This window comes from Oxyura jamaicensis, chromosome 1 (genome assembly GCF_011077185.1).
Source record: "Oxyura jamaicensis isolate SHBP4307 breed ruddy duck chromosome 1, BPBGC_Ojam_1.0, whole genome shotgun sequence".
Taxonomy (NCBI): domain Eukaryota; kingdom Metazoa; phylum Chordata; class Aves; order Anseriformes; family Anatidae; genus Oxyura; species Oxyura jamaicensis.
The window spans coordinates 184,973,901-185,075,221 of NC_048893.1; the positions used below are offsets into that span (position 1 = coordinate 184,973,901).

General features: G+C 37.7%; 2 protein-coding genes across 9 annotated transcripts in view; one reads left to right on the forward strand and one right to left on the reverse strand.

Annotated features, from left to right (window-relative positions):
• Window positions 1-1,208: 1,208 nt before the first annotated feature.
• Window positions 1,209-60,152, forward strand: SACS (sacsin molecular chaperone). Of its 3 annotated transcripts, XM_035326301.1 has the most exons (11): window positions 1,209-1,476; window positions 19,043-19,380; window positions 19,459-19,599; window positions 29,635-29,785; window positions 31,854-31,941; window positions 34,737-34,822; window positions 36,716-36,827; window positions 38,339-38,485; window positions 39,613-41,095; window positions 43,258-43,349; window positions 46,760-60,152. In XM_035326301.1, exons 3-11 carry the CDS (start codon window positions 19,577-19,579, stop codon window positions 58,318-58,320), a joined length of 13,743 nt encoding a protein of 4,580 aa, XP_035182192.1. In that variant the 5' UTR covers window positions 1,209-1,476; window positions 19,043-19,380; window positions 19,459-19,576; the 3' UTR covers window positions 58,321-60,152. The 3 variants fall into 3 exon arrangements, with proteins under 3 accessions (XP_035182192.1, XP_035182183.1, XP_035182201.1); XM_035326292.1 differs by having other exon boundaries at window positions 19,043-19,599; XM_035326310.1 differs by lacking the exons at window positions 1,209-1,476; window positions 19,043-19,380; window positions 19,459-19,599 and adding an exon at window positions 29,297-29,442.
• Window positions 60,153-64,996: 4,844 nt separating this feature from the next.
• Window positions 64,997-101,321, reverse strand: part of SGCG (sarcoglycan gamma) — a 136,530-nt gene continuing 100,205 nt past the window's right edge. For all 6 annotated transcript variants that reach the window (XM_035326329.1, XM_035326326.1, XM_035326320.1 and 3 more), the window contains 4 exons: window positions 93,023-93,142; window positions 84,597-84,669; window positions 66,481-66,604; window positions 64,997-66,043 (listed from right to left, as the gene is read on the reverse strand). In XM_035326329.1, coding sequence (XP_035182220.1) covers window positions 65,870-66,043; window positions 66,481-66,604; window positions 84,597-84,669; window positions 93,023-93,142 — 491 coding nt within the window. In that variant the 3' untranslated portion in view covers window positions 64,997-65,869. The remainder of the gene's footprint in view (window positions 66,044-66,480; window positions 66,605-84,596; window positions 84,670-93,022; window positions 93,143-101,321) is intronic.

Genomic DNA, 101,321 nt, shown 5'->3' on the forward strand with positions numbered 1-101,321 from the left:
AAATAATTTTGTTTACCATCAGAAATATTTTAACATGAAATTAAGGAACAGACTCCTATTCCTTGGGAGATTAATATCCTTTCACACAATGCTGCAGACACTCCTTAATGTTTGCAGTAGCATTGCTCTAACCTTCAACATGAGAGAAGTCAGCCTCAGCTTCTTGGCAAGCAAACAGTTTTTTTAAGCAAAAGCAGCAGAGTCATAGTAAAGTCCAGGAATTCTCTAAGAAGGAGCCCTCTGCCTGTACAAAGCTGCAATACTGCCGTGTTTTCTTAGTTGTGTTCTGCACCTTTGCAGGTGTTACCCTGTAGACAAGCTAATCCTGGTGCATCTTCATGCAGCCAAGGACTGCTGAGGGGAAAGAGCTCCAGGCTCCCTAAAAACCCCCAATTTCATACTTTTAGACAGTCCTGAAGCTCTGGTGAAGTGTGACATTAGCAAGATATTTTAAATAGAAACAGAGAGAGGTCAGATGGAAATGTTTGTGGTGGTGGGTTGCTGGACCCTGAGATCACTAATTCTTCTGAGGTCCACTTTATGCTCAGTTGAAGAGGAATAGGAATGTAAAGTACATAAGGAGCTAAGCTTTAAAATATGTAAGTGCTTTAAAATGTGCCAACTTGGAAAAGAGGAGAGCAAAAGTCAGGATGCTCCCAGTAGTACACAGACTTCTGAGTATTGATGTAATCAGCACTGAAGAAATTAATCTCAGGGAGTCCTGAAGAATGCAAGCATTGCACACTGGTGGTGGATGAAGGAGGCTGAAGCAGAACAGCAGGGTATTTACTAAAGCTGCTCCACAGACAGAGGTTTTCGGAGGGAACATCTTCAGTGACCATTATAAATGTAAACTTTTTCCAACACAGCAGGATAGCTCAAACATGAAATAGAAATAGATGTTATTTCTCCTGTATAAGCTGAAAGAAATGCAAAAAGTGGAGAAATAATGAGTCAAAATAGCAGGAAATAGATTTGAATTAAACAAAACAGAATGAAACCCCAAATTGGATCCGTTACAGGAGATATTTACTTCAATTACAAGTTAAGTCCCTAGTTGCCTCTCTTCAAAATGTGTTTCCTTGTCCTTTTGTCTTGGTATCCTCCTTTATTCTATGACTACTAGTTGCCTGCAGTTTGTATTGTGCTGCTGAAACCTGAGATCAGTCAGGACCATATCTCTTTAAAAAAAAAAAAAAAAAAAAAAAAAGAATAACCCAGGCTGGGAAGGGGGAGCTAAAGCCTCTGCTGCATTGGGCTGCTCGGATACATTATACATTGAGGCTGCAGCAGTGGTCACGCATCCCTCCACAGCTTGCTGATTTTGCAAAAGAGAGGGGAAAAAAGATCATCCTGCATTCCAGATGCTGTCAAACACAAGCAACCAGTGGAAGAAATGGCACAATGAGCAAACGAGCATGTGGAAGCAGTTTATGAAGAAATAGTTACGTGCAGAGCTTTGTCTCGGCTGATGCTGTAAGTATGCGCTCGGTCTCAGATCCCACGGCCACTGCGGTTGTCTGGGGGAGATGTTTATGGGTATCCTGATGCCCTGGGAGGTGTTTCACAGGTATCCTGATGCTTTTAGCACTGGCAGTTGGGGAAAGCGTTGACTGTGGCATGTTTAGCAATATATCAAGCCAAATAAAGGCATTCTCTGCATCTCGACAGGGTTTTCGGGTGACTGACGAGCTGCAGTGCACTGGCAGGGTGGGTGAAGCCCAGGACTCTGCACATGGGCTGCTCTCCTTGCCGGGTGGCTTGCCTGGGCTCCCCTCTAGGTGTGCCAGCAGCGTGCTGCAGTACCCCCCTCCCTGAGCACAGGCCGCCCTGAATCGCAGCACCGCCTTCAAGCACAGGGCTACACAATACATTTTTTCACGCCATGGTGCCTGACCTGATTTTCAAAAATCCTACAGTTATTCGTTACACAAGCTTAGTTCATGCCAAGTGCTGTATTCTTGATTTTCATTATGTATGCATTTGGAGAAAGCTTATGAAATTCCAGCTGCTTTGCGTGTTACCTTTGGGAGGCTGGGTCTTAATATAGCTCTTGCTAAGAGAGTGCCAAGTATGATTTATTACTCAAGGAATGAACGTTTTCCTATGTTTTATTTCTGGTTTAAGAATACGTATGGATTTTTATATGTAAACATTTGTGCTTATGGAAATCCAGGGTCATGTTCTCTGGCAGATGATTTAATGCCTTTTGTTCTGCATCTGCTGTGATGATCTAGTACAGTTTAAAACCAAGTAAAAAAGCAGAGCTACGAGCAAGTTTATTGCACTATGTTTCTGAGCAAATTGTTCAGTAACCAGGCAACATTTCTTTATTGTAGCAAAAACTATGCATGTAGCTAAAACTAAGTAACGAGTATTTCCCTTGTTCTTTTATAAGAATATTAGTTTTGCTTTCATCTAAGTACTGTGTAGGACCATGGCGATTTGTTCTGAAACAAAGATTATCATCTATTTGATGGCCTCTGCAGTTGCACCTCGGTACTTAACCAGCTGCTGCAGAAACTGCTGGAGATCTCACGCCAGTAGTAGGGGAGGTAACAGCAGGATAGATGTGATGACCAGCCTTGCTGATGCATTATGGAGGACAAATAGATGATGCAAGGAGGAGTATTCTTCTGTGCATCTCTTCTGGGACCTAGCAGAACTGCAGCTCCTGATGCTCGTGCCATCAAGTAACTACACACTTGTGTCCCTGTCCCACTGGGGATGTCAGACAGAGCCTACCATATACTGGGAAACTCACAGGGAGCTTCTCCCATCGCTGCTTTTGGTGTTATCCATGCCTCATGTTCTCAGAGGTATTACAGCTCTGTCACCAGTCATTTGCAAAACAACTTCTTATTGCTTGCTGTGAAAAACTGAATTATAAGAGGCCCAATTTAGCCCTCAGTGAGCTTACAACAAAATACCATTACTGAGGACTGTTCCAGCTGGGAATGTGAATGGTGAGGCTGTGGCATTGTCAGTGTTCACCCTTACTCCCTCCTCTCCTGTGTAAAGATTGTCACCAACACCATGCAACATCTCTGGTTAGAAGCAGAATTTCCGAAGATTAAGAGAGCAATAATTTGCTTTGTCACGTGAGGGTTATATGAATACAAACAGAATGCAAAAGAAAGTCCCACATAGAGAATTTCTGTTCCCATACAGAAAATGTGCAGGACCATGACATAATTCAATTAGATAAGATTGTTTTATAGGCTGCTTACTGTCGTGTGAAGGCAGTGGGAAAAGTTCAGCTCCTGTGTACTTCCATTGTTTTCAGCAGAATTACACTGGGTGGATTTGGTATTTTAGGGTCCAACTGGAGAACCCTTTCTTTCCGTCCCTTTCTTTATTGTGCTCCTGTTTCTCAGACATGATTTCTCTTTGTGGACTCCAGGGCAACAGGCCAAGTTTCATACAAAAATAATATGAAGGATCTAAGTGCCCAAGTTAAGAGTGTGCTGGCCTAAGGCTCCATGTAAATCATGGGGACACTTTCCAGAAAACTGATAGACAGCATGCCAAACATTAGCCAGTGGTCTTTGTGCTCACAGTGTTTGGGGTCTGTTTGGACCCTACTCTCAAAAGCTCTGCTTCTAAAACATTACATTAGGGTTTTTTTCTGTTGTTGTTGTTGTTAAAGTATCTGGAAACATCATTTTTTGTAATCCAAAAGAGCATTTTCTTGAAGGGTTTAAACAGCAAGTGTAATGCTGCCCAGTTTGCATGAATCCTTGAGATAAGACATGGAATTGAAATGTAGAGGAAAACATGCATGTTGGATTTTGAAGTACTTGATCTTTTGGAAGATTTAATCTTTTTAGAAATAAGTTTTAATTAGTTCAGTGATAATTTTTGTTATATGCAAAATATTATTCAGCTATTATTTCTGCCTCAGCTAAGAAATACAAGCTGAACATTAATTTGGTACAGAAGCTTTTCTCTATATATCGTATTCAGATTTTTCTTATCGGTGTGTACTTAATGGGTACACAGGCATTTTAGCAGCCTTGAACTAAATCTCTAAATGAGGTGGTCTACTTTATTAGTATTTTTCTTCCTTTTGGCTATTTCAGTGGTCACTGTTTGGAATTTTTGGCCAGTATCTTTTTTGTTGTGATGGAGGTACAACAGGGCTGCGTGAGGAAGGTTTCACACTGCCTGTGAAATGTTCATACACATAAGAAAAACCAACCAACCAAACATGAAACCATGAAGGTCAGACTAGAAATAAATGAGGCCTAGGTGTTTACTCTAAACATACCTGTAGAAATTGTCTCTACCCAGATGAAACCACAATAGCACAGCATTTCTGGTGGGTGATGATTATCCTCAGGACATGATGGGGCAGGTGTTGTGAGCTCCTCTGTTAACCTCCCAGGAGAGCATGAATGTACCCAGGTTCCTCTCAGCTGTAGGGTTTGGCTTTTTTCCTTACAGGAGAATGTTAAACCTGGTTGCATATCCTCCTCACCACCTGAGACGACACAGATGGCAGAAAATAGCTAAGGTCTGAGCTTTACCTCTGTGCTTCCACAAAGAAAGAAATAATAACATTAGTATTTAAATTACCAGTTTTAGTTAAAGCTTCACTGAAGCGTCTCATAGCTCACAGAATTGTTTTAGGTCAGGTTAACAGATCCAGCTGTCTCTTTACTAGTTGTATATGGAACCTGCTGGAGCTTTGCAGCATTAACAACAAAATCACTCTCAGGTTTTCACCAATGTAAGCTGAGATCCTCAAGAGCATGACAGCAGGTTCAGAGTGGTCTGATGTGTTTTACAAGCAGGCACCAGCTGTCAATGAGTCCTGTTCCATAAAATCATTCACACTATGAAATAAATTGCAAATGTCAGGAGATGTCTGGGAACCCATGGGGATAGAAGGGGATTTGCAGCCCACTGCTCTCAATGCTTGCTTATGCAACCTGTGCTTGCACCATAAACCACCCCATGTAAATCTTTCCCTTCCTTCTTGTATTTCTCCCTTGATACAGTTCTTTTTGCTTTCTCCCAGGCCAGTTGCTACATGAATTACCTCTTCTGATCTACTCGCATTAGTTTTTCTGTAACAGAAATGTCCCTGTTCTTACCCGATCCTCCAGCAGCATCTCACATTTTTCCTACTCCCCCGGGATGAATTTGGAAGCACTGACCATATCTGTGCTGCTCAAAAACAAGGGACAGGAAAGAAAATTCTGCCCATGCCCTAAGCTGTCTCCTTTCTGTCCAGTGGTACAGCCAAGCTCATGGCTGAACTGGGAGCAGCACAAATGTGTTGAGCCATGGTCTCTGTCTAGAGCAGTCCATGGACAAGAAACATAGCAGGCTGTGCACTATATATATGGTGCTCTTTTCACTGCAGGATTATGTGGACTCTCTTTCCAGGCGCTAACAAGTAATTTTGAACTCATAACCTTTATATTCATGTTGGACTGGCATTGGAAACATAGATGCTGGTACAGGCTTGTGTTACCCTGGCAGTGCCATGCAGTATCCCAGCCTACCACAGTGCAGATCCATCAGAGCACATTAAATTTAAGAGCTGAAGAAATTAAAAGTGCTTTACAGTTTGCTTTGGCTACCTTTGTCAGCGCTGAACACATCTCTTTAAATCATATTGGTTGTTGATGTTTATACAATGTGTGTGTGTATCTACACTTAGAGATTTCCCCCAAACAGCAGTAGTAGAGTCGAAAACTCATCACTCTGGGACATAGAGAATAATATACAATAAATAATTTGATTGCATATGTTAGAGACCACTACCTTACTGCAGAAAAATGGATTATTAGACCTTAAAGGGCATTTTCATCTCTTCTGTGATGCCACAAAAACTGATTTATTTCAGTTTCTCATTAGCTGTGACAGGGATGATGTTAGACAAGTTGTGCATGCTCTGGCTTATAAATAATAAATGAGAAGGACCATGTCTCCTCTTTCTTTAATGCATTTGTGTTATAGCTGGATAGAAAAAGAACTGGCCTGCTTTGTGGAGGATAATGGATTAAAAAGAATTGCTCAGACACAGCTGAAGGTATTGATCCTGGGGGCTCCTGCTTATCACCCTTTCTCTTGTTCTCTGGCATCTCTCTCACCATCTTGTGAAATACTACCTTGATTAAAAGGAATAAAAATAGAATCCTGAAGTATTCTAAAAAAAAATAGAAATAATAGAACAAATTGCGTGTTTTTTTTTTTCCTCATTCTAAACTTTATAATATAAAAATCTTCCAAATACCATATCAGTGGAACTTCATTTCTTAATTTGTGATTTAGTAGCTCCATTCTTAAATATACTTCTCTTTTCCTTCTTTGTTTCTTGTGCAGTACTTGCAGAGTGAGATTTGTTATAAGCATCTCATTAATCATAATTTTCACTAATAGGATGCTGTTTAATCAAGTAGTTAAAACTACTCTGCAAACACTCATGGATGTATGATGATACTTATTATATCCCTGTTGCTTAATATAGCTCTTTGTGAATAATGCTATTTCTGTTTCATATGCTAAAATGTCCACGTTCATTTCAGTCATTTGCTTATCTAAAGTTTTTAATTAGGAAAAGCAGCACAGAAATACCTGTTTAGAAAATAATATCTTGATTTGGGCATGTTGTGAAGCAACAGAAGATAAGGAGGTGATGTCAAATCATGGACATACCAAAACTTGGCAGAGCTCTCCTAAGAATATATTTCAACAGTTGCTGTAGTGAATGACACCTGTTAAACACACTACGTTTTCATGCTTTCATAATGATTTGCAGCATCAGCAAAGGAGTTAACTATTCTCAGATGTGTAAAGGTTTTCTCCCCCACCATCTTGGCATCCTGTATCTAGCCAAGCCTCTGTGTTAATCTCCTTGCGTCTGCAACGTTTGGCATTCCCAGATGTAAATTTTCAGCATAACATACCCCAGTTTAGAGTCAAGTCCTGCTACTTACACAAGAGACATAAATATAGATAAATTCCCTACTTAAAAGCATACTAGTCATAGGCAGAAAGTGCCACGACATTTGTCATCAATTTAGGCCAACAAATGGCATAGAGATGAAAATACTTTTGGTCATGTCTGTCAGACTCTATCCATACTTAGAGAAGTATGTCATGATCTTAAAAGCCTCTTCTTGCTGTTTTTGTACAGAATTCATCTTGGAGGACCAGGAGAGAAGGAAGACAGTTGTTTACTTTTGATTAATATCAGTAACTGGAAATAAATTTCAGCCTTGCAACAGACACTTCAGGAGGATATATCAGTTGATCTGAAAAACACCGTGTGTCAAGTAGATGAGCAGCACTTACTGTGGCTCTTCTCACTATTGAGACTGTTTCTGAAGAAGTTTTCTTTACTTTGCAGGAAAATTTGTTTGTCTGCAATATAGAATTTCTTTGAAGAATTGAGTCCACTCTCAAGTTATTCCCTAAATTTTCATGTGTGCCTTTCTCCTTGACAGGAGTTGTGGAGGCATGCAGCATTGTGTCTGTGATAGTAACTTTATGCTATAAAAGTGTCATTTTTACACAACTTAACTGCCATTATTTCAGGCCTTTTGACATAAAAAGAGCCCTCCCCAGCCCTCAAAACTCTCCCAGACCTGCTAAGACCACAGGGCTGCCACATGTAGCACAGAGAAGACCTGGGACCAGGGGTGTGAACTAGGTCTGTGGCCTAGACCTAGTATGGTTCTGACGTTGAGCATATATGAGTCAGTAAGCATCATCCAGAGTGGGGACCAAATCCTGCGTTTGGACCTTTATGGACAGGATGGGAACATCTGCTCTCCATATTGCTGCCTCCTCTGCCATATTGCTGCCTCTGACTTGATCTTTTGCAGAAAATGGATTTGCTGTCTGTCCTGGATCTTAAAGGTTACAGCATCCTTCTCTGTGCCTTTCAGTTGTCACTGTCCTTCCCCGCTGATACTGACCCAGTTGCTGTTGTGCATATGATTTTCCTGATGTGCCAGTAGGGTAAGGCTGCCCTACTCTACACTTTTCTTGGTTCCTTTCTTTTCCTAAGCATCAAGCATAAGCTGCATATCCTTACTTTTTAACCATTTGCAACCCTCACACACAGTCTTCAGTCACCATCTTCACTGTGAAGCTGACCTGCCTTTTTGATTGACCAATAATGTCAGCCTCAAATTCTCAAATGTTCCCATTTTTTTTCCAGCTGAACACCTAAGTAACTTCTCCCACAGAAAGCCAGAGGTTTCTACGTGCTGATCTGAATCAAGTGTGGATGATGATGAAGGACTGCACAGCTTGTGTTTGAAACCACATTGTGCAAAGCAGCCATATGTCCCTACCAGCTGATGCTAATGGGGAGTAAGGAAATTGTAGATGCCTTTATTTCCTCCCTGCCTTTCCTCATTACTGTCCTTTCAAAAATATCTTAGATAACTACTTTGGTAATAAAATATGAAAAATAGACAACCTTTCAGCTACTTCAGTGTTGTGGCAACTCCGTGTCCTTTCTAACAGGTATTGTAGACTTTGTTTCTAGGACTGATTCTGGGATAGGTACTAAGTGTTGCAACCCTCATTAATAGGGGATTGTGAATGACTTTGGGAGTTTTCTGGGATACCAGGCAAGTCTCTACACTTCAGGCAAGCCATGTTTTACTCAAGTAATGTGACAACTACATATCTAAGTATCAGGTATTAATCACTCATACCTGTCAAGCATTAGGTGTAAGTTACTGTAAATCTGATGCTGCCAGGTTTGTCTTGATGGCCACAGGCTTTACTGGCTGTGTCTCTGGGAATGAGTTGGACAGTCTCCAGAGCACTTCAAAGATGACACTGAAGAGGTTGTCTTCAGTCTTCCGCAAGCGCCACTGGCTATTGCTGGAATTTCCAAACACTTTTACATAGGTGAGGACTAGAATGGTCTAAAGTAATAGGATTTCTTCTCACAAGTGTGGCTTTTTTGTTCAGGTTGGTGTTATGTATTTGCAGACTGTCGCTGATTATATGATTCCTTCTATCAGTTGCAGATTGAGTACCTTTATCTTAGTTTTGATAGTTTTATGCAACTATACCAAGCAAATAGCTGTTACAAAATATTTTGCTTCCTGACCTAAGTCAGGCAGTCCTGTGGTATGCCTGGGCACAAAGCAAACGCAACAAAATCAACAACATCAACACTGAAATTCCCTGCCAAGCTGACTGAACAAACTCATCTATCTATATTAGATTGCTAGATAATGTACTAGGCCTGCAATTTGTTCATATCATCATTCTCTAAAAGCCAGATCATCATATTATGCACAACTGAGAGAGTGATCTTCTGTTTTAGGAGACTACACTAAAACAATTTTTGACTTAATGTATCCATCCATTTTTGTTTTAGTCTCATACATTTAGAGAGTCTGAGATGCATGAGTGAGCTTTAAAATAAAGTTTTGTTGACAACAGTATAGTATTCCCAGATCATAAGTAGAAGATGATTTTGTTTTATCTCATTCTTCTGGAGAAATTAGGAATGCATTCAGTGACCCACAGGTCAATGAACTCAGTTGCTACTAGATAAGAGGGTAGATGTGAATTTCAGTTAAGAGCTTTTCCCCACCCCTTACCAGCTGCTAGTTTCCAGATACACAAAATTAGATGCTGTCAGCTTAGATGTCCCCAGTGATTTCCAGGGCTTGGCTGTACACTGCCGGGTTGGAAGGGATATCCTGGAAGAGAGCAGCACTCTGATGTTGTATGCTGTGAGATCCTTCTTTGGAGGGAAGCTGATCAGTCTCCAAAGCCGACAAATTTCTCTGCTTGCTTCTTCTTTTGGAGGGCTGCCTGGGAACCACATTGCTTTTATGATTAATTTTCCCAGCCCTCCCAGGCTAAATTTATTCTGGGATAATTTAAACCTATATATTTTTGTACCCACATGATCTAATAAGTTAAATAGGACTTCTTCCCTTCCTGTGCTCATCCATCTTTAAAAAAATCCATCCAGCTTAAAAAAAAAAATCTCACCTTTTCTCTGCTATCTTCTTCATTCTGCTTGACTAAAGAGGCTGGTTTCTCTTAGTCTCTGCTTAAAAGATAGGCTGTTGATTCTCTTGGTTGTTCTTGTGATCTTAAGTCATGTCTTTGGGGATCTGTCATTAGGTTCTCATAAGCATCTGCCACACGGCTGGTTCTGTATCTACCATTCTTGTAATAATTTCCACCTTCTCCTACTCAACTGATATTTTCTGAGCTGCGCAGTGTTACTAAACTTCAGAAGGTGAGATTTATTCTTTTCCTTTTCTCTGGAAAAATATATTTCAATGGAATATATTAAGTTGACTTTGCATATTTTACTGATTTTTAACTCATTTTGCATTTGCTTTCATACCTTTAATTAGTCTTTCATTTCTGAGGCCTTGCATGCTATTGATATTGCACAAAGGATCTGAAGGCACCCAAAACACTTCTTCCCAGTCATATAGTGGTAACTTCAATTTGATTTATTTACAATATTTCCTACTAAAATGGAGATTTTTATGTTCTAGAGTTCTCACACAGAAAATATGGTTTTGAAGGTGAAACTAGTCTTACTTTTAAAACATTGTGTGAAATGATACTTTTCCATATATATGCATTATTTATGATAATTATTTGGAATTTGATTTAATTAATAGATAAGAAAATATTCTATTTTTTTTTAGGCATTTGGACAATTATTTGTGATCATCCAAGACAAATAACCCAAGTATGTTATTCTAATTCATTATACTTAAGCCTGAACTCCCTGTTATTAGTTTACAAGGTAGGAGGCAAACCAGATGAAGAATTCAGTTACTAAAATTAGGTACTCAGAAGTTAGAGCATGACTGACTTTAGCTTTGGAAGAATATTTATTTACCATAATCTTTAAGATAATTTCATTTTCTCTTTCACCTTAAGGCAATTCAGGGCAATTTTAGACTTAATGTATCTGTTATAATGATCTTTTGTGTACAACCCTGTAAAGTGCCTTTATGTAGCCATGCAAGATATCTGTTTTTCCTGGTATTTTAGCCAGTAGTAATGTTGCAAAACAAAAGTCAAGGTGTGAGTTTTCTGGGTTATTTTTAAGAAATGTGCTCAAGGAAGAATGTTTTTGTAACTAAAAGAACCACTTCATTAATCTGAAGAAAAACCAATTAAAATAAAATGAAAGGGAAGGAAATCTGCAAAGGTACTCGCTCCCCCATAGAGGATTGTATTTTCACATTTGACTGACTCTCTTCTTTCAGTCTCGTATCCCTTACAGAGGTTGACTTTAATAATGCAGCTCGTATATTTATTCTGAACTTTTAGTATTTTCTGTACAAACGCTCTGTTCCTATTCTGTCCTTTATGTGGCTTCTCATCAGGGCCTCATGAGAGACAACTCATTGCTGGATAATTCACAGACTTGTATGGGCAATTCTGCACAGAGCAATGTGCTGCTACAGTGGACAGTCCAGACTAGCTCAGATAGTAGAAATGATATTGCTGCTTCTAGCCCAGAAAGAGCTAAGAGATTTAATGTACCCTGCTTTAGAGCAAGCAGAGTTAATTGATTAAGCTGGATATCTCTAAATGGCATTGCCTTGTGCAGTCAAGCCATAACTCATATTCCTATGAGTTTTTTTTTTTCTTCTCTGCTTAATAGACCCATTGTTCATATATTTCATTTGCTAATGAATGCAGAGCTCTTCATATTTCTGCATTATGGTTCATAGAGAGCCTCAATTTCATGTTTCATTGGAAAGCCCATCAAATGGCTGGGCACTAACTCTCAGCAGAATTGTTTCTCCTTCTGTTTGTCCTTTTGTGTGGCACCTACTGCTTTCAGTTTCAGAAAAAAAAAAAGGTCTTAAAGTTGCCAGGTTTCTGGAGAGCAACAGTTCTGGTGACCTTCTAAATCCTTGTCTCTTTCCCTCGTTTTTTGTCAAGACTTTTTTTTCCCCATCTGCTATGTATTGTTTAGAAATCACTTAGATACCCCATGAAAATGGCTCTTAGTTCACTTCATCAGTCTTCGATGAAAGGATTCTTTATACACAGTTCAACCACACAGTCCCAGACAGTTAATGTAAGATCATTTGAATACCACATAATCTAACTGTAAGTTAGTCATATCATTACAGATCATTTTTAGAGCTTTCATATTGTTGTATGTAATCATACTTCCTGAGTCACCTTTTCCGTAAGTGAAGTGTTGCAAGTCATTTGTTAAGCAGATTTGGTTTTCTTTGTTAAGCAGAATTGCTTTTCCTTTGTTCATCTGAGGAAGAAACAAATAAAATTGGCATGGAGCCTATATCTGATTTCAACTAACTTAGGCCTATTCTTGAGGATAAATATAGTACTTTTTCTGGCCCCTGAGACAAATTTCCTGTATTCTATGGCTTGAGTTAACGATGATCTTTGCTTATGTCCTCACGCAGTGTTGATCTATGTGGAGATCACAGAATCATAGAATGGTTTGGGTTGGAAGGGGCCTCAAAGACCACTGAGTTCCAACCTCCTGCCATGGGCCGGGACACCTCTCACCAGACCAGGTTGCCCAAAGCCCCATCCAGCCTGGCCTTGAACACCTCCAGGGATGGGGCATCTCCAACATCTTTGGACAACGTGTACCAGTGCCTCACCACCCTCTGAGTGAAGAATTTCCTCCTAATTTCTAGTCTAAACCTCCCCTCTTGTTTAAAATTGTTTTAAACAATTCCCCCTTATCCTGTCATTATCTGTCATTATCTGATTGAGATAATGGCTGATCTCTTCATCTTGAGAGCCATACGACTGTCAGCACTGCTTGTTGCAGCTGCACCACTGTGTTGTTACTGCTCTGCTCCCTCTGGTTTTAGAGCTAGCAGCTTCTCCATTTGCTCAGGTAACTCTGAACTGTTACCCAGTATGTGCTATAGAGGCATCCGTACCAAAATTTGTTCTTAAGGTTATCGCCCAACTTCGCTGGCTGTTGCTACAGACTGTCGTCTTTCTTTGAGTTATAAAGAAATTCTCACAAATAATAAATTCCAGTGGCTGTCAGTTGACCAGCACACACTGAGGCAGAGGGAAGGTTTGCTCAGCCACGAGGGACCTATGTGACCTTTGCTGCAGATAAGACTTTATTGCTCTGGATGCTGGTGTGTGTTTTGATGAGCAGCCTGTCTGTGCTCTTCCCGCACTGTTACAGGTGCAGCTTTTTTCTATTAAAAGGTAATACCGAAATCTAAACCAGTTGCAATTGATTCCAAGAACACCCTCACAAGTCACACTCTTCTGTACTTCTCTAGAAATCACTGAGGAAATGTGAGCACTGAGCTAACATATTTTGCTTTTGTTCTACAGTAAAAATCTGTAACGTAAATCTTTTATCTCAGGGAACGCTTCCTCTTTTTGCAAACAGTTCTTGGCATTCTCAGGGTTCAGGCAGACATGAACAGGGAACTTTCTGTGCCATAATCTGGCCTCCTGTAGGTGCTTGATTTAAAGCCTTACAAATACTCTCCTTTGAAGCGAGAAATGGAAGTGGGGTCTACAATCTTTCAGAAGCAGTCTGAATCACTGACTGCTTTCATGGACTCGTGGGTCACTGCTGTAATGCTGTTTAAGCTGCCCAGCAATCACAGGCATTTTGAATAAGGCCAGCTGTCTGTAACAACCATCTTAGACAAATACGGTCCTCTCTGCTCTCCCTGGTTTATCTTTATAAATTTTTGGCATCAAAGTGAAGTAAATAGTACTTATTTGGAAGAAACAGTCTCAAATTGTACCAGGGGAGGTTTTGATTGGATATCAGGAAGAATTTCACCATGGAGAGGGTGGTCAAGCATTGAAATGGACTGCCCAGAAAAGTGGTGGAGTCCCTGTCCCTGTAGGTATTTAAGAGACATGTGGATATGGTGCTTAGGGACATGGTTTAGTGATGGGACTCATTAGGCCAGGTTGATGGTTGGACTTCATGATCTTGAAGGTCTTTTCTGGCCTAGATTATTCTATAATTCTAATAACCCTGCCTTATTTATTTTTTCTTTTATTTTATTTATTTATTTTTTCCTTTGAGCAGATAAAGAAGTCCAGAAGAGTATATTAAAAGGTGTTGATTAATAAAAGGTTATACAGGCATACCTTTGAATTCCAGCAGGTTCGTTTTAGAGGAGGTCAGATCATGGTCTGTTTGAAGCATATCCTGTGCTTCCAAGTTTCTGATGGTCTCTGCAGAGATCAGGAGGAAAAGACCCTTCCTTTCTTCCCTTTGATGTTTAATATAAATTCTAACTGTGCTTAGTGATTTTACAGCTCCATGGGGTCTAAGAGAGAGAACTGCTGCTTTCTGATTCTTGTGTAGCCTTGCAAGGGGTAGGCACCAACAACAATATGTGGTCAAAAAAAGCCCAATGACTACAAAACTTGGTCAGCTTTTCATGTGTTAAATATTTAACAATATCATCACTTCTGTACAGCTATTATCAGTCTGTCCTCTGTATAAAAATCAACAAGAGTGCTGTATTTTTATTCTCAGAAGTATTAATAGCATTAATAATATAATATGAATAACATCAATAGCAGAAATAGTATTAAAGTGTTGGCATTTTTGAAAACTTTTAATTTACTTTTCATCTTAAAATGATTTGTGATAAAGACTGAAAGACCATACTGTGCACAGCAATATAAACGCAGAGCCATATACTTGTCTGATGGCGCTGATTTATATTTGCTGGTGGCCTGGACTACTCTTTTCAGTTGAATTTGCTGCACCAAAGATGTCTAGACAATAAACATATTAAGGACATATATATATATTTTACTTCCAGCATTTCTAGCCTGCTGGCTTGCTGCCACGTTATCATATTGCACTGTATCAGGTCTGTCTCAGATTTCTGCAGGACAGCCACCTCTGAGAAGCAACTCAATAACATTTGTGTGATACCTGCAGTTGTGGGGTAGCCTTGAGTTTAATTTAACCTTTGATAGAAAGGGATTTTGAACCCAACTGGTATACTTGTGCATGGACAGGAACAAATTGTATTTAAGCTGTGTCTGTCTTATCAGATTTTTGGTACTGGGATTTTTATTTATTTGTTTATTTTTGAGGTTTAGCTGTTTTCTCTGGAATACCAGCTGTATCAAGTAGATCTGTTTCAGGCTATTTTTAACCCTGTATGTCTGAAACACTAGAGTACAAATTTGCTGAACAGTTATGTGTCCATATGCATACAGGCTCATTTCTAAGTGAGTTTCTGTAGCTTGTTCTGCATGTACACGTTGCTCTGTGACCATGAAGTGCCATAGCGAGAGTGCTGGATGTCACAGTAACACATAACATGCAAGTTGGCTGTGTAGCAGCACAAAGCACCACCAGCCCATTTCGTGCACCAGTCTAGGCTCATACATATTGCACAGAGTGGGATTTTAATTGGGAGAATTAAACCTGTCATGTGCTCCTGCCTAGTAAATCCAGGAGAAGGCAGAATTTAGTGAAACAGCAGAGCCATTCTGCATTTGTAATGGTATACAAGATATTATGTATTAGCCCTGAGATGACCCCATACTACTTGAGATCATGTTAGTCTTCAGGCATACTTGGTTTCCATCTTGTTCTGCCTCTGCTGGCACTCATTTGTCAGCCCTCAGTTTTGCCAGGTATCCTTGCTTTTTCCCTTTTAAAGGGATGTTTCTCTCATGCTCTTGGGTTTAATATAGACGAATAGAAGTTTTCAGCACGTGTCACAAGGCACATCTCCCTTTATTTGCTCTTAAAACCTTTATTGGTAAAACCAAACTGGATGTTACATTCACAACATATGATTGGGTTTTCATTCATTTTGCACTTTACTAAGGAAACATTTTTGAAGGAGAGTGAAATATGCTAAACCAGAATGTTTTTTCCCCCAGCCACGTGGACTTTACACATGGACTTTTTGTATCAATGATATTGCAAAGAGCTGTGATTAGCACAATGGGATTGTTCCACAGTCTATCCTTGAACCCTGAGGACAAAAGCAAGGTACAGCTAGTGCTAGCTGGGGATGCAGCAGGTAGAGGGGGTACCTTTTGGCTGTGCACGTCTCACTGTGACCCGGGTGTGCTGCAGCTCTGATACACTCAGCCTGCTCTAATGCTATGCTGCTCACTTCTGTTCTTCTGCTTGAGGTTGTGGTCCTGTGATCACGTTGTGCTTTTAAATGGTATAAAATATGAATTCAGGATTTGCTACTGCTGTGCTGTCTTTGTTATCAGGTTTTATCTTCTCTAAACTTGGGATTGTGTTCAGTAATTGTGATGGTTCTTGCGCGCTTCTCATGCTGCTGGATGGAGTATTAGAGGTTTGGTTTTAGTTCTTATTGCTGAGGAAAGAAATCCATGAAGTACATGTAGTTTAGACTGATCCCAATATTAAAAGGATGGAAAAGGGGCAAACAGATAGATAGTCAGATAACAGTTTTCAAACAAGAAATTCCTGGAATGGTATTTATATTTATGTACCTGTTTTGCAGTCAAAATTCCATATTTGCATAATAGTGTGCTGGGACCCATACCTGTGGCATCATATCCACAACTGCTTCTGGGCATCCACAAAACTGAAGATTGTTTTTACAGATTTCTACTAAATCTCCTCTACTAAAATTCAACTAAAGACATAAGCCTCCAGCAAAACTGATATAGGCAATGACTGTAGCTTTTTATTATTATTTTTCCTCAGGAGAGATATATGTCAATGTCTATACTAATGAATTAAATGAAAGAGTGGTGTCATATACTGGAGCTGAATATTGTGTAAAGTTATAGGGTAACCTGCATGACTACCTCGGACAGTGAAGCAGTGTAAGGTTAGGAAGTTAGTGGGCGAGGATCTGTCCGTGTCTGGTGTCTGAGAGCCACGCTGTCTCTCTTTCTTACCATGGGAGACAACATGGAGATGACTGTCGGAATCTTTCTAGGATTGCAATGTGATCTGGAAGCAAATTGACAACGCCAGTTGGTCACATCCGTGCAGGCAAGACCAAGTTCCTTCGAGGACTATCAAAATACTTTGCCCGTGTAGAGATGTCGATTCATGTGATGATTTAATGTGCTGTTCTGCTAAGCAAGCTGTTTTTTTTTAAATTAATAATTCTAGGCTGCTTACAGGTACTTTGGTTCTATCCATTTTCCAGATGAGGTACCGTTGTCAAAAATCCTACAAGGATTTTTCTTTTCTAAGGGCGTCAGTACCAACAACAAGTAACATATCAATTCTGAAACAAAAGGCTTTTTCAGTGTCCTAGGAGAAATACTTGGTGGTTACTGACTTACTGTGATAACAGATTTAGCTAGAATCTTGTCAGCATGCAGGTCATGCACATTGATATGTGTGAACTCATGCACAAAATCACAGTGAGTGAAAAAGCGTCCCCACAGCAACATAATAAAGGACAATCTTTGAAAGGCCAAGCCTAGAAATAGAAAACAGTCTGAGAAAGTGTGCCACTCACTAATTATGGAGAGGCTATTTCTTAAAGTCATAATTAGCTTTCTATTATAAACCTATTTTTTTCTTTACCTTCCCCGAGACAATTGAAGCTGCTCAAACAACTTTCAATGTTTTTCATGTTTGATTTTACTAATGATTTTTTTTTTTAGGGAAAACAGTATAAGCTGTCCTGGTCTCCAGCTATGGCTGCACCAGCGTGCCAGGACCCCCTTGGGCTTTCCACTGCAGCCAACATGCTTTTCCTTGGTGCTCCCCTCCCAGTTGCAACTCATTACACAGCAGGGCTGCACAAGTTTTATTCTGGATGGAATCGTTCACACCTGTGCAAATGAGGCTGGATTTGCATGGTTGTTGGCTTCAGTCTGTATTACTTAACTATGACTTCAGTGTGGAACTTTGGCTAGATATACATCCCAGCACCTGTAGAAAGAAAAAAAAATATTAAAGCCATTTAGCAGCACATTATGCTAAGTTATATGATCTCCGATACTTTTCATGGAAAATATGCATTCAAAATACATCTTCAGTCTATATCCTTTGATATTCACTTACACACTGAGTAGATAAATTCCTAAATATCGAAAAAGAAAAAAACAAACAACCCCCCAAAAACATGCAAAACCCAAACCACATATTCAACCCTCCTTTCTCACATGCCATTTGTATTTCGGTATCATACTTAGACAATAAACTAATTTACCTTTTGCAGTGCAGTCACAGTTATTTCCCTTTCTGGGTCAGGAAAGAAGGGCTCTCTGCATTCCTGTTTGAAGAGGGACATACGCAACTGCACATTATGAAAAGACTTGCCAGCACTGTCAGAGGCTCAGAGAAGGTTTACATTTGCACAGATGCAGAACATTAATGGAATTCCACTGTCTTTCTCCCTGCTCTCTCACACATATTTTCCTGGGGTAATAACTTAGCATGTATATTGAATGAAATGTTTTCTGCTGCTTCACAGCACATGTCTTACCTAATTTATACACTCTTCTGGTGCTACAAAAATTTTGTGGGTCAGCTTGAAGGAAATAGTTCCTGAAGGTATGGGCAGTGTAGGCTGGATGTTGACTTATATAGCCGGGAGGGGGGATTAGGTGGGAAGACTTTGAATCATCCCTATGGAAATTCATTGCAAGCTAGTTAATCTCTTCCCATAGCTGCAAGCCATTTGAGCAGAAGGGCAAAATCCTTCCCCATTGGTGTTCTGCTCAGCCTGTTCTTTTCTTTGGTGGCATAATTTCATATCAAAGCTGTAGCATATCCTAGAGCCTTTTTTAGCAGATAGTGATGTAAAGGAAGAAACTAAAAATCTGTCCATTAATTCATCATACTTACAGCTACATATGTTAGTTATTGTACTGATTGCACTGTATTGTACTGGAGGATAAGCAAAAAACCTCACTGCTCTTTTCCAGCTCTCCATGTGCTTACAAGCACTGTAATGCAGAAAGCAATTTATAATTAGCAACATGACTCACTTAATACTAGTAACTGCAACTATGCCCTCAGAGGAAATGACTTTTCCATACCCTTCAGTTCAATTCTGTGTAGAATTAATGGCCCACCCCTTTTCTCTTGTGTCTTTTATTTCAGAACTTCTGAGTTGATGGTAAGAAGTGTCTTCTAGCAGGTGTGAGGGGGAAGAGGCAGACTTTGGCCCTGACAAATACTCTTCCAACTTTGTCTGCTTCCAGAAAAAAAAGAAAAAAAAAAAAAAGAAGAAAAAGCAGAAACAGCAGCTGCCACAATCTCACCCCTTCTAAAGAAACGACCCACAAAAACCTAGCTTGAATTCTGCTTAAAAAAAATAAGCAAAACCTCCTTGCTTTTTGAGGCCAGCCCTATTAAGTGCATTCCTGATTATTGGAGAGGCAAGTTCTGTGAACAATTAAGCACGCAGTTTTAGAAGACAACTGGAGAAGCAGCAGATGGTGAGACTTACTACAATCTTTTGGAATACATGGATGGCATGAACACTGAATTGAATTTCATATGTTTGGGATTTCTAGTATCCACTGAAGAGGAGATGATGAGCCACCAAGACAAGACTAAAAAATAATTTGCTAATTTATAAATCCAGTATCTGCTTCATGTTCCTACTGGGAAGATATCAGAGAAAAAGAGACGATGGAGATCAAGGATAAGAGCAGGTAAAATTATTAACTCCTGAAAGAATCTTGTTTAGGCTGAGATGTTCTTGCTTGAACCCTTGTGGTCTTCAGTAAGATAAAGACTGTGTCTTGTTATTTGTATCTGGGTCTTTCTTATTTGTAAAAAAAAAAAAAAAAAAAAAAAAATTCTTTAGTTGCAGAGTCATACTTAGGTACCAGGTTCTGCTGCATTTAATTAGGAATTATCCCTGTGAAATTTATCACTCCCGTGAGTAATGCATTTATAATCTAACTTTCCATTTACATGTGCAGTCTGCTTTCACAATAACATGTCTTGAAAACAAGTGAAAGCTTTCTTCTGCCCGTATTGCCACAGGGTGAATATAACATATTGCTTTTCTGGGAACAATGTATAATCTTGCTAACAACTAAAAAAACTAAGCAAGTTCCTTTAGTGGATGGACAATATCAGAACAAAGTTTAGGAGATTAGTGACTATCTGGATGTTAAGCTGTCATTAGAAATGTGGTTACTTGCTACCAGTGGGCCTTTCATGAAGAGATGGCAGCCTCCACCCCGAGCCTTGCAATCTGAAGGATCCCCACTGATGTGCAACTCTCTGTAAGGCACCCTCTGTATGGATTGTCCTAGAGCTTCAGGGCCTGTATTCAAGTTGAAACCATGCATTGTGAAGAGATGGGACTGAATAAATCAGACTTAAGAGTTGTAGACAAGGGAGAGGAAAACAGACTTGGCTTGACACATGTTGACTGCTGTATGTGAATGGCTCGATGTGTTCTGCTACAGGCAGATTTCTTGCAGTGAGTATTATTCATGCTGATTATTCATTCTGCCAATGGTTTAAAATTCTGTCTTTCAATATTGACATTCTTCAATACTGTTAAATGATGGATTTTCTTCCACCAGGATCATAAATGACAAATATTCTGTCATGTCAATTATTTAATGATTTCTGCTCACTTGGTTCCATGCAGTTTGTGTTTTTATTTGAGTCTCAGTTAAACTGAGTTTCCATTAGACAATGAAGTGATTATTTCAGAATCCCCAGTGGATTTTTTTTTTTATTCCAGTATCAATAAATTAGAAAAAAATTACAGATCTCAAAAGATTTTTGTACAGTATGTCATCTGTATATTAACTTTAATATTGTTATTGTTCCTAGCTATTTTTAATTGTAGTCAAGTGTCAATTATCAAATGTGTGTGTGAAGTTTGGGCTTTAGATGCCTGACTAAAGCAACTATCTCAGCTTTAGCAAAGTGTTGTGACCTTGTGGTATCGTACCAAATCGGGTTGCTTCTTAAATTTTGATGTATGCCCTTCCTCCAGCAAGTCTGCAAATAGATGTTTTTTGGGGCAGGGCCAAGCTTTTATGCATTTTATTTTTTGTACAATGTCTATAACAACAAGACCTTGGTCCTGGTTGGAGCGTCATGGAATTTGTGCAGTATATTTAAAGACAGTAGCTAAAGTGCAGATTTCCACTGCAGGTGATAACTTTGAAGTTTTAGAACTTTTCACTACACATATTTTGTAGTGTTAATTCATACTAATAGGAGTGCAATTCCCTTAAGTTTCTATCCTCATTCCTCTTTCTATCAACACACAGATGCAATGCAACAACAACAGCAACAACACAGCCTCTTATAGCTAATTAAAATGAACTTCTTTTCCAGAAAAGATTCACTGATTAAGCTGTAGGTGGGTTTTGCTGCGGTATTAGGCACATGCTGCATTTAATCTCATTTCTGCACATTCACAAAAATCTTTGGGTAATGAAGTGCTTTAAGCTGGTCTGTGATGGGAGGGAGAGAGTGCGCTGCAGCTCCTGTGATGCCGATGCTCCCATGGGACACAGTCACACTGCAGCTTCGGTTACCACACCTGTTAATCCACTCTTTGCTGCCTATGAAGCCGCTTATTGCAGAAATTGTTTTTTGCACTGTGGCTGCTTCTGTTCAAAACAGACACAAGCAGGCTAATTGATGAGCCATTAGCACAGGTTTGGGTAACTTTGCAGTTGTCACACTCATATTTCAATAGAGATTTTACAGGAATTACAGTAAGTGGTATATTGCATCTAATCAACTTTCCATAACTGTGTATGTACAAACATGAATACATACGCATAATAAACAAGCAGACAGTACTACATAAAAGTCAGCTCTGTAGCCCCTGTAAGTGTCCTATCTCATTTTATTCAGCCTTTTTAGAATAATGCCTTGACTTTTCCTGCTTCTCTTTTATCCAAAAATACAGAGGTATGCCGAGGGCCGTATCTGTGCTGTCGCACTGGTGGAGATGTAAATGAGAATGATGGCATTTTCAAAAGTACCCTGCCCCCAGCTAGGGAAATTTTACCTTTATCTTCAGTGGATGCAGTGAGGACACCTTTATCCTTGCTGAAGCCAGAGGGTAGCATTTCCCCAGCTCAGAGAGTATCACAGCTCCTGTAGTTGCTTTTTGTCTCAGCTCTGACAAAAAGAGCCAAACTGGCTCAAACAAAAAGAATTTGCTAAATTGGGTAATAACATCTGAATCAGGGTAAGGGGCAATTATGTAAGATGTTCCACCAGAAAATCGAAAAAGAGTGAAATGCAGTGGGGTGTAGGAGACTGGAAATACTTCCACCTTACTTCGTGCTATCTTATGTAGGACAGGAGATGGAAGCACAGCTCCTGGCCCCTGACGAGTGATTCTGCAACTCTTGTGTATGAGCTAGAGATATCACAGCTGTGGGACTGGACTTGTCAGACAAACCAAGAATCCCTTTCACTTCTTCTCTGTGTTTTCCCCAGAGAGGATGCCCTGCAATGTTTCTTCCCCTTTTACTCCCTTCCTCTCACTGGGCCTTATGTGTTATCTCGATGCCACCCATCATTCTCCTGTTGTCTGAAGGATAATGTGTTGCTTGCCTTACTGTTTTAAAAACTGCTAGAAATGAGACAGGACTGACGGAGAGCTAGCATCACCTGAAGGACAGTTAAAGGGTATCACCCACTACCTACTTAATTAACAGACACTTGCAGAGGTGCTTGAAGTTGTGGCTAGTCATAATTTAAGAAAACTGCATGTCTGTCATTTATTTTTTTGATATTTTAATATTTTCTCCAAATACATAGGGTGTTCTTTTCAGTGATGCCTAGAAAATATTCTGAAACTTTGGAGCATGAATAGATGCAGTATTTAGAACCAATCCTCTCACACAGGGATGAAAAAATACATCTTAAAATGTATAATCCATGTGTAATCTGGGGCTGATGATCTCATTTTACAGTTATTGAGTGGATTTTCCTCCCTTAAGTAGAAAGATAATAGCTTCATTAAGTATTCTGGAAAGAAATAAGAAAACTGTCTTAAGGCAGTATGGAAGAAATGTCCTTGATAAGCTGATTACTGCATGTCCTAAATGGAGGCCAAAAACCCAGGACTGGATTTGTCATGGTATTTAGGAACCTACATTAGACACTGAAATCAATTTGCAAATTTAGCCTCTGATTTTTTTTAGTGCTACAAGGTTAAAGTAGGTGTTTTAAATCTGGCCTTTTATTGTCACCAAAAGCTGTAAGAAAATAAGTATTATTAAAAAAATGTGTGCCAACAGCAGCCTTGCAACACTGCAGTCCCTCCTAAGGCAATTCTCTGAAGAGCAATTGAGGAGTTTATTTTTATCACTGTTTTGGCGTATTGTTTTGCATATTTTGAAACTCCAAGTGTTTTGTACTGGTATTTGGTTACTTGTGCCATCTGGAACAGAAAACCCCAAGATTCTTAGCAATTCACATTTGTGGAGTAATGGTTACTGTACTATAGTTAAGAGTAACGTTAGGTCTGCCCTTGAAGAACTTAAAGTATTCTTCTCCCAGAGGTAGATCTAAGAGGAAGTTTTACTTAAGAATTTGAGAAGATTATGACATTTTGTCATTTGTTTATGCCTTCTTGTTCTGCTGTTTATTAGAAAAAAGTATACAAGTTTTATGCTCTTTTAAGCACTTTCCATTGGCATTTACTTAGGGCCATCAAGGAACTGGCTTCAATGTTAAAGTAAATAATTGAGAGTACAAAATCATTAGATGGAAATAAATGGCTGCCCTTGGCCTTTTTGTCCCTAAATCTCCAAAAGCATCTCATTATTTTAGAAATACATCAGCTTGCAAATAGAATACTTTCCTCTAGTTCTTGAATATTTTACTAAGCCATGATCATGCAGCTATTTGTCTCAGAAGATGGCTGTAGTGGTTTCACATGAGGACTGCAGAGTAGGAGAACTGATTTAAACTCACTCCACTGCAATATTGTAAAACAACTTCAGCAAAATCATTTAATTTTTAATAGATTTTAGGGCAAAACTGGGTATTTTGTTTGAATCAAGTGCTTCCCAGGCCAAACTTTTCTTGTCATTTGTACTAGATGGCATTATAGACTGTTCAGTGAATTTTTATTTTTTTAATTAAAAAAAAAAAAAAAAAGGTTTGTTTTCTGTTAATGAAGCTATTCAAATTAGGGAGAAACTTTCCACTTTCCAGAAAGGGGTGGTTTCCCAATGAGTACCACATGTGTCATCAGCAAATGGTAGGCTTATATTTGAACTTCTTGAAAGAGCATTTGTAAGCAAGGATATAGCAAGCTCCTGGCAGTGACTGCAGGACATTGCAATCCATAGTCTCTGGCTAATGTGAAGTATGTACAATGTTCAAAAACATCTGTTAGAAACACTTAAGGAATTGATTTAAGAATGGAGGTAAGTGCTTACTGTGTCATAGGCAGCTTTGAGTTTATGTTTAGTGTGCACTGTCTGAAATAAATGTAGCTGTTGAGTCACCACTACTTGCTTGCCAGCACTGCAGAATATTTGCTGCACTGGATGGTGCTGTACTGCAGTGGGTTTCCTCTTGCATTACTAACCTAACAATGTTTACTTCTTACCACACCATACACTCTTCATTTTGCAGACTCCATTCCATCTTTTTGTGCACAGTGGTAAAGAAGGAATGGGCTCAAATCCATCTCTTTCTGCTACTGCATGGTTATTTATGATATATTATGATCATTGGAAATATAGGGTCATGTTTCAGACACAGAATTTTCTGCTTTCATGGAAAAATCACTATGAAATTGTCTTTAATTTCATTTAATGGAAAATACTTTAATATTGCAGAGACTTTCCACTTTTTTTATTGCATGTCCCTTTATGTAGGGGTTATATGACCTCATTGTGAACCAAACGTTTATAGACACAGGAGAATTTCCCGTATATATTATTAAATCCAAATGCTGTTCAGCTTGGAAATGTGGTTATAAGAATGTTATCATAGGAATTTCTGTATTTAGTAATTGAAAGTTCCCAAATCTATCTCAATCATTTTAAATATAAAAGGTATGTTTTGTAACTACCACAGCTACAAAATTCCAGCTTGTCGGGACAAGTTTTTTTTTAACATCATCATGTACAATCAGTAATACAAATACGTATGTTTAGGTTTTATGTATATAGGTTTACACACCTTCCTAGTTCTGTTTTACAAAGGGAGAAGCAAGATCAAAAACTAGACCCAAGATTTGTGTGTGTGTGTGTGTATGCCCAAACTCTGCAAACCAGAAATTGTACTTCTTTTTGGTCAGACAGTGTAATTTCTGAGTAACTCTTTGGAGTTACTTTTCTAGGAGATTTTTATTTAGCTATCAGGAGGAAAGAAAAAAAAAAAGAAGGTTGATAAAGGTCACTGTCAAAAAGACAAAGAGATTGATAACGGATAACAGGATGTCACTTCATAATAAAAAAGGAAAATTATACCAATAAGAGGAAACTTATATTATATTACTTGCCAGATGAAAGGCTAGGATATTGCTGATAGAAATCATCATTGTAATTGATGCTACAGTAGTGGCTTTAAGTTCCCATTAAGTTTTTGCAAACAGGTTTCTACTAGAAACATTTTTTTTTATGGAGTTTGAGAAGAGCTTCTTTTTTCCATTCTTTGGATCTGGTGTCAGTTTTTATTTATTTATTTATTTATCTTTCTTACTGAAATCAGAGCCCTCTTTTGCTAGGAGTTTGTGTCATAAAATTGTTAACCTGAAATTTTGGCACCAGTGAAATCAGTGGGAGGCTGGTTCATCAACAGCAACATCTATCCAATAAACAAAAAGGGATGGAGCCCTAAAGAAGGGACCAGAACTCTAAGGGTAAGGGACATAGCACAGCTTATGTCTAATAAACTTGGTCAGCTGTCCCTGGTTTATGAATTATGCCTGGTCATCATCCTGAAGACTGGTGGTGGTTATGGGTCAAAAGTGCACAAAAAAGCACAACAGCAATTAAACAGTGCAGATAATCACACGGCTGTGATGGAACGAATGCTCTAGTCATGCTTACTCTATTAATGCAGATACACAAAGAGGATGACCATCTTGCTTCTGTCTGGATGGACAGAAATAAAGAACCCAGGGCAGAAATTGATCAAAAGGGAATAACATAGTAGAAAACACATAATAAAGGAGAGACAAATGAAAGCTGTCCCATAGTAAATAAAAATGGGGGAAAATGGCCTGCCAGTATGAAAAAAGTAGTCTTCATTGTAATAAGAACAGATTTTTGAGGGGAACAGATATGGCTGAGGTCCAGGAGCTCAGGGCTCCTACTCCTTATACAATATACAAATATTGCTGATGAATGAAAATAAGATGTTGCAGCAATGGCAAAGCTGTCTGCCTAGATGCTGTGTTGGGTGCTGATCCACTTGACCTTTGTTTTTTAAGCTTCCTTCTGTTTTAGCAGGCTGATCACAGAAACTGTTATCTGTTGCTGCCATGCAGTAGCTTTAAGTCCCTGACACTGAAGTCCTAAATGTTTTCATTTAGAGTCAGGGACTTGAATTTAAGACCAGTTGGAATGAAATGGAATTGTTGAGTGGGGGTTTTCACCTTCCTCTGCAAGTCTCCAGTCCAGCTTCCTGTTCAAAGGAGGTTCAGGTCAGCCATGCCCAAGCCTTGACAATATGCCAATATGTAGATTGTCTTTCCAGGCAACTCATTCCAGTACTGAATTGCTCCTAGTGAAGTCTTTTTCCTACCGTCTGTTGTGAACCTCCCAAGGTGCAATCAGTTGTCATTGCTCCTTGTTACGGTCTTACACTACTAAGACTCCAGGCCCATCACAATTTGTACAGGGAGACTGCCAGTTTAATTGCAGGATGCTGCAAGATTGCACCTGAATTTCCTCTTCACCAGATTAAACAAGCCCACTCCCTCAGCTTCTCTCTGTAGGTGATGTGCTTTGTGTCCCTGATCATGTTAGTAGTTCTCTGCTTGGTTCTAGAGCTGAGGAGGCCCCAAGTACCACATTCTGGTCACAATATCCAGCTTCATCATCACTGAGCAGAGTCTGCTGGCCATCCTCTTTATAGAGAGCACAAACTGTTGCCTCATTCAGCCTGGCATTCCCCATGTCCTTTGAAGTAGGTTTACTATTCAGCCCATTGCTTCCCAAGCTGTGCTGACACAGCCTACGGTCCCCTCTGCAGAACACTGCACACATTAACTTTGGAGGTTTCTGTTGGCCCCCTCCACAAGTTTCTCAGAGTTTCTCTAGGTCACTGGGATCACAGATAGACTAAAACTCTGGAACTTGAAGACTGATTTGTAGAGGGAGACTGCCAGCTTAATTGACTGATGAGAAGCACAAGGATCATTGAGCTGCAATATCCTTTACCGCATAAAAAAACAATTCCAATTGGTAACCTTATTGCTAATGTTGTAGTTATGTGCAAACAATATCTAACCTATTACGATATCCACAATAACTTGTAACAATATCCCCACTTATAACAGAATCCACATTCACACAGATACAGGCCAAGTTAGCTCACTCATGCACTAGCTGACCCGTTACTGCAGTACTGCTACATTACTAGCCACCAGGAGCTCAACGTGGCAATACCAGGGAAGCCTTGCTCCCCCGTGCCACCCAGTTGGTGACTGGAGGAGGGTATCTGCACTGAAGATAGGGGGCAGCTGTCACTGCTCTATGGGTGCTGCCACCGACCTAGACCAGCGTTAGGCTTCTCTGCTTCAGGCATGCATCAAAGACAGTCATCCTCTTCTCTCTAACCAGCAATTAAAGTCCCCAAATGGGATCTCTTCTGAGGTTTCAGAACAATTTTCCTAAGCTTGATTTGCCACAGTTTATGCTTATAATGGTGCTCTTTGGGATAGGTATTACATGGGCCACCCAATCAGATATTTCTTCATTCATCTTGCCATGATATTATATTATCCTGTCATCATAAATCTCTTGCAAACCATACCTTTCTACTGTTAGTTTTGACTAGGCACCAATTAATTTTTTTTTTCCTTTCTCTGTTGTAATACCAGTCACCTTACAGCACAACAGTCACTTAATTTCTGTATCGGTCATACTAAAAGTTGTCTTTGATAGACCCCAGGTGTCAAGAGAAGGCTCTGAACACTCCTACATAAGTGCTATCTGCAAATTTGCTTAGTGCCATCATTCTTTTATTTATTTTTATTTTCTTCCCATCCATAAAGCTCTCCTTATCATTGTGCTTTTTTCAGACAGCAGATTTCTGAGGTAGCCTTGCAGTCATGTTGGTCTGTTTTGAACACTCTGGTGAATCCTATCCGGGTTTATGGGCCTGAATAGACAGGACTTTCCACCTGTGGTTCCTAATTGCTATTTAGTTTTCATCCTTGGCTACTCCTCTCTTTTATCAAAATGTGTCAGAGATTGGAAACAGGCTTTGCCTTTGAAGACTAATGCATTGAGTGCTTCAGCAGTTTCCATATTGATGGTCATTAAGTTGCTTTCTCCACTCGTCAACATGCATCTCATAATTTTACAGAATTTCCTTTTGCTGCTAGCATATTGGTAACCACTGAGCTCCTGTACAGGTTCAGTGAAAAGTTACAACACAACCACTGCATCCTTTGCCTCTGGCTGTGCCTTGAGAGACTGGAGTTTTTCCTGCCTTTTGTCAGGAATACTTTCCGTAAGTCTTGAACAGCATGGGGACTTATCGTATGCCTTATGAGATGAAGTGGAAAATCAATAGCAGTCGATATTCATAGCCAGTCAAGTGCCTGACAGAACAGCAGAAAAATGAGGCTTCCTTCTATGCTCTGTATTCTTCAGAAACATGAGGTTTATTAGCACTAATGTCATGTGCTCTGTTGTGGTGCCTGAATGCTGGGCATTATGTGAGATACATGAGGAAAAGGAGGGGTGGGGAGATGCTGCTCCTTAAGGATGGAAGTAGTGGAGGGACAAAGCACAGCCCCTGCTCTCCTAAGGGTGTTGAACTGTTACTGAGAGACTACTCTCTAGGTGACAAAGTCGTGTTTGCAGTGTACAGATCAGGCAGCACTGAAGGCAGTAGGTGCCACAGCCGTGGTCCTGCCCCATCAGCGCTTTTTCCCTGCTGAATGAAGGAGGGAGCTGTGTGTGGCCATGCTGCTGGACCTAAGTGTTTCTCGCAGCTTTGGGGACCTCATGCCACACACGCACACTCCCGCCAACTGAGAGCTGCCTCACCCGAGGCTAACGAGCCCCACAAACCACGCACAGGGGAGCCCTATCCCCGCGGGGATCCTCCCCCCGTCCCCAGGGCACCCTTACTAAGGGCCCGGCCCTTACTAGCGCTAGTAAGGCCACCTCCCCCCGCAGCCACGGCTGCTTTTAGGGCGGCTTCCCCGCCCGCTCTCCCCTTCCTCCTCCTCCTTCCTCTTCCTCCGCGGCGCAGAGCTGAGGGCGAGCCCCTCCCGCTCTCGATCCCACCCCTTCCCCGTGAGGGGTAGCGGTGGCTGTGGCGGCTCCAGCGGCCCTTTGTGCGTCCGCGGCGGGCATGTGAGTGGCAGCGGGACGGGGCAGGGGGGCCGCGGGCGTGAGGCGCTGCCCCGGCCGCTCCCCTCGGCGGCTCCTTCCCCTCAGCCCGGCGGGGAGCCCGCGGAGGCTCCGGCGGCCTCCGTGAGGGAAGGGAGGGAGGGAGGGCGGGCTGCGGGCGGCTCTCCTCAGCCGGTGTCTCTCGTGTCGTTGCAGGCTGTCCCGGGTCACCGTCCTCCATGGCTGCCTGGGCTGCAGGACGTTCGAGCTGCCGCCGTCCGCCGCCGTGGGGGACGTGAAGGCGCGGATCGATGCGGAGGCCGGCTTCCCCGCCGCCCGGCAGCGCCTGTGGCACCGCGGCAGAGAGGTGAGAGAGACACGGGGGGGCTGCTGCGGGCTGGGGGCGGCCGGCTGCTGCTCCCTGCTTCTGGTCGGGTGCCCTGGGCACTGCCGAGGCTGTCAGCTGAAATCCCAGGAGAGGAGGGAAGGGATGAATGACCTTGTCCTGCGGAGAGCATCAGCCTGAGGGGAGCCCTGCTCGGGGTTGTGTTGGGAGCAGGGTCTTGGAGGTGGGCAGGAAGGGGAGGGAAGGCTGGGGGTTTCCAAAGGCACCAAGAGCCGGGTGTTAGTGGTTGTACTGCTCCACAGACTTCAGGAAGGGAGTTTCCGGAGCGCTCAGGTTTGAAACCCATCTAGTGCATCTCTTATTTTTTTGCCCTTTTTTTTTGTGCGTGCCCTTGATTCTGTTCTCTTCAGGCCTTCCTGTTTTGGGAGGAAGGAGCTCTATGTATCTCTCTCTAAAATTCATCTGGAAGCTGAGATATGAGTAGCACACGCTGTCTGGCACAGAAATGTATGTTTTTGGCAAGGAGCAGACTGTAACAGCTATTCTGAGACATATAGTTTTAAATATTAACCTAAAAGACGTATAGGGGCGTTCATTCTGTACTGCAGCAATCTTGAAAATCCTTCGTGAACTTCTGAACTCTTATTTTATTCTTTACTTTATTGCTAAGTCTTTTTTTCTGTTACAGCTGTTACCTACAATTACCAGCTGTTGAGTGAAATCTGGTATCTCTGGTTCTCATAGCTCCTTACAGTGCTAAGCTATTAATTTTAATCTGTTAATTCTCCCAGTTTCTGTTGGTGTTTTGGGTACAAAATGCCTACCTGAGAAAATTTGGTTATTCTACCCCCTTTACACTTGATGATGTGTTACAGCATTTGTGGATTCTTTTTAATTTTAGTGAATTGCGAGTGGGCGGCATACCCACTTTATTTTACATCTTGAGACGCAGTCAGCTCAAGTACAACATTTATCTAGGAACTTACAATAAGTGTACTGTTCTTATAAGTACTACTTAAAACTGATGTAAATGAGAAGAAGCATCTGGTTTTTATTCATGTTTAAAAAATATGATTACATGTTGTGGACTGGGACTGTCTTTTGCTTATTAAATGTAGTTTGGTTGTAAGCATGTCTGTGTAAGCACCAACTTTGTAGTGCTTTGTTTTTACCCACTGAAGAAAGTGGATCTAAACTTTACTATATGCTGAGACTAATACAATGATTTTTCATAATAGAATTTTTAAGTAGCTTCCTGTAAACTTAGACTAATTGGAATTGCTTAGGTTTCAAATTAGCACAACGCAACTTCTAATTCTACGCTCATTATATTTGTGCGTTGCATGATACGTGATTGGGACACACATAATAAACTAAAATTCTAACAAGCCCATGATGTGTTATGATCACCAAATAATTTCCCCAATGGCTGCTAAGGACTTTGTTGCTTAGTTTTCCCTTATTTCTCCGTGGTCCAAGTGAGTCCATAGTCTTGCATGTGGAAGTAATAGGGAGATGAGGCTGTCAAGTTTTTCAGGGGTCTTTCTATGATATACTTTTGTCTCTACACTTTCTGTCTTACTAGCTGCTCTTAGCTGATACTGCTTAGTTTGAAACTACTTTAAAATTGTGTACTTATATGTACTTTTTGGAGTATATAGATCACATATTTCTAGTGTGTTTATTTTCGTTATTGGTATGCACCTTAGAACAGTAACTGTTACAGGTGCATGCTTGCAGAAGTTCCCAGAACATGGAACTTTTCAAGTATAAAAATATGAGGCTGTGGTTTGCTCTTAGCATGCTTCTACAGGCATTTTTTTCACCTAATTTGTTTGTAGCCGTTTGTTGGTCCTGTTACTGTCAGACTGATGCACCATGCGAGTGTTATGTAGACCATTTGGCAAAGGAGGCCATCCTAGTCTGCAAGGACTTAAAGTGCAGTTTAAACTGAATACTGGATGTTACAGAGAGTTTGTATACTTTTAGCTAAAACTAGGCTTCATGGTATAAATATTTATGGAATACAACTACAGTAAATTACTTACACTGTGGAATGTTTTGACCAAAACTTGTCTTTTTATTTCAGTTATCTGATGGCATTAAGATTGCAGATCTTCAAAAGTCTCAAAATCAAGTTTTTCTGCAGCTTCAGTCAGAAGGTTTGAAAGGAGGAGGTATGAAAAATAGTTGTCTCAGTTTATGAACTGAAAGGTCAAAATGTTTTCTGACACAGTCTGGAGTTAATAGAAACTATTTTTGATCTCACATAGGAAGCAATTAGTTCACTTCCATGTTGTAGGCATTCCTTCATTTCATTCTTTTCGAGGAAAAACAGTGCTTTGGTGTTTCAATTTTTATTTGTAATTTGATATGTAGAAATTATAATGTTGCTGTACTTTGGAACTGATAAAAACCCTTCTTGCAACAAAGTTAACAGTTGCCTCATTTCACATAAAAATAAGCTGAAAACGCATGGACAAGATAGCCACCGAAAGGATATTTTTTCAGTAACTATTATATAGAAAATTATACCATCAGTAAGAAGCTTCTGTTATTTGGTTGTAAGTGTTAATATTCTTTTAACAATAACTTTATTATAAAGGAATTAAATGCTAATGCAATGGTAGGATGAAGAAGGAAGCCTTTCTTTTCATGCAGGTATTTTATTTGCTATCACAAAAAAGCTGCATTTCTCAGTCTATGTAAGCCATGAGTTTACTGGCTGATGGATATAGTCATAGAGGAAAGCAAGGCGTTTGTGTTATTAGCTACAAGTTCATGTTGTCTGTCTCTGTAACCTGCAATAGTTAGAAAACACCTATGAAAATGGACCCCATGATTCTATGGCATGACACATTTTTTCTTTCTCTTATCCCTGACCGTTCTGATAGTGATTTTGGTAACTGTAGACTGTGGTACAGTCTTTATTTACATTTTTTTCCTCTTTTTACTCTGTTTATTTTTTGTCATGCAAGTACATGAAGAATGTAGTGTAAGTAGCCATATGAAATCCTTTATGGGAAAGAAAAAGCAGTTGTTTTTTGTGCCTGAGAACTGTTGTTTTTTGGCCGTGAGATTTTCAGAGATACCTCTCTAAGGATTCCATGCTTAGATAAAGCACTTAATGTTTTCTGGCCCACAACTCTGACTGAAATCAGTCTAAAGGATCTGAAGGTTTTAATACCAGTCATTTATGTGCATAGTGGAGTCTTAGTTCAGAGATTTACTTATTTTTTCTTATGAATTCAGGGCCTTCCTTGATTCACCTGCTGTAACTTCATAAAGGCCATGGTCAGCAGGGCCAGGCATGCTGGTTGCTGAAGCACTCTGAAGATCACTTCAGTCACCTCTGTGTTCAGTCATTGCTAGTGTCTGTCAAGTAATATGTAATACTTCTATATGGTCACAGAATAATTCATTTTGGAAGGGATATTGGGAGGTCTCTATTTCAACTTTCTGCTCAAAGCACAGTCAGCTTTGAGGTTGAAACAGGTTGTTTAAGGCTTGATCTTTTGAGTTTGGAAAGCCTCCAAGAAGGGAAACTGCACAGACTCTCTGGGTGTGTCAATTCCAATGCTTGACTGTCCTTATGGTGGAAGAAGTGCCTCCTTCAGATTTGTGGAACCAATGTGATCTGCTCTAATGCTCACGAAGAATCAGTTCAGCACTTGATAGCATGCAGTAAATTAGGATCTTAAGACAGATTTTTCTTCTGTCATTTGTAAACCAGAATTTTAGATGTAAAAAGTTAGAATAATGTTCCTCTTCAGTGCTATCATTTGAAGTTACTGATGTGTTTTTGTTGTGCCCATAGTGTTAATACTTCCTCCCCTCCACCCAAGTTAGACCAGGAGAAGATAGGCTTCCTGATCTTAGAGAATTTCTTCTAAGATAAGAGAGACACAAACTCTTCTCCAATTGATTAGTTCAGTTTGTTTTGGAGGTCTGCATATTGCAAGTTGACGTTCATATACTTCCACGTACAGTAAAAAAAAAAACAAAAAACAACAAAAAAAACAACAGAAGTTATAAAATAATTCCCACATTTTCAACTGCAAATTGCAACTTCGTTGATTTATTAACTTACCTTAGATATAGAGCAATACAAAAGCTTCCTAAGACAAGAAGATACTGGATGTTTTTACTTGATGTTTTCTCCTCAAGTAGATCTTTTATCTGTTGCTTTTTTTCTCAAATTGCTGAGGATATGTAGTGTGTGCATGTTTGCACCTGTATACTTGATAAGCATGCATGCTGAAGGGAGAGAGGAATAATTGTTGTATTAGTAACTTTGAAGGGAAGCAATAGGTGATGACATCAGTATAGAGAGTTTTTCTTGAGGGATTACATCTACTATTTGAAGAGGTTTGGATTTAGGGAACTACTCTTCAGTCTCAGACGGGAGGTGGAATTGAAGAATTTTGTTCCTTTCATTCTGTGATAGATTCTTTCTCTTCAAAAGCACAGGTAACACCCATGCTAGCACCACAGTATGCCAGAACAAGAAGTGTACACTACAGCCAAAGTGTACTGTGAGCATGAATAGATGTCACTAGGGATCATCGCTGGCTATAAAGAAGTTAGAGACACTGATGCCATAGAGCACTGTCCTGCTACTTAACTACTAAAGTAGTTATTTTATTTTTATTTATTACTTTTTACTATATTTAAACGTGCAGTAGTTGGAATTGGAGTATAACTGATCTAAAACCTTTGTCATCAGATTTGTTTCAACCAGATATGAAACAGCATGCTGACATTAACATCAGGACTGCTACTTTATTTTGAAGAAAAGGATTTATACTATGATATTCTTGCAGTTCATTTTGTAAATCCAAGATTTTATAGTATCAGGTCTTAGGATATTTTTTCAAAATTAACTTAAGTAATTGCCTGGTAAATATTTTTTAAAATCTGAAATTCAGTGCATCGTAGAATAAAACACAGATTTCTTTGTTTCTGTTTCTAGGTCGTTTTGGACAAACAACTCCACCACTTGTTGATTTTCTTAAGGATATTTTAAGAAGATACCCAGAAGGAGGACAGATTCTTAAGGTATGTAAGAAATGGTATATTTAGCAGACATTTAATATGCATGACACACTACCATTAGTTTAACACTTTCCAGCAAATCTTGCTAGAAGGTTTGAAGTATGGAAATCATACTCTATCAGAAATTCATTTTAGATCAGTAGGTAAATGTTTCTATTTCTGTGTACAAAGCAAAGTGAGTTGTGTTTCGTTTAATGTAGTCTCTGATCTTATTTGTCACAATTGCCACTGTAATTTATATTAAAAAATAGAGATGCATATGTTAATCTGTATTATGAAGCCTTTGATGTAGTTATACGTGAGCGAGCTCTCTAAACTGTCTATTTTGCTAGCTGCTTTATTGTACATCTCTGCTGTAAGCTATGACAAACCCTGGTATTAGTATGTACAATTTTGTGGGGCTCATCTTAGTATAAGACTGGGATAAGACTGAGGCTTTAATATAAGATTTTGCCATGGAATTTCTTGGTAGCTAAATGCATTTTTCTCAATGAACTACATAGACTAAGAACACTCTATATATAGGCAGGTATACATTTGTCTATATATATAAAACAGACAAATAAAAATTGCAACATAAGATGAAAGACCTTGCTGTTTGGAAGGCTTTCTTTGCAACCATGGAACTAGAATTATTATTATTATTTAGTTTGAATGCTAAAGTTATACATCAATTGTTTTGGCAGTTTGCATCCTGGATATTTTCTGAGAATTGCCTGTTCGTAGGAGGGATGCTATATTTTTGCTATGCATTCCCCAGTGGTAGTTGAATTTATGAGATGCATTTGTATCAATAAGGGTTTATACTTAACAAGTTAAACCCAGATTTTCATTCCAACATAAAGAACTAAGATAATGTGCTTAGAAGTCAGAGAGGTAGATTTAAAATTATAAATATTTTTTTTCACACTTTCCACACTTTACAATTTACAGTTAATATGATTTTTTTCTGGTCTGTTAATTTGATTTCATTGTTAATATTCTTCAAGGACATTGCTTTTAAAGTCAAATGTAGCAGATCCTTGATGTGACACAAATGAATGCGAGTCTCTGACTACATTGTGATTACCATAACTCTTTAATTTTTCTAGAAACTTTGGTTATCTTTCTGTATCTTCTTGCATAATTGTGGTAATTCTTTTAGAATAATTGTTTTTTAAAAAATTCTATAAGTAGGAATACTGTAAAAAAAAAAAAAGTAATTATTGATGCTAAGCTGGATATTTTTCTTGCTATCTCATCTTGCTTCACAATGATATAGAATTGCCAATATAAATAATTCATCTTGGTTGCTTGTGAGATGTACCTTACAGATTGAATATATTGTCATAAAGTGAAAAATTGAGGTCTTATAGTTTTAAAACCAGACATTAGGTAACAGCGAACATCTTTTGCTGTCGATGGTATATTAGAACCCAATGCAAAGATTTATCTTGATAGCAAGTCTTTTATCTTCATGCATGACTGAATTAAATTGATGTTGTATGAATACACTGGATTTGATGTGTTGCACCTACATAGCTTTTCAATTCAGCTGAGATACCTCTTGATGCCAAATTACAGAAGTCCCCCCTGCACATAGGTGTATATTTGTGCATGCATGTGTATCTTTGGGGCCCTGATTTCTAAACTTCATAAATACTGTTTGTGTATGATATTTCAGTTCCAAATTCAAATTGTGTTTACATGTGTTGCATTTATAGTATGTTCCTTTTATGTCTGTTTTCATTTAGGTAAGCTGGATATAAGATTTAGTTGAAACGTATGAAAACAATTAAACTTGAGACAATTACTGTTTAGTTATTTTCTACTGCTGAAGTTGGAAAGCCGTGGCCACAATATGTATCTCATTACTGCTTTAAATACTAATGTTTTAATTTTTGTTTTTGCTGTCAGGAATTGATACAGAATGCAGAAGATGCTGGTGCCACAGAGGTTAGGTTTTTATATGATGAAACTCAGTATGGAACAGAAACTCTGTGGTCAAAGGACATGGCACAATATCAGGGTAAATATACTTATTAATTATTTTGGCCATTATTTTTCAATATGCATGTGGTTCTGTGATTCTATTTTTTCTTTTGTGGAGTTGACCATATAGGGATGACTGCATTGCCACTTCCACCTTGCTAGGTGGATATTTTGTCTGTGTTCTAATATTGATAATTCTTTTCCAAAGCCAATTTTTCGTCTTGAAGACCTTATTGTCTTTTTGCAGGCTGTCAGTAGCAGCTTTCTGAATGCTTCCAATTAATTTTGTTTGAGAAAGTCTTCATGTTTTTCTTTATTCTAAGTCACTTCTTCCGGGGAGACATGTCCGTCTTTGAATTTATTTCCCTGAGTTCCCTTGACATTCCAAAATACAAGACAGGACTTTTTAGTAGAGCCAGGAAACAAGATTTAGTAAGCAAAACCTAAGATGAACAAATGTATTTGACAGTCATGTTTGGATTTTTACATATTAACATCATCTTTTCAGTCCCATCTCCAACCGTTAACGTAAAGATGGTACCTAAAGATGGTGTCTTCTGCACATGTAGTTTCTGCCTGTCTACTGCAAATATAGTTTCTCATAACCGTAAGGTTTTTAAATAGTCTAAAACATCTTGGTGTGACAGAGGCCAGTTATGTGCTTATCAAACAAATTAGTGTGCGTAATCATCCCACAAGACATTCAGCTGTGACTTGGAGATTTCAGTGATGAATGATCCACTGCTTGTTTCTGGCTTTTTCCAATTGTTAATCTCATTATGTCTTCTAATTTGAATTGGTCTGTCTAACTTTCTAGACACTTATTACTGCTATATCTTGCCACGTATTTCCCTCCAGTGGAGGTACTACTGTGATTAGTACATCTTCTGAACATCTTTTCAATATACTGCACTCTACGGGTACCTGAAGGGAGGCTGTAGCAAGGTGGGGGTTGGTCTATTCTCCCACGTGCCTGGTGACAGGACGAGGGGGAATGGGCTAAAGTTGTGCCAGGGGAGGTTTAGGTTGGATGTTAGGAAGAACTTCTTTACTGAACGGGTTGTTAGTCACTGGAACAGGCTGCCCAGGGAAGTGGTTGAGTCACCATCCCTGGAGGTCTTTAAAAGACGTTTAGATGTAGAGCTTAGGGATATGGTTTAGTGGAGGACTTGTTAGTGTTAGGTCAGAGGTTGGACTCGGTGATCTTGGAGGTCTCTTCCAACCTAGACTATTCTGTGATGCTGTGATTCTGTGATACCGAACAGAATGAGTTTAAGCCTTTTGCCATAGAGATCTTCTGAAAGAAATGTCCTTGTTTGCTTCTACTTTCTGCTCAGTTTTTCGGAATCATTCTTTTATATTGTGGACACAAAAAATAGATACCACATTAGAATGTAAATCTCTCAAGTACCATAAACAGAGGTAACTCTTTGCACGTGTGTACTTTAAAGAAATGCTTTCTCAGTTTTGTAAATTAATTCTCTGGAAGATTTCAACAGTAAATAATTCTCCTCTGTTACCTTTTTAATGCTTGCCTATTTATTCTAGGTCCAGCATTTTATGCATACAATGATGCAGTTTTCACCCCTGAGGACTGGCACGGTATACAGGAGATAGCAAGAAGCAGAAAGAAAGATGATCCCTTGAAAGTTGGAAGATTTGGAATAGGCTTTAATTCGGTTTATCATATAACAGGTACTCTCAGTAGATATATTCATTTTAAAATATTGATGTTTTAAATTATTTGATTATTTTAGATATTCATCAGGTATGTAACATCGTCTCTATACTATATTTTAAATTAAATCCCTAGCTGAGTTTCCCTATGGAGCATTCATAACTTTCTAAAACCCCTACAAGGCATCCTTCAGATTTGAAGGTTTGGGGGAGATTTACTTGTTCTAATAACATTATTACGTACTTAGTCACTTATATTGAAATTAACATTTCTCTACATTGTTCTTTCAGTTATGTGCAGCAGTTCACATTATAGAGGCCTGTAATATAGGGTATATAAGCAAGTAGAAGTCTCTAAATTAGACTGGTCCTAAACTTTCATGCAGGCTCTTTGTATAATAAGCAGTGATGTTTATTTCATGCTAAAAAGGATACTCCATAATAGAGAGATGTGCACATTTACACTGGACATAGATTTCTCCTCCCAAAAAACCAAAGCCACCCAAAACTCTAAGAAGAAAAGTCAGTTTTACTAACCAGAAATATTCAGTCTGGAAATATATTTTTCTGGTGAAATGTTTTATTACTGTATAGCAACAAAGTAGTAGAGTAAATAGTGCCTACAACCTTCATGGTAGGTACAGTAGTACACAATAAGTGGTAAAAATTGCTGAAATAACATTTCTAACTTGTGACTTTCTCTGAAGGGATTTTATAAGGCATAGAATGTTTTCTCACAGTATTCATGCTCTACTAAGGAAAATAAAAGCTTAATACATTCAGTGGTGGTTGATAGTTTGGGGAATTTATGCTTTTAAACGTGCCAGCCTTCAAGATCTGCAAAGTTTGAATGTAGTGGAATGTATCTTTAGCAATTTTTTATTTTTATTGTTCCCCCTTAAAGTATTGGAAAGGTGAAAGTATATAGTTGAAAAGAATTACACTTTTCTTGCTCTGTTTGCTAAAGTTCAAATAGTTGAATGACTACGTATATATTTAATTGCAGAATATTATCAATTCTACTAGGTTCATTGCAGTTTTAGAACACATGTTTTTCTTGCCCTTAAAAAAATCTTTCTATAAGACTGTATTTGAAAATTTGTTATTTTAGGATTGTTAATATTTGTTGGGTTTTATTGATGCAGATCTCCCTAGTATTTTCAGTGGGGAACAAATTGGAATGCTGGATCCCCATCAAACCCTCTTTGGACCGCATGAATCAGGCCAGTGTTGGAATTTGAAAGAAGATAGCAAGGAAATCAATGAACTTACAGACCAGTTTGCACCATTCATTGGTGTATTTGGCAGCACTAAGGAAACATTTAAGAATGGAAACTTTCCTGGTACATTTTTTCGCTTCCCACTTCGTCTGCAGCCTTCTCAACTGAGCAGTAATGTTTATGACAAACAGAAGGTTTTGGAGTTGTTTGAATCCTTCAGAGCAGATGCTGACACAGTGCTGCTCTTCTTAAAGAGTGTTCAGGATGTTTCATTGCATGTTAGGGAGGCTGATGGAACAGAGAAACTGATTTTCAGAGTAACTGCTAGTGAGAACAAAGCCTTGAAACATGAAAGACCCAATTCTATCAAAATTCTAGGAACTGCAATAAATCAGTACTGTAAGGGAGTTCCAAGCAATAGCATAACATGTGTGACATACCATGTAAATATAGTGCTGGAAGATGAGACTGTTAAGGACGCACAGAAAACGTCTTGGTTAGTATGTAATTGTGTAGGTGGTCGAGGAATGTGTACGGAACTGGATTGTTTAGCTGATGACTTGAAATTTGTTCCTACTATTGGAATAGCCATGTCTTTATCCAATAAAGAGGAGGAAAACGGAGCTGTGGCAGACTTTTCAGGAAGAGCATTTTGTTTTCTGCCTTTGCCTCCAGGTGAGGAAAGCAAAACTGGTCTCCCGGTTCATGTTAGTGGTTTCTTTGGTCTCACAGACAATAGAAGGAGTATCAAATGGCGAGAGCTGGATCAGTGGAGAGATCCAGCAGCTTTGTGGAATGATGTTCTTGTGGTGAATATAGTGCCAAAGGCGTATACCACCCTTATTCTGGAAGCTATCAAACGAATGGAGACTGAGAAAAATTCAGATTTTCCCCTGTCAGCTGAAAGAATTTATAGTTTATGGCCTGATGAGAACAAAATCAGGGTGCCCTGGAAACCAATTGTAGTACCTCTCTTTAAAGAGCTGCTCCAGCATACAGTTATTTACTCAATGAGTAATCAGTGGATAAAGGTGGAACAGGTGCACTTTTCTGAAATGGATGAGAGTTTGGAGTACACCCAGTCTGTTCTCAACTACCTCCAGGATTCAGGGAAGCAGATTGCCAAGGTGCCAGCAAATATTGCTAGTGCCGTGCATCTTACTACTACTTCTGTTAAAGCTGTGAAAAAAGTGACTCCTGCTGTTGTACGGCAAGTGCTAAGGAAATCTGGACACAGTGGACCTGCTGAAGAAAAGCTTCACCTCTTAGAATTTGTGCTTTCTGATGGAGTCTACAGTGAACTGATTGGATTGGAGCTTTTGCCACTGCAGAATGGAAATTTTATTCCTTTTTCCTCATCTGTGTCAGAACAGGATATCGTTTACATAACCTCAGAAGATTTTCCCAGGTATGTTTACCAGCAACAAGATGATATGCAGCAGCCTATGATGTAATGAAATATTGCATAAACAGAACTCAGTTCTCTTTATAAGTGTATGTGTTCATATACATATGTCTCATTTGAAAATGTTGACAGCTGCTTGCTATTATAACTTTCAAAAGAATCCTGTGATCTAGGCTTTAGGGGAATGCCTCAGATTAGCTTTCTTAGAATTAGTTTAGAATTAGTCAAATTAGCTTTCTTAGAGTCATAAACGATCAGAAACAGGAGGAGTTTAGGCACATGCATACTAGGAAGTACATTAAATCAGTTAATATTAAAAGGCTTTCTTAAAGTTTGAGATGGCTTTAGGCTTTTTTTTTTTTTTTAAAAACTGTATCTGTTCCTCCTTAAGAAGTTACCAATACATATGTGTATGACCCCCACATCCTCCTTTCAATCAGTTCCAATAATTTTCAGACCCTCTGCTTGAGATATGTGACATCTGGTATGTGTTTTGCTGCTTTAGTGGCCTTTGAGGAATGGAGATTAGAGTTGGAGTGTGCCCATGTAGATATTATTAAGGCAAAAAGTACTCCAAATAAAGGTGCCGCTCTAAGTTGCGGTTTGTGTTACATATAGACAATGCATCTTGAAGAAAAGCTTCAAAAGTTGCAGCGAGTTAGCTCGTTTTTGTTGCTTGAGAAGAGTTTGCCTTTTGCTGTTCTTTTTTATATTCTAAAACTCTCTCTTAGATCTTTCTTGTTCTAGACAATTCATCAGGGGATTGACGCAGATCTCAGAACCTGTGATTCTAGTGTATTCGTTAAAAAAAAAACAACAAAACACACACAAAAAAAACCCTAAGTGCTCTAGTATTGCTTGTGAGACGATTTGTCTTTTGATATTCTTTCACTTTTTTTTTCTCTTTCAAAATTTAAGCCATTACACCAATAGAGAACATACCCATGATGAGAGTAACAGATCTTCCTTATGGCCCTGCTTCAGACTAGTCATAAGATACTTTTCTGGGAAGTTAATGATACCTCTGTATCTCACTCAGTTTGTGTTTTGTTGTTACTGGACTTACTTGGTTAGTCTCATAAAACTGATACAAAAGCACATAGTATGCATATATCTACTTGCTAGCTATGATAATACAAATAGTAATGCTTTGCCTCTGTTCTTGAGTACAGTAAATACTTCCAATTGTAATGCTGTAAATACGATTAATTACGTAAGATATTTTCAAACACCTTCACTTGGATGGTTTGCTCTTTGCAGATTCAAATTTGGAGCCTGCTTAAAAAGCTGAAGTAAGCTCTTTACAAATTTCACAGACTCACAGGAGGGCTGATTTCAGAAGGCCCCCCTGGAGGCCCTTGGTGCCACCCCTGCCCAAGCAGGGACACCCAGAGCAGGCTGCCCAGGACCATGTCCACACGGCTTTTTGAGATCCTCAAGGAGGAGAACCCACAGAGCCTCTCTGGGCAAACTTTCTGTTAACACATGCTAGTGTTAACAAAAAGCAATCTGTTAATATGTGTAAACAGGCAATTTCTTTTGTTAACACATGCATTTGAAAGTAAGACTTGATCAACATCAAGTTTTACTTGTTATTTGTGTAATTTATATATCTGTTGTCAAAAGTAAATGGTTAGTTATTGGTGACTTCAGAATTGGAAAGAGCAGGGCCCTTAAACTAGTTGTTTAATTTTAAGTACCAATATGAGGTAAAGTGAAGAAATGACAAGATGAATGATGCTTGGTTACAGTAGTTTTAAACGGTGTCTGAACATAGACCAGTGTCTGGATATACAGATCTGTGTGAAGTCCTGGAATTAAATGTTGTATTTTTAATTCTTTCAGATAATTTTTGAGACGTAATATATATTATTATTTTTGTTGTTGTTGTTAGAATACAAATAGATGAAAATACTTCTCTAATACTAGTTTTTCTATCGAGAGAAAACTCTTATACCTGCTTTGAAAAGATGAGTAGTTGGAAAATTTATTTTCTTATTACTCTCTTTTTCTAAGTACATGAATTTCTTATAAATAGGAAAACACCTGCTGAAAGCCCAATTCTACATATGGAAGTGACTGCTTTGCATGCAACTCTTCTGTGTAGGAACATACATGAATTAGATGTTTTGCTAATGTGTTTTGGTTTTTGTATGGTGTGTTAGATCACTCTTTCCTGGCCTTGAAGGAAGGTTACTTTCTGATGACCTGAAGCCTGAGGTTCTAGCTGCTTTGAAAGAAGCTGCCAAAAGCAGAGGTAATGTCTTTGGTATTCTCATAGAGTGAAGCAGATTGTTTTAGAATTGCATTTAGAATTAGCCTTTTCCACTATTAGCAATGTCTCCTATGAAATAGAGCTTGTATAAATAAGCTGATCATTTTAAAAAAAAATAAGATACCACAGACTGAGTTGTAAATGGTGTAAATGAAAATTCTAAATGAACAAAAAGGCAAAAGCTAAAGGAGGATAAAAATTTACAATAAAATGATAGCAGGGCATGTCTTAGTGCAAATTTTGTGCAGCTAGTATTCTTCCTTGTAAGAAGGTCTGAGTTCTATTTTACATTTATACTGTTTTCTTATGTAATAGCTATGTCATATTTTTTATATTGTGGATCATCTTGTATCTCACAATTACAAGTGCACATCAATGCATTTTAGAAGTGCATTTAAAAAAACAACACATGAAACCATCTGAATCATCTGGCCTGGAGTATATGAAGACCGTATTAATTTTGTCAAGTATTACCTGAGTCTTAATTCCTAGCTTTTTGTTGTTTCAAAGCAGGCCTACTGAAAGACTTCTAATCATGATACAAATATCTGCATTTGTAGATATGATACTTCCATGTTTAGCTGCCTTCACTGTTAATTTTTTTTGTTTCTTTTCTAGTCAGCATTAGTTTAATTTACCTTTCTGCCCTTTCATTTCACTATGCATTTGATGGGTTGATTTGAAGTCTGTCTCCAAAACTTTTTTTTTTCCAAACAAGTCACACTTCAGCTTATTTTTAAGTAGTGTGTGTACAGTGAACTATTTTACTCTTCAATCTCTAGAAAATGTGCCTTTAAGAAAAACATTCACGTCTTTCTTTTTAAATTATTTATCCGAATTCTTTTTTTGACTGAAAACATTAAAACCAGAAATAGAATACTAGAAATCATTGTATTGTTTTTATTTCCTTGATACCCTTTATCATTGTCTTCGGTGGCAGTCTCTGTTTCTTCAGTCTGTATTCTGACCTTTTTTCCCTGCAATCCTTTTATGTTCTCTATTATTCTTCCTATTCAATTGGAAGCTTTCTGCTTTCTCCATGGTTTGTTTATCGCTCAATTATCAAAACTAATAGAAAAATAAGATAATTCTTAGGCAAATAAGATACATTATTGAAATTATGGCTAAGCATCTATGAAAAGACTGACAGAATTGGAGTGACTTATTTCACAGAATAAACAGGGTACATAAACATTGTATAGAAGATATGAAATTGGTGCTGGGACTTTCATTGGATATGAAGGGCTGCAGGTCTGAAACTATTGTTAAGAAAAAATATTTTCTAAAAGGCAGAGTTGTCAAAGCCTTATGGGAGGCATATTATGGGATGAGTGATGTCTATTTATTGTTGTAGGAAGGCTTGCTGGTCTATGAGTTGCAACAAATTCTATCCAGTTCTTCTAGTTACTAGAAAGAGTTTTGGTTACATTTGAGGTCAAACTTCCTGCTCTTCTTCCTTTGTCCATTTCTTTGAACTGCATTATTATAGGTACTTATTCTTGGTTGGTGGTATGCCTCCCGATGATTAGGAGAACATATTTTTGTAATAAATATAATAAGAATAGTTCTTCCAAATCTTTTAGAAATGCCTGGGGATGTTCAGATGACCCTTTGCAAGTTTTTAAGTAGCTTACTCTTCTCTACTTTCGACCTCCTCCTAAATTATTCTTCATTCTCAGATTTTGCATAGTTGTAAATTATACCTCCGTATCTCCAGTACCATAAATATGTACATTATAAATTTGTTAGAAATTTTTTTGAAACTTTTGAATTCTTGACAAGGATTTTACTTATATAATTGTAGAAATTATATTGGAGATATTCTTGATATCAATGTAGAAATAGAAACTTCCTTTATGATTTATTTGAGAACATGGGATATGCTTTTTTAAAAATTGTTTTGCACAAAGAGAATCAGATCTGTTTTTTTTTTTTTTTTTTTTTTTCTCTCTCCAAAAATGTGTTATAGTTTTGTAGCTAAAAGCTGTTCTATATTTGGTGTGTTAATGTGTAATTCACTAGATGCTTTCTAAATGGATTTGATTATGTTCTAGCCCAACAGCTTCTCTGGGGATTTTCAGGTATGGTTATCAGTTGAAGATGTACTGGTTTGGATTGAAGTTTGGTATTTGTGTGAATTTGGTGATTACCTATTCTTCTTACCCCTGGCTTTCTTGTAAATAAAACCTGCCAAGCATATCTGCCAAAAGATAGCTACCAAAAATAATTAGGAAAAGACTTCTAAATATAGATAAGGGGAAAATTGCCTATTAATGAAGTAAATCTTGTAGTTAATGTTACACAGAAATGATCAATATTTTCCTTGGTTTAATTATGTATATTTTAAAGTAAGATACTGGAAGTCTTCGTGCACTTTGGGAATTTAAAGTCACATTTAAAGATTTTGAGCACAGAACTAGCAATACTGTCTTAAAATGGGATTTTAGCTTAGCTTTTAAGTAGATTCTTAAGCAATTGGTCCACTGCTGCCAGTATTTCTCACTTTAAGGCTTCTGTGTTTTTCTAATAGCATGAGTAACAATACATTGCTCTGTAGGCATGAAGTAAAAGAAAACTTTTTTTTTGAAGGATTTTACTACTTATCTCCAGCAGAGCAATGACTGTAGGTAGTATCTTTAATTGGACTGTTGCTTTTAATGAAACAGCAGTTCTGTTTAGAAGGAAGAAAGATCTGAAGCTCAGATGTCTTGATTCCCTTTTTTGTTTTTGGTGTCACTTGTAGGTATTGGTATTTTTGTGTTCTGAACTATTTTCTTGAAAACTAGAGCATCTGTGGCTTAGTGTAAGCTGTATAATTAAGATATGTTAGCATTTCTTTTAATGAAGGCTTTCACAAAAAGAATAAAAACATGCACATCTAAACTTAGTTTCAGCATTTCTTGAAGAACAGAGTTTTCTTGCTTGTCAGTCTTTAGTGTAAGAGCCTCTGTACCTACTCTGGTTTGCTACATCTAATAAATAAGCTTTCAAAACTACTGTAATCCTTGTGGATATAGACAAACAAATAATGGATTAGGTTCTTATTTGCAACTGGGCAAGTAAGTAGAGTAAAGAATCAACCAAACAGGAAAATACTTTGGAAGCTTTGACTTTGATTGTAAATCTGTAGTTGCTTTGTATGCCTGAAGGTTCTTATAGCAAACTAACAAGTGCAGTAACTTATTTTTGATTAAAAAAACATTTTTGATTGTTTTTTATACTAATATGGAATGTATTTTTAATTAACTCCTAAAAGCAAGAGTGGCTGGTATATGCAGTTCTATTTAGCAGTTTTTCCACAGAAAGGGGAGCTTCATTTCTAAATTCAAAAAGCACTTTGTTATGTAACTCTGCTCTGATTTTCATGGTTTACCCTTTTGCTGTAATTTCAGGAAGACCGTGCACTCAGCTGCAGCTTCTGAACCCAGAAAGATTTGCTCGGCTAATTAAGGAAGTTATGAATAGTGTGTGGCCTGGCAGAGACATGGTGGTACAGTGGTATCCAGGTTTGGAAGACAAAAATCACCCATCAATTTCCTGGCTTAAGATGGTCTGGAAGAACCTCTACCTGCATTTTTCTGATGACTTGAGTGTGTTTGATGACATGCCGCTTATCCCTAAGACTCTTCTGGAGGAAAACCAAACATCAGTGGAACTGGTTAGATTTAGGAATCCATCACCTATTATTCTGGAAGATGAATCTGAGACTCAGCTCCCGGAATACTTAGCAGATATTATTCAGAAAGTTGGTGGAGTGGTACTTAAGAAACTAGATGTTTCTATCCAACACCCGCTTATGAAGAAATACGTGCATCCACCATTACCAAGTGCTGTTTTACAAATAATGGAAAAAATGACCCTACAGAAACTATGCAATCAGGTTGCATCATTACCATCAACACATAAAGATGCTCTTAGGGCATTCTTAGCTAGTTTAACTGATGCAAATGAAAAAGAGAGAAGAATTATTCAGGAATTGCTGATATTTAAAAAAATGGAAAAATTATCTGATGAAGGTGTCCCTGCTTTTGCTGGACTGAAAGGTAGTAAGGTATTACACCACACTGCTAAAATTCCACCTGGTCTAAGGTTTTCTGTTCCAATAATTGACAGCAGTGATGAAGCTACTATTCGCTTAGCTAACCTGCTAAAAATAGAACAGCTAAAGAGCACAGATTGCTTGAAGTTTATTATAGAAGACATAAAAAGTGATTTTTATTCATATGACGAAACAACAAAGATAATGCAATGGGTTCTTGAAAATCTGACTTTTCTGAAAAATGAGAATACGGATGTGATAGATTGGCTGACTACACTGAAGTTTATTAGGATTTCACAAGAAAAGGTAATGACAGCAAATGAACTCTTTGATCCTGAGGTGGAACTGCTGCAAAACTTGTTTTATGCTGAGGAGGAGATTTGCTTCCCCCCTGCTATTTTTACATCTTCAGATATTCTTCATTCTCTGAGACAAATAGGCTTAAAAAGTGAAGCCAATCTTGAGGAAAGTGATATTGTGAGAGTGGCAAATAAAATTGAAAACTTGCATGCTAACTCTAACACCGATCATGATTTACTGTTAAGAAAAGCTAGAACTCTCTTGATGATTTTAAACAAAAACCATATGCTGCTTCAGTCATCTGAAACAAAAACTGTGCTGAAAAAAATAAAGTGGATTCCTGCAAGTAAGGAAAGACCTCCAAATTATCCAGGATCCTTAGTTTGGAAAGGAGATCATTGTAATCTGTGTTTACCGCCAGAAATGTGTGATATCTCTCACGCAATTTTAGTAGGTTCCTCAGTTCCTCTTGTGGAAAATGTGCAGTTAGATATAGAAAAAGCACTTGGCATCTCCACAAAGCCCAGCATAAAAGCAGTTTTAAAACATTTCAAGGTAGTTGTTGATTGGCACAGTTCTAAAACCTTCAGTGATGAGGACTACTATCAGTTTCAGCATATCTTGCTTGAAATTTATGGGTTTATGCATGATCATTTAGAAGAAGGGAAAGAAGCTTTTAAAGCCTTGAAATTTCCCTGGGTTTGGACAGGAAAAACATTTTGTTCCCTCACACAAGCAGTAATAAAGTCAGTACCTGATCTTGATCTCCAGCCATATCTGCATTATGTGCCAAAAACTATGGCAAAGTTTCACCAGTTGTTTAAATGTTGTGGTTCAATTGAGCAGTTAACACCAGACCATGTTTCTATGGTCATTCAGAAAATATATCTGAAAAGCGAGCAGACTCTCTCAGAACAAGAGAGTAAACAAAATCTTCACATTATGTTGAGCATTATAAGATGGCTGTACAGCAATCAGATCCCTGCAAGTCTGCATACACCCATGCCACTGTACAGTGGCAAACTTCCTTATAAACTTGCAATGAGGCCAATTCATGAATGCTGTTATTGTGATATCAAAGTTGATGATTTAAATGATTTGCTTGAAGATTCTGTTGAACCAATAATTTTGGTGCACGAAGACATACCGATGAAAACTGCTGAGTGGTTAAATGTCCCATGCCTTAGCACAAGATTGATTAATCCAGAAAACATGGGTTTTGAGCAATCTGGGCAAAGAGAGCCTCTGACTGTAAGAATTAAAAACATTTTGGAAGAGTACCCTTCCATTTCAGACATCTTTAAAGAACTTCTTCAAAATGCTGATGATGCTAATGCAACAGAATGTAATTTCCTGATTGACATGAGGAGAAATATGGATATAAGAGAGAATCTTCTGGATCCAGGAATGGCAGCGTGTCATGGTCCAGCTTTGTGGTCGTTCAATAATTCTGAATTTTCTGACTCTGATTTTCTAAATATAACTCGATTAGGAGAGTCTTTAAAAAGGAGTGAAGTTGACAAAGTAGGAAAATTTGGACTGGGTTTCAATTCTGTTTATCATATTACTGATGTTCCTATTATTTTGAGCCGGGAGTTCATGATTATGTTTGATCCAAATGTTAACCATATCAGTAAGCATATTAGAGATAAATCTAATCCTGGGATCAAAATTAACTGGAGTAAACAACAGAAGAGGCTGCGAAAATTTCCAAATCAGTTTAAGCCATTTATAGGAGTTTTTGGTTGCCAGCTACCACTGACTGTAGAATCTCCATATAGCTACAAAGGAACACTTTTCAGGCTCTCCTTCAGAACTCAGCAGGAAGCTAAAGTGAGTGAAGTCAGCAGCACATGTTACAATACAGCAGACATTTATTCTCTTGTGGATGAATTTAGCATTTGTGGTCATAGACTGATAATATTTGCTCAGAGTGTAAATTCAATGGTTTTGAAATACTTGAAAATTGAGGAAGATGATCCTGGGGTGGCACAAGATGTTATCACTATTAAAAAAAAAAATTGTTCTTCCAAAGCCTTGAGTACACCAAATGTAAGTGTTTTAAAGGAAGCAGCTAAACTAATGAAGGTCTGCAGCAGCAGTAATAAAAAGCTTCCCACTGAAACACCAAAGTCCTCGTGTATCTTACAGATAGTAGTAGAAGAATTTCACCATGTATTCAGGCGGATTGCTGATTTACAGTCTCCACTCTTCCGAGGTGCAGAAGATGATCCAGCTTCTTTCTTTGAAATGGCTAAATCAGGACAGGTGAAAAGGTCAGCTGATGAACTGCCACAGAAGACAGTAGATTCAACAACGTGGCTCATATGTTCTTGCATGGACACTGGCGATGCTTTAAAATTTTCATTACATGAAAGTGGACGAAGACTAGGTCTTGTTCCCTGTGGTGGAGTGGGAGTGTTGCTGTCTGAAACCCAGGATCAAAAGTGGATTGTGAAACCTAATTGCAATAACGTAGGTGAAGTATTCTGCTATTTACCTCTACGAATAAAAACAGGTTTACCTCTTCATATAAATGGCTGCTTTGCAGTTACTTCAAACCGGAAAGAGATTTGGAAAACAGACACAAAAGGGAGATGGAACACAGTATTCATGAGGCATGTTATTGTTAAAGCCTACATAGAAGCTCTGTGCGTTCTGCGTGACATGGCAATCAGTGGTGAGCTAGTTGACTATAATTACTGTGCTGTGTGGCCAGATCCTGATTCAGTTCATGATGATTTTTCTGTTATTTGTCAAGGGTTCTATGAAGACATAGCTCATATGAAAAGCAAAGAAGGGATCAAAGTGTTTTCTGATGGTTTTTCTTGGGTTTCGATGAAGAATGTAAGGTTCCTAGATGACTCGATACTGAAACGACCAGATGTTGGACAGTCAGCTTTTAAGATCTTTCTAAAGTACCTTAAAAAAACTGGTTCCAAAAATCTGTGTGCTGTAGATCTCCCTTCTTGGGTTAAGACAGGATTTGAAGAAGCAGGATGCAAATACATATTATTGGAGAACACTTTCTCTGAGAAACAGTTCTTTTCTGAGGTGTTTTTCCCTAATATTCAGGAGATTGATGCAGAGCTGCGTGATCCTTTGATGCGTTATGTTCTTAATGAAAAACTTGAGGAGTTTTCAGGAATTCTTCGTGTTACTCCGTGTATTCCTTGTTCTTTGGATGGACATCCGTTAGTTACACCATCAAGACTGATCCATCCTGAAGGAAGAGTTGCAAAGTTATATGATGCTGAAGATGGAAGATTTCCTTATGGCACCACTCAGGATTATCTTAATCCAGTCATTTTGGTTAAACTTGTTCAATTGGGAATGGCTAAAGATGATATCTTATGGGAAGATCTGATAGAACGTGCGGAGTCAGTGGCTGAAGTTAACAAGATAGATCATGCAGCAGCTTGTCTCAGAAGCAGTATTATATTGAGTCTTATTGATGAAAAACTGAAGTGTAGGGACCCTAGAGCTAAAGAATTTGCTGAAAAATGTCAAACCATCCCTTTTCTTCCTTTCCTTAGCAAGCCAGCAGGCTTCACGCTACACTGGAAAGGCAGTGATTTTGAGCCTGAAGTAATGTTTTCAGCAACTGATCTTTTCACTGCTGATCATCAAGACATAGTTTGCCTAATACAACCGATTCTTAATGAAAATTCCCATTCCTTTAAAGGTTGTGGTGCTTTGTCATTGGCTGTAAAAGAATTTTTGGGTCTACTGAAGAAACCAGCTGTTAATCTGGTCATAAATCAATTGGAAGAAGTTGCAAAGTCATTTGATGGCATTACATTATATCAGGAGAATATCACTAATGCTTGCTACAAACATCTACATGAAGCAATGTTACAAAATGAATCATCAAAAGCTATGATAATTGAACAGCTGACAAATTATAGTTTTATTCTTGTTGAGAATGTCTATGTTGATCCAACAAAAGTGTCTTTTCACTTGAATTTTGAAGCAGCGCCATATCTATATCAGCTGCCTAATAAATACAAAAATAGTTTCCGTGAGCTATTTGAAAGTGTGGGTGTAAGACAGGCTTTTGCAGTTGAAGATTTTGCACTTGTTCTGGAATTAATAAATCAGGAAAGAGGGACCCAGCAACTAACAGAAGACAATTTTCAGCTGTGCAGGAGAATAATCAGTGAAGGAATATGGAGCCTCATTAGAGAGAAGAAGCAGGAATTTTGTAAGAAAAAGTATGGTGAGATTTTGTTACCTGATACTCGTCTTGCACTTCTGCCTGCAAAATCTTTGTGTTACAATGACTGTCCATGGATTAAAGTTAAAGACACAACTGTTAAGTATTGTCATGGTGATATTCCGAGGGAAGTTGCAGTAAAGCTTGGAGCAATACCAAAACGTCATAAAGCTTTAGAAAGGTACGCCTCCAATATTTGTTTTACTACTCTTGGAACAGAATTTGGCCAGAAAGAAAAACTGACAAGTAGAATTAAAAGCATTCTTAATGCTTACCCTTCAGAAAAAGAAATGCTGAAAGAGCTCCTTCAGAATGCGGATGATGCAAAAGCTACAGAGATCTGTTTTGTGTTTGATCCTAGACAGCATCCAGCTGATAGAATATTTGATGAGAAATGGGCACCGCTTCAAGGACCAGCACTGTGTGTTTACAACAATCAGCCTTTTACAGAAGATGACATTAGAGGAATTCAGAACCTTGGAAAAGGTACTAAAGTAGGAAATCCCTGTAAAACTGGACAATATGGTATAGGTTTCAATTCTGTTTATCACATTACTGACTGCCCTTCTTTCATATCTGGCAATGATATACTTTGTATTTTTGATCCTCATGCTAGATATGCACCAGGTGCAACATCAACAAGTCCTGGCCGCATGTTTAGGGATTTAGATGCAGATTTCAGAACACAGTTCTCAGATGTACTGGACCTCTACTTAGGAAATCACTTTAAGCTGGATAATTGTACAATGTTTAGGTTTCCTCTTCGAAATGGAGAAATGGCTAAAGTATCAGAAATTTCCTCAGTTCCATGCTCAGATAGAATGGTCCAAAATCTTTTAGATAAGCTGCGTACGGATGGAGCGGAACTCTTAATGTTTTTGAACCACATGGAAAAAATTTCTATTTGTGAGATAGAAAAAACAACAGGAGCACTGAATGTATTGTATTCTGTACAAGGAAAAATCACTGATGGAGACAGATTAAAACGAAAGCAATTCCATGCATCTGTAATTGACAGTGTAACTAAAAAAAAACAGCTAAGTGAAATACCTGTGCAACAGATAACTTACACGATGGATACTGAAGACTCTGAGGGGAATCTTACAACTTGGTTAATTTGTAACAGGTCAGGCTTTTCTGCCATGGAAAAGGTATCTAAAAGTGTGGTTTCAGCCCACAAGAATGAGGACATAACTCTTTTTCCACGTGGTGGGGTAGCAGCTTGCATTACTCATAATTACAAAAAACCCCACAGAGCGTTCTGTTTCTTACCTTTATCTTTAGAAACTGGGCTACCTTTTCATGTGAATGGACACTTTGCTCTGGATTCTGCAAGAAGAAATCTGTGGCGTGATGATAATGGAGTTGGAGTAAGAAGTGACTGGAATAATAGCCTAATGACAGCACTGATAGCACCAGCCTATGTTGAATTGCTGATTCAGCTGAAGAAACGGTATTTTCCAGGCACTGATCCTACAGTGTCAGTACTGCAGAACACAGCAGTTCATGTTGTGAAAGACACTTTGAAAAAGTTTTTATCCTTTTTTCCAGTCAATAGACTTGATATTCAGCCGGATTGGTATTGTTTAGTGAAAGCAGTTTACAGTTGTATTTATGAAGATTTGAAGCGTCTTTTACCTGTAATGCGAGCTCCGAATGTTGATGGCTCTGATTTGCATTCTGCTGTTATCATCACATGGGTTAACATGTCTACGGTGAATAAAGGCAGGCCGTTCTTTGACAACTTGCTACAAGATGAATTGCAACATCTCAAAAATACAGAATACAACATTACAACTCGGAAGTCTGTGGCTGAAAATGTTTACAGACTCAAACATTTACTCTTAGAAATTGGATTTAATTTGGTATACAACTGTGATGAAACTGCAAATCTCTATCACTGCTTGGTAGATGCAGATATTCCTGTCACCTATGTGACACCTGCTGATGTTCGATTATTTTTGATGACATTTTCTTTTCCAGACTCTAACTGCCACATTGGAAAGTTACCGTGTCGTCTTCAGCAGACAAATTTAAAACTCTTCCATAGTCTCAAACTTCTGGTTGACTATTGTTTTAAAGATGCAGAAGAAAATGAAATCCAAATTGAGGGCTTGCCACTCCTTATTACCCTTGATAATGTTCTGCAGATTTTTGATTCGAAGAGGCCAAAGTTCTTAACAACATACCATGAACTGATTCCATCTCGCAAGGATCTCTTTATGAACACATTGTATTTGAGGTACAACAATATTTTACTTAGCAGTGATGTAGCAAAAGTCTTTGATATCACAAGCTTTGCTGAGTTGTTATCTTCAGTGTTGCCTAGAGAATATAAAACTAGAAGTTGTATGAAATGGAAAGAAAACTTTGCAAGTGAATCTTGGCTTAAAAATGCCTGGCATTTTATTAGTGAGTCTATAAATGTCAAGGAAGAGCAAGAAGATACACAAGCAAAATTTGATGATGTTGTTGAAACTTTGAAGGACTGGACGTTGCTTCCAGGTGTAAAGTTTACTGTCTCAGCTAATCATCTTGTTGTGCCAGAGTGTGATGTTTTGCTGCCCCTCAGCATTATGCATATTGCTGTTTTTCCAAATGCTCAGAGTGATAAAGTCTTTCATGCTTTAATGAAAACAGGTTGTATTCAGTTGGCATTGAACAAAATTTGCTCCAAAGACAGTGCTTTAGTGCCTTTGTTGTCAGGACGTACAGCAAATATAGATAATCCTTCAAGCATTCTGAAAGCCATACAATACATGGTACAAACATCAACTTTTAGAACTGAAAAGTTAGCAGAATGTGACTTTGAGGCTCTCTTAATGTACTTCAATTGCAATTTATGTCATTTGACATCTCAGGATGACATTAAAATTTTAAAGTCTCTTCCATGTTATAAATCCATTAGTGGCCGATACATCAGCATTTCAAAATATGGGACGTGTTATGTGCTCACAAAAAGCATCCCATCAGTAGAAGTAGATAGATGGACACAGTCAACTTCATCAGCTTTTCTCGAAGAGAAAATTCATCTGAAAGACTTGTATACTGTGCTTGGCTGTGTCTCTGTGGATGATCTTGAAGTGTACTTGAAACATCTTCTTCCAAAAATTGAAAGTTTGTCTTACGATGCAAAATTGGAACACTTGATCTACTTAAAGAACAGGCTAACTAGCATTGAAGAAACTTCAGAAATGAAAGAACAGTTGTTTGAAAAGCTTGAAAATATATTGATCATTCATGATGCAAGCAATAGATTAAAACCTGCAAAATATTTTTATGACAGGACAGTAAAAGTCTTTGAAGTTATGCTTCCTGAAAAATTATTTATACCTCAAGATTTTTTTAAGAAACTAGAACAACTTACAAAACCGAAAAGTCAAGCTGCGTTCCTTCCATCATGGATAACTTTTCTACGACATATTGGGCTAAAATTCATTATTTCACAGCAACAGTTATTACAATTTGCTAAGGAGATCAGTATGCGAGCTAATACAGAAAACTGGTCTAAAGAAACACTGCAGAATACTGTTGATGTCCTCCTTCATCACATATTTCAGGAAAGAACTGATCTTTTGTCAGGAAACTTTCTGAAAGAATTATCATTAATTCCTTTTCTGTGCCCTGAACGAGCACCAGCAGAATTTGTTAGATTTCATCCTCAGTATCAAGAAGTTAATGGGACGCTCCCTCTTATACGATTCAACGGGGCACAAGTGAATCCTAAATTCAAACAGACTGATGTGTTACAGTTGCTGTGGACCTCATGTCCCATTCTTCCAGAGAAAGCAACGCCCTTAAGTATCAAAGAGCAAGAAGGAAGTACTCTTGGTGCACAAGAACAACTTGAGCAAGTTTTAACTATGCTGAATGTTAATTTAGACCCTCCCCTGGACAAGGTTATCAATAACTGCAGGAACATATGCAATATAACGACTGTGGATGAAGAAATGGTGAAAACTAGGGCCAAGGTCCTGAGAAGCATTTATGAATTTCTTAGTACAGAGAAAAGGGAATTCCGCTTTCAGCTTAGAGGTGTCTCTTTTGTAATGGTGGAAGAAGGTTGGAAGCTCCTGAAGCCTGAAGAGGTGGTAATAAACCTTGAGTACGAATCTGACTTTAAACCTTATCTTTACAAACTTCCTTTAGAACTTGGTACTTTCCATCAGTTATTTAAACTTCTGGGTACTGAAGATATTATTTCAACAAAACAGTATGTTGAAGTTCTAGGTCGCATATTCAAGAACTCTGAAGGAAAGCAATTGGATCCTAATGAAATGCGCACAGTTAAAAGAGTAGTTTCTGGCCTGTTCAAAAGTCTTCAGAATGATTCCGTCAAGGTTAGGAATGACCTTGAGAATATGAGGGATTTTGCCCTTTATCTTCCCAGTCAAGATGGCAGGTTAGTAAAGTCAAGTATCTTAGTTTTTGATGATGCACCCCACTACAAAAGTAGAATTCAGGGTAACATTGGCGTACAGATGCTTGTTGATCTTAGCCAGTGTTATTTAGGCAAAGACCATGGTTTTCACACTAAACTGATAATGTTATTCCCTCAGAAACTGAGGCCTCGCTTGCTTAGCAGTATTCTGGAAGAACAGTTGGATGAAGAGTCTCCCAAAATTTGTCAATTTGGAGCATTATGTTCTTTGCAGGGGAGATTACAATTACTGTTATCTTCAGAACAGTTCATCACAGGACTCATTAGGATTATGAAGCATGAAAATGACAATGCGTTTTTAGCTAATGAAGAAAAAGCAATAAGACTTTGCAAAGCTTTGCGAGAAGGTTTGAAAGTTTCCTGTTTTGAGAAGTTGCAAACGACGTTAAGAGTTAAAGGCTTTGCTCCTATTCCCCACAGTAAAAGTGAAACATTTGCTTTCCTAAAGAGATATGGAAATGCAGTAATATTGCTTTATATACAGCATTCGGACAGCAAAGACATAAATTTCCTGCTAGCGTTAGCAATGACCTTAAAATCTGCAACTGACAACCTGATTTCTGATACCTCATATTTAATTGCCATGCTGGGTTGCAATGACATTTACCGGATCAGTGAGAAGCTTGACAGTCTAGGGGTGAAGTATGACTCTTCTGAACCATCAAAACTTGAACTACCAACACCTGGCACTCCTATACCAGCTGAAATTCACTATACGCTTCTTATGGATCCAATGAATGTTTTTTATCCTGGTGAATATGTTGGTTACCTTGTTGATGCTGAAGGCGGTGATATATATGGGTCATATCAACCGACTTACACATATGCAATCATTGTACAAGAAGTAGAACGAGAAGATGATGAAAGTCACAGTTTTCTAGGGAAGATTTACCAGATTGATATCGGATATAGTGAGTATAAAATAGTAAGCTCTCTTGACTTGTACAAATTTTCAAGACCTGAGGAAAGTTCTCAAAGCAGGGATAGCACTCCTTCTACCCCAACTAGTCCTACAGAATTTCCAGCGCATGGACTGAGAACAATTCCACCTCTCTTCAGTGGTAGAGATGGCCACAAAACAACATCCTCAAAACATCACTCTCCAAAGAAGATAAAGCCAAACTCCTTGCCAGAAATACTACGAGAAGTGACATCTGTGATTGAACAGGCTTGGAAGCTTCCAGAATCTGAAAGAAAAAAGATTATTAGAAGGCTGTATCTTAAATGGCATCCAGATAAAAATGCAGATAATCTTGATATAGCTAATGAAGTTTTCAAACATTTACAGAATGAGATTAACCGGATGGAAAAACAGGCCTTTATGGATCAAAACATGGACAGAGCCTCAAGAAGAACATTTTCATCCTCAGCTTCTCGATTTCAGTCAGATAAATTTTCATTTCAGAGATTTTATACTTCATGGAATCAAGAAGCAACAAGCCACAAATCTGAACGGCAGCAGCATAAAGAGAAATGTCCATCTTCCACAGGGCCGTCTTTCTCGCAACGCTTTTTTGTCCCACCTACGTTCAGATCCGTTGGCAATCCTGTAGAGGCACGCAGATGGCTTAGGCAGGCCCGAGCTAACTTTTCAGCTGCAAGAAATGATCTCCATAAAAACGCCAATGAATGGGTATGCTTTAAATGCTACCTTTCTACTAAACTAGCTTTGATTGCAGCTGACTATGCTGTGAAGGGAAAATCAGACAAAGATGTAAAACCAGCAGCCCTTGCACAAAAGATAGAAGAATATAGTCAACAACTTGAAGGGCTTACAAATGATGTTCAGACATTGGAAGCTTATGGAGTAGATAGCTTAAGAACTAGGTACCCTGACTTACTTCCTTTTCCACAGATTCCAAATGATAGGTTTACTTCCGAGGTTGCTATGAGAGTGATGGAATGTACTGCTTGTATCATAATAAAGCTTGAAAACTTTATACAACAAAAAGTGTAAGGCGTTTGAAGATGTTAGAGAACTGCATTGTCAAGAGCTTAGGTATTTCATGTGATGAGACACAAATGTGATTGTGCAGATTACTGAACATCCAAGGGGTTACACATTGCAAAGAAGTTTAGAAGTATAATGCGCACAGGTGGATGGTACTGAAGTGATTAGAATTGAAATTTATTTAAATGGGATTTATTTTTAACTGAGCCTGCTGTATAAGCAAACTGTAAAACATGAATATTTTTAAAAATTTCCAAGGAAACCGAGCTGCAAAAATTAGCTGTATGTATAATATCGTGATTAATTGGCATATTATTGATCTGCACTTTATATAACCAAAGCTTAGCTTTCTGTTAGATGAAGCCTGTAAATATAACTCCTCATTAGATTTTATTTCATTTAATATTATGTTTCCAAATAGATAATGCCATTTTTCAATGTACTAATCTTAAGACTGGACATACTATGAAGTAGGAGGTGGGATGGAAAATAAAATAACATTGGAGATGCTGCTCCAAACCATTTGTTTTCTTTTGCGTTTTGTGGACATTCATGTCAATTATAGTAATATTCTTATCAGCTGGATCTGATTATAGATTTGCTGCAGTCTCTCCTTGTGGACATTTAAAGGATTGTACCTGTGAATTGGTACAGTATTTTAATTCTGAATGATGATACTTGATTTAACATGCAACTTCATGTCATGCATTGATTGCATTTACTTTGTTGTAAAATAATTATTTAATTTACTTTTTTTTTTTTTCTAGAGCCTGTCTTCTTTTGTTTAATGAACAACTGCATGTGGATGATACAATATTGTTGACCATTATTATACAGTGTATTATGATGATTTTTTTTGAAAACCACACACCAAACCCTAGTTTTCAGATGTATGTGTGCCTTTGTGCATGTACATATATATATACATTTTTCCACAAACAAACACTGGTAGTAGTACAGTTCAGTATTCAGTAACACATTTCTGGTGTACAGTGAATGCTTTTTTTTTTTTTTTTTTTTTTTTTTTTTTTTTTTTTGTTACACATGTAAAGGTGCTGCGATGTTATACTTTTGTTGCTCACAACAGCCCTGCAGAAGTCATTTTTTAGTTCACGCTCTTTCTTTCATAGTTCGTAATACTTCTGGTAATGTCATGCTGCAATATGTTCAACATTAACCATTTGTAGAAAAATAAAATAAAATGAAGGATAATGCTAAACAGAAGGCTTCTTCTTTACTGGATGAGCCACACTTAACATGTTAATCACTTTCCAGTGACATGCTGCTATGATTGGTTACTCAACAGCACAGCAAAACTGTAATTTAACTTACAGAATGCAAAGGAAAATAACAGTGACCTTGCAGGGCTGATACAGCTGTTAGAAGTGTTAAAATCCAAAATAAAAATCATGACAAAAGCTTCTTCAGTTTTGTGCAATCTGTAAAGGGCTTGTTCTCTGAAAATATTCTGGAAAATCTTGCAAATAATTAACAGTAGTGGGAAGAAAATTGATGTTTGGAAAGTGATACTCTTTCTGGTTGTGAAGCCCTGTTATTATTTCTGCTATTAAATATTAAGTGCCATAATTTTAATAAAAATGCAAGCATACTTCAGTCTGATGTGTCTTGGTTTTATAAAGTAGACTAAATTTACCTATTATTTCAAGCTTTCTATTATATAATATGCAATCTTTTCAATTCTAAACAATTGTACAGATTCTAATATTAAAAAGTAAAAATGCATTTTTTCTCGCAACGACAAATGTTTGTGATTTTCTCAAGAAATTGTACATTTTGTTGATTTTTTTCAATAAATAGCATGTAAGTAAACTACAAAAGCTCTCGTGTGCCATGAAATAAATTGGTTAATTCCCTATATATTTTTAAACACTTGTTGCTCATCCTTATTTTGTGTATTAAGACAGATGAATAGTATTCAGAATAAGCATAATACAAAGAAGGGGGAATAGGTCTCCCTGTTTTTCAGTTTAAGTACACCTAAAATGCAAGGTAGCAGTGGGACATGGAAATAGCAGAGAAGCTATGTTGAACACTTTTCCATTTTTAGGTGAGATCTTGAGGAAGGAAATCTTTAAAGTATGTAACTATGTTTTGTAAGTAACTTATGTTGCGGTAACAATGAACCATTAAAATCGCTGCGCAAAATTGCTAAGCTATTTTGTTAACTATGTCAGCTATTCTCTGAACCAGAGAAAGCCCTCAGGATTAATAGGCTCTGTTCTCTGGACAGCTTTCCTAATTTTTAAAGCTTTTGTCCAAAGAAGTCTTGAAAGGCGATGGGCTATATCAAAACCATTTATGCCACGAAACAGCAGTGATCAGGTGAAACGTGACCTTCCATTTGAAACAAAAAAATTGCAGTAAAGTGAAAAAAAAACACCACAATCATTGAGTGCTGATGGTATAGGAAAAAAATGGTCCCAGTTCTTAGGAAGCATAATGGTCTAAATTAAGTTTAAATGCTGAACCAAGATGAGCAAGAAAACCTGAATGACACAGAATAAATAATTTATTCTATTAATGTGTTTGTTGATGCCATCTGTAAGTTGGAACAGAATTTACATATGGGTGCAGAAAGACAGGCAAGATTGTGTGTCTACATTGGAAGTCTCCATTTTCATTTGTTTAATTCTCTGTAACAGCCTAAGTAAGGAGGCCTCATGAGACCAGGAAACCATGTGATAGAGATGGATTTCATAAGTGTATTTTAATCCCTAGAGGGGGACAAAACCAAAATGCCTTAATTCATGTTTCCTTTTGGCTCAGCTGGGAGCTTTGGAAATGCGTAGTATCATTCCTAAGTTCAAGGAAAGGTTGGACGTGGTGCTTAGGGATGTGGTTTAGTGGGTGACATTGATGATAGGGGGTGGTTGGACCAGATGATCTTGGAGGTCTTTTCCAGCCTTAATGACCCGATGATTCTATGACCAAGTTCCTGGGCTTCCGACAGTATGTTGTGATGATGCTTAGTAAGGGTCTGTAGAAATAAATGTTTGCGTTCAGGTTCAACAGAAAAACATTTTACAAGTAATTCAGCATATTACACAAATTCATGAGTGAAAAAGTTTTTCAGCTAGTTATATATCCACATGCACCAATAATGTGAGTCTCTAAAAGGAGCTATAGCAGTCCTGTCTTCCAGGATTATAGTTTCGAGGCTTAACACGGATAACCGCTACAGGATAGTGACTGAACCATCAATCAGTAGCTTAAATCTATGCAGCTGTCGTGGTAGAGTCTTGTCAAGTTTGTTGCTATTTATCTTCTTGTGAAAGTTTCAAAAGTTTTCAACAGCACTAGCACCAATTTGAAAAGGAATTGTTCACTTGCCACAGCATTTAGTGAGAAAAAAAAATGCCATTTCAAAAGGAAATAGATTTTTGTGTAGGAAACTACTAAAAGAAAAAAATAGTTGTGTAAAGAAACATGGTTTTGAATATCTGTGCTTTAATCATCATCAAAATATAGTTACAGTGGTGATTGGAAAAGTAAGATTTGAATAAGAACTATTAGTGTATGATTTGGATTAAGTTAGTACTTGGGTTACTTTAAAAGAGGTTTTAATAAAATCTATTTTAATTGTTCCAATTCAAGTAAAAAAAGGTAGTACCAACTTTAAGATTTCACATTGCCAGATCTGAACAGTCTGAGGATGGCTGGATTGATATTGTGTAACACTGCCAGAAATAATAGTTCAAGAATAATTAGACTTGACAGACGAAGTGGATGTTTTCATTTGGAGAAGACACATGTTTTTGTCACATGGAGGTGTTGGTCAATGAGTTTTTTAACAAAGCTCTTTACATTTTCTTTGGTTTGCTTTGCAGGTGATCAATTCAGTAGCACTGGCATAATATTTTGCTTTCTCTCACCAACTACTGATGAAGACAAAGAAATACTAGATGACCAGTGAAGCCTAATTGCAAAGCATACTCTCAATGCTGGGAAGTAAATCTTTAGTTGTGGTCTGAATTTAGTCCTATTTTTAAGTAGCGTTCATTTCATATTCTTGGAGTCTTGGGAAGATAATCATGTTTTAAAACATAAAAACATTTATTTAAGGTGAGTTTTGTTTGAACACAAAGGAGAAGCAGATTTTTCAAAATGTATAAAGTTTATTCAAGAACTCAGTTTTCAGTTAATTCTTGCAATTTCCTTTTGCATAAAGTTATATAAAGATAAACAAATGTAAATACTAAAGGACTGTGAAATGGAAACAAAGGGTTGTGTTTGGGCAATTATCAGTAAGTATTTACTACTGCTTCGATGTTTTACTTTTCCACTGTATAGTAATCCCAACCAGCTACAAGAAATGCTTTTTTTGGGGGGAAAATATGCAAACAATACAGTTCATGATGCAGGTGGTATTTTTTTTTTCTCCATTTGCTTAACATTTTTGAAAATAAATTAGAGAAGTGCATACTCTCACTTTCCTGTGCCATACTTTTCTGTTAATCTCTGTTAATCTCTTAGCTCTTTACTAGAGTTTGATTCAAGTAAAAACAATAATTTGGAAGTATTAAAGGTTGATGGGAAGATGGCCACATGGAGACACCACAAATGATAATTTAGTGATGTATGAACTACATTGACATTAACAATTCAGATGATAGCATCAGCTGTCATAATTTTTGCATGAATTTGGTTTCTTCACTAACCACAATTAAAAGAAAAAATCCTCCAAATGTTCTTTAGTGACAAGAAGCTGCCATCCAGGGTTTAAAAAACCTTTCACTTCACAACTTAAAAAATGCAATTATGTTTTACCATCAGTTTTGTAGAATAATGAAAATGAGAATGAAGTTTTAAAAATAAAGAGGGGCAAACTGATGGTTAGGATGATGGCCCAGCCTGGGACACAGCAGCTCTGTACTACCCAGAACTCACCTGTGAACTTAGGCAAGTCAAAAAGGATTATCTCCACGGAAAGGCAGTACACATTGCAATGTCTATTTGAGATGCCATAATGCTTAGTACTGTTATTTAGCCAACAAAATGCATCCCTATTTTCTTAGGTGTACACCACAGCTTTGTAAATGAGATGGAGCAACTAAGACAGAGCAACTTCAATGGATGAATTTGCAACAGAAGTCGCTTCAAAATACCCAGCATTTTAGGCATTAGGTTATTCTTGTGAAACATGGGAAGCCTGAATTTGATCCCTTGCTTTGTATTAAGTGACAATGTTTGAAAATGTCTCTCTAAAACATAGGCTTAAAATGAGTAGCTTAAAAATGCTGTTTTCATTGCCAGCAGAATAGGCAGATTGTGACTAATGTACTTATTTTCAGTCTCTGGCTAAAATTTAGAGATTAAATCAGGTAGATGAGTAGTTTGGTACCAAACCGAAGTGGGTAAATGGTCCTTGCTATTTCCGGACAGTACAGCACTCCAAGTTTCTTTCAGCAGTAGTTTTAAAGTATCTGGCACATACAGTGAAATTTGCTATCTTTTATTGTAATATATAGAATTTCTATCCAATATATAAACTAAGACTACTCAAAATTTGGTCTGCAAAAACTTGTACATGGAGCTGGAATCACCTATACTAAGTTGAATTAATGCTGAAGACAGGTTTCTGTTAAAGGTTGTTTCAGCTGAGGGTATACTTGCATTATTCTGCAGTAGAGATACATTCCCCTCTTTAGGGCCAAGAACCTTGGATTCACTTCTGAGATAGATGTCTAAAGCCAGAAAAAAAAAGGAATTTTAGACATGGAGAATGTGTAGCTTCCTACTTCTCCCTTAGGCATGATGTTAGCAATCAGAGCAGTATCCAAATATTAAGGGAGACCTTGATTTAATTGCCTCCTTTGCCTGAAGGGACCCAAAAGCTCAACTCTCACACTTCTCCTACTTTTTCCCATTGAATCTCTTCTAATTTGCATGAATTGCTGAGGGCTCCACCCTGCTAATGAAGGGTAATTTCAGGACTGTATATTAACATTGTTGGATAAATTACAAAGGCAGCCCTTGAGGCAGGGACTACCCAGGGCTTTGCTGCAATAAGAATGGATACTGTTAAATGGGGGCTTTTTTTCAACTCAGGCTTCTGTAGCTATCTGGGATCTTAACTGAGTGTTGGTTTCTTCAGTTGTACACCAAAGCTGAAGTACCAAGTGTAACAATGTGGTACAATCTTGGTCATTTGTTCTGATACTCCTGCCTTAAGGATGAAGATTATTTTCTGTGAAGTACAGGCATTCTGTGGTTTAATAATGATTTATGGTTTAAAATCCTTCTGTAAATAGACCCCAAGGCACAACGTGATAGCAGCTCCTACTTGGGTGATAGTAACAAGTGTATATAAAACAGCATCAATGGGGTTAAAAAGACCATAAGGTTTAAATGACAGATTATTAAATACAAATCCTGCTACCCAGAGGTGTACAGGGGAATGGGTCTGCATTTGTGTTTCTCTACAAGGTCAATAAATGGTTTGTCAGCTCTGGTGAGCATTTACTTTGTATCCAAAGACCTAACATAAAAAATAATAAAGAGTAATTCTACTCCCTCCATTTGTGATGGAGTCCCACTCTGACAGGATCAGAGATATCAGTCAGCAGCTGCAGATGGAAATGAAATAGTCCTCATAATTGAATCCTATGGGCTTCAAAAAAGTTTTTTTTTTTTTTTTTTTTTTTTTTTTTTTTTTTTTTTTTTCTCCACCGCCCAAACAGTTCCTTGTAGCAGACAATCTGGAGCCACATTAAGGATTATTTTGTTATTACTGGTAGAGCTGGCAGAATAAATTGCTTTGTTGGATTAGTGTGTCCTAAAATAAAAAAAGGGTTTTAATGAGTGTGATGCTACAGGCAGTACAACAAACTATTGCTGTTATAAAATATCCAAACATAGTTCTCTTCTCTTTAGTGAACAGCATTGAAGACGCAGAAGGTATAAATAACTCCTGTACTTTCTTGTTATTTTTATGTAAATCTCAGTAATACACAAATCAGCATGTATGTTGCCAAATTAAAATAGAAAGCTATTAGCAAATTAACACCTTTTACACAGGATTTATACAAATAGCACATCTTTCCTATTTTATGTTATTGCAAGAACGAAATTGCATAGACCATTTGCTGGCACTCTCTTAACTCCCCAAATAATGCTGTGTCTTACCAAATAGTTCAAGTAGTTCCCTCAATTTAATTTCACCCACTAATGCAGTAAGTATTTACATGTAGTGAGAGAAAAAAAACACGGAGCTCAGAAATATTATTAATGACATAATAATCTGATGGAATAATAATTCAGCAAGAAAACATACTCCTTTTATTTTTCCTTACACTCTCCGTCAGGCTGTTTTCAAAGTGTGACTGCCAGAAGGTATCATCTGGCTCAAGTCATTCTGAAGTTGAAATGTCATTTGTGCTCTTCTTCCCCTTTCACCCTGTAGCCCAGAGTTGTAGATACAGATTTGTTTCTTAAACAGAAGTACTTTGTTTCTGAAAATTCCACTTTCAGTAAATGCTCGTTAGCAATACTACAAAACTGAGAATAGCAAGGGCGTGCTGCCTTTTCTGGTGCTTCATTGGCAGACACGGCTGTATTCTTGGCACGTGGAGCCCACGCCGGCCACTGACAAATAAAGTTTGCCATCTGGGCAAACACAGATTTCATACAGCCCCTGGGAAATGCCAGATCCACCTCTTGTACCCTCAGGCAGCTTAGGCAGTCGCACCGTTTCTGCATCGAGCAAAAGCTGCATGGGAGAAAGGACAAATGAGTTTGTTAGAGATAATGATGCAATGAAGTGTGCCATAAAAACAAACAGACCTAGGTGGTAGCTTAACAATAGTCTGAATGGTTTCTGCAGAGCTTTGTGCCTTTGTTCAGCAGTCCTGGGGCTGGGGCTTTGCCAAGAAGCCCCCCTGAGTGCTGCCTGGGCATCTGGGCACCGGCAGGGAGCTGAGTGCCAGCAGAGTTTTATTAAAAGACATTTCTCTAAACTAATACAGAATTATATCAATTGGCATTATTGTTTAATCTGATCCACAAATAAATGTCTTCTTGTTGGCACCATTTATTTTAATATCCCATCCTCTAAAATCTTAGGAATTCAATTAGCAGAACTCGAGGAAAAACTTGAAGTTATTCATTGTGAACCACTGTTTCAGAAACAGAAGGGCTTGTACTCACCACACCATCACTGCTGTGTAGTTTGATATCCATCTGGGAAAGAGCTTCAATATTCCCTGCTTGTGCTTTGATATTAATGCCTCTTGGTGCATCCATGCTCAAAGATCGCGTTGGTGACTCCAGCCTGAAAGCGGGAGCAAGAAATCTGATGGTAGCACATTCTCATACGTTTCTCTAGTTTAAAAAGCAAGTAAACTTTGAATAAGCACTTCAAGGATCTCGCCTGAACTCATATGAAAGATGCAGCTTCTTTTTTCTTCAGGCAGCCTTGAAAAAGTAGCTAGTAACTTAAATTACACCAAAGCATCCCAAATTAAAAAATATCAAAATTCATAATAATACAAATGTTGAAGTCATAATAATACAAATACAAGGTATTATTTCAGATAGTTTCAGATTATTTCATTATAACTCATTTATTGTTTCTTCAAAAATGAAACCCACTTTTACGTTGTTTCATTTGAACTTGTTTTTATCTGTGACATAATAGCATATGGGAAATAATACAATTAGTGCAGCATGGAGGTCTCTTCATTAACAAGTTTTGACAGTACTGTCAGTCAGACCAAGATTTCACTCTGTGTTATTTAACTAGCTAGCATTTGAAATGTAAAACTCAAATAGCCTAGCTTGAAGGAAAAATTATGCCATATAGTGGAAAGTTGCAAACCGCTCTGTGCCACAAGGTGGCGGGAAGGTACCGTGTTAGCTCAGTGATCACCTCCGTAGGACAGCCGCGCAGGATTAGTGAATTTTATTTTCCAAACAGATGAAGCCTTGTTTCTTCACAATTTTGGTACCATTTCCACAATACGTAGCAGAGACAGAAGCAGTAATAAAAAATCACGAGAGCCCAAGCTCAGCAACAAGCTAGTGATTGTATTGCTTCTTTTGAGTTATCCAGTAAAGAAGTGCTTCACCTGGAGGCACTCTGGTATCAGACTTCTTACAAACTGTGTTTTGTTTCTGGACCCTTCCTGGGGACACCAGCTGGAGTTTTGCACTATCAGCTCCCATTGAACAGGTCAATATTAAGGCTAGAGAAAATAAATTAGAGGACCTCATGTTTTCCTTCAGATAATGTAATCCCTAGTGTTTTAAATAAGACAGCAGACATGTCAGTGTCCTTTCTCTGTTTTGACATGTATTTTTTTCAAGTAAGTTACATCAATGGATATATTTTTTGAAAAAACTCAGGCCTTCTTGAGGTAGTGGCCTGACAGCCTCATAGGAGGGGGAACCTGCACAGGTTCCAGCCCTTCAGGCTGACTGTATGAGAAAATAAAGTCCAGGTGAGGACACCAGCTTTCTCCAGCCTCTCTGTCTTGCTGTCTACCCTCCAAAATTTAGGGACAAGACCTGTGTGTGTGTGTGTGTGTGTGTGCAGGCCCTCCCAGCAGATGCTGTGTTGGCCTCTTTATATGTGCTGAACGGCTGCTGGCTTGGATGAGAGCAGGACTGTGCCCCAGGAGGTCCTGCACTAGGGATGCATCCCATCGTAGGTCTGGACACTGACTGCCAGTCACATGCTAAAAGTATGAAACAATTTCACACGCAGTTCTGATGTAGCTGTCTTTCATTTACTCAATCTGCTTCAGTTCTTCCTTTCTTTGCAGTTGCTTCAGGACACTGAGAAGGCGCAAACATCTGTCATGGTCAGGCTGAGGATGAGAGCATGAGTACAGCTCTGTCCTGCATCAGCCTTCATTTAGTAAACTTTATAAAGCAGTGTCTGTGATTTAACAACTTTTCTATGACCTTGCTTCAGATCTATAGATCTAAACTTTTATGAATAGGGAACTTCGTATTTCACTGTGTGATTTACAAGGGAGGTGTGTTTCATGGGAGTATTTTTCGATACACATTTGTATGCATTGTGTAATGAAAAATTAATCAAAGTTTGCATTTTCAATATTTAAAGTTTAATATATTTTCATAAATCTGTATCAAGGTAGTTGCATAGAACAGGAATGCAACTGTTTCCTTTGTTTTAGGAAAAAGTTATAAGCATTAAAATTGCTCATGTTTTTTGTAAAGCATTTCACATATATAAATAATCTACATGTAGATACACATTTTTCTTTTTAAAGTCTGTTCCTTATTAGAAGGAGGCAGACTTGGACAGATTTTTGAAGAGCATATCAGACATAGAGTTTGAAAAGCAATCAAGCAACAGAGAAATATTTTTTACTTTCTACCAAATTTAATGCTGGCAAGAAGCCTACAGGATCCAGAAGCAGTTACAGATTTATGATATGAGTTAGATGTAATTTAAATTACATGGCAGGATTACATTTGGTATATTAATCACAATCCTAATTTTATAATGTTTATACAGGCCCTATTTCTAGATTAACTAAGGGTAGGGTTAGCTGGTTAATTAGGATTTACATAATTGGGGCTTCTGGGCAATGGAAACTGTGGTGAAGCTCAAGCAGTAATTTTAAGCCCTTCTGGAAGTCTTGTGTGTGAGATTTTAACAAAGGAAACATTCAGTAACAATAATGACATATTTCTTCATACAGCTGTCATGTCAAAGGCTCAGAGTCTCAAATCCAGACATAAGAAATGGGAAACAGGCACCTATTGTGGAAATTACAAGACTGAGTTGAACCTTGCCTTTGAACATCCCTTCTCAGTCCCTGCTTGGTCCCAAAGACCGTGACTTCATCAGCCCTTAGACTTGACCGTAAATTCTTCAGTGGTCACAGCCTTGAAGAACTGCCAGTTTGTCACTGCTGGGCAGGTTTGGACTTTTCCTGTGTCGTTACAGGTCTTGAGCCACAGAATGGTCCAGTGACCAGTGGATCTACTTAAAACTAGAGCAAGTTGCTATGCACTGCATAAGGTTTGCATCAGTCAGGGAGCAGATAGATACACTGCTGTGTGCATACAATGGCTGATAAAGTTTCAAGGTCTCTTCCCTGTAAAATAAAAGGAGGAAGAGAGTAGAGGGGGCTGAGCAAAAGGTAAACGTGCATCCCTCAAAATTCTTGGCAAAACAGGAATTCAGCTTGCTTGCAAATGCAAGAGGTGCAGGGAGACTTAGAGGCCAGAAGACTGTCTTGGAGTTTTTGGTGCTTTTGTAGTGTTTGAAGTCAAATGATGAGGGAATATACTGTTACAAATTACTTTATCTCTTTTATATATTATTATTTTTATCACAGGGATTAAAATTGCACTTAATGGAATGGAGTGAGAATCTTTATCATCTGAGTTATTCATTTATGTAATATGCTGTACCAAATGAGACATCCGTCACAGCCTCTGTCTCATTTGGGAAGAAGGATTCAGGACTTAGGGGTAGCTGCTAGGTACTGGGGTAGCTGACAGGGGTGTAATAGCAACTGGTGCGGTGCAGGAGGAATGGATTGGGATTACGCAATGTTTGATGCCAAGGACTTGACATCCACATTGTATGTGTTGTAGGGAGTGCTGTGGACTAGCTGTTGCCTGGCCCATACTTGATCTTACAAGTAACATAATGTATCAGAGAGTTGGTTTTAGCACTGCAGAAAGAATACCGTGGTCTTCTGGAGCCCCAGTGTCCTTCATAACACAATGTGGGGTTGCTTGACTGTTAAGAGTAGGACAGAGGAACCAGCTTGCTCTTGTGGATCTAGGGAGTAGCTAATTCCTTCCTTCTGGCCCCTTTCTGTCTCTTACATCTTATGAGTCAGGAGGTATCCTGAATTCATTAGAGACAGAACTCCTGGATGTTACTCTAGATAAAAGTTCATGGACTGTTTCTCCCAGTACCTACCTGAGAGAGTCCAGGGTTAGTGTAAATTGACTGGAAAGGAGACTACCTTTGAAACCATGGTGCACTCAACAGCTGCTATGCTGTTGGTACATACAACTAAATTTGCTTTCCTATTGGTCAAAACATCAATTATACTGATCACTTTTACAAAACAGAGAACATTTAGTGAAAGGTAACAGGTAAACCTGGCATTAAAATGTTAAAGGTATGGTAAAGAATGTAGCACTATAAAGTATGTGAGTTAAATATGTTCTTGTATCAGTAAAAGAGAAGCACCTATGTGTTTTAGCATTGACTTATCTTTAATTAAAGAAAGGGCCCTTGTATGCAGCAGAAACAAAATTTCAGATATACTGGACTTTACTTACTTTGTATTACATTATTTAACAGCAGTATGTTTAACTAAACCATTAATAAGACATTGGTATGGTGATTTTTTTTGTTGTTGTTGGAAAGCTCTTTTAAACAATGAAAGAACACTAGCTGGGCCTAGGCAGAACCTAAATACTAGCTAGTTCACAATTTAATTAAAAGTTTTTCACAACGCTTTCCAGTATTGATTTTTATGAGAATTCATAAAATTTACTAATCCATCACTTACGTTTCTCTAACGTGCTCAATCTTCCTTCCATGGTGCTTTAACATAATTAAAATGAAATGATTTATGCAAAAAGGTCAAATAAATATATAGTAGGTTTGATTTAAGAATGAAGACATAATTTCAGGTTGGAATTTAAGAGACTTTTCTTCTCAGAAAGAGCACTCCGGCATTGGGACGGGTTGCCCAGGGAGGTGGTGGAGTCACCGTCCCTGGGGGTGTTCATGGAAAGGCTGGACGTGGTGCTTAGGGACATGGGTTAGTGGGTGACATTGGTGGTAGGGGGGTGGTTGGACCAGATGATCTTGGAGGTCTTTTCCAACCTTAATCATTCTACAATTCAATGATTCTAATGAGGTCAGAAAACAGTGAGAAATCCCAAGCCCCTTTCTTTATGTCATTTAGTCTATGGGAGTGAAGGTGCTGATTCACACTTGCTCCTAGGCATTGATATGGCAGCAGGCATGGGAAGTGCAGCATTAGAGAAAAGATTGGAGAACATGAAGAAAAATGAAGAGAGATAAATGATACTCAGAAGAGATGGAGCTGGAATAGTGGTACTTTCTCCACTGGTGTGTATTGGCATGTTATTCTTAGTTCCCTTGAAGTTTCATGAAGATAATAAAATCAAACCTCATAACCTCATATGGATGTCTTCCACTCCTCTTTTTTTGAGTACGTCTATGTGACCCACATCTCAGTAAATGACCTCCATGACCTCTCAGTGTTAGAAAGCATTTACAAAAAATGGTGTGTTGACTACACTTTTCCAAGGCCAAATAAAGCCATTATAGTGAGTTCAATAAGGTTGCCAGTTATGGGACTAAAGATCTCATCCTGCAAACCTACAATACTCTGAAAGTAAGCCCCATGCAACTCTGCCTGTGCATGTGTACTTCCATGACTAGGCTCATCTTTTTTTCTGAGATTATTAATATATGTAACTTCTCATTCCTACTTTATTTCTTAGAGAGAAACAGGAAGAATTAGGAAAGAGATGCTACAGGTCGTACTACAGTCTATAAGGTACTGAGGTTATCCAGGCCACAGCTTATGAAAATGGGGTATAGAGCAACAGATGCTGTTGGCACATAAAGAAAATAGGTTTTTCACATTGTCAAGTAGAGAAGAATCCCTCCTATACGTCTAGCATGAAGAAAGGACTCTTACCATGTATACATGCCCTTGAGTTCAAGTCTGACTTTGGAAAGGTGAAAGAGGAACAGAAATAAAATTAGTCAGTGACTGGAGGACATGGAGCAGTGGAAGATTAGGAAAGGTAAGGAACAAAGGGAAAAAAAAAAGAGAAAAAAAATGGGGAAAGGGAGAATCTTTAATCTGCTAAGAAACTAATATCTCTAGAGTTAAAAAGCAGCCTACAGAGGATTCTGTGGGCTTAGCTGGCCATGGTTCTCTGCATCAGTCTGCTTTCAGCTCTGCTTTTTTTGTTCATGTTAACATTTGAAAGGCAATAGGAGTATATTGGATGTTTGATTAATCTGAAGGCAGTCTAATTCACCAGCAATGCAGCTAGACATTGTAAGAGGGTAAACCATAGCCAGAGCATCCACTAGTTACACCAGAAAAAGAGATTGTTAGTATTTATTTATGGTCCAATGTACAGAATTTCAAGCTGTATTTTCTGTTTAGGAGGAAGCCGGATTTGTGTTGACACGAGTGGTGCAAAACCTTTCCCAAACTGGAGCTGGAAAGGTGGATAGTGGGCACACACTAATGCCTGCTGCCAATTCTCACCCAAACTCACTTATCTCCCAGCAGCTTACTGTTTTGAGGTCAAACAAGTGTGGAGGGTGATCAGTATGTAGGAAAAAGAATAATGCACACAGCAGATCTTGTTCTGTCTTGTGGCTTTTGGTTGTTTGCCAGCAGGTCCAAAGGCAAAGAAGGACAAGACAGAAGGACTGAACTTTCAGTCTCAGTATATGCCTGATTTCTGTTTTGTTTTGTAAAATTATTTTCATTGTAATGTCTGCTAAAGCTACATCTCCATTCAAACAGGAAAGATGAGTTTCACAGCATGTTCCAAAAACTATATATACCTTAAGTACATGGAAGTATTAATACTCAACAATAAACTTTGATTACTAAATGTCAAAAAATACAAAATACTAATGACTAATTAAATCTTCCCCAATCAGTTTCTGCACAGTAATGGACATACAGTGGTTACTTTGTCAAGCCTTGGCACAAAATTCTGATTTGACATAATTACTGTAAATCTTTCAAATGATTATTATTATTATTTTTTTTTTTTAATCAAAACCATCCTATTTTATATCAAACAAATTGAATTTCTTCATTCAGGGATGGAATAATTGCTTCCTATCTGTATGATGCTGTCTTTTGTATTCATCTGTTTCGTTTGATACTCTAAGTCTGAGCTTCAGTGATTTAAACTAAATGAACTATAATGAAGAAAAAATGACTGAAAACCAGCATCCATTTTCACCTGTTGAGTCCATTACTTGGTCAATGGTTATGTTATATCATCCCAATTTTTGTAACTTAGTTCAAAGAAACCATTTTCCAAGAGTTATTGCTCCTGGGAGTTGTCTGCCTCAGGACACACATTCTGTTCCAGTAAGACTAATGTCAATACCTACAGCTCCCTAACACTGAAGCCCAAGTTAGTCTATCATTTATGCCACAATAAAATGTAATATGCAAAACAGTATGGTTTTAATGAAGAAGAATGAAATAAAAATAATTTAAAATTAGGGGAAAAAAAGAACTTTTTTCCATCTTCTTTGAAGTGCACCTGGCTATTTCATTCCAGACAAATTCACAGGAAACTTATAATAGCACAAATTACTGCTTAATATTAGAAAAGTACTTCTGACTTAAGAATGCCAAGGCTAATACTTCTCCATAAAATTTACCATTCCAGAAATAAAAAAGAAAATCACCAGTACCTTGGAAAAATACAGAATAGTTGTCTGATGATATCAGAAGAAAATGAATAGGTGACAACTGAATTTAGAGCAACAAGAGTATCTGTTTAGAGGTATGCATTTACATACAAAAGAAATCTATTAGAGAAAAATTATTTGGCCAGAATGAAGGAGCTGTAAATAAACCACCTCATGTTTCTAGTAATTATGAAGCCATTTTTTTAAAAACTTTGGTGGCACTATGTTGTAATTTAGAGACTACAAAATGATGGAGCAATTTGTTGCAATTTGATTTTAAAAGTCACTTTTTTCTCAAGTCTCTTCTGCTTACTGGTTAAACGCATTGATGAAAATGTCATTTGGGGAGGTCTATTATTTTGTCTGCAATCACTTGGGAAAGTCTCAAAATGTGCTAGGCTTTGCTGGCAGTTTGTAACATTTCTGACCTCTAGAAAATAGACACGAGAACATTGTAATGCACTGAAACATCCCACATACTTCAGTAACAGCGGAGCTACTCTGAAGTAATTACACAAGGATTCAGTAGGTTTTGCTCTTTCTGGTAGCCTTCTTTCTTGGGACAATAACGCTATTGTCATTTACATATATACATGTAATGAGAGCCCTACTGGGTGATGCAGCAGTTGTTGGACAATTATTATCCGATATAAGCTATTAATAGTAATACAGGACATTTGTACAACGTGTAATATTGCTGCAGGATTCTTACCTGAAAAGTTCATTCTCTCTTGAAAATAACATTGTCAACTATTTTGGTTTGAAATAAACAAGTTGTGAAAGTATGGTTACTGAGCTTGAAAATACCATCTCATAACCCCCCATCTCTATGGATTTTAGAAACTAAGAAAGAAAAGACACTTATTTTAGGTAAATATTATAGGGTCATGACTTTCCTGAAAAGACAAAGTTCTAGCACGGTCAGAGCCTCCAAGCTAATTATTACCTTGGAAGGACTCATTACCTTGTGTCTGATAGCAAACAAGAGCCAGTAATTGGCAGCATTTGCTAGTCCTTGTTACAAGGCTATATAAACAATGATTAACAATTTAAATGAATTCAAGAAATATAGGGCTTCACTCTGGGATTGGAATATTTCCCAGGACAATGTGTGGCCTTGTTTCTTATGATGAATTTTCACTTCTTCAGAGCTTAGTCAAACATGGCACTGTTGGTAAGTGTATGACTCTTCTAAACAAATGTAGTTGCCTCTAGTAATGAGTACTGGGCATCCCCTATGCACCCTTCAAAATGAACAGAGAAAAACAGGCACTGCTAGGGCTTAATTCATCAAATCTGTTTTAGGTGCCTCTTGGGGTAAAATGTATCATGCCCTAACAATACCTGTTTCTTTCTGCAAAGAGGTGATGAGATCCAATGTGGATAGTTATACTACAGATGTATAAGTGAGATGAGATCAATTGCACCTGAACTAGCTGTCTGAGCAGTTGTAAAACCCTGAAGCCACATTCCAGGTATATTAATTAATCTCCCTGAAAAAAAAAAAAAAACATTTATGAGGATGGTTCATATGTAAACCTATTGGATATAAAACTATTAGACAGCATTCAAAAGAGGGAAACAAAGATGGTGAAGGGCCTAGAGGGGAAGATGTATGAGGAGGGGCTGAGGTCCCTTGGTTTGCTCAGCCCAGAGCAGAGCAGGCTGAGGGGAGGCCTCATGGCGGCCTGCAGCTCCCTCACGAGGGGAGCGGAGGGGCAGGCGCTGAGCTCTGCTCTCTGGGGACAGCGACAGGACCCGAGGGAACGGCATGGAGCTGGGACAGGGGAGGGTCAGGCTGGGGGTTAGGGAAAGGTTGTGCACCCAGAGGGTGGTCAGGCACTAGGACAGGCTCTTTAGGGCAGTGGTCATGGCACCGGGGCTGCCAGAGCTCAAGAAACATTTGGACAGTGCTCTCAGACACATGGTCTGATTTTTGGGTGGTCCTGTGTGGAGCCACAAGTTGGACTTGAATATCCCTGTGGGTCCCTTCAAACTTAGGATATTCAATGATTCATGAGAGGAACCATCCCCACTTCAGTGAATGAATTGTGAATGAGTGTTTCTGCTTGCAGAGAGAGGAGAGTTTTAACTCTGGGTGAGCATTTAGGATGCACCTCTTTATACTGGACACAGAGGTTCTCTATGATTGGAATCTCTGGTGTGAATGCAGCCTGAATATGTAAGAGTTGAATGGTAATCAGAAGTGTGTGGTAAATTATGAGCTGAATCATGGATACAATGAGGTACACAATTAGGATCACCCCAAGAGTTGAGCAGGTAAAGGTGTTTGTTATTGTTGTTTCATTTGTTTTTGTTTTTAGCTCTACTCCATACATTAAGGAAGTGTGGTTGCTTTTCAAATAAATATCACTGTTGGTTTTTAGCTTATGTTGTCTCATGTTAAAAAATGATCAAGGCTAAAGAACAGATCCCTGAGGCACTCCATTCCTTTTGGGCAGCATTCTTAAATGTTGGGATTATTTGCTGTTGTCAGCTGGTATGTTCTTCGGCATATTTTCCATTACTTTAAATAAAAATTTTCTCATCATATTTTTATTTCTTAAAATAGTCTTTGTTCCAGTTTGTTCCATATTTACGTTATAAATACAAAATGACTGGCAACAGATGATTCCAGTTAAATTCAATTATAAGATTCTGGATTCAAGGGAATTGTGAAGCATAAGCACTGCAGGCACCAACATTGCTTACAGCTTAGGGGTGATCTTTGTATGCAAGTACAATTACAAGGCCAGATTTGAACAACAGATGTTTTCCAGTTCCCAAGGTTTTGGATAACAGAACTTATTTTATATAAGAAATATGAAAGAAATGATTCAAGTTCTAGGACAAATGCACTTATATATTCTCTTGAAAAGATAATAAAACTGCCAAGTTTTAATGATACTTTGAAAAGACTATAAAAGCAATTCAAAACAACATTGATAACCTATTCAAGAGCATAGCAGGCATGATTATTAGAGTGTAGTTATTTGTTTGCTAGTGCTTCATCCATCTTAAATACTGAGATGTTTTTGCCTGTTTGTCCACTGTCACTCAATCCAGAGATATTGAAGGAATGAAGACTAAAGATCAGAACTGAGATATGATTAAAATAGAAGCTTCTCTCAAGACTGGTGGTTATGATAAAGAGTGGTAAGCAGATCTAATTCAAAAGAGGTCTCCAGGATGACCTCAATTTTGTGATGTGCTGACTCTCAAGGTAATTAAAAACAACCAAGACCCCGGTGAATATGATTAAATCTGGCACACCACAGATGTTTCCAGCATGGTTATCTTTTTCAAATGACTTTAATGATATTATAAAACAACTTATAGTGTTATAAATTTTTACTCTGATATAATAACACTCTCTGCATCACTATTGTCAAAATCTTGTTAGTATTTTCATTGAGTCTTTATTTTCTTAAAAATATCTTTCAGATTCAAATGCACCATGCCTTTCCTTTTATATAACTCAACCAATTTTTTCCTTTGTTACGTAGAAGCATAGAAGATTTCAAGAAAGCAGAATTATTCAGTAGGTGCACTTCATAATGTCCACTTGTTCTGCAGGTATGCATGAAAAGAAACACTCAAGTGAAGAGGTCTTTGCTGACAAGCAGGTCATACCATTTCCCTCTTCTGATTCATTAGTACAGTGGTTGAGTGTGCCACACTCTTTTCATTGTCCTCACAACTGAAGTATCACAACTGCACATAAAGGCTCAGAGAGAGAGGAAAGAATGTGAGAAGTGCCCATGCACATGTGCAATATATCTGGAAGAACTACTGTTAATAAGAAATGTTCCCCTTTCTTCTTCCCCCTTTTCCCTTTCATTTGCCATATGCACATCTTTATGGTGGGGGACTCCAGTTTCATGCCTTCCCCTAGCTTCTTTGATATAAGTGCTGGCAAGTATCTAAGTGAAAACCAATATAAGGGGTGCTAACCTGGCTCAACGTTACGTCTTAGACATCTTAAAGTGACAGCATAATCATAGACTTAAAAAAAGAGCTCCAGGTGGTCATTTGCAAGGTGTCTATAACTGTGACAATCATTAATGAAATTTTCACGGTAGCTTGCACATTGGTGGAGTATGCTTTAATCACTGATGACACGTTCACTTTAGCAATCTCACAGAATAATCTGACATCATCAGGTATGCAGTTCAACAGTGTAGGAGTAGAAATCATTATACCTTTGGTCTTTGTGCTACTAACATAAGCAGCCATGGAAAACATGTAAATGGATTTGTCCTGTATAAGCAGCAGAAATAACTCCTATTGATTTTAATGCGTTAAGTGACTTCTCTGAAAAGCTGAGGCTTTAGGAAGAACATCAGCCACCTTACTAGCTTAAGTGGAAGTCAGTTACAAGAATGGGCAGAAACCTGGCATGTGTTCTAGGGGAAATCTTATTTGGCAAAAAGGCCACTAACTTGGTGCATGGATTTCCTCTACTCCTGTTACTGAGGTATTGCTCACTGGTTTCAGAAGATGGCAGTTCTCTGATGCAGGAAACATTGTAGGTGCTCAGGACTGACAATACATCTATGTGGAAACAGGCTTGCTAGGAGATCTGAGGCTCTGTTCCCACTGGTCACCAAATATTTCTCCTACCACAGGAGGGAAACGTCTTCTGTGAGAGCAGGGGAGAGAACCTCTGCAGACTCAGAATTACAGAAGGGAGAACAGAATCAGCAGAAGTAAGTTAATCTCCTAAGGTCATATGGTCCATTTGTCCTTCATTGATTTATTTCATAAGATTTTGAAAATTCCTTAAATCAATCAGCTTTGGGTGAAACAGTGGGTGACCCAGTTTAATCTATTTTTATTAACAATGGAGGCTCCAACTGTTTTCACTAGTGCAGGGGTGCCTCCCACAGACTAGTAAATTTGAACTGAAGTGTGTTCAAGGTCAAGCAAGACCTCTTGGCCACCAAGACCAAACCTTGAAATCTTAACCCAGTGTCTGCAGCTGACCTGGTGTGGTTAGCCTGGGGAGCTCTCAGTTAAAAAGCTAGCAAGGATCCTGTCCTACTGCCAGCTCTGTTAGGTTATGCTACTAAAGGCTAATAAATTGAAGACAGATCTGCTGAGAATCAGAGGAACGATGAGTGAAGGAGTATGAACAGCCACATCAGTGGAAAGAGAGCATACTGAATGGACTACTCCTACAAGCACCAAAGGGAAATGAATGAGACCGTTCTCCGTGGTGTGAAACACACCAAGAGGAGTCAATGAAATAAACTCTCTTTCTGTAATGTCATGGGGTTAATGTAAAAGGGGTTATTCCCTACAAGACTTACTATGGCATGCAAGAGGAGGTGCATCCTGAGACAGAGCAGGGCGACCTCCTGAGTTGTGTAAAACTTATTATGGGATGTTTAGGGGAAGGATCAAAGAAAGGAAAAAGGATAGATCAAATAGGATCAAAGAGAAGGAAAAAAAAGTGGAAATAGAAGGAAAAGGGGATAAAAGTCGCTGGTTGGGTGCAAACAAATGGCTGGTCAAATCTTGACTACTGTGTTTTATTCTCTATTCATCTTAAATCCTAACTAGTTCCTGTATGAGTTTGTTCCCTACTCTGAGCTTGTGTGTATGAAGAGAGTGCTGGTGAACTTCAAGCCTGACTGGCTGGTGAGCAGGCTGAGTGTTCTCAGCACCCAAAACTGAAGCAGGCTGGCCTACTAGATACACTGCATGTTTGTTCAAAGCTAGCTACTGGAGGAACCTTTTTTTTTTTTTTTTTTTTTTTTTGTGTGTGTGTGTATGTGTGTGTATGCCTACCAGGAATATGTGCTCATAAATAACTCAAGAAAGATGGTGAAATTAAATACTGGGGCAAGATTATCTTGACAGATTAAAGCTTCCAGGTATGTGAAAAAGGGTAAATGCTTTTAAGTACATTTCCTTGAGTTTGGAAGCTCTACAGTATCTTCATATTTTGGCTGAAGGGAAAACAGTTGTACAGAGTGCTCTGTTAGCTGAAAAAAATCAGTGCAGATGGGTCTCCTTTCCCTTACTGTTTTTCTCTTTGTAACATGCTAGGGATGTATCAGAAATATCTTAGAGTGAATGTTAAGTACAAACCTATGCAGAAGATGTTACAAATTCAATGCCTGAAAAATAAGAAAAATTAAAGAATGACTTGAGCTTATGGAGGTAGTACTTTAATATATTGACAGAATATGAGATGTGACATAAGGAACTGTTGTAAATAAGCAAAAAAATAGCACTGTAATTTGTAATGTCAGTCCCAATGAACAACCTGTTTCAAGTACATGGGTGCACAAAAAGTAGCTGGCAACCCATGACAGAGAAAAGAGATTTTACTTGGAAAATACTTTTCACTTTAGAAGACAAGGTGTGAAATAGTACCCAGGCCTATGCTAATAAAGTATTTTAAAATATATGTCAGATATTTAAATTCATCAGATATGTTTCTGAAAAGGTGATAAATGTACCTGTAACATCCCATCCTTTCACACCAAGCATTTTTATAGATTTGAGTCCATCAATTGAATGGAAAGAAAATCTTTAAGCTTCCAAAAGAAGTATGTGATGGTGTTTTCAGTTAACATGAATGCAGTAAAGTACATGAATGCAAATGTATATCTAGAAAATTAATGCCAGGGCTCATAAAATTATATTGCAGTAGAAATGTCTCACTAGTCAGGGAGCAGAGATGCTTTACAAATACTGGCTTATAATTGTAGACTCACTTTTCCGTTATGTAATTCATTCTCTTCTGACTGACTGGGCTTTTAATTTGCATAATGAATGCAAATAAAAATCACTGTACTTCAATTAGTCAAATGGTATTTTTAGTCAATTAGCATGTAAGCATTAGTATTACAAATATGATTAAGCAATTATTTTGTGAATGCTTTTACTCTGATTAGCTTCTATACACCTCCTTCTAGACTTTCTTCCTTCCTTATAAAACCCCAGAGCTTCACCTTCCAGCAGTTTCTTACTGTCCAACTTAACCCCAGCAAACCTATACTTTGAGTAGAAAAGGGAACAGATTATGAATGAGGAATGGAAAGGATAAAAGTAAGACTTCATAAAGAGTCAAAGAGAAGCAGAAGCCATAAGAAAAGCAAACTTACAGGCTGCCATCACAGGGACATATTTATTCTGAATATATAGATAGGGGGGTTTACCAGCAAACCACCAGTACATGCCTTAACTAAATGCTACGATGTATCAGTACAATTATGCCCTCAAGCTACTAGTATTCAACAACATGAATATCAGAAACTAGTAAATACATATTTTGATGCTTTTTAGTGTTGGACAGAGTTATTTCATCAAAATATGAAGGATTGCTTCTTAAATTACATTTTTAAAGTTTTTGTGAATGCCAATATAATGTATTTGTTTAAAATAAGGCTGTTTTCACTAGGAAATATTGAAATCTTCACAGAATATTGATGTAGATGGTTAAATATACCTATATTCTGTTAACATTACTTATAGAATTATAATCATGCTATGACCAAAACTGACTCTCTGAAAAAGTGACATCACTCCTGCTATAGCACTTTTCAAATCTAAGAAATGTGGAATGATGTGGGTCATGTTTGAACTTGAATGTAAACCTTGAGTTGAAGAACTGGCAAAATACCTCACGCTGTACTAAAAGTGATTTCCCATAGGACTTGAGCTCAGAATGCTCAGCTGCTGGCTGTCAGACATCCATATGTAGCAACTATGAGAACAATGCTAGTACTCATCTGTGAGCATTATATTCATCATGCATAGTATACAATTAGTTGATAAATGGTATCTTATTTAGAAGCAGGCAATGTTATTTTAAACCTAGGGATGTTTCAACTTTGAGATGTAGATTTTGTTCCTATAATTCTTCCTACCACTTGGAAGTAAGTCCAAGCACATCTCTTTTTCTTTACAGGTGAGTCATGAATTCAATCTATTATACTGAAAAGGACTTGATTTGTTTCCTTTAAACTAGAAAATGAAAAGACAGTTACTGACCACAGTATAATTGCATCACTCTGTCTCCATTGCTTAGCTCTAAAACAGATATGCTCTAACACACTTATCATTTTGTTTCCAGAAAAGTAGCCTAGAAGTTTGGCATTTGGAAAGGAAATTCCGCAGAATGTGTAATTCTGAAGGCCATTTGTGTCAACATTGTTTGTGATGCTCCTCTGAATCTGAATGACAAAGAATGTGGTCCCCATTCATATGACAATAGCCGAAATGTTATGACCACTAAGAGCTTTCCAGTCAGCTCCTTGAAACATACTACTGTTGAAGTGGTTGGGTTTTCTTGAACCATTATTCTCTGCATATAAGGCTAAATATTGTGGCACTTTATATCACATTCATCCAGCATATTATATTCACATAGTACAATATAACCACTGAAAGAAAAATAGAAGAAAAATAGCAGAAGATTAATAGGTGGTGAAAGTGTGGAGATAAGGCTTGGGGTGAGCAAATAGGTTCTATTACCTGTAACTTGATAGTCACTACTTTAATCTGGAAAAGAAGTATTATTCAAAATTAAAATAGAAAAGTATTACTTAAAATTGCTTTTAAAAAATTCATACTGAAGTGTTTTTCAATAGGTATCTTCCTGTATTTAACAGTGTGGAATGAAACAGAATATTTATAAAGCATTACAAAATGACCATGCATTGGTAAACTTGTTCACAGCTTCTTCACAATGGAATGCATGAATTTTGTTTACACTGTCATTTAAGGTTACCCTTGAAAATAACCTTTCTCCAGCATGATCTTTCGAAATTGCTCTTCCCTGCCTGTATCTTAACTTAGCATCTGCACTGCAGACAAACACATTTGCTTCTTGATCCTCCTAAGAAGCCCTCCATGGAATCATTGCCATCTCTGCTTTCAGACTTGACATTGATTATGGGTGGTAATGACACCAAAAAAAATTAAAGGAGCGAGGCATTTTGAATGGCTGTGATTTAGCTTCAGGTCTTCTGGGCCTGCCAGGACATCACATAGCTTTATGCCCTGATATTCACCATTTTTCTTAGGGTTAAGCTGACTTGGTTTCTAGCACAGGTGGTTAGCAGCTCTGGCTTTAAGGCAGATAATAATGTCTGTCACAAGTGTCAGTTCTGATGCCACCACGTAGATAGTTCCTAATAATTATTAGGATAACTTCTGTAAATTCTGAATCTGTGTTTCCTACTATTTTAAGTCAATTGAACATAGAACTGAGTGAGATTTTAACTATTACTGTTGAGCCCTGCTAATGTGGAGCAACATCCTAGATCAAAATGTGCTTATAGTTGCCATGGTAATATCACTAAACAGATAAACCACCAGGTAAACATCTGTGAAGGAGAACCTTATAAATGCCTTCAATTAATCTTAGTCTGTTCCTTCAAATGATATTCTGTGTCAAAAATAGACGAACAATTTATAATAGACATAGTTGAATGTAGCCCAAAACAGTACAATTGTTGTTAAATGAGGTGTAGATAGGAGCTTACACTTAAAATGTAACATAGCACAATGACTGTAGGAGAAACTATTAGCTTTAAACCTCTTAAATACTAATTGATGATGTATTTAAAGCAAAGTAACAACCACAGAAAATATCCTATTAAAATTTACAAAGAGCTTCTTGACTTTGTAATTAGAAAATTCAGTGTCTTAAGTGTTCATAAATACTACTTTATCAAAACTGAGACAATCACAGGAAATTAAAAATTTACAACATAATGAGTCCACTCCCTCCAAAACCAGAAAATGTTCATTACAATGCACATTCCTATATATTGGCTGAAGTCTGTTACATTCAAATTCTACTACGGTAGAAGAAACACTTTTTTGAAAGTAGAGATAAACACATGGAAAAACTGATGTCCCAAGCCCATTCTGTCTTCAAATGCAAGTGCACAGTATTCACTGTAAGTAAATGTTGAAAATCATGGAGAAAATTAAAAGACGAATCTTAATAAAGTTTCCCTCTCATTTGCCATTCTCAATTTGCAAATTCAGTCACCAAGATACAGACAGTGCTCTTGAAAGCTTTAATCATCTTCTGCTACTCTCTAATAGTTACCCCTATTGGAGAAGAAACACTAAGAAATTATTACAGAAAGTAGCAGACTGTCAAGGTATGAAAGAACAGAAGTAATACTGTAAAGAGGTCCTCTTCATTTAATTTTTCTTTGAACTGACATACAAAATGGAATAAAAGATTTTCATAAACTGAATGTAGATTGAGTTAAGCTCATCATAATCAACACATTATAAACTAGATTGGGATACTACGAATTACATGGAGTAAATTCACAAAGAAATCTATCCCACGATTAGGGAGCTTTGAAACTTAGGAGATACTTTATAACAATTTTCTCATCCCAAACTGCTTTTTAATTAGACAGTTTTGGATCTTTCCAAATGTTTCTTACTAGTCTATTTCCTTGGACTGATGATAGTTTATAAAAATTTTGACTTGTCAGAAGACTACGACCTACTTCAAATAAGTAACTTTTAATTCAACATAGCAGAAAAAGTTATACGTATGTGTTCTGAAATTGTAAAATTAAAGTGTGCAGAAAAACTTCGCACAGTAGATTGTGTCTTTAAATACTTACCATCAGTAATAAATCACCTCATAACATACTTCTAGAGTTGCACACCAATGTAGAATTTTCCAGTAAAACAATAAATTATCACATAATAGGAAAAGTTAATACTAGTTCTGTAAATATTCTTTAAAATGCCTTGTTATGAAAAAAATGTGAGCATGTATAGCAAACAATATGTACTTATTAGATTTATGCTTTTATGTATAAGTTCTTACCTAAGCTGTTTAAAAGCCTCTGCCTTCACAAGCGGTGTTTCTACAGAGTGTTCAAAAAGTGCTCCTTCAGGACCTGGAAAGAAGGAAAGATACTATATTGTAAAAGTTCAAATATTAAAGAAATAGTGACAGTGATTTATACAGCTTCTTTGAAAACAGAAATTAAGATACAAAAATATATATTAACAACTAATGAGACAATTATTATCCAGATACAGATTTACTATTATTGTATTCATTAGAACAAAAGACTACACTGTTAATGCAAAAGTACAGGTTAAATTCTTAAAATGGAATTTGAAAATTTGGAAGACAGTCAAAGTTTAAACCACTTCGGACAAAAATATAAGTAAACAGGATTTTTATAATACAACCTCCTTTAGAATTAATAGAGATAATTAAAACTCCACAAAACCTTTGCAAATATTATAGAATTAAAACATCACCTGCATTTTAGATTTTCCTATATAAAGCACAAAAGCTGCCATGTAGCTTCGTCAAAGATTTCCCTTGACTGTCAGGCAGACGTGGTAAACATAAAATAATATTTATGCATCTAAAATGCTATCAGATGGTTTAGCTCTTGAAATAAGAGTAATTTCAGCCCAACAGAGGAGAAATGGTGCTTACCTACATGTGGGTGGTAAGTGTGTAGGCTGGGCAAAGCCAGTCAGCCCTATCAAAAGATTTTTTGTCTTGTTCTGCTGAAGGTAAATGCAACTTAAAGCCAAGATATCCAGAACCCAGATGAAGTGGATACAGAGTCTTGAACTGTTCCTAAGATCTGTCCCATAAAGGGGACACTGTCTAGCCTTATCACCTAGATATCAGTACCCTCCTGAAAATCAATGTACTCTTTCAGTTTTAAGTTATTTTGTGCAAGAAATTATATGATAATAAAGGCAGTAATTTTCAAGACCAGAACTTGTAGTACAGAGCACAGAATGCAATGGACAAGAATATTACTGTGAGAATTTATGGTCTGAAATAGAAGCAAGATTGAGTGCCTCTAGAGTGAGAACAGAAAAGGTAATAGCTCAGGAACCAAGATCTTAGAGGATAAATCCAATTAAGAACTTACATGAATTCTAGCTCCTGCAAACTTAACTTATTTAGGAATTCAAATTGCCCACAACAACACAACAGTCAATTTTCAACCTAGGTGTAAAGTGCTGAGGTTCAAGACAACAATTCAGATTAAAAACAATATCATGGTCAGACAGCTAATGAAGGTAGTATCCTATGCCCTCTTATGTCTCTTTGATGACTCGTTTTCTATCCAAAATATAGCCTCTCTCTCTCAGAACTTCCCATGCTGAATGAAGTTTTCCTTTTCTTACAGGATTTCCTGTAAGAATCTTCTTTGGGGGTCCCTGTTTAACTCTGAACTCTATGTCACAGATCATATTTAAAGGCAAACCTTATTCATTATTTATTTGGTCCCATTTCCAGGCCTCCAGGCCTACTTTTTGGGGTTGGTCTCTTCTGAGAGCTTTTTTTCCTATTTGATCCTTTCCTGAGGTTGGTTTTCTTAATCAGACTGTTTTGACCCCCCCCCTCCCCCCACTGGGAGTCCAACTTCTGGGAGCAGTGTGATAGCACTTAGTACTGGTAAAATTTATATGCACATTTTTTTTATATGCAAGTATTTATATGTGCATATAAATAATCAATCATTGAGAAAAAAGTACATATACGTACATGTAAGTAATCAATCATTGATAAGTAATCAATTAGAAGATAAATCTGTTTTTTTTGTGTTTTCCTTCTGGAAGATCTGATAAGACCAGGATGAAAAAGTGAATGTGGAATCAGGAGGAAGGAAGAAAAGACAGGAAGAAATGTATGGTTAGTAAATGGATGTGGTATAATTACAGAAACAGAGAATCATTTATGTGGGAAAAGACCTTCAAGATCATCAAGTCCAACTGTCAACCTGAGCTACCAAGTCCCATCACTAAACCGTGTCTCTTAGTGCCACTTGCACACGTCTTAAATACCTCCAGGGATGGGGACTCCACTACGTCTCTGGACAGCCCATTACAATGCTTGACCAATGCACCATGAAGAAATTCTTCCTAGTATCCAATCTCAAATTCCTCTGGCCATTAAATGTCTAGTCTTACAATTGCATTTTTATAGATTTTCTTGTTGTGTGCATGTGTAAAAAAAAAGAATTTTGATTTAGTCCACTTGCTATAAGCCATATAGTTTGAATTATTATAAAGATTAGGGAAGAATACCATCCCTTCCATTAATATTTTGCAAAGTACCATCAACAGATATTCAAAGAATCATGAGATAGCACATTTAGCTTTCAGAGCAATAATCAGGTAATAAAGGTAAGTGGAGCCTACAAAACAATAAAAAAATGACTTCAAAAGGAAAAGACTTGTTTCTGTAACTCAGCTCGTGAGTTTTATCTTCACATTAGACATCATCTGCATGGACTGAGTCTGAAAAGCTCTACTCTGTGCTCTGCCTGATTTTCATTTAATTCCTCTGTCATCTTAGAAATCCATAAAATAGCCATAGCTCATCATCATCTATTTGTAGTTTCCAGAATGATTAAAAGTTGAATTAAAGGTTTTAATATGAATGTTTGTATCAGTGGCTACAGGGGAAAACATGAGAAATTTGACTGCTCTCTTTCCCATACACACTTCAAGGTATCAGTATGAAAGTTGAGCACAAAATCGTAAGCTTCTCTAGATTAATTAAACACCATCTTCTGTAGTTCTTGCACCATTTTTGTATGCAGTAAAGCACTGCGTATGACATTATTAAATACATTTATATCTTTGAATTGTAAATGAGATGACAAACTTGGTTGATAATAGTATGGGTGTAATAAACTTCCATAGGTATTTATTTTGATGCCACATCACATTTTGATTAAGAGATTTGAGCAACACAAATCAGCCTGGAATGCATTACATGGATTAAAATTGGCTGAAAGGTCTTAAACATAATTGCAAAGAGAGAGCCATGAATGAAGGGATGTATTACTAGTGGGGCCAAATGTGGTATAACATTTTATCATGGACTTGGAACAACAGCAACAAAAAGATGATTTCAGTTGACACAGACACTGGGAAAGAGGAGATAGGAGTGAAAAAGAGTCACTAATAAAGGGATATCTCTGTTCTGCAAATGTGGCTTTATCAGGTCAGCAATTTTTAAGCTGACCTCTCTATACAAGAGCTCCCTACTCAATTATTTAAGTTGAACTAACTTGTCTAGTAATATTTTCTGACCCTGAATGCTTTGCTTTGACAACATTCTTAAACTTTATTACTCAGAAATTGACTTCTTTTTAAATTAAAATTCAGAATGCCCTACTGACCCCTGAGCTTAGTTTTAAAGCCATCCTCCAAACTAGATCTGCAGCTTGCTCAGAAGTGGGCTAGCAGGCTTCTGGGGGCACCTTACATCACACAAGGGATGTCATATGCCAAAGATGCCCTCATGATATCTCACTACAGAATGTGCAGAGCACTGCATGGCTAGTAAGGAAGTGCTTATAGACAGGGGGACGGGGGGGACAGGGGGGGGGGGGGGGGGCCGGGGCGGGGGCACCCACCCGGGGGGAACGACTCTTTCTCACAGGTTTTTCTCATTTCATTCTGGGACCTGATTATAAACAGCCTTTTGTATTTCTTCTACAGTGTCTTTTACACATAAGTTCACATTTGGTGATATAAAAATGAATAGTGCTTCCTTGCATTTGAGATGTAGTTTGATAAGATTATAAAAGACATTGTATGACCTACTTACCAGTCATGAAAGGGATGGGAGCTGATAAATCAGATGCCTCTTCTAGCCCACTTTTACATTCCTATCAAAGTTTGGACTTGCTGTGATTAAGATGACCAGATATGCACAGAGAGATGTCAGAAAGAGGAGCCTGGTAAAACTGACTGGAGGAGGGCAGCAATCATCTACACAGAGATTTGTGAGGCCTGAGTGCAATCACAGAACCACAGAATCACAGAATGGTTTGGGTTGGAAGGGACCTTGAGGATCATCTAATTCCAACCCCCCTGCCACAGGCAGGGACACCTCCCACTATTATGTTTGCTGAAGCCTTGTTTTTTAAAAAAAAAAAAAAAAGATCATTTTTTTAGGGATGTGTTTCTGTCCCTTGCTTTGGGATGGCAGGTCTGAGCATCATTGTGGCTCAGAAACAAGGCAGAGAGACACACAGGCTTCCCAGAGAAGCCCAACTGTATTACTAATTCTCAACCTGTGCAAACCAAGAACAATAGAGATAGTCCTAAAAACAAGCAACCACAGCATTTTAATTAAAAAAAGTCTTTCCAATAGTCTTTATATAACAGCATTATTATCGGAGCATTCCCTCCTCACTGGAGGAGACAGAAGCCCACACTTAGCAGTGAGCAACTTTGAGGAGCTCACCTTCTGTTTCTCCTTTTGAAGGAGAACCATGAAAAAGGAAGAAATGAGAGCATGGGGCACAGGCAGAGCTTCATGTTTCTGGTGGATATAAAAAGTGTTTTTTTCAGCTGTCTCCTTATGCTGTGGACATAACTTTTCATGTCATTACAGAGCGCTGTCCTGGGAGGTGGGATTGAAGGCCTGAAGTTTCCCAGGCCACAGAGGGAAATTCAGATCATGTCTCCCATTTCCTAAGTGCCCTGACTAATAGATTTTTTTTTTTTTTTTTAAAAAAAGGAAAAGATATACATGTCTGCAGGATGAGCCCACTTGGGTGTGTGCTTCCAGGATACCCTGTTCTGAAAGACAGGTGAGCAGTAATAGAGATAGTATTACTTGCACGGGAAGAGGAGCTAATGGAAAAAAGCCAACGGGGAATACCAGTTTTAATATTCCAGAGAGAAAGGTATTAAAGGGGCATGTGTCTGTAAGAGGTAATAAGAAGGTTTATTAATATATTCTAGAGCAGTCATTTCTACGAATGTTTAAAATTTTACCTTCCTGTGAAGAAAACTTCATCAAACAACATTAAGTTTAGTCAGTATGACACACACACACACACAAAAATCACTTCATGGCAAAAGTTTTTGGAACATGGCCCTAAACTGATTTCTTGTCTACCTTAGCTACTTTATCTTTTAAACTGTAAAGGAGACTTAAATTATGATATAAATATTACTGCATTTGCTACTTTACAGAATACTGTCTATAAATATAATTTAATCCTAAAATGCACAAGAACAAGATACTCATTTTCTAAGGAGAGAATTTTAATGAGAGGACTTAACCCAGAAGGTTTCATTAACACCTGCCCCATACACGCTATCAAGCAAGGTCTCTCCGCCTCTTAAAGTCTAACAATGTTTATTCATATACCAGAATTGTCACATACTTAACATAGCTTGTGATCAGAAACATTTCAATTAAACACACATCTTCACATTGTGCTTCAGTGTTAGCTATTCAAACTGAAAACCTTTCCACACAGAACTAGAAAATCACTGAAAATAGTCAGCAAGTACTCTGAAAGATTATGAAGGACAGGCAAGCAGAACAAGTAGTAAACTGGAGGAAATCTGATATAATACTGATCACCTCTGCATTGTCAACTTTTCCACAAAAAGAGTGGAGGGTAGGCAACTGCATTCTATTAATTTCTTATGTTCCATTATTCTCACCATCAAAATATTACCCTTTACTATAGTTGTGATAAATAAATTACTATTAGCACTTGTTAAAAAGTTGTTTTTTTGGCCGTAGTTGAGACCATTTTGGACCACGTTTGCCCCAGCCTGTAGCACTGCATGGGGTTGTTGTGTCCCAAGTGCAGGACCCATCACAGCCTTGTTGAACTTCATGCAGTTGGCCTCAGTCCATCAGTCCAGCCTATCCAGATCCCTCTGCAGGGCCTTCCTACCCTCAAGCAGATCGACACACGCACCTAACTTGGTGTCTGCAAACTTACTGAGGGTACACTCAAGCCCCTCATCCAGATTATTGATAAAGACATTGAAGAGAACTGGCACCAGTAATGAGCCCTAGTGCACACCACTAGTGACTGGCTTCCAGATGGATTTCACTCCATTCACCATGACTCTCTGGGCACGGCCACCCAGCCAGTTTTTAACCAAACAGCAGTACACCTGTCCAAGCCTTGAGCAGACAGCTTCTTCAGGAGAATGTAGTGGGGAATGGTGTCAAAAACCTTACTGAAGTCTAGGTAGACAACATCCATGGCCTTTCCCTCGTCCACTGAGCATGTCACCTTGTTGTAGAAGGAGCTCAGATTCATCAAGCAGGACCTGCCTTTCATAAACCCATGCTGACTGGGCCAGATCACCTGGATGCCCATTAAGTGCTGCGTGATGGCACTCAGGGTAATCTGATCCATGAGCTTCCCCGGCAGCAAGGTCAGACTGACAGTTCCCTGGGTCCTCCTTCCAGCACTTCTTGTAGATGGGCATCACATTTGCTAACTGCCAGTCGACTGGGACCTCCCCTGACAGCCAGGACTGATGCTAAATGATGGAAAGTGGCTTGGTAAGCATTTCTGCTGGCTCCCTCAGTACACTTGAGTGGATCTTATCTACCCTATAGTATTACATATGTCTATGTGGTTTAGCTGGTTGCTATCCATTTCCTATTTTTTCCAAATTAGGAAATGCTAACATTTTCCAAATTGTTGGAAAATGACAATTCCTGACATGCTGGGTTGGATTAGATTTGTATTTTTCCTGAAATACTATACATTTTTCCTGAAATACTATACATTACAGACATTGGTTCTCTGCTATACTGTATTTTAGTTAAAAACTGCCAAATTTTCTTATAAATCGTTAGTGGGCTTTTCATAATTCAGGTAACAATGAGAAGTAAAATCAAATAGTTCACCATATTGTACAAAAAAACCTGCAAAATATTCTTCATGTATTTTAAGCCTGTTGCAGTCTTACTGTATGAACTTTTCAAAATTCATTTCATATAGATCTTTCTATGAAAAATGATTTTAAAAATTATCTCAGTTCTCAAAGTATTACTAATTTATCCTTTACGGTAATAGAATCATTTAAAACACAAATTTAATAAATGAGTTTAAAGCATAGTAGGCATGAATCTCCTCTCAATTCTGTTAATTTTACACTGAAATAACCTTACTGACTTTAATGGATTTATTATTGAATTGAACTACAGTATCTACTACAGTAAACAATTATCTGTGCAGTCCAAAGATTAATATTGGACAAGTCAGGATACATGTTTTAGCATAGCAATTTCACCTTGTGTATGAATGATTTTTACTTTGAGCAGAGATAGACCTTCTCCAAATCAGTTAACAATTATGCAGTTTTTCATATCTTTGTTAAACATGCTTTTCTATTAAAGTTTAGCATCCCTTGGGCAAACAATAATCATTTGATATGGTTTCCTGGTTAAACAAATTTGTAATTTCAATTAGGTTAAAAAGTAAAAAACTTAAGATAAGACCCTCAGGTGTAAACAAAATTTATTAACACGTTCATTATAACTTAACTTTGGCTTTGAAACACTAATTGTGTACTTACTATCACATTTGTAGTTTTGCACAGTGAAATAATATGAATTGATCCATTAAAATTAAGAACTCAGTATTTCAGAGGACCAATAATTAGCAAAATTTATAGTTGCAATCAGCTTAAAAATACCGAAAACGTAATTGAAAACAAGCTAGAGGATAATTTCAGTATTTCCTTTGATGGAGTCTTCCAGTTAAAGGGAAATCACACCCTCACATATCTGTTTTAATGCAACCTTACACCTGGAAAATGAAGGTTGACTTTATCAGGTCATATAAAGGGAAACGGCTTTTCATGTGAAAACTTTGACATCTCACTTGGTAAATGAGTACTTTGGTGATTTGCAGAAATAGCCTAAAGCAAACTTGTCTTCTGACAGATGACTTTTGAAATACACTATAAATACAATCCCATGGGATATGTGCTACACACAGAGCAGAAATACATTGGCTTTCACTTTGAAAGAAAAAGTCATATAAAATACCAGTCTAAAAAGTTTTCACAAATAAACCTTAATTTTCACAAATAAAATTAAGTTTTCACAAATAAACCTTAATACTACTGGTTTCTCAAACAGAAATAGGTAAGATTTTTCCACTCTCAATTACAGCATGCACTGGAAATTTTAAAGAATACAAAAAGAGAAAACCCATACAAGTACAGTTCCAATCACTACTTGTATTTGTTTAAAACTAAAACAAATACATACAAAATACATATGTATTTATACATACATATTATTAATTTTCTGTTAACACTTCTTATGATTATTTACTGAAAAAGGTCACAATACCTTCAGATATTTATTTTCTAATGAGGTAAATCCAGCATTTTTCATAATGGCTTATTTAAAATGCCATATTACTTCATTTTTCTTGTGACTATAATTTGGACGTTTCTTAAACTGTTACAAACCTGTGACTCGAAGTTTATCTGTGCCAATTACAACCTCATTTTCATCCACTGTAAAAAGTGGCTTGCCATCCTTTGAGTTGATCTGAAATTGCTGACCATGGAATTCTACCATTTTAGGACCTGAAAAACACAAGCAGAATAATGGAATAATTACATGAGCTTTCTTCAGCTTGCTTTCTTCAGCTATATAAATTGCTAACCATTCAAACTATGGTCTTAATTTAGTGACTCACTTAAGTACATTAAAGATCATGAAGCATTCAGATATTCCAAGGATAGGGGCCCTAGAAGTACTGAAATTGGCTGTGTATTTACATGTTCTAATCTGTTGTTCAAAACTGTGCCTGGAGTCATGCTTTCAAGTTGGATTTCCAAGAGGGAATTTAGGAAATCCCTCACAAATTCATCAAGACAAACATTCACATTCTTGGTGCTGAAGTTGCTAAGATTCTTTGATCTATATGAGTGTATAAGGTCTTCCTTTTTATTTATTTTTTATTTTTTTTGAAAACATTGAAATTAATTATCAGAGTCTTTGCAGCATCATCCCTTTTGATTAGAGAGACTCAAATGCTTTAAAATCCCCTGTAAGGTCTGGATCCTCAGTTCTTCATAACAAATGATAGTTTAGCTCCACATATCTAACAAATATCACTGATCATGTTCTTAGATGATTTTTAAAAAGCTGGGAGAGTATTTTCAGTTGGATCTGGAATATTGTGTGCAAGACAGTCTTTACTTATCACCAGATCTGAAATTCACTAAAAAATTCTGTCTACAGTTTTCTTTTTGAGTAAATATATGCCAAACCCTCAATAATCCTCATTTAAAACAATTAGATCTATTAAAAATTCACATCACATAAGTTTGAGTATCTGTTTGATAGAGTCATCTAATTTTATGTTCAGAATTAAAATTATAGATAATGGTCATAGTGCTTAAGATTCCTTTTTTAATTAAGGGAATTCACAGAACATCCACCGGACCAACAAGCACTGAGATGTTTCATTTCCCTGCAGGAACATAGACATTAAATACCTTATGGGTAGTAATTCTCAAAGGAACTAGGTGCTTAGATCTTAGGTTAAAATGGCATTAGATAACTGATGATTGATATAGCAATAGAATAAATTCAGACATTTCCTATAATTTCCATGGCAGCTGATGCAAGAAATACATACCATAGAGTCCTATACAAATTGCTACTGCTTCATTCAGTAGATGCAAACAATTGCTTTTAATCACTTACCATGCATAGAAAGGTTTATACAGACCATAAGATCCTCTAAAAAACAATACTGACTCGAAAATGGTCAGGATACAGGGCCAAATTCATACATTGTACTCTGCTGGAGTAGAGTACTCAGGCACAATCTTACTGATCTCTGGCTCTTCTCTACAGCTCCTCTAAAGCACATGGCTTGATTTCAGAGAAGTGTATTGCAAAAAAACAGAAAATATCTTTGTTCAGAGAAAAGGTGTTACTCAGAGTCCTTTTTTTTTTTTTTTTTTTTTTCCAGAAAAAAAAGGTGTTCAGGAATATGAAACAAGGATGGTTCCCTATCAATACTTTCCTAGAAAATATTGGTTGTTTTATTACTCATGATCCTGTCCAGCAGGAGTAATGTAGTAACTGATTATTTATGTAGTGTAGGTAGATGCTTTGTTTATACAACAAAATCAAAGGCCTAAGTAAACCAGCAATTATAATCTTTAATTGGTGCTGCAGTGTCTGGTTCCTCTTTTCTTCCGTTCTTTCATCCAACACCACAATTACAGTGCTTAGCATGACTATGGGATACACAGACCAAAGCCTCTCCTGTCTGACATGATTCAGGTTGGGCGATTGAGGCACATCGAAGCACATCTTTTTGGTTGGATGGATTTAGGAGCAATTCTCAGTCACTTTTTTTTATAGATGTTGTATACAGTATGGAAAGGAAGTTATTTTTTGAGCCTTTACTTCCTCCATAGGAATGAAACCCAAGAGTCCAGTTTTGTGGTCAATATGCTGGCTGCAGAACTGATAGAGAAAAGTTGCGCTTAACACCATGACTTCTGATCCTGCTCATTGTCTGACCTCATTCTAAGAAGCATGCAATTACAACATCTGCTAGATTAGACTCAGCAGATGAGATAGAAATGTGAATGCTGATTCTGTAAGGCTCTGACAAGGTTAAATATTTTTCCTTTCAGTATTGTCAATATTTTGGAGATCTGGCATGCCAGAAGCAAATATTTTTATATTGCCATAGAATATTTATAGTTTAAAACAATTAATAGCTGAATGAGGATCCCGAATGCCTACATTTTAGGCATATGTAATTTAGAGTAAAGTAGGTGCCTGAGGTTTCAACATAGATTCAGTTCTACAGTTCAACATAGATTCAGTTCAACATAGATTCAGTTCTAACCTGTTCAGTTTTATAGTATGGGTAATCTTTAAAATACCCATTAGAAACTGCTGGAATTGTATTAGAACTATTGTGTAAGCCTGCAAACAATATGCAGGAATATCTCTAAAAATACAACAACTCAGACATATATAGCATTAAGTTATATTTCATTATTAATTATTTACACATGATCACTGGAAAATAGTATGATGAAGACACTGTATGTTTAGAGGGAATGCCATCTACTGATTTCCTTGGTACAAGGGCAATTAACCTTGAAAATAAATTGCTGGGCTGGAATAGTGGTACTTCTGCTCTTTCCTTCTCAGCACCTTGGTAGATACAGAAGGTTTCACTGCTTATAAATCACCGGGGAAAGAAAAAAGTAGATTTGAAAGAACTGAAGAAGTGTGGCATGATTTGCACCAGACCTAACTTGATCTCGTCTATGAGTACATTTATCTTATTGATTTGCTAATTCGCTGAGTCTATTTCACAAGCAATCTTGTCAAAGGAAGATTTTTCATGTCTCTCCTAACAGGAATAGGAAAGAACTACCTCAAACAGAACAAATCAATTAATTTAATTTGTACACTTGCATGTTGCTAGAAAATTGATATATTTTTTGTTAATTGGATCATTATGGAATGTAGATTAATTTGCAGAGAGATGTGACATGACAAAATAAAGAAGTTATAAGATGGAGGAGCTGTTTTAAGTATTTTAATTTAGGATGAATACATATATATTTTATAGCATTTACATACCTTGGACTGAATTCTGATTTCTCTCACCTAACCAGAGCAAAAGGTATAGTTGACATAAACATATGCTTAGATGCTTAGCAGACTGACTTTTTCTGCTGTCCTATCTATTTAATGCAAATTTCAGGCACAGTGTCCATAACGAACATCATACTGATACAACTGGGTTGCAGTATTTACTATTTTAATTAACCTGGTCCATGTACACAGTGACCACAGTTCCAACAATAATAGAATAATAGGATTTTTTTTTTTTTTTAACATTACACCACATAATCATATTCCTGGGCTCTCCTCTTTTCTTCTACTCAATTAATATCTAATTATCCTGGGCAAAGCAGTATATCTTTAACAGTAGGAACTGAAGGAGTACTACTCTAAAATAATGAGATGTGGGAAAAACAGAGACAAATCTACTTAAAAGAGGAGCAAGAGGAATAACAGCATTTGTAGAAAAGTGCTTATCCTGGATGAGCTGTAAGTTCTAACAAGCTAATGAACACATATATGCCAATAAATTAAAGAAAGCCAAGGCAGAGGAGACACACAGTGCCAATTTCTGCTACTCTAGTAGCATGATCCTTGGCACAGTCTAGACCTGTACTACACAGTGACTTGCTGACAATGCATGGATGGGTGCTGTTCCTCACAGGCAGGATGGATGAAGCTCTCCAGCTCTGGAGGGAAGTGGGTTTAGCTGTATAATGAGAGTTGTGACTTGCCCTGGGGGCAGACTGTGAGCCCTGGCCTGTTTTCGTTAATAATGTAGGCATAACCTATCTCTACCTGTAAAACACTTTCACATGTTAATCATGCAGTGAATTACTAACTAAAGTGTCCAGGCATTTTTATTGCTTAAGAGTTGTTTTGGTGCCTATTGCTCTTATCTTCTTTCTTCTGATCAAGTTACAAGAATCTAAACAATGAATTTAAGCATGTGGAGGGGCAGTTAGGTAGGATCTAAGATGGTTGCATAGTGAACTATTCCCATTACATTTTAAATGCTCAACTTAAATAAAAAAAAAACACAGCAAGCACTGAAAGTACTCACTGCACATTATATACTTTTCAAAGTAGTCTTAACTGGTGGCTGTTTGAAACACCAACTCCTAGACTTGCTTAAGCTGGCTTTGTATCTGTATTTCTATCCTGTTAAATCCTGGTCCTTGCATTCTTGACTAAATCTTTAACAAAAACCTTTAGGTTAATGGTTTTGTCAACACAAATGCCCCTGTAAAGTTGGATGAGGACTATCTCATGGATAATCCCCATTATCAAAGAATGGTATGGAAAAAAGATGACTTATTTTAAGTCACCAAATGGAATGCCAGGGTAAACTAAATTCAAGCATATGTTTCATTTATGTTAGAGATGAGCCAGCTCAAGTGTGGAACAAATTTCATAAACCAAAAATAGGCTTTTGAAGAAATGGAAATATGTTTATGTATTAGAATGGAAATAAATTTATGTATACTAACTGTATTATACATTTAGTAGCCATTGATTTCTCCAAGTTGTATTTTGCAATACACATGTAGCAGCTATTCTGCAATAACACTACTTGTATCATGATTCAAGTCAATTAATACGATATAATTGTGCTTCCTGATAAAATCCTACAATCAAAAATGTAACACAACACAGGTTATAAAGAGCGTTTGAACTGCTCTCCCATTTCTGCCAGAGGTGCCACAAGAATTTCCAGGTCAATAGGTTATTCTTGTTAATTAGGATGACTAATATTCGCCCATTGTTTCTTTATACTTCCTCCTTTAACAATGTGCAGTTCTGATGCAGACCTCAGATGTGATCATCACATCACATCACATCACATCACATCACATCACATCACATCACATCACATATCTCTTGACACTGAGGATGACAGTTTAAATGATGAAAAATGGTTTTAAAAACAATTGACCTATTGCCTTTTAACAAATGTATTTCTTCTAAGGCATGTGATCTTCCAGTGTTTCCTGTAGTGTTTTGCCATAAATCCCTGTAAATAGGCACACTGCTAAGCAGTCTCCCTTTTTGTTTCCCCTCCTCACTCTTGATTGCCCTAGGTGGCTTTCCACAGAAGCGAAGTCTTTTGTTTAGTGATTCCCGTTCAGTAGTTACTTCCCTTCTACTGCTACCAAATCTTTGAGTTCCAGTCCAATATAAATGTAGAATGTAATGTAGAATGTAAATGTATGGTGAAGAATCTTTTATCCAAAGGAAGAATCTTTTTGTCAAAAATACGGTCTACTATCTAATATGTATACACAAAGACTTAACATCAGTCACATTGGTAACATATAGGCAGTCTTCAAACCCTGTTACTTCTGCCAAGCATTAAGTTCTTCTAGTATGTCTTTAGACTTTTCAGAAGAAAAGACTTTTGAACACTGAAGTTATTTAATTTCAGTCTCTTAGTCTCTTCTACCATCCATGATTTTTTATACCTTATGGCTGTCACCCAGTTTGTATGCTTCACTCTTCTCCTGCCACCTAGAAACATTGAAGTTTTGAATATAAGCCAAAATCCTGAGTGCTTTGGGGTATTGCTATGCAATTTCATTTTTTAGTGATTTTTATTATATTAAAGCACCTTACTTAAAATAAGTTCTCATTAAAAGTGTATTAAAAATGTAATACTCCTACTGATTCAGTTCTAGTTCTATGAGTAATACAATACCAATAAATGTAAAGCCATTACTTTTAGAAGCATAAAATTAATCAGATTTTCATATGGAATGGTATAGAAGTGCTTGCTGTTCTTATTAGAAGAAATGCAATATTACAAAGTATATAAAGCATGTTGCATATATACACTTCATCTCCGGATCATACATCCCTCATCACCTTTAATAATATTTCTGATATATTAATAGAGCACTGTCTGCTCCTCTTTCCTCTTTTTTTTTTTTTTTTTTTTCACTTGGTTCTCCTTTTATGTAATGGATGCAACAGTCTGTGCCTTTGCAGACGAAAGTAAAGATGCATTATTGTCAACACTTACACTTTTTTGTTCCTTACAGTTGAACACAAGTCTAGAGATCTTTGAAAATCTAGTACTGAACAATCAGTGCAGACACTGATCATAACTTACACCAGCAACCTTATCTTGTATTAGGTGTTTAGGTGGCAATGCTTTTCACAAAATCACAGAGTCACAGAACTGTAGGGGTTGGAAGGGACCTCAAGAGACCATCGGGTCTCCAACCCCCCTGCCAAAGCAGGTTGCCCCGTAGGCGTCCAGACGGGCCTTGAATATCTCCAGAGAAGGAGACTCCACAACCCCCCAGGGCAGCCTGTTCCAGTGCTCTGTCACCCTCACCGTGAAGTTCTTTCGCACTTTGGTGCGGAACTTCCTGTGCTCCATTTTGTGGCCATTGCCCCTTGTCCTGTCCCCATAAAACACTGAAAAAAGGTTGGCCAAATCCCTCTGTCTCCCACACCTCAGGTATTTATAAACATTGATAAGATCCCCTCTCGGTCTTCTCAAGGCTGAACAGACCCAGGTCTCTCAGTCTTTCCTCTGAGGGAAGATGCTCCAGGCCCTGTATCATCTTTGTGGCCCTCCGCTGCACTCTTTCCAGGAGATCCCTGTCTTTTTCGTACTGGGGAGCCCAGAACTGGACACAGTACTCCAGGTGAGGCCTGACCAGGGCAGAGTAGAGGGGGAGGATCACCTCCCTTGACCTGCTGACCACACTTCTCTTAATGCACGCCAGGATCCCATTGGCCTTCTTGGCCACCAGGGCACACTGCTGGCTCATGGTCTATTCTCTGTATGATTTTGCTAACTAAATGTTTTTATACATCTGAGCATTATCTTTATAAAATAGTGTCTATAAATATTTTAAAATAAAAACATTAAGTACTTGATTTTAAAATTGATTATTGCTTGTAGAAATCATGGCAGGAACAGATAATGATGTTCCTTACACATTTACTTGACCAAAAGGCTATGGTGTCACCTTTTTTGAGCCTCTCATTCCTCAGTGAATAATTTATCCTGCTTTATAAAGAATACTTAAGAGTTTGATTTTAATAAGTCTTTTATTCTTTAATACTATTAAAGAATACTTTATCTTTTGTGTAATGGATAATTGTATTAATTTTTTTACTCTAATTATTATTATTTTTTAAATGTGGGTTTATTTTCATAAGATCGACCCCAGCCCTGCATTTTAGGAACATTCTATGAATGCCTAATGGATCTGGGCAGAAGAATCAATGTGAAACCAGTTAAACAGGCGGGACATGACTCAATTGCCTAAGAATAGCGTGCCATTATGTATACTTTGGTGCCTAGTCTTCATTTTATTTTAGCTGCCCTGGAGTATCTAAGACTAGGAGGGCTTGGAGATTTGTCCTGGGATCTGTAAGTCACCTGAGCCCTTGAAGAGTGCCAGCCAAAGACTGGACAAGACAGAACCATAGAAGAATCTAAGTCATAAGGCACCTCTGGAGGTCACCTCACACAACTGCCTACTTACAGCAGGACCAGCTCAGTTGGAAGTTAGCTGAAGGTGCTCAGGGACTTTTCAGGTGCAATTATAACACCTTTAAGTAAGGGGAGTCACCAGCCTCCCCGAGCAACCTGTTCCAATGCTTAGCCATTTTAAAAGTGGTATTTCCCCCACTTCCATTGAGTTACTTTTTGCTGTATTGCAACTGTTGCCTCTTGCCCTTTTTCTGTGCATTTTCTGTGTGTTTCTGAGAAGAGCCCTCCACTAGGGAGAAGCAGACAGCAATGAGAAGCCTGCCTTAAGCCCTCTTTTCTGTAGCTTAAACAATGCATCTTCTCCAGCCTCTTATATTTCATGTGCTCCCAATGCCTGACCATATTCATGACTCCTCGTGGGAGTCTCCCCAGTTGCCTGATAGCTCTGTCATATTGGAGGGGGTGAAGTTTAATGCCATATTCCAGTTGTACCAGATGTAAACTCCCAGGATTGGGAAATGCAACCCAGTATGCTATTAGCCCTTACTGCCACAAGGCTACGCTGCAGATACATCTTCAAGTAGTTCACCAGGATGGGAGGGTTCTTGGGGTTCTTTTCCTACAGACCTGCTGCAGAAAGATAGAGAACCTGCTCTCCTTTTTTTTTTTTTTTTTTTTTTTTTTTTTTTTTTTTTTTTTAA

Coding starts and splice junctions, on each gene's coding strand:
- SACS (XM_035326292.1), top strand. CDS start 19,577: ATGGAGATCAAGGATAAGAGCAG. Junction 36,828..38,338: donor GGACATGGCACAATATCAGG/GTAAATATACTT, acceptor TATTTATTCTAG/GTCCAGCATTTTATGCATAC. Junction 43,350..46,759: donor AGAAGCTGCCAAAAGCAGAG/GTAATGTCTTTG, acceptor CTGTAATTTCAG/GAAGACCGTGCACTCAGCTG.